This window comes from Aquarana catesbeiana, linkage group LG02, assembly GCF_042186555.1.
Source record: "Aquarana catesbeiana isolate 2022-GZ linkage group LG02, ASM4218655v1, whole genome shotgun sequence".
In the NCBI taxonomy this organism is placed as follows: domain Eukaryota; kingdom Metazoa; phylum Chordata; class Amphibia; order Anura; family Ranidae; genus Aquarana; species Aquarana catesbeiana.
Window position 1 is genome coordinate 591,727,085 of NC_133325.1, and position 144,179 is coordinate 591,871,263.

Consider the following 144,179-nt stretch of genomic DNA (forward strand, 5'->3'; position numbering starts at 1 on the left):
AAAACATCCAGAAAAACATCAATGATGTTCAACAAAAAATGAAGAACATCACTGATGTTTTAGGGAGAGTTTAAACCCCCCCCAAATTCCTTTGGTTTTTTGTGTGCTAAAAATTATTGACATTTTTTGACAAATTTGCGAAAAGCCAAATTTTGAAGATGCACACAGTGAGTCAACATGTGCTATCTGCCATCACGGGAGATCAATGGACGCATTTTGGGGGTGCAACCCCTTCCTCAATAATAAAGTAGCTGTGAGGAAGGGGTTGCACCCACAAAACACGTCCCTTGATCCTCCATTATGGCAGCTAGCACATGTTGACATTTGGAAATTTGTGTGCATCTTGAAAATTTGGCTTTTCCTGGGGTGACTTCACCCTATCTGAACGCAATATCAAACACAGTTTGTAAATACTCATGTCTGATATTGCCTTCAAGTTCTACCAAATGTGAACTTTGTAAGTTCAAGATTTGTGTCTTTCTTGTTGGTTTTAAACATGCCTGTTTTATCTTAAATGGACATTTCTACTTTTTCTAATGTGACACCAAAAATTGTTATACAACAAACATGTTGGTTTGTTTTAAAAACCTTTTCTAAATGCACATGTGATTGTGCTGGTATTAAAAAGATTGCTAATCAAGAATGTGTGGATTATTGTTTCAATGCTCCAACACTTTTGTCGTGCTCTAATTGGTGTTTTCTGTGACAATTATTTTAGTTTAGTTATTTCCTAAGGGCAAATCCACTTTGCACTACAAGTGCAGTTTCAAGTGCACTTGTAGTGCAAAGTGTCTTTGCCTTTAGTAAATAACACCCAACAGTGCTTTGTAAGGTTACACAATCACGCCATTTTCAGGACTCATCACATTTCTGTCAGGGTCAGCTAAAAGAAATACAAGCAGTACATGTCACCAAAGATTTGAGTAGTTATATTTTTTTTTATTTGAAAAAGGTTTCAGACATTGTCTGCCATATTGATAGCCCCCCTACCCGCAAAGTATTCAAAGTATCTTAGCCGGACATCATGGGCACTCAGGGGGGGGCAAGCCAGGACGGCCACTTTCAAGCGCCGTCAGGGTTGGTTCATTTTGAATTCCAGCCTCAGGCCCAACTGAGCCAGCATAGTTGGCAGAATGTTGCCATAAAAAGTTGTGAAGAACACAGTACGCCAAGATAATATGATTCAGTTTATACTCCTCCATATGTATGGGTGTAAAAAATAGGCGGAACCGGCTGGCCATGATTCCAAATGTGTTCTCCACCACTCTTCTCGCTATTAAAAACACTCTGGTCTGGGGTGAGGGTCCTCATCGGGAATGGCCGCATAAAATGGTCCCCAGCGCAAACGCTTCATCCGCAACGAAGACGAATGGGAGTCCTTCCACATTGTCTTCTGGAGGTGGCAAGTCCAAGCTGCCATTCCGGAGACGCCTGTAGAACTCCATCTGGGTGATGACTCCACCATCGGACATCCGGCCATTCTTCCCCCACGTCCACATACAGGACCTCGTTAGTAGCCGACACCACCGCCAACATCACAATACTATTGGGTGGTGGGACGATGTGGACGTGTTTCCCATCAATTGCCCCTCCGCAGTTAGGAAAGTCCCACCGCTCGGCAAAGTGGGAGGCCACAGTCTGCCATTCCTGTGGGTTGGAAGGAAACTTTGGAGTCAAACAAAAAAAAAATTTAGTCATTTTGCACATAAACGGGGAAAGAGGATTAGACACAAACATTCTTGGCCAACATCAAGATAACATTTATTTGAGGGAGTTTTTAAAGACCAAAGTATAAGGTACAACTATCAGATCCCCCCCCCCCTCTCATGGGCCATTTCTAACATTATAGGGGGGGAACTCTTGGACAGGTAACCCTCTCCACTTCATTGAGAGATGAATGCCTAAATAATGGGTATTACTTTGGCCAGCCCCTCCTTAGTTACACTATTGGCAACCCACTGGACAGGTAAGATGTGTCATAATACAAAGATATAAATACACACTGTACACATTTGAGCACATTTGGACATTCTGCTATTACCTATCAATATAATAATAGTATAGAGAAACTTGAAACAGTACCATTTGAAAGTATACAGGCAGGCCCTTGCACTACATGCTTTGGGGAATTCATCCATAAATCTGACCACAAAAGAGGTGGGTATAGTGTGTATGGGTTTGGCAAAGTCAGCAGATAGATGATTGAGAATAGATAGAGAATTGGTATCAGCTGACTTAGCAGTTGGGGGGAGGCAGGGTTCAAAATGATTTGGGGACCCCCCAAAAAAAGCCTCTGGCACTCTGCCTGAATTTAAAGCACACATCACATTTAAAAACATTTTAGGGGGTGTTTGGGGTAAAGCACTACTATGGAGCTGATAAAATACATTGTTAAGTGACTACACGAGGTGAATATAGAGCCAGGAGACCATGCTGGGGAGGTAAGTGAAGGCAAATAAGTATGAAGGACAACTAAAAAATCCAGCATTCATGAGGACAAAGGGGACATTCACAACATATTACAATCATGGTCATTAGGGAATGAGGAAAGAAATACAGTACATTAGCAAACATTATATACAATAAAATGTGATGTTAAAGGATAAAAATCTTACCTTAATATACTCCTTCTGTAGGACCTGGATGATGGCAGAACAGGTCTCTGGGATAATGATCCCCAGAGCCTGGGGGGAGATGCCTGTCGAGAACTTCAAGTCCTGCAGGCTTCTCCCCATCGCCAAGTACTGCAGGGTAGCGATGAGCCTCTGCTCCAGAGTGATGGCTTGCCTCATGCAGGTATCCTGCTTGCTAATATAGGGGGTCAGCAAAGCCAACAAACGGTGAAATACGGGGTCCGTCATCCAGAGAAAGTTCCTGAAATCATCAGGATTATTCTCACGGATATCACGGAGCAAAGGCATATGACAGAACTGGTCACGCTGAAGCAACCAATTCTTGGTCCATGAACTCCTCCCCACCCTGTTAATGGACTGGACTTGTGTCAAGGTAAGGACCCCAACACCAAGCCCCCGCACAGCACGAACTCTACGAGGAGTACGTATACGCAACATGGCTAGAAAACGGTTGGCTGCTCAGAACGAAGTAACAGAACGCACTGAAGAACAGCAAGGCCTGTGAAGAGCGACCTGAAAAACAGTAATGAATGAACAAGAACACAATGATAAATCAATTGTACTCGCTGCACGCACTGAAGAGCAAATACAAACCCACAAGCAAAAACTGAACAGCAGAAAACGATCTGAAAACCACGAGTCTGAAAAAGCGTAAATCGTCTCTCACCAAACTTTTACTAACATGAGATTAGCAAAAGGAGCCCAAAGGGTTCCGCGCTTGGTTCTGAACTGGCCTTTTCTAGTCTCGTCGTACGTGGTGTACGTCACCGCGTTCTTGGCGAGCTGAAATTCCGACAACTTTGTGCGACCGTGTGTATGCAAGACAAGTTTGAGCCAACATCCGTCGGAAAAAATCCATGGATTTTGTTGTCGGAATGTCCGATCAATGTCCGATCGTGTGTACGGGGCATAATGCCACGTACACACGAGCGGACTTTTTGATGGACTAGGTTCGGTGGACTTTTGAACAGACTTTTCCCGACGGACTTTCCGACGGACTTTCGAATGAACTGACTTGCCTACACACGATCAACCAAAGTCTGACGGATTCGTATGTGATGACATATGACCGGACTAAAATAAGGAAGTTGATAGCCAGTAGCCAATAGCTGCCCTAGCGTCGGTTTTTGAAAAAAAGTCAGCTGGAGCGCACACACAATCGAATTATCCGACGGACCAAGTCTGCCGTAAAGTCCGCTCGTGTGTACGCAGCATTATGCTTACTTTAAATTGTGTTCCAGCAGACTCCAGTGCTATCCTCTACTCCAGGTTGTGGGTGGTCTTTTGCTGTCCTCATATACAATACAGGGCTATTTATTTTATTATTTGAGTATTTATTCCTAGCCATCCAGTCCTTTACTTTTTGGCCTCATTCACACAAGATGATTACATTCGTGTAGGGTTGCTAACCGTCCTGAAATTTACAGACAGTTTGTAAAGTTCAACTAATTTACAAACTGTTTGTAAATGTCCATTACGGAAAGTGGCTGCCCATAAAAAATAAGGCTGGCTTCAGAAGTGCACATGCTCAGTTCTGAAGCCAGCAGGGCTCGGCAGCTCTCAGAAGGGCTTGGAACCTTGGATGGGGAGGGAGGGGGCGGACTGGGCCAGGTGTGAATGCACAGTGGTTTTATCATGTTTTACAAGTCACTGAGGAGGCCGGAACCCCGCATAGGACTCTGGAATATCATACACTGGGACAGCACAGGACTGTATGTGGGAGCTGGAGCCGGGATGCCAGGAAAGTTACTTTTTTATACAAACTTTGCAGCTCCTCTGATTACATACAGATCACAGAACAAAAAGCCTGCACTGGGGTAATATCAGAAACTGTATTGTGACAGGAATGTGCAATCGTGTGTACGCGGCATTATTGTGTGGAGGTATTCATTTTATCACAGATCTAAACCCTCTGATGCTGGCCATACAGTCCTGTGCCCATACATCTCCATGCCGACCTGTGCCTATACACCTCCATACCATCCTGTGCCCATACACCTCCATATCCTTCTCTGCCCATATACCTCCATACTGTTCACTGCCCATACACCTCCATACCGTCCTCTGCCCATACACCTCCATACTGTACTCTGCCTTTACACCTCCATACCATCCTCTGCTATTTTAACCTGACCATCATGAGAAAGGAAAAATATGTTTTTTGCCTTTTGTTATATCTTAAACACATTGCTAATAGCACTAGCTATATGTTTGTAGCTTAAATATTGATATTTGCACTGCTTTGCCAAAAACTGTCATTTTATGTACTTTTTTGTAGTATTAGTAAAAAATGTGGCTCTGTCAGTAAATTTTATGATTTTTGTCAGCAAAAACATTGGTGCTTTTTGTGAATTTTGGGCGTCCTGTCAGTCAATTTCACTTTGGGGGTTGGCAACACTGCATCCCTGTCCCATGTAGGATCGTGTTTACCAGAACAGGGATGCACGGGTGTTGCATACATTACCATGCCAAAAAATCCCATTGTTATCTATTGGGGTGCAGAGGCTGCATGGATACAGCCACTGCTCCCAATATGATATCCATGCAAGTTCACCAAAACGGACCCAGGTCGCATTTGGGACCGCGCATCCATACTCGCACATATGTCACATTGGGAGCAGCGGCTGTATCTGTACACCCTCTGTATTTGTCTACTCTAAATCCTTAACGTTTTCTATATGCAGTTGCAGCCAAATTTGGCAGACTTTTTACAGGTTCTCTGGAGAAAACAGCAGATTCTTGTCACCCTTTCTGTAATTATACTTTTTCTGAGAATTAAACAATATGGAGCTTAACTGAGTTTAAAACATATCTAAACCCCTAAAAATGCAATATATTGCCACTTGCCAGTCCTTAAAATGGCCATAGATGGAGCGCGATTCCCCCATCAACACTGACTGAATCCCTCCTGCGGAGCCATCGTGTTCTCCCAAAAGTGATTACTGCTAGTGGCTAGCAATAATTGCATATAGAATCCAACAGGCTAGTTGTAATCAACTTGAGTACTTTTTAACTACCCGGAGTCAGTGCTTCTGTCACACCTAGAAAGGGTATTTTCTAATATTTCACAGGGGGTCCCACCTAATGCAGAAACTAAGGGGACAATAGCTAAAAAATAGTTAGGATTTACAGGTTTCCTTAAGGAAACTCCTTTATGACATAACCCCTCCTATAAGGAGCTTTTTAAACTTGAAGGTTTCCAAACCTTGGAGGCTGTGGGAATAAAGTATATCCCTCGATTATATAATCAGAATGTGTTGAAGTCCTTTATGGAACTGTAGGAGGAGTTTGCTTTCCCCAGGCAACAATGTTATCGTTACCTTCAGCTAAGGCATACTTTATAGGCTCAGGCCCAATTCTTCCCCCTGGTACTGGCAGAGCATGTTTTGGTGGAAGAAATGATGTTAGCCAGCAACAAAAAAGGTATGATCTCTACAATATACTCAACACTAACCTCTAGCAACCGAGACCCTACTAAACTGACACGCAGGAGCAAATGGGAGCAGAACCTAGGAATTTTGGTAGAGAAGTATGGGATTTATGCTTGCAACTCATACATAGGTTGAATCTCAGTCGGTCCCTGCTGAACCGGCTCAGATTCGAACTGTCTATGGCCAGATTTAAATATAGTGGATGTGTTTGTTTTTGTTTTAGTTTTTCAGGCTTTTTCCTTATTTTTAACTGGTAATGCTGTGAATAACATTTCCTGTCCTTAAAGGGGTTGTAAACCTTGGTGTTTTTTTCACCTTAATGCATCCTGGCAGTGACCGGCCCCCCAGCTCCTCTGTTTTACTTACCTGAGCCCTGGAACTTGACCCAGTGGGGATGCGCTGTCTCTCTGCCCGGGGGTTCTCGGCTCTTGATTAGATAGATTGATAGCAGTGCGGCCATTGGCTCCTGCTGCTGTCAATTAAATCCAATGACGCGGGCACCAGGGGGCGGGTCATTCGGTGGGGCTATGGACACTGAAAGCTGGACTCAGGAGCGCGCCCACAAGGTAAACCTCTCGGGAGAGCGCTTCTCCTAGGGGGTTATCTGATGTGGGGAGGAGCCACGAGAGCCGCCGGGGGACCCCAGAAGACGAGGTTCGGGGCCACTCTGTGCAAAACGAGCTGCACAATGGAGGTAAGTATGATATGTTTGTTATTTGAAAAAAAACAAAAAACGAACCTTTACAATCACTTTAAGTGGCTACATTTACTCTTCCACTGTGTTCATCTCCATTGTATCTTATTATGAAGTGCACTACAATATGCTCATGTATCCAGTGCCTTATGCTCAAAGACAATTGGGCATATCAATTTTCCTGTCCCTCAAAAGTTCTCTGTACAAAGGACAGACTTGCAGTCAATATAGCCCTTTACTCAACTGCAAGTAGGCAGCAGAAATTAAAGTATAACATTTTCCATGTCAGAAGATGACATTTTCAAGCTATTTAACAGGCTATTTTTCAAGCAAGGAATACAGACACATAATACCACATATACCTTGAAATGGTGAAAGCAGTGAGCAAGTTAGCCAATTACAAACACACATGTTCCAGCATCCTATCACAAAACCATGAGTGGGAGGAGCCCATGCAAAAATACAGACAAACCTGTTGGTGAAGTGGATGGTGTTGATTTTCTAAAGGCAAATAGACTGTATACTTTGCAAAGGAGGTTCCACTTTGCAAGGGGAGTTTCCCCAGAGCTTAGTGAATGAAGTGAAGCTCTGCTGGCTTCCACTATCCAATCATGTGCAAGCAAAAATGCAGTTTTTTATTTTTCTTGCACGTGATTGAAAAACTTTGGGGTGGGTGTTGAGGAGCACCCAGTACAAAAGTCCATAATACTCAGGGTGCTATTCAAAATATTTATTAATTAAGAGCATCAGGTAAAACCAACACATTTCAAGGGAAGTGCCTTCCCCTTCCTCAAGGCTAGTGTACAAGAGAAAAATAAAATAACAAAATATTATATAAATATTACATATAAATTTTATAGTACTATATGTCAATAATATGGGTAACTACCTATATAAAAAAAAAATTATATATCTTTTGATTTATTTTTGGTTGCTTTCTTATGCCCCGTACATACGATCGGACTTTCCGCCAATAAAACTGTGGATTTTTGTTTGAAGGATGTTGGCTCAAACTTGTCTTCCATACACATGGTCACACAAATGTTGGCCATAAATTACGAATGTGGGAATGCGATAACGTACATTACATACAACGACCCGAGAAAAATGAAGTTCAATAGCCAGTGCGGCTCCTTCTACTTGATTCCGAGCATGCGTGCACTTTTGTGCGACAGACTTGTGTACATACGATCGGACTTTCCGACAACAAAGTTAAGTTGGCTGAAAACTTGAGAACCTGCACTCAAACATTTGTTGGCGGAAAGTCCGACAGCAAATGTTCAATGGAGCATACACACGGTCTGACTTTCTGACAACAAGCTTACATCCAACATTTCCCGTCGGAAAGTCCGACCGTGTGTACGCGGCATAAGTGTTATCTGTGCTTTTAATAGTGGTCTACCCCAATTCGTTATCAACATTAAAACTAATATTTCCTAAAAATTATTTATACTTCATGAGTTTATGGGATTTCATGGCTATGTCATGTAGTTAATCCATTTTTTTGATAAATAGCATTATAACATTTATCTGTTATATTAAAGTGGTTTTAAACCTTTTACAGCCACTTTAACCTACAGGTAAGCCTAGATTAAGGCTTACCTGTAGGTGCTTGAAATATCTCCCAGACCTGCACAATCTAGGAGATATTTGCAAATCGGTGTAGGGCGATTTTTTCTGCGCATGCGACGGAGTTAGAAAGGGCACGCTGTGCTGTTTCTAGCTCGGGTCATACCGTTAAAGGCGGCTCCTGCGTGCATGACGTTGCGCAACTCCGGCCAGTCCTAAAACCGGAGTTCGTGGCCCCGGGAAGGAAGAGGGGTGAAGAATGGACGCTCCCTACTAGCGAGGAAGACGGGGACATCGCAGGCTTCTCCTGCAGGTAAGTGTCACATAATGGGCTACTATGCTATACAGTGCATAGTAGCCCATTATGCTTTACCTTTGCAGGCAAACAAAGAGGAAGTAACACCCATCAGTTTTATTTAATAAAATATAGTTATGTATTGTTTTATTGTTATCTTGTAAATGAGCCCTGAGGAGGAGGGAGACACTCCCCCCCAAAACTCATTGGCTTTACCTTATACTTTTGCTTTACAAATATTTCCAATAGATCCCTGAGTGTTATGGACTTTTGTACTGAGCCCCGCCCCCCTCCCCCCCAAAGATTGTCATCTGTTGAGAGCTCTCTTGAATACGTTTTTTCTCTTTTTGGTAGCACCCCTGTACCGAAACAAGGTCTCTTTGACACTATCAGAGAAGACTGGAATGAGGTCTATCTACATTGTACCTTTGTTATGCATTAGCCCCTTTGAAGGAGGACCCTTACCACTTTTTACCCACTAGAACCAAGAGCTTACCTTTACTAGTCCAACACTTTTTCACACACACGCACACACATCAGTTGTATGTAATTGGGTATTCTTTGCAAAATGAAATGTCACTACATTCACTGAGCTCTAGAGAAAATGCATTTGCAAAGTGCAACTTCCCTTGCAAAGTGAAGACTACTTGCCTTCAGTAAATCAACTCCAATGTCTTTAGAAGCCGTTGATTAAATATAGCAGAACTACGTTAAAAAAAAGAAGTACGTATGCATAACATTATTCACATTTGCATGGTAGACTTCAAGGGAAAGCTGTCAAGGTTTGTTCATTTCAATTACATGGTAGATTGATGGAACTAGTAGTTTGTGCTTTCTTTACAGCTCAGAGCAAACGACAAGGACATTGCATTTCTGGCAAGATCAAAAGATTTTTTTTTTTCTTACTTTCTGAAAATGTGTTTAGCCTAAAAAAATAAAACAAATGCAGCCACAATATCTAAGGATTGGTGAGTTGCAAAATATTAAATTTTTACATAATGCTCATGTAGGCTTTGATATACAGTATCTTTGATTTTTTTTTGCACGCAACATTTGTATTTTATGCTGCTATTTATTGTAGTATCATATGATCATTAGATATGATCAAAAGGAATGTGAAAACAAAAAAGGAAGGCCTCTTCTGTTACTACTCCACACCCAAAACAGAAACAGCTTTAACCTCCTTGGCGGTATTCCTGAGTCTGGCTCGGGGTGGAATTTCAGAACCAAAAGTGGTAACCCCGAGCCAGACTCGGGATCGCATCGCAGGATCCAGGAGGAGCTCACTTACCTTATCCCCTGGATCCTGCGATGTCTCCCCGCAGTGTGAGCGGCTCGTCCTTCGCTCGATTCATCACGGGCCGAGCTCCGTTCCCTGCGAGCGTTGCGACGCACAGGGACGAAGAACAGCGCCAAATTCAAAAAGTGAAACACACACAATACATACAGTACACTGTAATCTTACAGATTACATTACTGTATGAAATTATTTCACCTCCCTTTTGTCCCTAGTGGTCTGTCCAGTGTCCTGCATGCAGTTTTATATTATAAAAACTGTTCTTTCTGCCTGGAAACTGGAAATTGTCCATAGCAACCAAAACCGTCCCTTTACATCAAAAGTGGTTTTAGACCAGCTAGAAAACAGCGATAATAAATTAGAATCACTCGCAGAATTGAGCGATAGTGATTTGTGGGGAGATCCGTCATCAAACACTGAAAAGTAATGACAGCGACAATTCTGCAACTGAGCAAATTTCAGTGTTTTTGATTTGATTACATTATTGAATAATTTTTATTATTATTATTTGGTATAATTATTTATAGTTATTTATTATATTATAATTTATGATTTTGTGTTTCAAACTTTATCATACCCCGGATGTCTACTGGACTCTCCAGCCAAATGCAGGACTGCATTCTCACAGAATTTCCAACTCCCAGCTTTCTCAGGTGGCAGTGGTGAGGCATAGTAGCATCATCTAGAATCCTGGACCCTGGGACCAAAACAAATCTTCTTTTTCTTTTGTAAAAACTATTTTTAAAGCCATTTCTGTTTTGGAGGTGGTGTATTAACCTCTTTAGGACCGACTACCTACATTGTACTGTAGACGGCCGGATACTACACGCACAGCGATATACCTGTACGTCTCTGGTCTCTTCCGAGTACAGGGTGAGCAGGGAGAAGGAACAAATAGATTTTTAGTAAAAAGCAGCAGATAAGACACACATTAACACTTGTTAGACACACATTTAGATAGCTGTACAGTACTATAGTAAATAACCGCCCTTACTATAATTACCACCACCGCACCACAATATAAATGAATAAATCAGGTGAATAAATTTAGTGACTAAATAAAGCTGCCACTATACAATAAAAATATATCAAGAATGTAAATGACCCTTCTAAATGTCTAAATAGTTAATATAATAGACATGAAGAAGAAACAATAGTGGCGCTGCTGTAAAACAAACTAAATCAATTGAGAACATATAAATCAAATCATCATAAATAGTGGTATAACATAATCAACAAAATGATCACTATATCACACTAAAACAGCGCTAATGTTGAGCTAAACGGATAATGTGGCCAACTTCACATGCAAAAAAAGTCATTAAAGAGAGAAGAGCAGTAAGCAAAATGGTTCAGAAAGTGTCCATAGGTGATCAGAGTATAGAGGTTCAGCGTGCACCTTCCACCGATCCTTCCACTTCCACCCTGTGCGAACACATTCCCCTCAGGGGGTTAAACTCACCAAAAGCTTAATAAATATAAGCATCCAAGAGAGTAGACATCCAAGCCACCAGCCACTGTCAGCAACGCTCCAGAGAGATCCAAGATGGTCAAGGCTCATAAATCACCAAACAACAAAAGAGAAGCGCACATAGCGTAATCCCGTTTATTAAGATAAAAAGCCCTTCACATCACACAAAGACCCCCCTTCAAACATTATACGTACATTGTAAAGCAGTCAAAAAAGCACATCATAGGAAGCATTTAGACACAGCACTTCACCATCATCAGCTCCAGCCGGTTCCGCTTTCCAAGCAGCAATCACTCACTTCCTGGTTGTGGCACAGACTGTGGTGGAGCGCAAACGTCACTTCCGGCGTCGTGTAGGCCACGCTCTGACGCGTTTCGTCATATCCTGACTTCAACAGAGGACAATACCCCGCAATACTCTGCAATACCCTGCAATACTTTGCAATACCCCACAACACTGTGCAATACTCTGCAATACCCCGCCATACTCTGCAATACTCCGCAATACTGTGCAATACTCTGCAATACCCCGCAGTACTCTGCAATACCCCGCAACACTGTGCAATACTCTGCAATACCCCACAATACTGTGCAATACTCTGCAATACCCCGCAACACTGTGCAATGCTCTGCAATACCCCACAATACTGTGTAATACTCTGCAATACCCCGCAATACCGTGCAATACCCTGCAATACCCTGCAATACCCAGCCATACTCTGTGATACTCGGCGATACCCTGACATACTCTGCAATACCCCGCCATACTCTGCAATACCCCGTCATACTCTGCAATACCCCGCCATACTCTGCAATACTCCGCAATACTGTGCAATACTCTGCAATACCCCGCAGTACTCTGCAATACCCCGCAATACCCTGCAATACCCCGCAATACCCTGCAATACTCTGCAAGACCCTGCAATACTCTATTGCAGGGTGCCCTACTCTAGGCATGAGACTCTTGGCAGCATTGAGGAGGTGTGGTATTAAGCTTTTCCGAGTTTTTGGAGGGTATATTGCTGCCGTGGTGCAGGCACACCCAGGGGTCGTCCGGGATTCTCTTGTTGATTATCAGGTATGTGGTCTCCCTCACCTCCTCCCAAAATGTTTTTATTTCTGGGCACGACCACCAGATATGCGCCGCTGTCCCTATTTCCCTGCACCCCCTCCAGCAGAACTGCGAGGTCTCATCCTGCATTTTATGTGCTATGTCCGGGGTAATGTACATTCTGGCCATGATTCTATAGTTCATTTCTGCAATCCTATAGTTTACTGATGTGCCATTTACTCTACTCAGAATTCTCCTCGCCTCGTTGTCACTGATCTTATTTCCTAATTCCTCCTCCCATTTCCCGAGAAATCCTGGTCTCTCAGTCTCTCCCATTTCTATCAGGGTTCTATAGATCCTTGACATTCCTCCCCTCCTGCTTTTCTTTATGAGTGCTTTCTCAAGGGGGTAGAGGTCTTCTATTGATCTAATTGGCTGCGGGAGTGACTCTACAAAATGTTTGAGCTGCCTATATTTCCAGCTATCTATAACCAACCGGGTTTCTCTTGCCTTAAGTTCCTGGTAGGTACGTAATGTTCCCTGGCTGGTAATATCCTTAAGTTGGACCTCTTCACTCAGGATCCATCTTCCAGCCACGTCTTCCCTCCCCGGCGGGAAGTAATCTGTGCCCTTGAGCGGGACTAGCGGCGAGTTATATTTCCACCTCTCTCTAGTATAAATTTTATCCCAAGTGTTTAGAACGTGTTTCGTGATATCGAATGTTTTTGTGTTTAGTTTTCTGACTTGTGGTGGTATCCAAACATTTTTTCCCAGGTCTACCCTGCTCCTTATATTCTCTATTTTCACACATTGCTTATCCTTATTGTTATTAACCCATTCTGGTATACGTGATAATATTGCAGCTGTTAATATTTTTTGATATCTGGTGCTCCCCAACCCCCCCTCTTCTTACTACTCACTAATTGTGTATATTTTACTCGTGACTTCTTCCCCCTCCATATGAATTTTAGAAAAAGTGTGTGCATTTTATTCAGGAAACTCTGTGTGATTGCCAGTGGTAACATTTGAATTTTGTATGTGATTTTGGGAAGGATTGACATTTTAAGTAGGTTTATTCTACCACCCCATGACAGTCGATTCCGCGGAAATCTGTTTAACTCTGCTCTAATCTCGTTAAGGAGGGTCATGTAATTGGCTTGAAACATTGCCTCTTTTGTTGATGTTATTTTTACTCCCAGATAGCTCAGTTCTTTTACCCCCCATTTAAAAGGTATACTCTTTTGATAGGCCTTATCCCCTCCTTTATCTTCTACAACTTCCATTACTTCCGACTTAGTCGCGTTTACCCGGAAATTTGATAATCGCCCATAGTTTCTAAGGGTCGCTAGTAAATTAGGGAGAGTGATCCTTGGACGGGTGACGTACAGCAGGACGTCGTCTGCGAAGGCTGCTATTTTATATTCATCTTCCCCAATTTTAATCCCGCTGATGTCCGGGCTGAGTCTGATCCTAGCCAGCAACGGCTCCAGAGTCAGCACGAACATCAGCTGGGAAAGTGGACAGCCCTGTCTGGTACCGTTTTGCAACTCAATGGCCTAAGACAGGGTACCATTGATTTTGACTCTAGCCGTGGGATAAGTATATAGGGCCCTGATCTTTTTGATCATTTTGTTGCCAATCCCAAACTCCTCCAAGGTGTTCCACATGAAGCCCCAGTCTACCCTGTCAAATGCTTTTTCAGCATCGATCGACAGGAGTAGACCTGGGGCTCCCCTGTCCTTCATTATCTGAGTCACCATTAAAGTTTTGATGCTGTTATCTCTCCCTTCCCTCCCTGGTACGAATCCCATTTGATCAGGATGGATCACTTCTTTTATGACCTTTTTCAGTCTATCTGCAAAGATCTTTGCATAAATCTTTGTATCTATGTTCAGAAGGGAGATGGGTCTATAACCAGAACACGTGGTGCCATCCTTTCCCTCCTTCTTTATGACAGCGATATTCGCTTCTAATGCTTCCTTTCTCATCTCCCAACTTTCCCCGATCCCGTTAATATAAGAGCACAATATAGGGAGTAGTGGTTCTTGCAGCTTTTTATAATAGAGGGCAGTCAGCCCGTCGGGTCCTGGGCTTTTCCCGTTTGGAATATCCTGGATAGCCCTCTTTACTTCCTGAAGGGTCACGGGGGCGTCTAACATGTTACTGTCCTCTTCCGTGATTTTTTTTAGGTTTGCCAATTACAGTGTCTTCTTGATGTCTTCCACCACACCAGAGTGTTCAGTGCTCCCACTCCCTTAAGAAACACACTCACCAAATTCACATGCCTGCACTTGCATGCAAGGCTAAATCGCTTTTATACCACACAGATAGGGTATGATCATCAGCCCGATCTCCAGCAATGTGTATGGGAACCTTTCATATTTCCTCAACAACAAACGGGCACCTTTTGATGATCATACCCTATCTGTGTGGTATAAAAGCGATTTAGCCTTGCACGCGAGTGCGGTCATGTGAAGTTGGTGAGTGCATTTCTTAAGGGAGTGGGAGCACTGAACACTCTGGTGTGGTGGAAGACATCAAGAAGACGCTGTTATTCATTACTTCCCATCATCCACGTTTGATTATATGGACATTTTGTTTAATCCGATCACTTTTAGTTTTATATTCACATTTGATTACATGGACATTTTGTTTGATTTAATCACTCTTAAATCACATGGTGCTTTAAATGTTTAAATACATTAGTTTGCACTACTTTTTTACAGTGGATTTGATTTATATGTTCTCAATTGATTTAGTTTGTTTTACAGCAGCGTCACTATTGTTTCTTCTTCATGTCTATTATATTAACTATGTAGATATTTAGAAGGGTCATTTACATTCTAGACACACACTTAACCCCTTGATTATCCAGAGATGTTAACCCCTTCCCAGCCAGTGTCATTATTACTGTGGCAGTGTATAGTTTTATCACATACAAACAAACACTAAGTGCAGTAGAGTTAAAAGCTTTAGGCCTCATGTACACTGCTGCTGGTAAACAGACGTTTAGGAGCAGTTTGGCGTTTTTTTCAGCTGCCCCTGAACTCTCCTCTAAGTTATCTTATCAGTACATGGACACTGAGTCCTTTATATTATTATTATTATTATACAGGATTTATATAGCGCCAGCAGTTAGCGCAGTGCTTAACAAAATGAAGGCAGACATAACAGTTACAATACAATTTGGTACAAGAGGAATCAGAGGGCCCCGCTCATTAGAGCTTACAATCTAGGAGGGAGGGTCAGTTGATACAAAAGGTAATAGCTGTGGGGGATGAGCTGATGGAGAAAGTAAAACAGTGTATTAGTTAGAAGCAGGATAAGCTTCTTTAACCACTTCCCGTTTGGGCGGCGCGGCTCTCGTTCTGGGTGGACATCATATAAGGGCCCTCCAGAACCAGAGCATCGCGGCAATCGGTGGTGCGTTGTGTCAGTCTGACACACCGCTACACCGATCTCAGTAAAGAGCCTCTGACGGAGGCTCTTTACCACATGATCAGCCGTGTCCAATCACGGCAGACGTGAGTAGAAGAGAGCCGATCGGCTGCTCTCCTGACAGGGGGGGGGGGTCTGTGCTGATTGTTTATCAGCGCAGCCCGCCCTCAGATGCCCACCCAGGACCACCAGGGATGGCCACCACACTGGTCTTTTTTCATTTGTTTAGCAAAACATAAAAAACGCAGAGGTGATCAAATACCACCAAAAGAAAGCTCTATTTGTGGGAACAAAATGATAAAAATTCTGTTTGGGTACAGTGTAGCATGACCACGCAATTGTCATTTAAACAGCGATAGCGCTGAAAGCTGAACATTGGCTTGGGCAGGAAGGGGGTGTAAGTGCCCTGTACTGAAGTAGTTAAAGGGTTTTCAGGGATCGTCTTAAGATGGATAGATTAGGGGACAGTCAGACAGATTGGGGTAGTGAGTTCCAGAGGATGGGAGAGGCTCTGGAGAAATCCTGGAGGCGAGCATGGGAGGAGGTGACAAGGGAGCTAGAGAGCAGGAGGTCTTGGGAGGACCGAAGAGAGTGGCTTCGTTGGTATTTTGAGACTAGGTTAGTGATGTAGCTGGGGGCAGAGTTGTGGGCGGCTTTGTGAATTTTTGTTAGTACTTTGAATTTTATTCTTTGGGTGAGTGGAAGCCAGTGCAGGGATTGGCAGAGAGGGGTGGAGGACACTGAATGGTTGGTAAGGTGGATGAATCTTGCAGCAGCACTCCTTATGGACTGAAGGGATGGGGGGGGCAGTCTATGTGAAGGTAGTAGTTTCCAGTAGTACTAGTAGTTTCCAGTAGTACTAGTAGTCTCCAGTAGTACTAGTAGTTTCCAGGCAGTTGAGGGTAGAAGCATTTTTTGGAAAGCAAACAAATGTGTTCAGGACGAATGTTCAGAGGCATTTGAAATGACAAATGCCTGCAACAGCTTGTAAACGCGTGTAAACGCGGTAACTCACGTTTAGTTGCATTTAGTTTATAGGCGTTTTTAATGGAGATACATTTTTGACTATTTGCAATGCAAAAAACGCTTCTAAACGTAAGCGCGGCATGTAAACGGACAATTTTTAACGTCAGTTACTATCTGTCAAGTTACATCGTTCAGGAGAGGCTTTAAAATGTCCCCTGTACATAGTTACATAGTTACATAGTTAGTCAGGTTTAAAAAAGACACAATTTCATCTAGCTAAACCATAAAAATAAATACATAAAAAATAATATCATACAATCCCATATACCCAATCCAATACCCACAGTTGATCCATGAAGCCTAAATGTTAAAATCACATAATTTAAATAGGAAAAGCATGTACTCAACGCTCCTAGCATTTGCGGGATCTCCTGGATGATGTCACATGCGGGCAGAGCAGTGGGCATGGCTATGCATTTCGAAGGGCCTCCTTCTTTGTCAAGCCTACCTAGATGGAGTACTGTGATTGCTTTATACAGGAGAAGGGGGGGGTGCATGCTACAAAATTGAAACCCATTATTCTCAATACTAACAAGGAAAACAGCTGGCAAACTACATAGACCAGCTGGGCCAGGTAAAAACAACTAACAGAAATAAATATTGTTAAAAGAGACACATGAAATAGGGTAGCAGTGGAATACTAAAATAAACTGTCCAGCACACTCACAGTGTATTGGGCAGTAATTTGCAGACTACATTACCCAGGAGACCCACTGAATTGGTGACTGGATCTAAGCTGTAAAAAACTCTTCTAGAAAGCCACATTTTGTATATTTAGACTCCAAATTATACTTTTAATAAATTAAAAAAACGTAGGAATATGTCATTAGGATATGTCATCCCAAAGCTTCAAATGTGAAACTTTAAGATGTGCACAATAAAAAGGTAAAAGCACTGTGGTCAAAACCAGGCCCATGCATTCTACTATGTTATTGGAAATCTGGTTCCTGAATGGATTGTCTGTGTTTTTCTGATCAGCTGACTCACTTGTAGTACAAGTTGCAGGGTCTGCATCCCTTTAGAAGTAATTAACCCTTTGGGAGTATGACATTTTTGTTGCAGAGGATACCTAAAATCTGACTTGTATCTTAGTGCAGACTTCTGGGAACATCAGTCAGCCAATCACACCAACAGGAAATTACATTTCTGGGTGTACACCAACTGTGTACAGAACGCCGCCAGTTGTCCATATTGCATTGAATTTTACAGAAAATTACAATGACTGCAGATTGAAAAGGAAAGCTCATTTTTAATAACATTCAATTACTACATGGTTTGTGTAAAATTGTATATGCTATTTTATTTGCTATTTTTTCCCATAAAGGTGGAGTTACCCTTTAAGCATTTTTGGAAGAAGTCTGTAAGCAAACCCCTTAAGCATATTGATATCTCTATATTATGAGGGCTATTCATAAATAATAATGAACTGTAATGCATTGATATGACAAACATCAGAGACGAGATGCCTCTATGCACATGCGGTTATCCGATAGTGCTGCATGTGCATAAATCATGGGCATAGCCTTGCACAAGAGTGTGTGTCAGGTGTGCCTGGGCACACCCTAATCACTCTGTGTGGTGCTGATCTGCCGTACTGCCTGGGCTTCCCCCCATTTTGCCTCCCCCGCAGGTCTGCTAGTTTCCCCACTCTCCCTTCCTCTCCCTTCGGCTGCTGCGGAGGATATTTTAGGATGGAGAGCAGGGGAAAGGGCTAGTCAATATGTCATTTACTTACCCCTTCCTTTTCTAAATGAACACAATGAACACACTCACTCACTGTGTTTATTCATAACTGAAGCATAGTAAACTGTGCCTACTATTCTTCTGTTTGTCAATGAACAGGAAGCCGCTCAACACAGAACACTTCCCATTCATTCACTGTCCAGTGCAGCTGAGGCTGCAGAGAAAGGAAGGTGTGTTTGAGCTTTTGGGTGCACACCCTAATGCTGCGCACACCTATAACCATGGGAGTGTTCCCTGCTGTTTTTTTTATAGTAATCCTATTACACTATGAAAAGCATCCTTCATCTTTCCTGAATATTGCACATTTTTACTGAACATTCCAGGGGCGGCCCATCCATTAAGGGCGCACGAGCGCTGCCTCCATGTCCATGTGCATGAATTCCAATGCAGGGTGGGTGGTTTTTTGAAGCACCGATTAGAGCCAGAGGCTCTAATAGGCTTCAAAATAGGGTGGGCTTGGGGCTCTGAGAATGCACTCGGAGCCCACCCAAGGTGTGTGAGAATAGCAAATTAATATTCCCTATTCTCACACTGAATCGTCTCTCCGCCAATCAGGAAGTGTGGGTCTAAGACCCATTTCCCAATTGGCTGAAAGGAGAAGCCTTCTGATTGGCCGCTGAGGAGGAGGGAGGAGACAGAAGCCGCTGAGCAGGGCAAAAAGAAAGCTGCCCGTGATTGCCCGCCATGGATGGGGTAAGTGCATGGACCGGCTGACCGACCGACCCGACCTAAAGGGGAGAAGTGCGTTGCGGCGGGTACACTGTTTGCCGCCCCCTCCCCCTAAAAAATTACCACCAGCCGCCACTGGAACATTCTGATTTTCCTGTGGCATATCCATCTATACAGAGTTCAAGACCATAGAGGGGAGCAAGTTTGATTCCATAGAAAGAAGATTATGTGCTTTTATTAAGTGCTTTTTGACTTACCTGTAGAGCTCTTTAACATTAGCACTGGTGGTGAAATGCAGAACTTTACCGTGTGGGCAGCTGTCAGTATTAGGTTCGGCAGGTGACACATAGTGATACTTCACTCAAGTATTGATGCATTGTGCTGCAGTGTGGCGTCATGTGGTGCAATCCACTGCGCTGCAGTACAGTGCAGCATGGTCAAAGTCCAAAGCCCCCCACCCTCAAACTACCCACCCATATACAGAATCCTGGGGAAGTTCCTAAATTTGGCATGGCTGTGCATGACTCCACCCGCACAGCTGTGTCATTTATTTACAGAGAGCAGTGAATGTAAAAACAGCAGAGAGACTAGCTGTCAATGGAGCACAGGTGCAGTGACTTCATTGTTTATTGGTACTTTCTTCAGCTCTGTAGCTGAAGGTCTGTACCTCACCACATACTTTAGTCAAAGGAAGAGCCTGCAGGAATCAGGACATTGTACCCCGATTCACTAATTGCATCTGTAATGCTTTGCAGGCTCAAATACAAAAAATAAATGGACATTTTTGTTTTCTGCAATATAGATGCTTTTATTATTATTTTTTCCAAAAAGTAGAGTTCTCTGTTAAGATTGCACAATGGAGATACAGACTTTTATTTCCTGTTTTATCCTGTTGATTTACATATTTTATTATTTTACATGTGTGCTTCATATTATTATTTCTTTTTTGTAAGTTTTATGTTTTTTGATAAGGTGTACAACACATATTAAAGCTATTTATATACGCAAAAGTTTCATAGTATCCCTGTGTTACTAAAAATGTTGACTTTGGAGTGATTTACACCAGACACAACCCAGTACATTTTTTTTTCTGCAACAAAAATGCATGGACAGTAGATCATATGGGTTCCAATGGCATAGTTCACACCAGTGCAGTCAATTCCAGTACATTGCAATGCAAAAAAAGTAGAGCATGCTGCATTTTTTCTGCACAGAACTGTACTGGAACTTGGCAAAACGCATCAAAAATGCACTGGAACAAATCACATGAGAAAACCCCCCCCAGGAAACCGTGGAAAAAATAAAAAACAACAGGGGAAAAAACACACTGGAACGCATTGATAACGGAAAAAAAACACATCAAATACATGCATGCAGAAACGCATGTGGAGTGAGTTTTTGTGGTGTGAACTGTAAGAACCTCGATGGATGTATATTTCTACAACTAGATGTATATGTATGTGTATGTATGTATGTTTATATGTATGTATGTGTATATATGCGTATACAAAAAAAAAAATATTTTATTTTTTTCTTCCCCATTTTAAGATTTAAAGGTGCTTCTACAGTATATATATCAAAGTTTAACATGATTTATCACCTCTAATATTAGAACATTTGTTTGCACTTTTTAAACACATATTTTTATACATTTTTCTACTTTCAACTTGTACCTCTGGGACCTCTCGGTCTTTTAGACACAATGTATTTTTTAAAACCTCTGCCTACCCATTACTATTCCTGTTAATATAGTGATTGCTATAGTGATCCTATTAACTGAACTCATTTACATTCACTTTACCTAATTTGAGTCGAGGTGGATACTCATGCCATGCTTACAATGCTTACAAAATATTTATGGCCTTGAGCCATATTGTTGGTACTTCTTGGTTCCTTTTTTCTTCCTTCATTCCTTTGTCCTTCCTTTATTCCCTTTTTCTTTTCTCTTTAAAACCAGTGCCGACTCCCTTATATGGATTAGGGAATATGTGCTCCTCCGATTTTTTCACCAAAGGCTTTTAATACTGATACTGTACAACTTAATTTAGAAGAGTTTATTTTGCCTTTACCGTGATACCAAAAATGTATTCCAATAAATACTTGATTATATCTCATAATGTGCAGGGATTAAATTCCCCATCCAAACGCAACAAAGCCATTCAATATTACTATAAACAAGGAATTGATATACTTTTTGTACAAGAAACACATTTTTCCCGAGACTCCACACCTAAATACCTTAGTGCCAAATATTCACAATGTTATCTATCAACTGGCCCTGACAAAAAAAGGGGAGTAGCTATATGCTTTTCAAAAAAGTCCCATTTACACCCTCTACAATAGTAAAAGATATAAAGGGTAGATATGTTATGGTAGCAGGGAAAATTAATGAACAATTGGTTTTCTTTGTATCATTTTACACTCTAAATGTTAAACAGGCCGAATTTTTCAGCAATATGCTAGAGATAATATTGCCACAAGTTTTAGAATATGTGATTTTGGGGGGAGATGGTAATATTCCATTATATCATATTCTTGATAAATCCAACCCATCTAAAATGGTTCTTAAACATTTACCAAAACAAAGCTGTAATATGGCTAGACTGGTAAAACAATATGACCTAATAGATTCTTGGAGGGTAAACAACCCTTCAACTAAGGATTACACCCACTATTCAAATGTTCATGGCACATACTCACTTATTGATCATATTTTTACTCACACATCATTACTTCCATTTATTACTTTGGTCAAAATTCTAACTACTCCCTGGTCTGATCATTCCCAAGTAAAATTAACCCTATCCGATTTATGGACAAAACCTCCATATTACACATGACAATTAAATGCATCTATGCTTAGTGATCTGGTTTTGTTGCGGGAGGTTGAATTAGAACTCTGCAGTTTCTTCTGTGTCAATTTATTATCAGATACGTCTCCTGTCATCAATTGGGTGGCTCATAAAGCCACCATTCGAGGTAAACTAATTCAGATATCAACATAAATAAAATGTAATCGTGAAATTAAGATTAAACAACAAGAGACAGATCCTAATAATCTTCTGCTTGAACAGCACATGAACCCCTTAGTTGATATAAGACATAAAATTGATAATGCACGTATTATTTTAAATTTGAGTATAACTACTCAAGCAGAAAAATACATGTGTCGGTCAAAACATAAATATTTTACGAGGGCTGATAAACCTTCCATGCTTCTCGCCAGGAAATTAGATCCTCGTGTATTTACACCCACTTTACCAAAACTATGCTTAAAAAATGGCCAACCAACACAAGATCCGCAATTGGTATTAAATACATTTTTTGATTTTTATTCAAACTTGTATAATAAACCTGATTCTTTTCAGAAAGACCAGGCAGATAGATTTTTTTTTTAGATATATCCTTACCTAAATTACAAAAGACCCATGTGGATTTGATGGAAAAAGAATTCACAGAATCTGAAATCAGACTAGCAATAAAACGTCTCAATCCATCTAAAGCCCCAGGCCCAGATGACTTTTCTGGTCATTATTATAAAAAATGTCATGAAATTTTAATCACTCAAATATACTCCTTCTTTAATGCTATACAACAAGGCTCATTCATTCAAAATCAGGAAAATAAGGCATTCATCCACGTGATACCTAAACAGGGAACAGACCATGGAGTTTGTGCAAATTATCAATCAATTTACCTAATCAATTTAGATCTGAAGATCATGACAAAGGTAATGGCAGAAAGAATAATATAATTCCTAACCCAATATATCAATCCAGAACAAGAAGATTGTTTCCCTCATTGTCAAGCCTCCGATCAAACACGGAGAACTATAGATGTCATCTCTGCAATCCATTCTAACTGGGATAAAAGGGAAAATAGACGGGCAATGTTATTATCACTAGATATACAGGTGATACTCGAAAAATTAGAATATTGTGCAATAGTTCATTTATTTCACTAATGCAACTTAAAAGGTGAAACTAATATATGAGATAGACTCATTGCATGCAAAGCAAGTTCAAGCCGTGATTTGTCATAATTGTGATGATTATGGCTTACAACTCATGAAAACCCCAAATCCACAATCTCAGAAAATTAGAATATTGTGAAAAGGTGCAATATTCTAGGCTCAAAGTGTCCCACTCTAATCAGCTAATTAAGCCATAACACCTGCAAAGAGTTCCTGAGCCTTTAAATGGTCTCTCAGTCTGGTTCAGTAGGAATCACAATCATGGGAAAGACTGCTGACCTGATATAAGGAGGGAAAGCCTCAAAAGGTAATTGCAAAGAAGTTGGATGTTCCCAAAGTGCTGTATCAAAGAACATTAATAGAAAGTTGTGTGGAAGGGAAAAGTGTGGAAGAAAAAGGTGCACAAGCAGCAGGGATGACCGCAGCCTGGAGAGGATTGTTAGGAAAAGGCCATTCAAAAGTTGGGGACTTTCACAAGGAGTGGACTGAGGCTGGAGTCAGTGCATCAAGAGCCACCACACACAGACAGGTCCTGGACATGGGCTTCAAATGTCGTATTCCTCTTGTCAAGCCACTCCTGAACAACAAACAACGTCAGAAGCGTCTTACCTGGGCTAAAGAAAAACAGAACTGGTCTGTTGCTCAGTGGTCCAAAGTCATCTTTTCTGATGAGCGCAAAGTTTGCATCTCATTTGGAAACCATGGACCCAGAGTATGGAGGAAGAATGGGGAGGCACACACAGCAAGATGCTTGAAGTCCAGTGTGAAGTTTTCACAGTCTGTGTTGATTTGGGGAGCCATGTCATCTGTTGGTATTGGTCCACTGTGCTTCATTAAGTCCAGGGTCAACGCATCGGTCTACCAGGAGATTTTGGAGCACTTCATGCTTCCTTCCGCAGACGAGCTCTATGGGGATGCTGACTTAATTTTCCAGCAGGACTTGAAACCTGCCCACACTGCCAAAAACACCAAAACCTGGTTCAATGACCATGGGATTACTGTGCTTGATTGGCCTGCAAACTCACCTGAGCTGAACCCCCTGGTCTTCCATAACACCTCACCAGTGCCACAGGCTGATAGCTTCCATGCCATGCCGCATTGTGGCAGTAATTGCTGCAAAAGGGGTCCAAACCAAGTACTGAGTACATATGCATGCTTATACCTTTCAGAGGTCTGATATTGTTCTATGTACAATCTTTGTTTTATTGATTGCATATAATATTCTAATTTTCTGAGATTGTGGATTTGGGGTTTTCATGAGCTGTAAGCCATAATCATCACAATTATGACAAATTACAGCTTGAACTATCTTGCTTCGCATGTAATGAGTCAATCTCATATATTAGTTTCAATTTTTAAGTTGCATTAGTGAAATAAATGAACTTCTGCACGATATTCTAATTTTTCGAGTATCACCTGTACACAAAGCCTTTGATTCCTTGTCATGGAGATTACCTCTTATGTTTTAAAACTCTACAATTTTTGTCCACGATTTCTATCAATACTACTTATGCTCTATGTTTCTCTTATTGCATCCATACTAGTTATAGGATACTCTTCTCAATATTCATAGGGGAACCAAACAAGGGTGTCCCCTTTCCCCACTCTTGTTTATTTTAGCTATAGAACCCTTAGCAATTAAAATCCAAACCTGCATAAATATACAAGGCATTGAATGTGGAGATAGAGAGAACAAATGTGCTCGCTTTGCAGATGACAACTTATTGATGCTATTTTCTCCTACTACTTCCATCCCTGATCTTCTAGCAATAATACAGCCTTTCTCTTAGATATCTCGCCTCACTATAAATCATTCCAAATCTCAAGCCTTAAACTTATCCTTAGATTGCCATACGGTTCAAAGTCTTCAACAGACATATGTCTTCCAATGGCGCCCCAACCAGAAGCTCTCCCATATTTGGGTATTTTTCTTACATCTACATTACACACTCTATATCTGATGACTTACTTAAGTGAAAAATGAATCCACCATCATGGTTTGACAGAATATATTCTTTAAAAATGAATATTCTCCCTAGATTTTATATTTTTGTTCCACTCTCTTCCAGTGAATATCAATATGTCTGATCTAACAGCATTTCAAAAGAAAATGTTATCATTCATTTGGGGTGATAAGAAACCTAGGGTGAATAAAAGTACACTATTTGCTCCTAAAACGAAAGGAGGATTGGGAGTCCCAGATCTGATTAAATAATTTTATGCTGCCCAAATTGCTCACCTGATTAGATTTCACACAAAATTGTCTCCATCACTATGGATGCAAACTGAAACATGCTCTTGCCCATCTAAATCAATCTCACATCTGATGTGGCTACCATTTAAATATAGACCCATTATACTCTACCCATCTCAATCCTTTTCCCTGGGATTAAGGAACAGACCAACTAAAACGTATACATTTAAATATCCCCCACACCCCTTTAGCCCCATTGTTTCAAAATCCAAAATTCATCCAGGGATTTGCTCCTCAAACCTTTAATTGGTGGATCAATAAGGGACTTTTACGCATAGCTGACTTTTTTGAAACAAAACAATTCCTTATTGAAAAATACCAGTTACCAAAATCGTAATTCTCTCAATACTATCAGATAGATCAGTACATTTTATGACTTCTTTAACATGTAATATAGATTTAACATTCATGACACTTATGGAATCTTTATGTAACTATTTTGACAAGCTTAAAGGACACATTTCAATAATATATTCCATCTTAACATCTATTCCTGCGAAACTAGGTTATATGGAACGATGGGAGAGGGATTTTAATGAAACTCTAGAACTGAAAGATCGGTATACGTTAGGTATATGTTAGCTCATATTGCCTCAAGATCCCTGATCCACACTTCTATCATAGAAGCTAACTACAGAGTTTTGCTACGGTGGTATCTGGTCCTAAAAAGGATAGCTTCTTATGTTACAGGAGCTTCTCCATTATGTTTTAGAGATTGTGGACAAGAGGGAACAATGTTTCACATATGGTGGCTATGCCCCACAGTAAAAAAAAATTTGGAATAGTTTTTACGATCTTATTTCTTCTCTAACAAATATTGAGTTAAACAAATCCCCGAAACAAGCACTGCTTTGCACCAAAATGGAAAAGATCCCTAAACACTTCAGAAGATTGATAAATTATATATTTATAGCAGCAAAAATCACTATAGCCAGATCTTGGAAAACAACAATCCTACCCTTTGTCATCCTAAAAACTAAATTGTCATGGATTATGATTAATGAACATCTTTCAGCCACATTAAATGATAAGGTTCAATTATTTCAGAAATCCTAGGATCCATGGACTAAATATCAAATTGATGGTTCTAGAACTGTTTCCACTTGAAATTACTTCAAAAATAGAAAAGTCTGCATAGGATACATTATATGTTTAACCTTTTTCCTTTTTTCTTTTTTCTCTCTTTTTCTTTCCTTTTTTTTATTTTGGCCACATAAGGTCTCTGTTGGACCTATTGTAATATTCACCTACAATATTAGGATGACAAACTCATCCTCATTTGTTTACAAAAGCTTATTAGAATTCTTGTACGTTTAGGGGTAGTTTTCTTTAACAGAGTTTGAAAACTTATATCTTATATAAAATATATCTATTAGATTTCAATGTTACAGTATATTATTTTACTTGCAAATTTTGAAAACATTTTATATATTTATTTTAGTGTTTACAATATATTTGTTTAGACTATTGGATATTGTACCCTCGCTGTACTATTTAATGAATTGTATTATTTGTACATTCTTTATTTGAAAAAATCTGAATAAAATCTTTGAAAAAAAAAAGAACCTCAATGGAAACTACATTGATCCACTTTTAAAGGCTTGATCCTCTCTTGTCACTTGCCGTTTTTATCAATGAACTTCTATGTGTATTGTCGGACCGGCAATGCATTAATAGCAGCGAGTAGTTTTCCTTTGAAATGTCATTTTGCTGTCAGACTGTTCTAAACACGGGAAACATGCGCCCCTTTACAGGCATACTATAGACACCCCCCTGGTACAAAATTTAAAGGGATATTACACTTTTATTGTTTCACTTTAAGCATTATTAAAATCACTGCTCCCGAAAAAACGGCCACTTTTAAAACTTTTTTTTGCATTGATCCTTGTCCCCTGGGGCAGGACCCAGGTCCCCAAACACTTTTTATGACAATAACTTGCATATAAGCCTTTCAAATGATTATTTATGTTCGTGTCCCATAGACTTTAACGGTGTTCGCGTGTTCTAACAAATTTTTTGCCTGTTCGCATGTTCTGGTGCGAACTGAACAGGGGGGTGTTCGGCTCATCCCTATTTACCAGTGAGGGTGAGCAGTTTTCACTTTCCCTCAGGGCCAAAATCATGCTTACCCCTGTGTGTGCATTTCCCAACTAAAAACCACATTATTAGTAAGAAATTTGTTTGTTCAAGTAAGAAACGACAAAACTTTCCATCCTGAGCCTTCAAATTTTCTCATCCATACGTCAAAAACAAACATTCATTTATCCTTATTACGCATTAGTGTCAGTAAAATTCCATTCTCTCACTGATTAGTCAACTCCGGTCATGTTGATTAGAAGACAGATTTATTACAAATGTATCGATACATAGGGGTGAACTCTTACAGCAAGGAGTTAAAATGCAGAGTCACACAGAAACACTGTACACAGGTTGTTTTATAGCAGTATTTGGCAAACTGCCATTGGTAAGGCACACTGGTGACTCATGGTGCATTATCAGCTTTATTGCCAAATCCAGTGTGCCTTTCACAAGATTTCCTATTATGGTAACTTTTGTTCGTTCTTTAAGTATGTTTTTAGGCGTTGGTCGGAACTAAGCCAGTTTCATAAACAATAAGTCAGCACCATTTTAGCTAGAAAAAGAGCATATATGGAACAGGGCAAATGTCGATATCACCTGTAATTCTTTGCATATTTCTTATCAATTAGAAAATCGAACGTTTCAAAACTGAACATTTTCAAAGGATGTTCTACCAGTGTATAGCCAGATTAATTTCTTCAAAGTAGTTGTAAAAATTGTGTTTTTAGAATAACAGAATGTAAAAAGCATGCATAGAATTAAAAAATGTAAACATATATATGTTTTAATAAATCTAAAAAGATGTATTTTCTTTTGCTTATGTGTTCTTATATTAATCAATAATCACCAATATACAGTAATCACATCAATTGAAAAAAATATTTTTACTTATGGTGGATCTACTGTACAGCTTAGCTGGATGACATTTGTTTTTTTTATTCTTTGGTTTGTTAAGCACTGTGTATCATAAACAATTCTCCGGGTTTTTTTTACCACTTACTTACTTAGTGATGTTGATCTACACGAACCTCTTTTAGCCATTTCCTGACTATTTACTCACTCAAGCATTGGCTGCCAACCATTGCTCTGGACCCCTCCATACAGGCTTCATTTTCTCATAGGATTCACTGTCTATGGGGTTGCCATCTCATCCATTTGGAGATCAGCATGTATTATTTGCATGGGTTTTTTGTCTGATTGAGGTGGTAATTAGACCCACATGGGGCCTTGTCTGCACTTTGATTAGCCTGGGGGGCTGGGTGGTTGGAATGTGTTCGGTTTTAGAAGTAAGGTGTGGTATACATGCTGCAACCGATTTGTATTGGATTCACTTCATACATCTTACAACCGATTTGTATCAGTGCCATCTCTTTACAACCGATTCATATTGCATACCTGCTACAATCCGATTCGAATCTAGTCGCATCGGCAGCACAACGGTTCACATCGGATGCATCCCGCTCACTGATTCTTATTAGTTCCTGTTGTACCCCACAAATGGTTCGTTGTTTATGTAATTTTCTACTGACTGTTTCGTATTGCTTTCATGTCATACGAATCAGTCGGATTCAAGCCTAGTCGCCTCGGCGGCACAACGGTTTGCATCGGTCTTATCCTGCACACCCATTTGTAGTGGTTCTTACCATACCCTACGATTCATTATTTATTTTTTGTCCGATTCACATCACCTCAGCAGCTACATGCATCACAGTCCACTCCGAACCTAGTCGCACAAGCGGCACAACGGTTCGCGTCACGAGTATCCCACACACCAATACGTAGCAGTCCCTATAACAAATCTACGATTCGTTACGTATGCCACTTCGCAGTGCCTTCCTACATATACAATTTCTGCTATCCTTTTCTTTTTCGCCTATCAGTAGGTGACCTTTCTTGCAATCGCTGCAAGCTACACATCTCATCATAACTCCTTGCAATCGCTGCAAGAACACGCATCTCAACATTTACCGATTTGCTATCGGTGCAAAAACATGCATCTCAGTATAATCTCCTTGCAATCATTGCAAGATCACGCATCTCAACATTTACCCATTTGCTATCGCTGCAAAAAACATGCATCTCAGTATAATCTCCTTGCAATCATTGCAAGATCACGCATCTCAACATTTACCCATTTGCTATCGCTGAAAAAAACATGCATCTCAGTATAATCTCCTTGCAATCATTGCAAGATCACGCATCTCAACATTTACCCATTTTTGCAATTGCTGCAACCTGCATCTCAGTATAAACTCCTTGCAATCGCTGCAAGATGCGCATCTCATGATAACTCCTTGCAATCGCTGCAAAAAACACGCATCTCAGCATATACCCATTTTGCAATCTCTGCAAAACATGCATCTCAGTACAAACTCCTTGCAGTTGCTGCAAATGCACACATCTCAGCATATACCCATTTTGCAATCACTGCAAGACACGCATCTCATCATAGCTCCTTGCAATCGATGCAAGATACGCATCCCATCATAGCTCCTTGCAATCGCTGCAAGATACGCATCCCATCATAGCTCCGTGCAATCGCTGCAAGATACGCATCTCATCATAGCTCCTTGCAATCGCTGCAAGATATGCATCTCATCATAGCTCCTTGCAATCGCTGCAAGATACGCATCTCATCATAGCTCCTTGCAATCGCTGCAAGACACGCATCTCATCATAGCTCCTTGCAATCGCTGCAAGACACGCATCTCATCATAACTCCTTGCAATCGCTGCAAGACACGCATTTCATCATAACTCCTTGCAATCGCTGCAAGACACGCATCTCATCATAACTCCTTGCAATCGCTGCAAGACACGCATCTCATCATAACTCCTTGCAATCGCTGCAAGACACGCATCTCATCATAACTCCTTGCAAGCGCTGCAAGACACGCATCTCATCATAACTCCTTGCAATCGCTTCAAGACACGCATCTCATCATAACTCCTTGCAATCGCTGCAAGACACGCATCTCATCATAACTCCTTGCAATCGCTGCAAGACACGCATCTCATCATAACTCCTTGCAATTGCTGCAAGACACGCATCTCATCATAACTCCTTGCAATCGCTGCAAGACACGCATCTCATCATAACTCCTTGCAATCGCTGCAAGACACGCATCTCATCATAACTCCTTGCATTTGCTGCAAAAAACACGCATCTCGGCATATACCCATTTTGCAATCTCGGTAAAATTATGCATCTCAGTACAAACTCCTTGCAATTGCTACAGATACACGCATCTTACCATTTACCCGTATACAATCACTGCAAAACATGCATCTCAGTATAAACTCCTTGCAATTGCTGCAAATACACGCATCTTAGTGTTTACCCACTTGCAATCGCTGCAAAACATGCATCTCAGCATTTACCCATTTTTGCAATCACTGCAAAACACGCATCTAAGTATAAACTCCTTGCAATCGCTACAAAACACGCAGTTCAGCATTTACCCTTTTTTGCAATCACTGCAAAACACGCATCTCAGTATATACTCCTTGCAATCGCTGCAAAAACACGCATCTCAGCATATACCCATTTGCAATCGCTGCAAACATGCATCTCAACATATACTCCTTGCAATCCCTGCAAGCACACTCAGTGGTGCTCATACAGCCCACTTCATTTTTTAGTGGCACTTAATCGGTCACTCGTCTCCAGTGGCATTCATACGAGCCACTCATTGTTTTCGTCTATCTTTTCTCCCTCAGGTCAGTCGAGTTCAGGTTCCATCCTGTACCAGGTTGGACGTTATTTCCCAGGTAAAAAAAAAAAAAACGCTATGTTTGCATCTTCACCAGGGCCAGTCGCATACAAGGGGGACACATAAAAAAGAAAAAAAAAAAAAAAGGAAAAAAAAAAAAAAAAAAGTAAAGAAATCTTGTTGCACTCATGTCACTCCTACTGCAGGTGTTCCCGGTCGTCCGAGTTTCGATCATAACCAGGACCTCGCTACTAGAGCGTCAGTCAGGGTCTAGTTCATGGGCTTTTCTATCACATCATTCTGCAGCACCCTTTCACTATACTGTTACTTCACATACATCATTGGACGTGATCTCCAGGCGTTAGTTCTGTCACATATGTCTATACATGACACTCTGTTTTCGAAGGGCGACCCTTCACCTCGCAGACAAGGCCGCTTAACAGTAGACTTGCTGGCAGGGCAGGTGTTAGCAGGCCGAGCACACGTCACCCCCTACAGACCGCAACATTCCTACGTAGGCCGTACCAGACTTCTACTTCTCGCCCCAGTACGCCCTGGGCTTCTGGTCTTCAGGTTTGTGCTTGCCACAGACAGGCACCCGAGCTATCGGTTATCTGGCCAGTCACCTCCTGGCCCACCTCGGTCGCCACGCACTCTTCTGAGTTTTCTAAATTTCCACTCAACATAAGTTCTGCACAACAGAACTCTGTCAGCTCCTGTCTATGCCTATCATTCCTTTTTCTGTACTTCTTCCTTTTTCCTCCTCTCTGAGTTTTCTCCTTACCACTCCGCTCTCTATCCTATGGCTATGACTCCTCTTAAATATGAGCACCCAGCCCCCTTTTTGTCTTCTGGCAGCGAGGACTTCACACCCGCCCCTCTGTTACCCCCCCAAACGGCTCAGAGCGCGGCTGCCTGCAGTCCCTCAGGGGACGGAACATCCCCAAACTCATAGCTGAGTCGCAGGGATATTCCCTTTCCTGTTAACGGCCAGGAAGGCAAAGCTTTTCAGGCTCCTCTTCCCGCCTCCAGCTGCAGCTGGGCCCAACAGGCATCCCTACAATCCATCCACGGGGCCCAGCTGCACTCTTTGGTCTCCCCCTTAGCCGCAACAGTTCGGACGTCCAGACCAGAGTCACACCTTTGAAAGTTCGCCCATCCATGGCCCTCCCGGACCTGGTCATGGTCCCGATGACAGCTTCTCCTTCTGCAGGTACACCAGGCTCTGCACCTATCGTCCTCCCCGTTCATCTTGTCCCGACCAGCATCAGGGAGGATATATTGGAGGGCAAAGATGTCATTTGGCATCCCTGCTCATCTCAGTCCATGACTTGGCGGACAACAAATCATACGCCTGGGGGGATGTCTCAGTGGTTGTCAAGTCGAGAGACCCCAGCCTCAGTCGTAAGCTGTCAGCCACTGAGTTCTCCCTGGCCTTCGGGATGTTCAGAGATGTACTTTGTTCAGCCACCTTCAGCAGGAGGGAGGAGCGGGACTTATACCTTCATGCAGTGACAGATCTTGCTTACAAATATGGAGGTTTTGCCGTCTACGACCATCGGCCATTTTTCAGCCAAAGCAGCAGCGAGACTTGCCCAGTTCCAGATAAGCTCTGACTGGAGCCTCACAGACACGGAACTCTTTTGTCGCCACTTTGCCCACAAAGCTGACGGTTTCGCCCAATCCCTCACTTGAACCTGTCACACCAGGCCCAATGTCACAGGGTTATCCATAATCCGGACGATTTTCTGCTTATCGAACACCTAGACATACCCCCCCCCCCCCGGGAAATCTAGACAAGCTAAGAGGTCTTCAACAATCTCAATGGACACATAGTGGAAGGCCCAACACATTTCATAAGTTTCTCAGGCATCGTCCTGGATACGCATGCCATGCAGCCTAGCCTGCCTTCTGACAAATTAGCTTGTGTTAGGTTGGTCATTCAAGAGTTTACCCGGTCACAGGAATGTACTAAAAGACAGCTGCAGTCCTTGATAGGGATGCTCAATTTCGCTATGAGAACAATTCCTCAGGGGCGGTCGTTCATCTCAAGGCTCTTAGTCTTTCTTGCCCGAGTGCAGGACCCGACCAAGTCCTCAGACTAGACCCAGCAGCAATAGCAGACTTGGCTTTGTGGGATGAGTTCCTCTTCAACTGGAATGACATATCAATGTTTTTCCCTCAGTATCAGCTCAGTCGCCCCAGGTAGTCACAGATGCTGCAGCCTCCACTGGCTTTGCTGCAATTTTTGGCCATCACTGGTTTTCCAGACCTTGGCCCCCGGAAATCTCCCTGTTTCCGGTCTTCCCTCGATCTTTGTCATTGTTCGAGCTGTACCCCTTCGTGGCAGCAGCCCAAGTCTGGGGCCACACGTGGACAGATCAGACAGAGCTCTTCACCAGACAACCAGGTTACAGCTGACATCATTAATAAAGGTAGATCCAAGTCGCTCCCCGTCATGTCCTTCCTGCGCAGTCTGCTGCAATTATCACTACATCACCAAATTTAACAGTTACTGTAAGCATATCCCTGGCAAGTGCAATACCGCAGCCGATGCACTGTCCCGCTCCAATTTTTTCTCATTCTTCTAGCAGGAACCCGGAGCCGACCCATCATCCACTCCTATCCCACCTTGGTCTCAACTAACAATGGATTGAAGCCACACCTTGCCAATGCAACCCGGCTCATCAACCACTCACTGTCTAGCAACACACTAAAGGCTTATCCCACGGCCTGGTACACCTACCGTAGGTTCCTTGCCACTTGTCCCGGAACCACAGTAGATGACGTCACTCATGTCCTAGCCTTTATATCTTATTGCCACACACAGCTGGCTCTCCCTCATACCCCTATCAGGCTGTACCTGGCCGGTATCCAAGCCACTATGTCCTTTATCTTACGGAAAACGCAACAAACCGGACCCGGAGTGGATATAAACTTCTTTCGAACCAGCAACGCCTGGTGCCCAGCAACGATCTTTTGACCGTCTGCTCTTTCACCTACCCAGCCAGTCTCCAGCCCGTTACTGCCTTTTCAGGCCAACCCCCTGAGTGGAAATAAGTTTATTAAACATGTTTGGGTCCTACTGGTCAACTTAGGCCTAGACCCCGGGCGGTATTCTGGATATTCCTTTGGATCGGCGCAGCCTCAGCCACATCTCAGCAAGGAGTACCAGACCATGTGACCAAGAAGCTAGGCAGGTGAAAGTCTGCCTGCTTTACCAGATATATATTCCCTCAAGATGGCCCTTTCTCCAAGCTCACTCAATGAGGTTAGAGGCAATAAAGATACTTCCCTACCTGGTTATTTTTGGCCCCTTTTCTTGCCATACCTACCAGACGACCAAAAGCCACACCTCAGGTCTATTTATGTTGTGAGTCTTGTCGCGTGTTTATGTGATCCACATTTGTCTCGGTCTTAGGGCCACGACCATAAGTTAGAAGGCCAGTGTGCTGGCCTGAATTTATGGGAGGAGCCCGGAGGGTATTTAAGCTGACCACTTCCCCTTCCTCTTTGTCAGTTTCAGTGCACGATACCCTCCTTCCCATTCCCCTTTTTACAGTACTTCTCAGCAAATTCTCCTCCACAATCATCCATTACTTATCTTGGGTATGGCCCCTTTTTTTGCCATACCTACCAGACGACCAAAAGCCACACCTCAGGTCTATTTATGTTGTGAGTCTTGTCGCGTGTTTATGTGATCCACATTTGTCTCGGTCTTAGGGCCACGACCATAAATATATATATATAAAATAAAAAAAAATTGTTGTCGTTTTATTGTTCTCTCTCTCTATTCTCTCTCTATTGTTCTGCTCTTTTTTATTGTATTCTATTCTGCAATGTTTTATTGTTATTATGTTTTATCATGTTTGCTTTTCAGGTATGCAATTTTTTATACTTTACCGTTTACTGTGTTTTATTGTTAACCATTTTTTTGTCTTCAGGTACGCCATTCTTGACTTTGAGTGGTTATACCAGAATGATGCCTGCAGATTTAGGTATCATCTTGGTATCATTCTTTTCAGCCAGCGGTCAGCTTTCATGTAAAAGCAATCCTAGCAGCTAATTAGCCTCTAGACTGCTTTAACAAGCAGTGGGAGGGAATGCCCCCCCACCACCGTCTTCCGTGTTTTTCTCTGGCTCTCCTGTCTCAACACGGAACCTGAGAATGCAGCCGGTGATTCAGCCAGCTGACCATAGAGCTGATCAGAGACCAGAGTGGCTCCAAACATCTCTATGGCCTAAGAAACCGGAAGCTACGAGCATTTCATGACTTAGATTTCGCCGGATGTAAACAGCGCCATTGGGAAATTGGAAAAGCATTTTATCACACCGATCTTGGTGTGGTCAGATGCTTTGAGGGCAGAAGAGAGATCTAGGGTCTAATAGACCCCAATTTTTTCAAAAAAGAGTACCTGTCACTACCTATTGCTATCATGGGGGATATTTACATTCCCTGAGATAACAATAAAAATGATTAAAAAAAAAAATAAAAGGAACAGTTTAAAAATAAGATAAAAAAGCAAAAAAATAATAAAGAAAAAAAAAAAAAAGCACCCCTGTCCCCCCCTGCTCTCGCGCAAAGGTGAACGCAAGCGTCGGTCTGGCGTCAAATGTAAACAGCAATTGCGCCATGCATGTGAGGTGTCACCACGAACGTCAGATTGAGGGCAGTAATTTTAGCAGTAGACCTCCTCTGTAAATCTAAAGTGGTAACCTGTAAAGGCTTTTAAATGCTTTTAAAAATGTATTTAGTTTGTCGCCACTGCACGTTTGTGCGCAATTTTAAAGCATGTCATGTTTGGTATCCATGTACTCGGCCTAAGATCATCTTTTTTATTCCATAAAACATTTGGGCAATATAGTGTGTTTTAGTGCATTAAAATTTAAAAAAGTATGTTTTTTCCCCAAAAAAATGCGTTTGAAAAATCGCTGCGCAAATACTGTGTGAAAAAAAAAACTGAAACACCCACCATTTTAATCTGTAGGGCATTTGCTTTAAAAAAATATATAATGTTTGGGGGTTCAAAGTAATTTTCTTGCAAAAAAAAATAATTTTTTCATGTAAACAAAAAGTGTCAGAAAGGGCTTTGTCTTCAAGTGGTTAGAAGAGTGGGTGATGTGTGACATAAGCTTCTAAATGTTGTGCATAAAATGCCAGGACAGTTCAAAACCCCCCCAAATGACCCAATTTTGGAAAGTAGACACCCCAAGCTATTTGCTGAGAGTCATGTCGAGTCCATGGAATATTTTATATTGTGACACAAGTTGCGGGAACGAGACAAATTTTTTATTTTTTTTGCACAAAGTTGTCACTAAATGATATATTGCTCAAACATGCCATGGGAATATGTGTAATTACACCCCAAAATACATTATGTTGCTTCTCCTGAGTACGGGGATACCACATATGTGAGACTTTTTGGGAGCCTAGCCACGTACGGGACCCCGAAAACCAAGCACCGCCTTCAGGCTTTCTAAGGGCGTAAATTTTTGATTTCACTCTTCACTGCCTATCACAGTTTCGAAGGCCATGGAATGCCCAGGTGGCACAAACCCCCCCCCCCCCCCAAATGACCCCATTTTGGAAAGTAGACACCCCAAGCTATTTGCTGAGAGGTATACTGAGTATTTTGCAGACCTCAATTTTTGTCACAAAGTTTTGAAAATTGAAAAAAGAAAAAAAAAAGTTTTTTCTTGTCTTTCTTCATTTTCAAAAACAAATGAGAGCTGCAAAATACTCATCATGCCTCTCAGCAAATAGCTTGGGGTGTCTACTTTCCAAAATGGAGTCATTTGGGGGGGTTTTTTGCCACCTGGGCATTCCATGGCCTCCGAAACTGTGATAGGCAATGAAGAGTGAAATAAAAAATTTACACCCTTAGAAATCCTGAAGGCGGTGATTGGTTTTCGGGGCCCCGTACACGGCTAGGCTCCCAAAAAGTCCCACACATGTGGTATCCCCATACTCAGGAGAAGCAGCTAAATGTATTTTGGGGTGCAATTCCACATATGCCCATGGCCTGTGTGAGCAATATATCATTTAGTGACAACTTTGTGCAAAAAAAAATAAAAAATTTGTCACTTTCCCGCAACTTGTGTCAAAATATAAAATATTCCATGGACTCAACATGCCTCTCAGCAAATAGCTTGGGGTGTCTACTTTCCAAAATGGGGTCATTTGGGGGGGGGTTGTGCCATCTGGGCATTTTATGGCCTTCAAAACTGTGATAGGTAGTGAGGAGTGAAATAAAAAATTTACGCCCTTAGAAATCCTGAAGGCGGTGATTGGTTTCGGGGCCCCGTACGCGGCTAGGCTCCCAAAAAGTCCCACACATGTGGTATCCTCGTACTCAGGAGAAGCAGCTGAATGTATTTTGGGGTGCAATTTCACATATGCCCATGGCCTGTGTGAGCAATATATAATTTAGTGACAACTTTTTGTAATTTTTTTTTTTTTTGTCATTATTCAATCACTTGGGACAAAAAAATTAATATTCAATGGGTTCAAAATGCCTCTCAGCAATTTCCTTGGGGTGTCTACTTTCCAAAATTGGGTCATTTGGGGGGGGGTTTGTACTGCCCTGCCATTTTAGCACCTCAAGAAATGACATAGGCAGTCATAAACTAAAAGCTGTGTAAATTCCAGAAAATGTACCCTAGCTTGTAGACGCTATAACTTTTGCGCAAAACCAATAAATATACGCTTATTGACATATTTTTTTACCAAAGAACTGTGGCCGAATACATTTTGACCTAAATGTATGACTAAAATTGAGTTTATTGGATTTTTTTTATAACAAAAAGTAGAAAATATCATTTTTTTTCAAAATTTTCGGTCTTTTTCCGTTTATAGCGCAAAAAATAAAAACCGCAGAGGTGATCAAATACCATCAAAAGAAAGCTCTATTTTTGGAAAGAAAAGGACGCAAATTTTGTTTGGGTACAGCATTGCATGACCGCGCAATTAGCAGTTAAAGCGACGCAGTGCCAAATTGGAAAAAGTCCTCTGGTCCTTAGGCAGCATAATGGTCCGGGGCTGAAGTGGTAAAGGGTGTTCTGCGGCATTCGAATTTGCCGCGAACACCCCAAATTGTTCGCTGTTCGGCGAACACTTGCGAACAGCCGATGTTCGAGTCGAACATTAGTTCGACTCGAACTCGAAGCTCATCCCTACTGGTAAACATAAGCAAATTGTCCTCTCCAAACCCCCCCCCCCCCCGAGACTTATACAATACAACACAATGACATGCTAAGAAGAAAGTGTGATATTATATAGTATAATAATCATATTAAAATTAATGGTAATATATTATTTTATTATATTATAATATTGTTCAATTTGTTCTTTCTGTTACAGACATAAAGACCCAGTGGGCTGGATATACTAAAGGCAAATAGACTGTGCACTCTCGGTCACTTTTTATTTTCACTTGATTAGATATTCTTTAACGCCAATGTACGTCCAAACTTTGCCGGTGGATATCGTTGTTATGGCAGCAGCTAGCTGCCATAACCCCGGTATCCCAGTTTTCGTGCGGCGGTCGGCTTTCTGATATAAGTGGTCCCTGCGGTGGATTCGCCGCGAAATCACTTTTATCGGTGGCGGGAGAGGGCCACCCTCCCGCCGCGATCCGGTGCCCTCCGCCGTTTACCGGAGCCGTTGGTAGCGGTGGAGGCGATCGTGTCCGTCTCCCTTCTGTGCCTGGAGACGAGTGAGGCTAAGATGGCGCCCACTCATCTCCATGACACTGCTGGGCGGAAGCGACGTCAAAACGTCACTTCCGCCCACGCCTCTTAAAGGCATATTTTTTCAATGTCATTTTTTTAAATGACTTCTTTTTTCATTGCATTTTAGTGTAAATATGAGATCTGAGGTCTTTTTGACCCCAGATCTCATATTTAGGAGGTCCTGTCATGCTTTTTTCTATTACGACGGATGTTTACATTCCTTGTAATAGGAATAAAAGTGACACCATTTTTTTTTAAACAGTGTAAAAATAAATAAAATAATGTAAAATACATAATAAATTTTTTTTTAAAAACGCCCCGTCCCGACGCAGAAGCGAACGCATATGCGAGTAGCGCTCGCATATGAAACCGGTGGTTAAACCACACATGTGAGGTATCACCACGACCGGTAGAGTGAGAGCAATAATTCTAGCCCTAGACCTCCTCCGTAACGCAAAACATGCAACCTGTAGAATTTTTTAAACGTTGCCTATGGAGATTTTAGAGGGTAAAAGTTTGACGCCATTCCACGAGCAGGCGCAATTTTGAAGCGTGACATGTTGGGTATCAATTTACTTGGCGTAACATAATATTTCACAATATAAAAAAATTGGGCTAACTTTACTGTTGTCTTATTTTTTTATTCAAAAAAAGTGAATTTTTTCCAAAAAAAGTGCACTTATAAGACCGCTGCGCAAATACAGAGCAAAAAAAAGTATTGCAACGACCGCCATTTTATTCTCTAGGGTGTTAAAAAAAAACATATATAATGTTTGGGTGGTTCTAAGTAATTTTCTAGCAAAAAAACATGTTTTAAAAAGTAAACACCTAAAATCCAAAACGAGGCTGCTCCTTAAGTGGTTAAAAAGTGAAGCCTTACCACATTTAAATTGGAAAATGAGTGCAACTGCACTTGCAAAGTTTGCCTTTAGTAAATCCACCCAATGTGTTTTTGTAAATATTAAGTAGCTTAAAGTAGTATTACATTCAAATACTGACTATACCTAAAGCTGCTCTCGCTTTCCTTCCAATCCTATTCTCAGTGGTGTAGTGGATAGCACTTTCACCTAGCAGTAAGAAGGGTTGCTGGTTCAAATCCCAACCACGACACTACCTGCCTGGAGTTTGCATGTTCTCCCTGTGCCTGCGTGGGTTTCATCCGGGTACTCTGGTTTCCTCCCACACTCCAAAGACATGCTGGTAGGTTAATTGGATCCTGTCTAAATTGTCCCTAGTATGTATGAATGTGAGTTTGAGACCTTAGATTGTAAGCTCCTTGAGGGTAGGGACTGATGTGAATGTGCAGTGTATATGTGAAGCGCTGCATAAATTGACGGCGCTATATAAGTACTTGAAATAAATAAAAAATAAAATAAAGACTACCCTGTAAAAGTAATAATGTGTAGACTTACCTATTCTGAGGACGCTATGGTCTAGTCACATGATTGGCGTGCTGGCTTTAGTGTAGAGGGGACAGTCGACAATGGATGCCCTGTAGTAACACTTTGGGTGAGGTAATCGCCCAAGCTCCACCCCCACTGTTGGCAATCTCTCCTCTTAACTCTGGAGAGATCATGTGACCAGACTGGAGCACCCTCAGAATAGGTAAGTATAGACATCTTTCCTCTACAGGGTAGTGACAATAGGCTCAGAATGGGGGTGGGAACAGTTTAAGTATAGTTAGCATTTGACTGGAGTTCTAATTTAAAGCGGGACTTTTCCCAAAAGGGGAGGTCCCGCTTGTTTTCATACTTCTCCCCCCCTTTCACTGCCACATTTGCCACTTTTTGGGGGGAAGCGAGTACCTGGTTTTGAAAGATACCCGCTCCCACTTCCAGTCAGAAATGCCGCGGCGATCTGAGCCGGAAGTTTGGTCCCCCTCCTTCCCCTGCAGCCTTCTGGTACACATCACAAGACTACGGGACCATTCACAAAGCGCGTCCCATGCATGCGCAGTAGGAAACTCTTAAGTCATAAGTCTGTTTTCCTTACTTACAATACCAGTGCTTGCACCCAAAGCCGATTAAGAATCGGCTCAGGTGAGGACATTGCTGGATCCCTGAACAGGAAAGTTTCCTTACATTAAAAATCAATAACTACAACATTTGTAGCTGCTGGCTTTTAGTTTATTTGGGGGAACCTGGTGCCCCTCTTTAAGCTTGCCATTCACAGTTTTTTTACGTTTGGCAGCATGCTGAAAAAAAAAAAACAGCTTCCTCCATCTCCACAAACACGGTGGATGGAGGAATTACCCCCAGACATTGAGGCCTGACACCTGCATTGCTGTACAAATGACATGCAATGCGATAGACCGCATCAGTGTGAACCCAGCCTCCAGGTTTTTTTGTCAAAGCCTAATAGCCTAATTGAACAAACTTAGATTAGAAGCTGATGGGCTATCATGCACAGCTGCACCAGATTTTGCACTCTCCGATTTTAGTAAATCAATCCCTTTATGTTTTGTTTTGACAGAAAGGGGAAAGGGGGTGGGGGGAGACGACCTGCCATTTCCACTGCAGTTTCTCTTTAAGGCTGGGTTTACACTGAGGAACGGAGCGTCTCACAGCAGGGGTCTTGTGCGTCTCCATTCACTGTTTCAGGTCTGAATTTCAGCCCGACTTTTTGGCTAAATTCGGACCTGAAACGGATCAGAAGACGCACAGGACCCCTGTGCAATTTGCTCCGGAGCCGCTCCGGAGATGTGTGAACCGGCTCCAAAGAAAGCCAGTCACATTTTCCTGACATGCGAATTGGATGCAGGGAAACTCGCATCCAATTCGCACTGGTGTGAACCCAGCCTAAGACAAGGAGGGGGATAAAAATGGGCGGCTGAGCCTTGGTTTTACCGCTACATGGCCACCCACCCAAACTGTAAAATAACAGCTGGATGGGGCTGTTCACATGCCACAGGCAAAGCTTTTTTAACTCAGGGTGCAGAGTTTGACAAGTGGCACCACTTGTCAAACTCACCCAGTAAGTTCAATGGGGCTACACCGCAACCACATACAATGCAGGTGATTGGGGCACAGTAGTGCAGCATAATAGGGTTACATCTGGTGATAAAGTGGTGATATAACAGCTTTTCAATGTCTGTTAAATGCCCTGAAAAGCGGAAGTGGATCACTCTTCAGAGGGCACAGCACTTCACAGCGAGTGTGAAAGAGCCCAAAGACTCGCGCATGTGTGGCTTGTAAAATGGCGAACACATGATCCACAGGCTCCGGTCCCCTGTCTCTACTTCCAAGGCTCCCGCTCCGCCCCGACCTCACCTACCACAACAGAAGCTACACCACCCACCTCTGGAAGATCCTGGGCACCCCATGGGTAAGACTGGAATCCAGAAGCACATAAACCGATCCTTCACCGAGCCGCAACCTTCCAGGCACATGGAGCGCTACCTACTTGGGTTGCAAGCCTTGGGTACTCCAGATGACCCGCCGGAGCGCACTGACCCCCTAGCGTTCCTGGTTGGGCTTCCCATGGGGGTTCATCCACATCACTGACAGGGCCTGCCGCTGCAGTCACCGTGGAAGTCCTTGATGTTAAACTGCAATCTCTGCTTCAGGACTTAACCCATATTATTACCAGAAAAGTGGGGAAGATAGCACATAAAATTAGAGGGGAAATCACCCACTTAGGGGAACGTACAGATACCCTTGAAAACAATTTTGACAAATTGGTGCAATACGTGCATGTCTTAGAGGAAGATAATGCTGCCCTCAAACACACAGTCTCTCAAATCCAAATACAGCAGGAAGATCTAGAAAACAGGGAACGCCGTCAGAACCTACAGGTCCGTGGAGTCCCTGAGACCATATCTGACAAGGAAATTCACCCCTACCTGCCGGGTCTCTTTGTTACTCTGGCTCCCCACATTCCAGATATTGATTGATGCCTAGAGAGGGCACATAGATTTCTGGCCCCTAAACCTCCACCAGGGACCAATCCCAGAGACATTATAGTCTGATTCCATTAATATGAGAGCAAAGAAATCCTCACCACAGCTACCCGTAATAGAAGTCGTCTGGATTACAAGGGCACCAAGATCCAAATATTTAGTGATTTGTCTCCCATTACTTTGGCTAAACGTCGAAGTCTGCGACCCATTACCAGCCATCTTCAAAACCATCAGATCACCTACCGCTGGGGTTTCCCCTTCCGGCTGTCTGCTTCCAAAGATGGGGTCCAATCACCCCCCGGTTCGGTTCGCACCAGAACATGCGAACAGGCAAAAAATTTGTTTGAACACGCGAACACCGTTAAAGTCTATGGGACTCGAACATGAATAATCAAACGTGCTAATTTTAAAGGCTTATATGCAAGTTATTGTCATAAAAAGTGTTTGGGGACCTGGGTCCTGCCCCAGGGGACATGGATCAATGCAAAAAAAAGTTTTAAAAATGTCCGTTTTTTCGGGAGCGGTAATTTTGATAATACTTTAACTGAAAAAATTAAGGTGTAATAGTCCTTTAAATTTCGTACCTGGGGGGTGTCTATAGTATGCCTGAGGCTTTCCCCGTGACATCAGAGGGGGCGGACAGGGAAGTCCCCGTGCGTCAGAGGGGCGGGGTCACTGGGTGACCCCACCCTCCGTTATTTAAGAACCGTCAGAAGACGAGAAGCGTCACACAGCGGGAGCCTCCCATCATGGATGCGGAGCAGCCCGAGCACGAAGAAGGGAAGAAGACGCCGTGGAGGAAGATGCCATACGAGAACACCGGAGCAAGAAGCAGAGGATCGGAAGAAGAAGAAGATGGAGGAAGAAACCGAAGGAAGATAGAAGATAGAAGACAGAAGAAACATTTAAATAAAGGAATAGACTATTTTTTCGTCAACCATTCTGGAATGATGATGACCCCAATATCAGATATAGGAGGGTTCTTATGGTCAGACCACGCCCCGTTATATTTGGATATCAAAGTAATAGAACAAGCAAAAATAAAGGGAAACTGGGGGTTAAACGACAACCTGTTAAAGGATGAAGAGTGTGTAGAGGATATATGCAAAACAATAAGGGAGTTTGTAGAAATTCATGAGAAAGATGAAACATCGATTCCCATGCAATGGGAAACACTAAAATGCGTAGTAAGAGGGATGTTTATCAAGCATGGTTCAAGACTTAAAAAAAGAAAGGAACAAAAGAAATCCCAATTAATAATAGAACTAGAGGAACTGGAGAAAAAACATAAACAGAACCTCAACCCGTCGGATAAAATAAAATTAAAAGGGAAAAGAATGGAACTACAAGCAATGCTCGACGGTAAATCACTAAAGATCAGGGATCGAGCACAATGGTATCAGCAGGGAAATAAGACAGGTAAAGTACTGGCCAAAACATTAAAAGATCAAAAACCTACAACAGCTATAATAAAAATATTAAAAACGGACGGGGAATATACATTTGATCCAAAAGAAATACTGGAGGAATTTTATGGATATTACTCAAATCTGTATAATAGTAAAACGTTTAGGGGGGCTAAGGTGGAGGAAACGAACAAGCAGAAAATTAAAAAGTACATTGAAGAAACAGCCCTGCCGGGGTTCCCTAAAGAAGTGATAGAGGCCCTGGAAAGAGATATTACAACAGAAGAGATCCAGAAAGTCATTGCAGAATTAGTGCCAGGGAAAAGTCCAGGACCTGACGGGTATACTACCAGATTTTATAAGAACTTTCAAGATATTATTATCCCCAAATTAAAAAAAACATACAACTCCATAACTAATAAACAAGGTTTTGTACCACAAAGCACTGAAGCTCATATTACTTTGATTCCAAAACCAGAGAAGGGTCATACACTATGTAAAAATTACCGGCCCATTTCTTTAACCAATATAGATATAAAGCTATACTCTAAAATCATTGCGAATAGAATAACACCAATCCTACCTGAGTATATAAAATTAGATCAAGCCGGATTTACAAAAGGGAGAGAAACTAAAGATAACATCATAAAGACTTGTACACTGGTGGAATATGCCCACAAAACAACCACCCAAACGTGTATGATGGCCGTAGATGCAGAAAAAGCATTCGATAGGGTAGGATGGGGTTTTCTTGAAGAAACACTAATACAGTTAGGTATGGGCCCAAAAATGCGTAGTAGGATCTCCGCTTTGTATACAAACTCAAAAGCAAAAGTGAGAGTAAATGGAATGTTATCAAAAGATATAAAAATATCAAATGGAACCCGTCAGGGATGTCCACTTTCCCCTTTACTGTTCATATTAATAATGGAACATCTGATAACAGCAATCAGAAGCAATGGGGATATTAAGGGGATAAAAGTGGGAGATGAAGAATACAAGATAGCTGCATATGCAGATGATCTGTTAATATACATAACGAACCCCACTATTACTATCCCAAACTTAATGAAGGAATTTAAAAGATTCAGGGAATTCAGTTATTTCAAAGTAAATTATGATAAATCAGAAATATTGAACATAACAGTAAACGAAAAAATATACTCAATCATGCAAGAAGAATATCCATTTAAATGGAAACAAAATGCAATTAAATATCTGGGAATCTTTATAACCAAAGATTTGAAGCAACTACAAGGGATGAACTATGAGGAAACAATCCGAAAAGCTATCAAACTGTTACAAAAATATGATAAGTTAAGGTATTCATGGACGGGGAGAGTAAATATAGTAAAAATGGATATATTACTAAAATTATTATATACCTTGCAAACAATACCATTAGAACTCCCCAAAAAATTGATGAAGGAGTTAAGAAAAGCTATAATTGAATTTATATGGGCCCATAAAACTCCTCGGATAAAAAGAGAGAACTTAATTAGGAAAAAAAAGAATGGAGGACTAGCGTTACCAGACTGCGTAAAATATCTGCAAGCGGCATCATTGACAAAGATAATAGACTGGTTCCATAATAAAGAAGTAAAACAATGGGTTAGTATAGAGGAGGAAATAATAGGACCTCAATTAAAAGTTATCCCATGGTTAAAGCCCCATTTAAGACCAAAAAGAAATGAATTAACACTTTTTGTAAACGCTACATTGAGGATATGGGACGATACAGTGAAAGGGGGGAAACTCTCCACAGAGATCGGACCAATGACTCCACTGTTTTTCAATCCCGAATTTCCTCCAATCATGGGGATTACAAATTTCCTGAAATGGAATAGAATGGAACATATAAGATTGATACAAATCCTCGATAAAGGGAAAATGCCCGGGTTGCAGGAACTGGGATTGGAAAACAAGAATAATTGGCTGCAATACCAACAATTACAGATGTTTTTGGAGCCCAAATTAACTAAGATATGTAGACCATTAACTAAATTTTAAAAAATATTACTGGGATAACAGGTTCCAAAAAAGAAACTATCAAAGATATATGACAAATTAATTCCGAATAGCCCCCTTAAAGAGATAAAAAGTATAAAGAAATGGGAAGTAGAAATGGGTAAATCTTTATCAGAGGAAGAATGGGGAAAAATATTCTAAATCATTCACAGAACCACCACTGCAAATAGATATCAAGAGAGAAATTATAAAATTGTAATGAGATGGTATAGGAGCCCAGTAGCTCTAAATCTAATTAATAAAGGAAATACAGATCTCTGCTGGAGATGTAAAATAGAAAAAGGAACGATGGAACATATATTTGGTACGGATGCCGACTGGTGAGAAGATTCTGGAATAAGATATTTGAAATTTATTGTAAAGTAACAGGAATAGAGGAGTTCCCAAAGGTGGAAATCGCATTATTGTCCCCGATACCTAAATCAATAAAGACAATTAAAACAGATATCATCCACCATATGACATCCGCCGCCAGAACAATAATAACAAGAAACTGGAAAAAAACAAAGAGCCCAACAATAGCAGAATGGATATGTGAAATGAATGAAATTCAGTATATGGAAAAACAGATAAGAGATGAGGGATATATAACAAATCAAATGCCAGTAATATGGCAAAAATGGGAAGAGTTTCGGACATTGAAGGAAATACTAGAATTTCTATAGAATATATATAAGGAACAAAATTGTTTGTTTTATTTTTGTTTTTTTGTATGAATGAGGTATGGATGTGAGTATAGGTAAAGGAGGGTGGGAAAATGGGAAAGGGAGGTATAACTAACGGGTTAGAGATGGTTGGTCAGGTGCATTAGGAGTATATAAAGATGGTTTTAATAAAGGAAGAAATCTTTTTGTACCCGAAGTATGGAGTATATGTTGTCAAAGATGTATTGGGATGTAATGGTTTTTATGAATGTATATATAAAGTGGAAAATTTAATAAAGACAGATTGAAAACATAAATAAAGGAATTGTCAAAAACTGAATTTTTTTTTTTTAAACAATGATTTTTATTTAGTTTTTCTGGATACAGAAGAGAAAAAGGGGGTGAACAGCGTATATCATACATCGACAGACAACATAGGCTGTGATAAAGATAATTACAACCAGGAAAAATCATACATTACCTCTATAATTGTAACACCTATGCATGACCCATAAGGGCTATCATGTGGGATGAAAAATATTGTCTCCTATCACCAGTCACCCCCTTGGGACCTCACTGTGACTTGGTGGTGGAGTCATCCTCACAAATCCTTGCCCATTTCCGTTTTGAAAAACTGAAATTTTTAACATTTTTGACACTTTTTTTGTGAAATGGTAGGGGTACTTTTGTACCCCCTTACCATTTCACACAGGGGGGCTGGGATCTGGGGGTCCCCTTGTTAAAGGGGGCTTCCAGATTCCGATAAGCCCTCCGCCCGCAGACCCCCACAACCACCAGGCAAGGGTTGTGGGGATGAGGCCCTTGTCCTCATCAACATGGGGACAAGGTGCTTTGGGGGGACCCCCCAAAGCACCCTCCCAATGTTGAGGGCATGTGGCCTGGTACGGTTCAGGAGGGGGGGCGCTCTCTCGTCCCCCCTCTTTTCCTGCAGCCTGCCAGGTTGCGTGCTCGGATAAGGGTCTGGTATGGATTTTTGGGGGGACCCCACGCCATTTTTGTAAAAAATTTTGGTGCGCGGTTCCCCTTAAAATCCATACCAGACCTGAAGGGCTCGGATAAGGGTCTGGTATGGATTTTTGGGGGGACCGCACGCCATTTTTCTTTTAAATTTTGGCACAGGGTTCCCCTTAAAATCCATACCAGACTTGAAGGGTCTGGAATGGATTTTGAGGGGGACCCCCACGCCTTTTTTTTTTTTGGCACAGGGTTCCCCTTAATATCCATACCAGACCTGAAGGGCCTGGTATGGATTTTAGGGGGACCCCCATGCCATTTTAAAAAAAAATTTGGTTCGGGGTTCCCCTGTAGGGAAATCCCATGCCGTTTCTATCAATGAACTTTTATGTGTATTGTCGGACCGACAATTCATATAGCCACAAGTACTTTTAAATTACTTTTTTTCCTTTGAAATGTAATTTTGCTGGCAGACCGTTCTAAACACGGGAAACATGCGCCCCTTTAAAGGCATACTATAGACACCCCCCAGGTATGAAATTTAAAGGAATATTTAACTTTTATTGTTTCACTTTAAGCATTATTAAAATCAATGCTCCCGAGAAAACGTCCGTTTTTAAAACTTTTTTTTGCATTGATCCATGTCCCCTGGGGCACGACCCAGGTCCCCAAACACTTTTTATAACAATACCATGCATATAAGCCTTTAAAATTATCACTTTTGATTTCTCCCATAGACTTTTAAAAGGTGTTCCGCGGCTTTCGAATTTGCCGCGAACACCCCAAATTGTTCGCTGTTCGAACTTGCGAACAGCCGATGTTCGAGTCGAATATGAGTTCGACTCGAACTCGAAACTCATCCCTAGTCTCCAACTAAATATAGACACACTCTCTTTCAATCCACCCTGTCAACCCAAACCCATAAATTGTCCCCATCTTTTCCTACAATTATTAGGTCCCATAACCTTTACGACTTTTGGCAGGTCAAACACCCCACCCATAAGCAGTATACATTCTACTCTCCCTCACATAAACGTTATTCCAGTCTAGACCCCTTTTTCATATCCGTACCTTTATTAATGCATCTAGTTGCCTCCGAAATAGATCCCATAACATGGTCGGATCGCGCCCCTATACCCCTAGATCTTACCCTGTCTGCCCCGACTACAAATACATGTAATTGGCGTCTCAATGAAACGCTTCTGAGGATTCCAAACACCAGAGATCAACTGTTACAAAAGCTATCAGAATTTTTCCAACTTAATGATGGTACTGTATCCAAGACCTGCACCCTATGGGAGGCTCATAAGGCCCTTTTTTAGGGAGAATGCATCTCTTCAGGATCTCGTCTGAAGAGGGAGACTGCCCTCAAGAAAATACATCTGCTTGATCAGCTGCGGACTGCAGAGACCAGTTTACTCCTTTCCCATATGGTGGATCGCCTACGGTCTGTAGTTTCCTTGCATAACTGCTTTAAATCCTTGAATATTAATAAGATCTCGAAATCAATGCTGTGGGCTAGACAGAAATTTTACGAATTTGACAACAAACCCCATAGAATTCTCGTACAAAGACTTAAACCCAGAACCTCTCTTTACATGCCTGGTTACCTCCTCCAACCGGATGGACACCCCTACTTATTGTCCTCATACTATGGCCAGGGTTTTTGGGGACTTTTATCCTAAGCTATATAATAGCGTCGGTACTGACTCATGCTCCCGGTTTACACAGGGGAAATTTGATGCTTTCTTTGAATCTTTACAGATCCCTAAACTTTCCCCATCAAATAGGTCAGCACTAAATGCCCCTATTACGGCTGAGGAGTTAGCAGAAGATATCTTCCTTCACACAAATCCCCAGGTCCCGATGGTTTACCTTATTACTATTACAAGACCTTTCTTCCAACCCTAGCTTCACAACTGTTAAACCTTTTTGGATCCTTGATGAAGGTTATTATTCCTCCCTGACAACTACTGTGTCATAAACCATGAAATCAGACCGAGATAGAAGTACAGTTAAATCACACTTGTTTAATAATAAAAGTAAAAAGAACAAATGTAGTTAAAACATAGCCAAAGTTCACTAACTGAAATGGAAGTCCAGAAATCAGGGATCCAAGTAGTGGAACAGCAAGCAGGATCTGAAGCCAGAAGGGATGTCAGCAAAGCCAGTCTTTAACCACTTGACGACCGCCTCACGCCGATTTACGTCGGCAAGGTGGCACGGACAGGCAAAATCACGTACATATACGTGATTTGCCTTCCGCGGGTGGGGGGTCCGATCGGACCCCCCCCGGTGCCCGAGGCGGTCGTCTTTTGTCCCACGGCGATCGGAGATGAGGGGGAGGCCATCCGTTCGTGGCCCCCCCCTCGCGATCGCCGCCGGCCAATCACATCATTCCTTTGCTGCTGTATGCTAAACAGCAGCAAAGGAAATGATGTCATCTCTCCTCAGCTCGGTAATTTCCGTTCCGGCCCGAGGAGAGAAGACAGGTATGTGAGTGCACCAACACTACACAACACAGTAGAACATGCCAGGCACACTAAACACCCCGATCCCCCCCCCGATCGCCCCCCGATCCCCCCCCCAATCACCCCCCCCCCCCGTCACAAACTAACACCAGCAGTTTTTTTTTTTTTTTCTGATTACTGCATTGGTGTCAGTTTGTGACAGTTACAGTGTTGTGACAGTTAGTATTACCCCCCTGTAGGTCTAGGATACCCCCCTAACCCCCCCTAATAAAGTTTTAACCCCTTGATCACCCCCTGTCACCAGTGTCACTAAGCGATCATTTTTCTGATCGCTGTATTAGTGTCGCTGGTGACGCTAGTTAGGGACCTAAATATTTAGGTTCGCCGTCAGCGTTTTATAGCGACAGGGACCCCCATATATTACCGAATAAATGTTTTAACCCCTTGATGGCCCCCTAGTTAAGCCTTTCACCACTGATCACCGTATAACTGTTACGGGTGACGCTGGTTAGTTTGTTTATTTTTTATAGTGTCAGGGCACCCGCCGTTTATTACCGAATAAAGGTTTAGCCCCCTGATCGCCCGGCGGTGATATGCGTCGCCCCAGGCAGCGTCAGATTAGCGCCAGTACCGCTAACACCCACGCACGCAGCATACGCCTCCCTTAGTGGTATAGTATCTGATCGGATCAATATCTGATCCGATCAGATCTATACTAGCGTCCCCAGCAGTTTAGGGTTCCCAAAAACACAGTGTTAGCGGGATCAGCCCAGATACCTGCTAGCACCTGCGTTTTGCCCCTCCGCCCGGCCCAGCCCAAGTGCAGTATCGATCGATCACTGTCACTTACAAAACACTAAACACATTACTGCAGCGTTCGCAGAGTCAGGCCTGATCCCTGCGATCGCTAACAGTTTTTTTGGTAGCATTTTGGTGAACTGGCAAGCACCAGCCCCAGGCAGCGTCAGGTTAGCGCCAGTAGCGCTAACACCCACGCACGCACCGTACAGCTCCCTTAGTGGTATAGTATCTGATCGGATCAATATCTGATCCGATCAGATCTATACTAGCGTCCCCAGCAGTTTAGGGTTCCCAAAAACGCAGTGTTAGCGGGATCAGCCCAGATACCTGCTAGCACCTGCGTTTTGCCCCTCCGCCCGGCCCGGCCCGGCCCAGCCCACCCAAGTGCAGTATCGATCGATCACTGTCACCTACAAAACACTTAACGCATAACTGCAGCATTCGCAGAGTCAGGCCTGATCCCTGCGATCGCTAACAGTTTTTTTGGTAGCTTTTTATTGAACTGGCAAGCGCCAGCGGCCTAGTACACCCCGGTCGTAGTCAAACCAGCACTGCAGTAACACTTGGTGACGTGGCGAGTCCCATAAATGCAGTTCAAGCTGGTGAGGTGGCAAGCACAAGTAGTGTCCCGCTGCCACCAAGAAGACAAACACAGGCCCGTCGTGCCCATAGTGCCCTTCCTGCTGCATTCGTCAATCCTAATTGGGAACCCACCGCTTCTGCAGCGCCCGTACTTCCCCCATTCACATCCCCAACCAAATGCAGTCGGCTTCATGAGAGGCATTTTCTTTATGTCCTCCCGAGTACCCCTACCCAACGAACCCCGAAAAAAGAAGTCGTGTCTGCAGCAAGCGCGAATATAGGCATGACACCCGCTATTATTGTCCCTCCTGTCCTGACAATCCTGGTCTTTGCATTGGTGAATGTTTTGAACGCTACCATTTATTAGTTGAGTATTAGCGTAGGGTACGGCATTGCACAGACTAGGCACACTTTCACAGGGTCTCCCAAGATGCCATCGCATTTTGAGAGACCCGAACCTGGAACCGGTTACCGTTATAAAAGTTAGTTACAAAAAAAGTGTAAAAAAAAAAAATATATATAAAATAAAAAAAAATAGTTGTCGTTTTATTGTTCTCTCTCTCTCTCTATTCTCTCTCTCTTGTTCTGCTCTTTTTTACTGTATTCTATTCTGCAATGTTTTATTGTTATTATGTTTTATCATGTTTGCTTTTCAGGTATGCAATTTTTTATACTTTACCGTTTACTGTGCTTTATTGTTAACCATTTTTTTGTCTTCAGGTACGCCATTCACGACTTTGAATGGTTATACCAGAATGATGCCTGCAGGTTTAGGTATCATCTTGGTATCATTCTTTTCAGCCAGCGGTCGGCTTTCATGTAAAAGCAATCCTAGTGGCTAATTAGCCTCTAGACTGCTTTTACAAGCCGTGGGAGGGAATGCCCCCCCCCCACCGTCTTCCGTGTTTTTCTCTGGCTCTCCTGTCTCAACAGGGAACCTGAGAATGCAGCCGGTGATTCAGCCAGCTGACCATAGAGCTGATCAGAGACCAGAGTGGCTCCAAACACCTCTATGGCCTAAGAAACCGGAAGCTACGAGCATTTTATGACTTAGATTTCGCCGGATGTAAATAGCACCATTGGGAAATTGGGGAAGCATTTTATCACACCGATCTTGGTGTCATCAGATGCTTTGAGGGCAGAGGAGAGATCTAGGGTCTAATAGACCCCAATTTTTTCAAAAAAGAGTACCTGTCACTACCTATTGCTATCATAGGGGATATTTACATTCCCCGAGATAACAATAAAAATGATTAAAAAAAAAAAAATGAAAGGAACAGTTTAAAAATAAGATAAAAAAGCAAAAAAATAATAAAGAAAAAAAAAAAAAAAAAAAAAAAAAAGAAAGCACCCCTGTCGCCCCCTGCTCTCGCGCTAAGGCGAACGCAAGCGGCGGTCTGTCGTTAAATGTAAATTGCACCATGCATGTGAGGTATCGCCGCGAAGGTCAGATCGAGGGCAGTAATTTTTGCAGTAGACCTCCTCTGTAAATCTAAAGTGGTAACCTGTAAAGGCTTTTAAAGGCTTTTAAAAATGTATTTATTTTGTTGCCACTGCACGTTTGTGCTCAATTTTAAAGCATGTCATGTTTGGTATCCATGTACTCGGCCTAAGATCATCTTTTTTATTTCATCAAACATTTGGGCAATATAGTGTGTTTTAGTGCATTAAAATTTAAAAAAGTGTGTTTTTTCCCCAAAAAATGCGTTTGAAAAATCGCTGCGCAAATACTGTGTGAAAAAAAAAATGAAACACCCACCATTTTAATCTGTAGGGCATTTGCTTTAAAAAAATATATAATGTTTGGGGGTTCAAAGTAATTTTTTTGCAAAAAAAAATAACTTTTTCATGTAAACAATGAGTGTCAGAAAGGGCTTTGTCTTCAAGTGGTTAGAAGAGTTGGTGATGTGTGACATAAGCTTCTAAATGTTGTGCATAAAATGCCAGGACAGTTCAAAACCCCCCCAAATGACCCCATTTTGGAAAGTAGACACCCCAAGCTATTTGCTGGGAGGCATGTCGAGTCCATGGAATATTTTATATTGTGACACAAGTTGCGGGAAAGAGACAAATTTTTTTTTTTTTTTTTGCACAAAGTTGTCTTTAAATGATATATTGCTCAAACATGCCATAGGAATATATGAAATTACACCCCAAAATACATTCTGCTGCTTCTCCTGAGTACGGGGATACCACATGTGTGAGACTTTTTGGGAGCCTAGCCGCGTACGGGACCCCGAAAACCAATCACCGCCTTCAGGATTTCTAAAGGCGTGAATTTTTGATTTCACTCTTCACTGCCTATCACAGTTTCGGAGGCCATGGAAAGCCCAGGTGGCACAAACCCCCCCCAAATGACCCCATTTTGAAAAGTAGACACCGAAAGCTATTTGCTGAGAGGTATAGTGAGTATTTTGCAGACCTCACTTTTTGTCACAAAGTTTTGAAAATTGAAAAAAGAAAAAAAAAAAAAATTTTTTCTTGTCTTTCTTCATTTTCAAAAACAAATGAGAGCTGCAAAATACTCACCATGCCTCTCAGCAAATAGCTTGGGGTGTCTACTTTCCAAAATGGGGTCATTTGGGGGGGGGGTTTGTGCCACCTGGGCATTCCATGGCCTCCGAAACTGTGATAGGCAGTGAAGAGTGAAATCAAAAATTTTCACCCTTAGAAATCCTGAAGGCGGTGCTTGGTTTTCGGGGCCCCGTACGCGGCTAGGCTCCCAAAAAGTCCCACACATGTGGTATCCCCATACTCAGGAGAAGCAGCTAAATGTATTTTGGGGTGCAATTCCACATATGCCCATGGCCTGTGTGAGCAATATATCATTTAGTGACAACTTTGTGCAAAAAAAAAGTGTCACTTTCCCGCAACTTGTGTCAAAATATAAAATATTCCATGGACTCAATATGCCTCTCAGCAAATAGCTTGGGGTGTCTACTTTCCAAAATGGGGTCATTTGGGGGGGTTTTGTGCCACCTGGGCATTCCATGGCCTCCGAAACTGTGATAGGCAGTGAAGAGTGAAATCAAAAATTTACACCCTTAGAAATCCTGAAGGCGGTGCTTGGTTTTCGGGGCCCCGTACGCGGCTAAGCTCCCAAAAAGTCCCATACTCAGGAGAAGCAGCTGAATGTATTTTGGGGTGCAATTCCACATAGGCCCATGGCCTGTGTGAGCAATATATCATTTAGTGACAACTTTTTGTAAATATTTTTTTTTTTTTGTCATTATTCAATCACTTGGGACAAAAAAAATAAATATTCAATGGGTTCAACATGCCTCTCAGCAATTTCCTTGGGGTGTCTACTTTCCAAAATGGGGTCATTTGGGGGGGTTTTGTACTGCCCTGCCATTTTAGCACCTCAAGAAATGACATAGGCAGTCATAAACTAAAAGCTGTGTAAATTACAGAAAATGTACCCTAGTTTGTAGACGCTATAACTTTTGCGCAAACCAATAAATATATGCTTATTGACATTTTTTTTCACCAAAGACATGTGGCCGAATACATTTTGGCCTAAATGTATGACTAAAATTTAGTTTATTGGATTTTTTTTATAACAAAAAGTAGAAAATATCATTTTTTTTCAAAATTTTCGGTCTTTTTCCGTTTATAGCGCAAAAATAAAAACTGCAGAGGTGATCAAATACCATCAAAAGAAAGCTCTATTTATGGGAAGAAAAGGACGCAAATTTCATTTGGGTACAGCATTGCATGACCGCGCAATTAGCAGTTAAAGCGACACAGTGCCAAATTGGAAAAAGACCTCTGGTCCTTAGGCAGCATAATGGTCCGGGGCTCAAGTGGTTAAACAGGAATGCAGGAGATAGTTTCTTGTGATGTGACCAAGGCGAAGGCAGAGCTCCTCTGGACTGGACGGCTCAAGTAGACAGGACTGACAAGCAGGATTATCAACAGCTGACTGTGGAGAGAGATGGGAGCTGGCAATTAGCTGACAGCTGAGCGGCCAGCTCAGAGAAGAAAGGGCTGAGCCCAGCCCTGACAGTACCCCCTCCTCAACGATCCCTCCCCCTCGGAGGACCACCAGGCTTGAGGGGAAAACGTCTATGCCCTTTCCAATGCACCAGGTACTGTATGCACCCACGGAACTGTGTAGTATGAAGAGTACTTCATACACCTCATGGTTCTCAACCTGTACAGGGTGAGGACGTGGCACCAAGGTGGTACAGCAGTTGCAGACCAAAGGTTTTAATAAGGAGACATGAAATACATTTGAAATACGCATATTAGAAGGAAGGTCTAATGCGTAAGCCACTGGGTTAATCCTGCAAAGAATACGGAAAGGCCCAATAAACCGAGGTGCGAACTTCAGTGAGGGAGCATGAAGTCGGAGGTTGCGAGATAACAGCTAGACCCTGTCCCCAACCTGGTAGGAAGGAGCAGGCAGGCGTCTACAGTCAGCATGGAGTCTGTAACTATCATTAGCACGAGGCAAAGCCTCCTGGACTTGTTCCCAAGTGGAACGAAGATGCTCCTCTAATGCAGGAATACTCTGCGGAACAAATGAGTCAGACAACATGGAAGGTTGGAAACCATAATTCGCCATAAACGGGGACAATTGGGAAGCAGAATTCAAGGCACTGTTGTGAGCAAACTCTGCCTCAGAAATATAGCAACGTCGGAATTGCTCCAAGGACTGATTGGCTCATTCTGCAGCCCCATTAGACTGTGGGTGATAAGCAGAGGAGAAAGCAAGCTAAATTCCCAACTGTGCACAAAAGGCTCACCAGAACCGGTACACAAACTGACTACCCCTGTCCGAGACAATCACCTTGGGTAGCCCATGTAAGCGAAAGATCTGGAAGCCAGTTTCTTAGAAGTGGGCAACTTCTTAAGTGGAATACAATGACACATCTTTGAGAACCGGTCAACCACTATAAGGATAACAGTGTTGCCTTGGGAGTTGGGTAACTCCACAATGAAATCCATAGACAGGTGGGTCCAGGGCCTCTCTCCATTGGGTATGGGTTGCAGGAGGCCCACTGGAAGGTGTCGTGGAGTCTTACTCTGAGCACACATGGAACAGGCAGCTACGAAGGCAGTTACATCAGCCCGTAGACTAGGCCACCAGAATTGTTGGGAAATGGCCCAGACGAGTTGATTCTTCCCAGGGTGGCCAGCTGCCTTGGGAGAATGGTAAGTCTGGAGCACGGCAGTATGGAGACTCTCTGGGACAATGCAGCGGTCACAAGGTTTCTCAGGAGGAGCATGGACCTGAGCAGCAAGAGTTTTGTCACCCAAAAGAGAAGTAAGACTGGTGCGAACCGTAGCCAGAATACGATCAGGAGGAATCACAGGAACCGGAACCGACTCCAACTTGGAAGTGGAGGAAAATTGTTGTTACAAGGCGTCAGCCCTTACATTCTTAGTACTGGGTAAGAAAGAGACAATGTAATTAAAACTCGACAAAAGAGCCTATCGCGCCCTTCTGGGAGAGAGGCGCTTAGCCTCAGACAAGAATGTGAGATTCTTACGGTCAGTAAGAATGAGAACCGGCACAGTGGTACCTTCAAGGAGATGTCTCCATTCTTTCAGGGCTAAAATAATCGCCAACAGCTCTCTCTCACCAATCTCCTAATTGCACTCCGCAGATATAATTTCTTGGAAAAGTAGCCACAAGGATGCATAACGCTCTCAGAGGTAGGACGTTGAGACAGAAGGGCACCAACACCAGTCTCAGAAGCATCAACCTCAAGGATAAAAGGTAATGTAAATCAGGATGTGCCAACACAGGAGCAGAAACAAAGGCAGCCTTGAGACTCTCAAAGGCCTTAATGGACTCCGGAGACCAACTCTGTGTGTTACCATCCTTTCTGGTCATATCAGTCAGGGGCTTGACCATAGACGAGAAGTTATGAATAAACTTCCGATAATAGTTGGCAAAGCCCAGGAAACGCTGCAGAGGACGTAAACCCACAGGTCGGGGCCACTGTAGGACTGCCGAATGTTTCTCTGGGTCCATCGAAAAGCCAGCAGTGGAATTTAACCTGTTCACGATGGAACTGGCACTTCTCCCATTTACAATAGAGATTGTTCTCTCTTCGTTTCTGAAGCACACGACAGATATCTGTGTGGTGGCTCTCCAGGGACTTGGAAAATATGAGGATATCATCGAGATAAACCACCACACATAACTGCAACAAATCTCGGAGGATATTGTTAATAAATTCCTGGAAGACTGCCAGGCGTTACAAAGGCCAAAAGGCATTACGAGGTATTCATAATGGCCTGTTCTGGTATTAATCACAGTTTTCCACTCATCCCCCTCCTTAATCCTCACGAGATTGTATGCCCCTCTCAAATCAAGCTTCGTGAAAACCGTTGCTCCCTTGAGGCGGTCAAACAACTCTGTAATCAACAGAATCAGGCATTCTTAATCATGAAACGATTGAGACCCCTATATTCAATACAAGGTCTCAGTACACCACTCTTCTTCTTCACAAAGAAGAAACCAGCACCAGTGGGAGATGAGGATTTGCAGATGAAACCTCAAGAAAGTGCGTCTGCAACATACTCTTCCATGGCCTTATCCTCCAGGACCAACAAAGGGTAAACCCGGCCACGAGGGGGTATGGCACTAGGTTGAAAGTCAATCGCGCAATCATATGGCCGGTGTGGAGCCAAACTACCGGCTTGACCTTTGTCAAAGACATCGCTAAAATCGTGGTACTCCTCCGACAGGGAGGAGAGTGAAGAGTTGCACAGGACCTTGGCTATCTTCTGGAAGCATGTCTCACTGCATTGTGGTGACCAGGAGAGAACCTCAGCACAGAGCCAATCAAAAGAGGGGTTGTGCCTCTGTAACCAAGGATAACCAATAACCAGCGGAAACTTAGGTGAGGAAATAACTTGGAATTGGATTATCTCATGGTAAAGAGCCCCTACAGTCATGGACAACGGAACCATCTCCTGAGTCACTTGGGCAGGCTGTAGAGGTCTCCCGTCAAGAGCCTCAATGGCAAGTGGAGTGTCACGCAGCTGCAGCGGAATCGAGTGCTTCGATACAAAGGCAGCATCAATGAACAGACCTGCAGCCCCAGAGTCAATTAGAGCCTGTATCTCGAGGGACGACTCAGCCCAAAAAAGGGTGACCGAAACCAGGGGCTTATCCTTCTGGATAACTGGGGACAAAACAATGCCACCTATGGTCTGTCCATGACAGGACTTCAAGGTTCGGGCGTTCCCTGGACGGGTAGGACAAGACTTCAAAGTGACCCACCTGGCCACAATAAAGGAACAATCTCTCCCTCCTCCTAAAGGTTCTCTCATCCGCAGAGAGAAAAGCCCAAGTGCATGGGTTCATCTTCACTGACTGACTCGGTACCAGGAGACATGGGAGGTGAGGGAGTCACGGACGGGACTGCAAAGTTTGGAGGCAAACGTACAGGAGGCTTCCGCAAGCGCTCCTTAAAAGAGAGTCTTTCTCTGAGTCTGAAGTCAATGAGGATGGCAAACGTGATCAACCTCTCCAGCTCAGTGGGTATATTTGGGGCTGCTATCTCATCCTTTATGGAATACAAGAGACTATGAGAGACTATGAAAAAAATCAGCCACGAGGTCCTCATTGTTCCAAGCAACCTCTCGTACTCTGTTTGATGGACATGAGGCACTTGGCAGCAGCAGCGGAGCATGCGGGAACAACAAATACCCTTTTACAGGAGGCCACAAACTCAGGGTAACTCAAGACAACAGGTTTTTGCGTCTCCCATAGAGGGCTTGCCCAGGCCAAGGCTTTCTAAGAAAGCAAAGATATAATGAAACCTACTTTTCTTCTGTCCATGGGAAACGCCTGGGGCAGCATCTCAAAGTATATCTCAACCTGGTTGAGAAACCCTCTGCATTGAACTAGATCACCCCCAAATTGTTGGGGAAGTGGAGCAGAACCAGACATACCTCTTATAGGGGTAATACTCGAGGCAGGTGCTTGCAACTCAGGTTGTAAAGGAGCAGCCACAGTGGGAGATTCCAGGTGAGCTATGGCAAACTGATCCATGCGGTGATCATGCTCATCCAATCTGGAAAAAAATATTACCAACAAGTGGATTGACTGTATCTTCTGAATTAATGGCCTTTGCCTACTGTCAGAAACCATGAAATCAGACTGAGACAGAAGTACAGTTAAATCACACTTGTTTAATAATAAAAGTAAAAAGAACAAACGTAGTCAAAACAGCCAAAGTTCCGTAACTGGAACAGATAGTCAGCCAAGCCAGAAGTCAGGGATCCAAGTAGTGGAACAGCAAGCAGGATCTGGAGCCAGAAGGGATGTCAGCAAAGCCAGTCTTTAAACAGGAACGCAGGAGATAGTTTCTTGTGATGTGACCAAGGCGAAGGCAGAGCTCCTCTGGACTGGATAGCTTAAGTAGGCAAGACTGAAGAGCAGGATCATCAACAGCTGAGTGACTGTGGAGAGAGATGGGAGCTGGCAATTAGCCGACAGCTGAGCGGCCAGCTCAGAGAAGGAAGGGCTGAGCCCAGCCTTGACATACTGTCCCATTGCATTATTAAATTCAGACTATAACATTTTCACAAAAATTTTAGCAAACAGACTTTCATTACTGTTACCATCCTTCATATCGACCTGATGGGATTCGTTCCTACCAGACATGCAGACGACAACACCAGACGTACTATCGATCTCATTAAACTAAATACCCTGCCATAGTTTTAAGCCTAGATGCCCAAAAACCTTTTGACCATCTATATTGGTCCTTCATGTTTGCCACACTTTCTCATTATGGTTTCTATGGCCCCTTTCTCCACGCTTTGCAAGCACTATATTCCATACCCACTTCCCAGGTCCAACTTGCCTCCCATCTGTCGTGGTTGTCCCCCCTACGCAATGGCACCAGGCAGGGCTACCCACTTTCACCATTGCTTTTTATTCTAAGCTTGGAACCTCTGGCTGCTGCTATCCATTCTCAACCTGATATTTGAGGAGTGCGCCTGTGACAGGAGGAATACAAGCTTTCTCTTTTTACCAATGACATCCTATTAATGTAAACTCACCCACATACTTCCCTTCCCTCATTACATAAGATCTTAAACTCCTTTGGTATTTTATCGGGCTTTAAGATAAACCCCACCAAAACTGAAGCTCTTCCCATAAACATTCCCCAGTTTCTCCTGGACACGCTTCAGCAAAACTTCAAGTATCACCGGTGCTCCCATACGCTCAAATATTTGGGTATTTACATAACTTCTTCTTATTCCAGTCTTTATCAGGCTAATTTCCCTCCCCTATTTACAGAAATTACTAATTTACTGAAACACTGGACCGCCCTCCCTCTCTCTCTCTTTGGAAGAATAAGATGACCATACTTCCTAAATTGCTGTATATATTTGAGACACACCCAGTATCGATCCCGCTATCTCAACTGAAACTGCTCCAAAGATCTTTTCTCAAATTTATATGGAATAATGCTTCCTACAGGATAGCAGGGTCGGTGGTACAGCCTTTGAGATCCAGAGGTGGACTGAGAGCCCAAGACTTATTGAAATATTATTATGCCACTTACATACGAGCTGTCTTGGGCATCTCGTTATGCCCCAAACAGATGGTCCGAGATTGAAATGGGAATTACGTCCTCTGTACACCTGTGTTTTATGTTATGGGCTCCCTCGGATAGACATATGCCTCAGCTAAGAAGTCTCTCTCTGGTCCCTGTGCTCTTTACACTGTCCATTTGGAAAAGATGTTTCGGAAAATATTCACTTTCTTTTCCATGCCCTCCACTCTTAAATGTCCTATTTAACCCGCATATCCCGGAGAGCCTATCCTACACCCATATGCCCCTGAACTCAGGCTGGAATTTTCCAACTGCGCCACTTGGTGCAGACAGTTACTCGGGTGCTTTTATGTTTTACAGATTTACAATCGAAAACTCCAGGTCTCAAAATCCCTTTTTTATTCTTATCTGCAAATTAAACATTTATTTTCTGCTAAATCCCCTAGCCTCTCATTAGACACCCATATGCTCCCTTGGACTCAGGCTGGATTTTTCCAACTGCGCCACTTGGTGCACCCAGTTACTCGGGTGCTTTTATGTTTTACAGATTTACAATCCAACCTCCAGGTCCCAAAATCCCTTTTTTTATTCTTATTTGCAAATTAAACATTAATTATCTGCTAAATCCCCTAGCCTCTCATTAGACAAACCCACTAGTTTTGAACTCCTATGCACTCCCAGCCCTTAAGAAGCCCACTTAATTTTGGCTATATACAAAATTCTCTAGGAGTCTCCCCCTTTGACTGAATCCAGCAATTCTTATATGAGTAAATGGGCTCGTATTCTCCAACAAACCATCTCCCTGTCAGACTGGGATCAAATTTGGGAATCTTCTTCTAAGGTTTCTCGCTGCGGGGCACAGAAGGAGACTGCCTACAAAATCATTATGTTCTGGTACAGGACTCCTGACAATTTGCATGCTCGTAAACCAGAAACCTCCCAAATGTGTTGGAGATGTGTTGGAGAGATAGGTTTCCATTATCATATTTTCTGGGATTGCCCCCTCAATAAAGCCTTCTGGGCTTATGTCCAGACCCTTTTACAAGCCCTTTTGCACGTGACGATACCCTTAAACCCTATACACTACCTGTTGGGGCTTTCTCTCCCAGGTATCCCTAAACTAGCATGAAAACTGATGGCCTTTATACTTTTAGCGGCTAAAAGAGCAATACCATGTTGTTGGTTGTCCACCTCTCCCCCTACTAGCTCTCAGCTTCTATCCAATATAGCTGACATTCGTAGGATGGAACATCTAACTATATCAATTGAAGACTCCTTGTTACGGTTTAGCAAAATTTAGGGAGTATGGGACGACTCTGACTACTGTCAAGAAAGGTCTCTTCTGGAACGATAGATGTTATCCCTTATGTTCAACTACTCTTATAATGCTTAGCTGTTTCATTTCCAAGTCCACTGATCCATGGTTTTCCTCTCCCTTTCCTTTATATACCCTGTTCCTACTTGATTTATTCCCTGTTGTACTCAGGTTTGTCAAGCTGGAGGTTAACGTTATATTATTCTGATCTGTGTTTTACTGTGATCCTCCAGACTTGTCAGACGGCTAGCTTTTTATGATTTAATTGGATGGTTTATTGTAATCTTTCTACTTTTGTTCTTCTTGTATCTGCTATTGATACCGTTTTCTTATCAATGTATCACTAAAAATCATTAATAAATATACAATTAAAAAACTAAAAATAAAAGAGCCCATATACTGCTTTAATATGTTATTATTATTATTGTTATTATTATACAGTATTTATATAGCGCCAACAGTTTACGTAGCGCTTTACAACTTGAGGGTAGACAGTACAAATACAATACAATTTGATACAGTAGGAATCAGAGGGCCCTGTTCCTTAGAGCTTACAATCTAAGAGGAAAGGTCAAGAGATACAAGAGGTAATAACTATGGGTGATGATAAAGCTTATATGAGATTTAAAGTAGACCTTTCCCCCTTTTACTATTTTCACATTAGCAAGAATCACTGCATGCCGACATTAAATCATATCACACTAATTAAAAAAAAAATAAAAAAAAAATGGTTTGATTTACTAGTTACTTACCTTTTTTTGCATTCACTTCCTCGTTTCTCTGCAGGGACTAATGAAATAGCCCCTAACACACAGATGCCCCTGGAAAAGCAACATCACTAGTGCCTTCAGGGAGATTACTACCTAAGCTGTGAGATCTCACAGTATTCTAATACTGCTCATGCAGGAAATGCAGCACATGAGATCATACGCCCCATTTCGCGCAGGCGCTGTATGGCATTATACTCATTTGCTCTTGAAGAAAAAACTTTCTCCCTAAAATCTCACAAGGCATGAATTTCATTTTAAAAAGCAGATGAGTGTACTGTCTTACAACACATGCCTAAGCTGAGGCGCATGACGTCATGAATTCCATCATGCGCATGCGCAGGTCAACATCAATTTTCAATATGGCAGCACAGGAGCAGGGACACCAGCTGCACAGAGGCAGTCTTCAATGGATCCACAAAACAGAAAGGAGGAGTGGACATACTGTAGGTAAGTGTACTTGTGTATATACAAGGTATTATATATTATTGCAGTTTTCTTGCAGGGGGCGGGTATAATGTCTTCTTTATAGAGGAAGTAAACTTCCATCCTATAGTATTTACACTACTATAGGTAATGTAAATATCTCCTAAACGTGCACAGTTTAGGGGATATTTACATTATATGCAGCCAGTGACATCACTGGCGCATGCGCGCTGAAGGAACAGCCACCCGTGCCCTTCCTTCAGGCTAGGGGAGCCGCCGGTGGTTTACAACCACTTTAAGAAATTGTGTTTATGTATATTTTAAACTCCTGGCACCCCACCTGCAGCCTAGGATCGACATGTGGCCCTCTGGCACCTATTGTATGGCTCTCAGGGGCCCTGTGTTTTTTTCACCTGGGTTCTTATCAGGGCCAGCAAAGGAAAAACAAAATACACTTTAGACTGGCTTCTGGTAGTTAAATGGTTTGGTTTATTTCTTTCACTTTTTCTGACCTGTCCATCTCTTTCTTTGTTAATGTTTTCCTTGCCCTCTGATATTTTATAATATATCTTGCTGTAAGAAATATCAAATGCGGCACAAGTAATATGTAAGGGTGCTGCAGGGAGCACACATGTGGAAGCATTGATTTGTAAAGGGTCATTGATCACTGTAATAGAAGTGATCTCTAACTTTCTCATATAATGTGCTTCCAGTCTATGACTGCCCCAAGAAGCATGTCCCCAGTTTCCAACAACTCTTATAGCTTATCTAAACTCTCTGACCTTCTCCTGTAGCATGTTAGAAAGTCTTTGTTCATCGCCTGTTGAATGTCTGCCGTCCCTGACAGCTTTCCCTAGCATTACTTTTTCTGAATATTATTTGGTGATGTCAGGGGCCACATTTGCCTGGTGTCCAAACTATGGCCCAGGGGTTGCATATGACCCTTTGGCATTTATTATGGACCCTTGCAGACAGCTGTCTACGTTTTCCTTACCTAGATGCTTAAGCCGGTCACAGATGGAGCTATTTTCTTTCCTGCAACCTGTGAAAATTGCTTCATTCCCCCATCAACACAGTGTTGATGGGGGAATACCTCCCGCAGACCCATTGTGTTCTCCCGGGGGGCACTGAGAGCTGTCCCCACTGGGAGAACACAGTGATTACTGCTAACGGCTATAATAGCCGCTAGCAATAATTGCATGTAAAATTCGACAGGCTGGTTCTACCCAAGTCGACAGGGGGTGCTTACAATGATCAACTTTTATTTATTCATGTAAAATCTTTATCCCAAAAGAAAAAAAACTATTGCTGTAAGGTCCCTTTCACACTGAGGTGCTTCTAAACTGCCAGTAAAACACTGAGCAGTTTTGAAGAGCTTTTCAGGTGCTTTTGAAGCGCTTTTCATTCATTTCAATGGAGAGGAGCGTTTTTACACCACCCTGCCAGAACACTGCCCCAGTGTGAAAAAATTCATTGATTTTAATGGAAATAGGTTTTCGTGAGCTTTTCAGGCTCTTTTTTTTAGCTTGAAAGCGCCTGAAAAGTGCTTCAGTGTGAAAGGGGTCTTACTGCTTATAAAGTGTTAGCTGGAGTTTGGCTTTGATTTTTAGTGTATCTAAATCTACTAGTACAGGTAACACTACAGTCTCTCCAGACTGACAATGCTGCTGTCCAAAGGTGTTCCCTGTCCTCCTTCACCCAGAGTGGAGACACTCTAATGCAGGAGTTGTGTTACTAGCCAGATCACCAGGTGAAAACAATAGGGAAACGTCTAAAAAAACTGAAACAAAATGTTTTGTTGATGATTGGTAAGTTGCAATATATTGCATTATAGGTTTTGGGTTTAATACAGCTTTAAGAAAAAAATAAGATCATTTTGAAATTGATGACAGCAACACTTCTTAAAAAAGTTGGTTCGGGGCAACAAAACGTGGTACTAACATAGAAGAGCTAGAAGAACATTTTTCAACTAATTAGATTAATTGGCAATAGGCCAGAAACATGACTGGAGAAATGTAATACTTTTTTCTATCACAAAGTTGTCAATTTCACAAGTTATTTCTCACACACAGAGTAGGCATTCTTATAATTACACCCAAAACACATTCTGCTATGCCCCCTGAGTATGAAGATACTATATGTGAGAGACATTTTCACAGCCTAAATACATAAAGGGGCCCAAAATCCAAGGAGCACCTTTGGGCTTTTAAGGAGCATAAATTACTCATCTAATTTCCTGACTATCTATCACATTTTTGGAGGACAGCAGAAACACCCACAAAATGACCCCATTTTGGAAAGTAAACACTGCAAGCTATTTTCTGAAAGGCACAGTGAGTTTTTTGAAAACGTTATTTTTTGCCACAAGATTTTGCAAAATGCAGGAAAGAAAATGAAAATGTTTTTTTTTTTACACAACGTTATCAATTAAAGTAGAATTTTTTTCATTTTGGATAGAGCAAAGGAGAGTCAAAACCCCTGTCAGATTTTTTTCCCCATTTGTGTTCCATTGTGGAGATTTCCCTTTACTTCCTGTCTCAAAGTGTAACAGGAAGTGAAACAAAATCCCTGCAAAAAAAAAGGAATTCTTTGGGGACCCCCGGGTCACCAGAACTAGTACCCCCATTGGAAGATTTCCCTTCTAATACTTTTCTGGGGACAACCCAAGATTTTAGATTTGCTTTTACTTCCATTTTAAATAATAATGGTAAACAGGACAAATAGGATGAATTTCCTTAACAGGAGCACAGACAACAATAAAAATTGACCAATCTCAGGGACAACCAACTATCAATAGTATAAATATAAATATGTTTATATTGGTACAATAGGACCATGATGAAAGATAAAAACAATAATTGATAGTTGTAATATAACCCATAAATTTAATCTATATACACATACATGTTGGTTATTAATATATCAAGGCAATGACTATAATAATTACGATAATTGAAATAACCTCCCAACTCTCTAATCTGCAAGGTGTATTAGGGAATCCTATTGATAGTTGGTTGTCCCTGAGACTGCATGCTTCATACAAAGTCCCCCTTGCCCTCATTGTCACCCTTTTCCTGGATTTCTCAATAGATAGGGATGGAGGTACATGACCTAATTGATCTTGACCTCATATAAAGTGCCAAACAATTGTTTTCTTTTCAAAAATTGACCAATGTTCTAACCACTCTCTACTCTATCCAAAACTTAAAAAAGGTTTTGTTTAGGTTTAGTTATACTTTATTCAGATTTTTATAACACACAATACAGTCATACTTAGAATTACACCCCAAAAACACATTCTACTACTCCTCCTAAGTGTGGTGATACTAATCTTTCATAGCCCAGCCTCATAGAGAGGCCCAAAATCCAAGAAGCACCTTCAGGCATTCCAGAAACATAAAACACATTTTATTTCCTGACTACCTATCATATTTTTGGAGGCCCTAGAGCACCAGGACAGTAGAACCACCCACAAAATGACCACATTTTAGAAAGAAAACATCTCAAGGTATTTTCTTTTTTTGTTAATATATGTTTATTGAGGGGTTCCATACAAGTATTGAAACATTTTCAGTTGACAAATTTTGCCCCAGAAAGCGTATAAAAAGGATATTTAGTATGGAGTACAACAAAAAAAAACAACACGCATATCACCTAATTTCCAAATGAGAAGATCAGTTGAAAAACATTTTGAAAATATAGAAAAAACATGACATATATACTATATTACCAAAAGTACCAGGACGCCTGCCTTTACACGCACATGAATTTTAATGGTAACCCCGTCTTAGTCTGTAGTGTTCAATGAGCGAGTTTGGGGTGGAGGAACTTGACTGGCCTGCACAGAGTCCTAACCTCAACCCGATAGAGCCCTGCGAGCCTGGCCTTCTCATCCACATCAGTGCCTAACCTCACAAATGCGCTTCTTAAAGAATGGTCAAACATTCTTATAAACACACTCTTCTACCTTGTGGACAGCCTTCCAAGAAGAGTTGAAGCTGTTATAGCTGCAAAGGGTGGACCAACTCAATATTGAACCCTACAGACTTATGCCCCGTACACACGGTCGGACTTTGTTCGGACATTCCGACAACAAAATCCTAGGATTTTTTCCGACAGATGTTGGCTCAAACTTGTCTTGCATACACACGGTCACACAAAGTTGTCGGAAAATCAGATCGTTCTAAACGCGGTGACGTAGAACACGTACGTCGGGACTATAAACGGGGCAGTAGCCAATAGCTTTCATCTCTTTATTTATTCTGAGCATGCGTGGCACTTTGTCCGTCGGATTTGTGTACACACGATTGGAATTTCCGACAACGGATTTTGTTTTCGGAAAATTTTATAGCCTGCTCTCAAACTTTGTGTGTCGGAAAATCCGATGGAAAATGTGCGATGGAGCCCACACACGGTCGGAATTTCCGACAACACGCTCCGATCGGACATTTTCCATCGGAAAATCCGACCGTGTGTACGGGACATAAGACTGGGATGCTATTAAAATTCATGTGCATGTTAAGGCAGGTGTCACAATACTTTTGGTACTATAGTGTATATCCTGACGCAGGCCAATAAGAAATACGGAGTAAGTAGGAGAGAAAGGGGAAGGAAGAAAGGAAAGGAGGGAAAAAATATATGGGGGGTGGGTCTTGGCCTCGAGCAGCTGAAATCACTATTGGTTGGATGGTTTTAAAAATGAACCAACAAGCATATATTTTGCTGTGAGATTGAGATGATGAAAATTTGTGAAAGTTCCTTTATGAGACATATTTAGTCTTTTTTCGGGAAGCAATGAGTGATGTTTTTTTGTACCCAAAGGGCAGAAATGAGGAATTTGGCAGCGTTTAAAAGATGTGGGGTAATAGAGCGTTTATATCGCTCTGTTGATTTGTTTGTACAAAGACAGGATGGTCCAAGCATTTGGGTCTATAGCAAGGCTTTGGATTCGGGAGTTTATGTTAACACTTTGTCCCATTATGGTTGAACAATTGGACAGTTCCACCATATGTGTGCATGAGTAGCTTTCATCCCACAACCTCTCCAACACAGGAAAGAAATGTAACTTTGCTGGGAAAATGTGTCACCCCTTTGGAAGCTTGTACTTAACTTTAGCTGTTTTTTGATAATATGAAAGGGATATGAGCCAGTTGTAGAACTTTTGTATTTTTTTTTTTTAATTTGTAATAGGTTTTCTGAGATCCGACTCCCAGCCGGACAAGTAATTCGGAGATAATAAACCCTTTGGTGTTAGTAAGGCAATAAGGATATACAATGCAAGGGAGGGGAAGATGAGTGAAATATGAATTCAAGGGAGTTCAGTTCTCTGAAAGACCTAAGTGTTTTTTTTTAACAGGTGCATCAGTGGCATGAGTTTTGAGTCCCGAATAATATGATGTAATAGCAGAGGGCTGTGCAGGAACCATGAGCCAAAACCTTTGTCCAGGTATCCTGGTAGAAATTACTGGTGATCAAGTGCAGGCATTAGAGTAGAGTTATACACCCAATTGTTTTAATGGTGTAATGCATCCCAGATGGTCAGCATACAGTCAGGTCCATAAATATTGGGACATCGACACAATTCAAATCTTTTTTTGGCTCTATACACCACCACAATGGATTTGAAATGAAACAAACAATGCTTTAACTGCAGACTTTCAGCTTTAATTTGAGGGTATTTACATCCAAATCAGGTGAACGGTGTAGGAATTACAACAGTTTGTATATGTGCCTCCCACTTTTTAAGGGACCAAAAGTAATGGGACAGATTAACAATCATCCATCAAACTTTCACTTTTTATTCTTGGTTGCAAATCCTGTGCAGTCAATTACAGCCTAAAGTCTGGAACGCATAGACATCACCAGACACTGGGTTTCATCCCTGGTGATGCTCTGCCAGGCCTCTACTGCAACTGTCTTCAATTCCTGCTTGTTCTTGGGGCATTTCCCTTCAGTTTTGTCTTCAGCAAGTGAAATGCATGCTCAATCAGATTCAGGTCAGGTGATTGACTTGGCCATTGCATAACATTCCACTTCTTTCCCTTAAAAAACCGGTTGCTTTCGCAGTATGCTTCGGGTCATTGTCCATCTGCACTGTGAAGCGCCGTCCAATGAGTTCTGAAGCATTTTGCTGAATATGAGCAGACAATATTGCCCAAAACACTTCAGAATTCATCCTGCTGCTTTTATCAGCAGTCACATCATTAATAAATAAAAGAGAACCAGTTCCATTGGCAGCCATACGTGCCCACGCAATGACACTACCACCTCCATGCTTCACTGACGAGGTGGTATGCTTTGGATCATGAGCAGTTCCTTTCCTTCTTCATACTCTTCTCTTTCCATCACTCTGGTACAAGTTGATCTTGGTCTCATCTGTCCATAGGATGTTGTTCCAGAACTGTGAAGGCTTTTTTAGATGTTGTTTGGCAAACTCTAATCTGGCCTTCCTGTTTTTGAGGCTCACCAATGGTTTACATCTTGTGGTAAACCCTCTGTATTCACTCTGTTGAAGTCTTCTCTTGATTGTTGACTTTGACACACATACACCTACCTCCTAGAGAGTGTTCTTGATCTAGCCAACTGTTGTGAAGGGTGTTTTCTTCACCAGGGAAAGAATTCTTCAGTCATCCACCACAGTTGTTTTCCGTGGTCTTCCGGGTCTTTTGGTGTTGCTGAGCTCACTGGTGCATTCTTTCTTTTTTAAAGATGCTCCAGTTGATTTGGCCACACCTAATGTTTTTGCTATCTCTCTGATGGGTTTGTTTTGTTTTTTCAGCCGAATGATGGCTTGCTTCACTGATAGTGACAGCTCTTTGGATCTCATATTGAGAGTTGACAGCAACAGATTCCAAATGCAAATAGCACACTTGAAATGAACTCTGGACCTTTTATCTGGTCCTTGTAAATGGGATAATGGAGTAATAACACACACCTGGCCATGGAACAGCTGAGCGGCCAATTGTCCCATTACTTTTGGTCCCTTAAAAAGTGGGAGGCACATATACAAACTGATGGTGAACCTTGAACTCAGATGTTTTGGAACTACATTTTCGATGATACTCAACTACACTGCAGAGTGCATGAGCATCATGGGAAAAGTAATTCCAAAACATCTGGGGTGCCAAGGTTCACCATCACTGACAAATGTCTGAAGGGTCTTGGGATCTATGGAACTACAGCCCAAATTCGAACCTATAGCTTGGTGTCCAGTCAGCGATACAAGAAAGGATAACAGCCTGATAATACTTTTTGAAGTCTGGAAGTGCAAGCCCACCAAGATTTTTGGGTCTTGAAAGGATGACATGGGAGATTCGTGGGTGGCGTCTGTTCTGAATATACTTCAACATAAAAGAATGTAGTAAAGAGGAAAAGACACGTAGTGATGCATATCGGAATCATTTGAAATAGGAATAAAACCTTATGAAGGATGTTCATTTTAAAGCGGAGTTCCACCCTAAAGTGGAACTTCCGCTCATCGGATTCCTCCCCCCCTCCAGTGCCACAATTGGCACCTTTCAGGGGGGAGGGGGGTGCAGATACCTGTCTAATACAGGTACCTGCAGCCACTTCCAGGCTTAGGCAGCCACAGAATATCCGCAGATGCCCCCCCACCCCGTTGTGTTCTGGGAAACGCACAGTTCCCAGCACACAACGGGGACCAGTGCAGAGGCGCAGCACGACTCGCGCATGCGCAGTAGCGAACCGGGCAGTGAAGCTGCAGTGCTTCACTTCCAGATTCCCTGACCGAGGATGGCGGTGGGGGCAGCTGAGCGATTGATTGGCTTCGGCTGCCAACATCGCTGGACCCTGGGACAGGTAAGTGTCCATTTATTAAAAGTCAGCAGCTGCAGTATTTGTAGCTGCTGGCTTTTAATAATTTTTTTTAAGGTGCAGCTCCTTTTTAATTACACTAATTTGCCTAACCAAGAACTGCACAGAGACGACCAATTTTGAAAGTCATGTAAAATGTACAAATAGCCCTTAGAGTGCATGGAGGCCACCTCTTTTTTACAAAATATAGTGATCACTGATCAGATATAACTTTATGACCACTGACAGGTTAAGAATGGTCAGGGTTCCCATGCTGACCTGTGTTCACAGCTACAAGTACCTACAACGGGACCATGGAGCTATGACAGAAGGTGGTCTGGTCCGATAAATCACATTTTCTTTTATGTCATGTGGATGGCCGGGTGCGTGTTGTGTCACCTACTTGGGGAAGAGATGGCACCAGGATGCAGAATGGGAAGAAGACAAGCAGGTGGAGGCAGTGTGACACTTTAGGCAATGTTCTGCTGGGAAACCTCGGTCCTGCCATTTATGTGGATGGCTGGGTGCATGTGCATTGCCTACCTGGGGAACAGATGGCACCAGGATGCAGCAATGGTCTGCTGGGAAACCTTGGGTCCTGCCATTCATGTGGTCCCTTAAAAAGTGGGAGGCACATATACAAACTGTTGTAATTCCTACACCGTTCACCTGATTTGGATGTAAATACCCTCAAATTAAAGCTGAAAGTCTGCAGTTAAAGCACATCTTGTTCGTTTCATTTCAAATCCATTGTGGTGGTGTATAGAGCCAAAAAGATTAGAATTGTGTTGATGTCCCAATATTTATGGACCTGACTGTAGTTGTTAAGGGTGAAGAAAGTATAGACCAGTGATGGTGAACCTTGAACTCAGATGTTTTGGAACTACATTTTCGATGATACTCAACTACACTGCAGAGTGCATGAGCATCATGGGAAAAGTAGTTCCAAAACATCTGGGGTGCCAAGGTTCACCATCACTGATAAATGTCTGAAGGGTCTTGGGATCTATGGAACTACAGACCAAATTCAAACCTATAGCTTGGTGTCCAGTCAGTGATACAAGAAAAGATAACAGCCTGATAATACTTTTGGAAGCCTGGAAGTGCAAGCCCACCAAGATTTTTGGGTCTTGAAAGAATGACATGGGAGATTCGTGGGTGGCGTCTGTTCTGAATATACTTCAACATAAAGGAATGTAATAAGGAGGGAAAGACACGTAGTGATGCGTATTGGAATCATTTGAAATGGGAATAAAACCTTATGAAGGATGTTCATTTTAAAGCGGAGTTCCACCCTAAAGTGGAACTTCCGCTCATCGGATTCCTCCCCCCTTCCAGTGCCACAATTGGCACCTTTCAGGGGGGAGGGGGGGTGCAGATACCTGTCTAATACAGGTATCTGCAGCCACTTCTGGGCTTAGGCAGCCTCAGAATATCCGCAGATGGCCGCCCACCCCCCACCCCCCCCCCCCCCGCTGTGTTCTGAGAAACACACAGTTCCCAGCACACAACGGGGACCAGTGCAGAGGCGCAGCACGACTCGCGCATGCGCAGTAGCGAATCGGGCAGTGAAGCCGCAGCGCTTCACTTCCCGATTCCCTGACCGAAGATGGCAATGGGGGCAGCCGAGCGATTGATCGACTTTGGCTGCCGACATCGCTGGACCCTGGGACAGGTAAGTGTCCATTTATTAAAAGTCAGCAGCTGCAGTATTTGTAGCTGCTGGCTTTTAATAAATTTTTTTAAGGTGCAGCTCCTCTTTAATTACACTAATTTGCCTAACCAAGAACTGCACAGAGACGACCAATGTTGAAAGTCAGTTTTAATATTGTTTAATAAAGGAACATAATTATGTTTAGGAAGGTTGGACAAATGGGCAGTAAATGAATCCCCAGATATTTCAGTCTTCCTGACTGCCACTGAAATGGGAAGTGTGGTTATCTGGAGTTAGTGTCAAGGAATAAAAATGTTTTGAATTTCAAATTTTGTGAGAATAAAGCCACAGGGTACCAAAAGATGAGAACGTGGACATTAAATTGGCCAGGGGAATTTGGAGCTGCTCTACATAGAACAAGATGTCGCCAACATAAGCAGCATATTTTTGGATATGGTCACCAGTAGTGATATCATGTAAGCCAGGAAGGATTATGTCGTAGGGTGGAGAGAAAGGGTTCAAGAGAGATGGGAAAAAGCAGGAGTGACAGAAGGCACCCCGTCTGGTGTCTTGTTTAGAGTTAAGGGATCACTTAATGTACCATTTAACCAAATACAGGACATAGGAGGCTCATATAAAGCAGCTACATGAAGGAGCATTTTTGGGTCCAAGGCCAAAATAGGGTAAGGTAGTCATAAGGTAATCCCAGTCCACCCTGTCAAAAGCCTTTTTAGCATCAGTAAACAGCAACAAAGGAGGCTGGGTTTGTTTGTGAGCATAAGCAATGAGAGATAATGTTTGTGAGGAATTATCTCAGGTCCCTCTACCAGGGATGAATCCCATTTGGTCAGGGGAGATCTATTGCATAAGAAGAAGAAATCATATAACAGAACCATGGCACAGAGCAAGGGCAGGAGAGGCTTCTGAAGTTGCGTTATCAGAGAAGATCTGTGTTATAACAGCAGCAAGTTGAGCTTGGTCATCCAGGTCAGAGAGGAGGGATTCATTTTGTTTCCAGTTATTGGAGTGAGTACAGAGAGTGCAAATAATAAACTGGAATTTAAGGTAGCATATACTCAAGAATAGAGTATTGGTAACTGTAAGCGCAAACACACAAGTCAATATATAACAGAAGATATAAAGGGCTGAGCAACTTAATCCATAGGGGACAGGCTGGAAGTTCAAGGGTTAAGTGGTAACCGGTAATGTAATGGTTAAAGTAGGCTGGTAGGCTAGGGGGCTGCTGTCCTCAGAGAGCTGGCTCTGTGATGGATGAGAGAGGGGTAGAGAAGGAAGCGCCACCTGAGTGTAGTATTAACAAATGATGTTTAATGACACCAGGTAAAAACACACTTACAGGATAAAAACATATAAAAGGCTCATCTGTATAGGTATGTGGTCCTTGGTGTTTCCTCTGATCCTGTGGTGGTGACGCTGCAGGGATGCTGGGTTGCAGAAGCTGGATTACCAGCCGGGGGCTCCTTCTGTGGCCATCAGGAAGAGACTAGGGGCCGGCGTGGAGCGTGCGTGACGTTACAGGTCGTCCATCCGCTTCCAGGTTCGGTATCCAGGGGAGGGATCGTCCAGGGAGGAGAGCTTGCAGGGAGGTTGAGAGAAGGCTACGCGCTTGGATCCACTGCTCCTTCAATAGGCCTCTCTCAACCTCCCTGCAAGCCCTCCTCCCTTCTGTAGCCCAGCATCCCTGCAGCGTCACCACCACAGGATCAGAGGGAACACCGAGGACCACATACCTATACAGATGAGCCTTTTATATGTTTTTATACCACTTCCATACAGGGCAATTTCACCCCCTTCCTGCCCAAGCCAATTTTCAGCTTTCAGTGCTGTCGCACTTTGAATAACAATTGCACGGTCATACAACACTGTACCCAAATGAAATTTTTATCATTTTTTCCCCACTAATAGAGCTTTCTTTTGGTGGAATTTGATCACCCCTGCAGTTTTTATTTCTTGCGCTATAAACAAAACAAGAATGACAAGCTTAAAAAAAAATACAATATTTTTTACTTTTTGCTATAATAAATATCCAAATTTTTTTTTTTTTAAACAAATTTTTTTCCTCAGTTTAGGCCGATACATATTCTTCTACATATTTTTGTTAAAAAATATCGCAATAAGCGTATATTTATTGGTTTGCGCAAAAGTTATAGTGTCTACAAAATAAGGGGATAGATTTATATGATTTTTATTATTATTTTTATTTTTTTACTAGTAATGGCGGCGATCTGCGATTTTTATCGTGATTGCGATATTGCGGCGGACAAATGCATTGATTACTGTATAAATGTGACTGGCAATGAAGGGGTTAACCAGGAGGGGGCGCTGTAGGGTTAAATGTGTTCCTAAGGAGTGATTCTAACTGTGGGGGGAGGGGATTCACAAGGGGAGGAGACCGATCGGTGTTCCTCTGTACAAGGAACACACCATCAGTCTCCTCCCATCTGACAGGACGTGGATCTGTGTGTTTACATACACACAGATCCACGGTCCTGCTCGGTTACCGGGTGCTGGCGGACCTCGTGGCCGCTGGGCACGCGTCCCCTAGGGATCCTGGAAGGCAGCGCCGTCATATGACGGGGCCCAGGATAACAGCTGCACCGTCCCGCCGTCATATGACGGTGGGCGGGCAGCAAGTGGTTAAACATCATTTGTTAATACTACACTCTGGTGGCGCTTCCTTCTCTACCCCTCTCTATACTCAAGAATAGGACAATATTCCCCTCCCAAAACTCCAGTAACTGGTCTCCTCAGTTCTCAGATGTTTACAGAGTGTTGTTAAAAGAAGAGGGGGTGCTACATTGTGATAAACATGGTCCTTTCCCAATCTTTTTGGAATTGGGGTTGTACTTTGCCCCCTTTTTGTTGCCCTGTCCCAGCTTTTTTGAGACATGTTGCTGTCATCAATTTCAAAAGTACCTTATTTTTTTCTTAAAATTGTACATTTTCTCAGTTTAAACATTTGAAATGTTCTTTTGTGAATAATATACTGTATGGGTTCATGAGATTTTCAAATCATTGTTTCTATGTGGATTTTACACAATGCCCCAACTTTTTAGCAATTTGTTGTAATACTGAGGGGTCTGTACTGGAGGTAGGAGTTCCAATACTGAGGGGTCTGTACTGGAGGGGGGAGTTCCAATACTGAGGGGTCTGTACTGTAGGGGGAGTTCTAATCCTAAGGGGTCTCTACTGGGGAGTGTTCCGTTACCCAACAGTCGGGGGGTCAGTATGGAGAAAGTTCTAATACTAAGGGGCCTGTACTTGGAGGGGGGTTGAGGGTTCTAATTCTGAGGGGTCTGTACTGGAGGGATTTCTACTACTGAGGGATCTGTACTGGGGGGAAGTTATACTACAGAAGGGTCTATACTGGGGGGGGGGGTCTACTACTTAGGGGTCTGTAGTGGGGGAGTTCTAATACTGAGGGGTCTGTACGGGGAGGGTGTTCTGCCACTGAGGGGTTTGCACTGGGGGGGGGTTCTAATACTGTAGGGTCTGTATTAGTGGGAGAGGGGGGTAGCCTGTTTCTACTACTAAGGGGGCCTCTTCTAGGGAGGTAAAAAAAAATCACCCCCCCATTGGAATCCATTGTCCAGTGCCCTGTATGTGGATCAGGGGGGGGCAGCGCCCTTGCACCCCTAATGGATGGGCTGCCACTGGTCTGCACTGAGGGGAGGGGGTCTGTACTGATGGGTTTGTACTGGGGGGCAGAGTTTTGTGCTGGGGAAAGGGTGTTTATACTGAGGGGCTAGGCTGTGAGAGTTATGTTGGTCTGTGCTGGGGGGTAGTCTGTACTGAGTGGTTTGTGCTGGGGGGGGTTCATCTTTACTGATGCATCTGTGCTGCGGGGGGGGTTCACCTCTACTAAAAGAACCAACTATACACAGGGCTTTTTTCTCAGAAAATAGGTGCAGGAACTCAACCACGACCCCCCAAAACCCCCTTGACCCCCACACACACACACCCTCCAAACAGCATCAAATACTGGGTGTGGTCATATTTCACTAACAGTGGGAGGGTCTTAAAGGGGCATTAAATACCCGGAGTGCATTTTGTGCAGAGTGCAGAGTTCATGGGTGCGCTACGTGCAGAATTTAGGGTTGCGCTACACACAGAGTGCAAAGTTCCGCCTTCTTCCATAGCTGTTTACCTCTGCATCCCCATCCACATTTCACTTTCACCCCTCTTCCCAGCTGGCTTTTGGACGTCCCTGCACACTGTAAATGGCTCCGCCTCTCTCACTTGCAGGGAGATCATCCAGTGGGGGTGTCGGCATCGCCACTGCACCCCAGGCACCCACATCTCCCTTGTCCCCATCCTACACTCAGTGGGAGCAACTCAGGAGACCAGATTTATGGGGACTGCTCAGAGACAAGCTGTCACTTGTAAACACAGAAGTCGTACTTCTATGTTTACACCTGATAGTGCTGAGCTGGGAGCACAGGGCCTGAGCCAGAGGTGGTGGAACTGAGTTCCACCAAGTTCCAGCTGAAAAAAGCCCTGACTGTACATATAAAGGACATTTGTAGATAAAAAAAACCCCACCAATGTTGAATAATGCCCTTACTGTAGGTATAGACCATTTACCCACCCAATGAAGCCTGCCTCCACCATCTCAGGAGCAAGATTTTCTCTGACCCAAACCCCCTCACGCGCTTTCTCTCCTCTGATCCAGTAGCTCTGAGCTCAGCATTCAACAGCTCACGCCTAATATGCTAAAAGTAAACACTGTAACAGCTAAGTGTCTCTTAGCAATATCCTTAGCAATGTCCTAAGAGTTTTCCAGTTAGGCTTTATAAGGTATGTAATGACCTGCCCCTATAGCAAGGGCGTTATTCAACTTTATTCAAAGCTGCACATATTGTTTTTATCTACAGACCCACATATTATCTGCAAATGTAAAAAGAGCCCTTAGAGTGCATGGAGGCCACCTCTTTTTTACAAAATATAGTGTTCACTGATCAGATATAACTTTATGACCACTGACAGGTTAAGAATGGTCAGGGTTCCCATGCTGACCTGTGTCCACAGCTACAAGTACCTACAACAGGACCATGGAGCTATGAAAGAAGGTGGTCTGGTCCGATAAATCACATTTTCTTTTATGTCATGTGGATGGCCGTTTGCATGTTGTGTCACCTGCTTGGGGAAGAGATGGCACCTGGATGCAGAATGGGAAGAAGACAAGCCGGTGGAGGCAGTGTGACGCTTTAGGCAATGTTCTGCTGGGAAACCTCGGTCCTGCCATTTATGTGGATGGCTGGGTGCATGTGCATTGCCTACCTGGGGAAGAGATGGCACCAGGATGCAGCAATGGTCTGCTGGGAAACCTTGGGTCCTGCCATTCATGTGGATGTTACTGTGACACACACCACCTACCTAAACATTGTTGCTGACCAAGAACAACGTATACACCTTAATGGAAACGGTATTCCGTGATGGTAGTGAACTCTTTTAGTAGAATAATGTGCCTGCCACACTATGATAATGGTTCAAGAATAGTTTGTGGAACTCAACAGCACATTCGAGGTGTTGACTTGGAATCCCAATTCTCCAGACCTCAATCCAATCTAAAACCAGAAAAACAGGTTGAATCCATGGAATCCCCATCTTGCAACTTACAGGACTTAAAGGAGAGTACAGCCTAAGCTTGTTTGGCTGTACTTCTCCTGTAGGCTGAAGTCTGCTGTCATCACAGAGCCAGTCCAGACTCGGGCAAGATCGCGACAATGGAGTTGGGATCAGCCCACATGTCAGGACTGGCACCTGGCCCAGCCTCTCAGCAAGCTGCTGTGTGCCTGAGCCTACCTCTTCCACCCCTTCCACAGCCCAGCACTCCACTGAGCGTAGGTGGGGGCAGAGCAGAGAGTGGTGACTGACAGTGACTAGGAGCTGTGAGAACCGAGTGTACTGCGGTGTTAGATCACTTGGTTCTCAGTTGCTCTGATGCCACGTACACACGAGCGGACTTTTCGACCGGACTGGTCCGACGGACCAATTCAACCGTGTGTGGGCTTCATCGGACCTGCAGTGGACTTTTTCAGTGGAAAATCTGACGGACTTTAGATTTGGAACATGTTTCAAATCTTTATGTCGGAACTCCGCCGGACCCAGTTCATATTGAAAAAATCTGCTCGTCTGTATGCTAGTCCAACGGACGAAAACCGACGCTAGGGCAACTATTGGCTACTGGTTATGAACTTACTTATTTTAGTCCGGTCGTACGTCATCACGTATGAATCCGTCGGACTTTGGTGTGATCGTGTGTAGGCAAGTCCGTTTGTTTTGAAAGTCCGTCGGAAGTCCGTCGAAAAGCCTGTTGGACCAGTCCGGTCCGGCATTAGAGGCGCCGGGGGACAGATGCAACATCGGAGTTATGCGGCATCCACCTAGGTAAGTATGATTATTAAATAAAACAAAAACCCATACTTCTCTTTAAAAGAATCTGCTGACGGCTTGGTGGCACATACCACATTATACCTTCAGAAGTCACAGTGGAGTCCATGCCTCGAGAGGTCGGGGCTGTTTTGGCGGGAAAAGGGAGACCTACTCAATTGTAGGTGGGTTTGCATTAAGGTATAGCTGATTCCATTTTTATATTATATTTATATATTTTTATATTATAAAATAAATGCAGAGTTTCCTGATGCCTGGTTGCAGTGCTGCCTGGGAAGTGTGTGCTGGGGAATGTTAGGGGGGTCCTCACATCCCCCATCACTCTGAATTGTCTGCATTGTCTGAGGGATGCTTTTGTGAGTTTTTTTTTTCTCTTTCTCACATATTTCCCCTGAAAATACCTCAGTTTTCATGTAGGAGGGAGGGGGTGGACGGTGGGAGTGCTGTGGGTGGGATGGAGGCTGAACAGTGTGTGTATGGTTTTATTTGGGACCCCTGTTGGGTCGGGGTGCCCGGTGGGTGAGGGTGGCACAGGGCACACTTCTCCCTTCAGGTGACAAGGTTCTTTTATTATGTCAGGCTGCCTGGCGGGGGCGGAATCTCGTGTGTGGGCTGCTCGGCGAACACCAAAGGAAGAAGGGAGAAGCGGTGGCGCCCCACTTGATCGCCTGCCATGTGACACAGAGGAAGACGTGGGAAGGAGAGGAGCTGTGGGCAGACTATGGCAAGGAACGAGACGAGTGTGCGGGGGCATGGAAGTCTATAAAGGCAGGTGAGAGGAAAGAGTACACAGGAGGGAAGGAAGGAAGGTGCATGGACGAGGCAGGCTCGTATGACTGGGGGGACCTGTGTCTGGGAGGATGGGAGCAAGGCGCCGGGTCCCGGTCACTAGCCGGTGTGTACAGGTAAGGAGGAGGCTGCACATGGGGCTCTGCTATTATTATGGGGCTCTGCTATTATTATGGGGCTCTGCTATTATTATGGGGCTCTGCTATTATCAGCCATGGAACTCCTCTCTTATTATGGGGCTCTTCTATTAGCAGCCATGGGGCTCCTGTATTATAATAGGGTTCCTCTATTACTAGGGGGCTCCTCTCTTATCATGGAACTTCTCTGTTATTATGGGACTCTCCTATTAATATGGGACTCTTGTATTATCATGGGACTCCTCTAATATTATGGGGCGCCTCTGTTATCATAGGACTCCTCTAATATTTTGGGGCTCCTCTGTATTATGGGACACCTCTATTTTTATTGGGCTCCTCTGTTATCATGGGACTCCTCCTAATATTATGGGGCTCCTCTATTATTATGGGGCTCCTCTGTTATCATGGGACTCCTCTAATATTATGGGGCTCCTCTGTTATCATGGGTCTCCTCTATTATTATGGGGCTCCTCTGTTATCATGGGACTCCTCTAATATTATGGGGCTCCTCTGTTATCATGGGTCTCCTCTATTATTATGGGGCTCCTCTGTTATCATGGGTCTCCTCTATTATTATGGGGCTCCTCTGTTATCATGGGACTCCTCTAATATTATGGGGCTCCTCTGTTACCAAGGGACTCCTTTAATATTTCTGGGCTCCTCTGTTATTGTGGGGCTCCTCTATTATTATGGGGCTCCCCTGTATTGTAATGGGACTCCTGTATTATCATTGGACTCTATTATTATGGGGCTCCCCTGTTATCATAAGACTCCTCTAATATTATGGGGCTCCTCTGTTATCATGGGCTCCTCTACCATAATGAGGCTTTTCTGGTATTTTGGGGCTCTTCTCTTATTCCAGGATTCCTCTATTATTGTGGGGCTCATCTGTTATCATTGGGCTTCCATATTATTATGGAGTCCTCTGTTATCATGGAGCTCCTCTGTTATCATGGGGCTGCTCTATTATCATGGGGCTCCTGTATTCCTATGGGACTCCTCTATTATCATGGGACCCCTCTGGTATCATGGGACTCCTGTATTATCATGGGACTCCTGTATTTCCATGGGACTCCTGTATTATCATGGGACTCCTGTATTTCCATGGGACTCCTGTATTATCATGTGGCTCCTGTATGGGACACCTGTATTCCCATGGAACACCTGTATTTCCATGGGGCTCCTGTATTATCATGGGGCTCCTGTATTATCATGGGACTCCTGTATTTCCATGGGGCTCCTGTATTTCTATGGGACTCCTGTATTATCATGGGGCTCCTGTATTATCATGGGGTTCCTGTATTTCTGCGGGACTCCTGTATTATCATGGGGCTCCTGTATTTCCATGGGGCTCCTGTATTTCCATGGGACTCCTGTATTATCATGTGGCTCCTGTATGGGACACCTGTATTCCCATGGGGCTCCTGTATTTCCACGGGACTCCTGTATTACCATGGGGCTCCTGTATTTCCATGTTGCTCCTGTATTTCCATGGGACCCTTTTATTATCATGGGGCTCCTGTATTTCCATGGGACTCCATTATTATCATGGGGCTCCTATATTTCCATGGGACTCCTGTATTATCGTGGGGCTCCTCTATTATTATGAGACTCCTGTATTATCATGGGACTCCTGTATTATCATGGGGGTCCTGTATTTCCACGAGGCTCCTGTATTTCTATGATGGGGCTCCTGTATTTCCATAGGACTCCTGTAATATCCTGGGACTCCTGTATTATTATGGGGCTCCTGTATTATCATGGGGCTCCTGTATTTCCATGGGGCTTCTATATTATCATGGGACTCCTGTATTTCCATGGGGCTCCTGTATTCCCATGGGACTCCTGTGTTATCATGGGGCTCCAGTATTATCATGGGGTCCTGTATTTTCAAGGGACTCCTGTATTATCATGGGGCTCCTGTATTATCATGGGGCTCCTGTATTTCCATGGGGCTCCTGTATTTCCATGGGGGTCCTGTATTTCCATGGGACTCCTGTATTTCCATGTGACTCCTGTATTATCAAGGGGGTCCTGTATTTCCATGGGGCTCCTGTATTATCATGGAGCTCCTGTATTATCATGGGGGTCCTGTATTTCCACGGGGCTCCTGTATTATCATATGGCTCCTGTATTTCCATGGGGGTCCTGTATTTCCATGGGACTCCTGTATTATGATGGGGGTCCTGTATTTCCATGGGACTCCTGTATTATGATGGGGGTCCTGTATTTCCATGGGGCTCCTGCATTTTCATTGGGCTCTTCTATTATTATGGGACTCTTGAATTATCATTGGACTCCCCCAGGGCTCTCTGTAGGTCAGTGTGTGCTTGGAGATGTGTGCATTCCTTCCTCTTCACCCCTCACCACACACAGAAACTTTGTTATCAGGTGTTGCCAGGACTCCTCACTCCTCTCTGTAAATAGACCTATAAAGGAACACAATGATTTCATGGTGTGCAGCTGCTGCTGCAGAACTTCTTCTCACATGCGTAGGCTCCATGCATTCGAAGAAGCAGAAGGGACCTTGTAGATTTAAGGTAACTGAATGACATTGTATTTGATAAAGCTCAGTGTATCATAAACAATTTCCACTTTTTTTCAAATAAAATACATGTGTTCATCCTTTGTTGCTGATCTCCTGCAGCCTCTTTCTTTTTACATGCATGCACTCCAGTGAAAGCTGTTTGGCATTTCTCAGGGTGGGTATGGGAGATTAGTGTTTGTGAGAAATGGAGACCATGCCTGTGTAATGTATGTTAAAATTGTAATCTTTTAAATAAATTCCTTGCTCTAACCTTTTATTTTAATCCTTTGTTGGGGATCTCCGGCAGCTACTTTTCAGCCGCTTTATTTTTACATGCATGCACTCCAGTGATGTCTGCCTGGCATTTCTAAGGGAAGGTTTTCTGATGGTAACAACAGTTGACAATGTCTGTGTATTGTGTGTTGAAATGGCCATTTATTTTAATAACATACTTTTTCATCCTTGGATGCTGATCTCCTGCAGCCTCTTTTTACATTTATGCACTCCAGCAATGGCTATGTGACATTTTTTAGGAAGGTTTCTTCATGGTGACAATTGACCTGATTATAACAAGAGTTGACCATGCCTGTGTAATACGTGTTGAAATTATCTTTAATAAAAAAAAAAAGTCTTTTTACTTTTTTTTGATCCATTGTTGTTGACCTCCTGCAGCCACATTGTAACCACTTTCTTTTTACATGCATGCATTCCAATGGTGTCTGCCTGGCATTCCTAAGGGATTTCCCGAGGGTGACAACAGCTGACCATACCTGTGTAACGTGTGTTAGAATTGTCATTTTTTAAAATAAAAGACACATTTTCACCTTTTTTGGATCCTTTGTTGCTGATCCCCTGCAGCCTCTTTGTAGCCACTAACAGCGGTCCAGTAATTGCATGATATAATGCTGCTGCAGAATCTCTTGTACATTTGGAGGCTGCAGGACAGCAGAAGAGACTTTGTAGATTTAAGGTAAAATGACATATTTTATACAATACTTGTTTTCACTTTTTTAATCTTTTGTTGCTGATCTCCTGCAGGCTCTTTGTAGTTACTTTTTTTTAATGCATGCACCCCAGTGATGTTTTCACTGCATTTTTTAGGGCTTGTTCATGTCACATCCATTAAGCTGCATTGATCTGTATAGATGAACGCAGGCTCAACGCAAGAAAACAATTATTTCTGTTGTGACCATACATATGCGGTGGTGTGCTCACCGCATGCCATTTTTATGCAGCACAACTCACCGCACTGCACGTCTCGGTGCATAAAGTTGAATGAAGTGTCATTTTATGAAACTTAAATAAAGTTAACCCCTTTACAACCACATAACAGATTAAAACCTAGTACACACTAATGCCACGTACACACGGTCGGACTTTCCGATGGAAAATGTTCGATGTGTGTAGGCTCTATCAGTCATTTTCCATCGTAATTTCCGTTGCACAGAATTTGAGATCTGGTTCTCAAATTTTCCGACAAAATCCATTGTTGGAAATTCCGATTGTGTGTACACAATTTCGACGCACAAAGTGCCACGCATGCTCGGAATCAAGCAGAAGAGCAGCACTGGCTATTGAACTTAATTTTTCTCGGCTCGTCATATGTGTTGTACGTCACCGCATTCTTGACGTTCGGAATTTCCAACCAACTTTGTGTGACTGTGTGTATGCAAGACAAGTTTGAGCCAACATTTGTCGGAAAAAAAGCATGGATTTTATTGTTGGAATGTGCGTTCATGTGTACGCGGCATAACAGTTTTTTTTCCGTTCAAGCCAGCACGTTAAATGGAAAAAACTGATAGCTCAGATCGGAACCGCTGTACTAATAATCCAATGTTAGTACAGCAATCACCTCTGCTGAGCTATTGTGTTCTGACAGGGGGCACTCCAATCAGTGCTCTCAGCAATTGGCTGCCATACACACGGGCCAAATGTCGGGCAGTTTTTATTGAAGCGGCCGATGTCGCCCGACATTCGGCCCATGTGTACTTTATGCGACGTTCAGCAAGTGGGTTTTAAACCTGGGTGTCACCTATATGAGTTCTTGTGTTTGTGCCGCATTTGCTCAGGATTTGCCAGCACTGAGACCGAGCTGTTGGCGACAGCCCTGTCTCTCTACTAATGATCGGGAACCTGGGGGGAACCGGATCCTAATCACATGATTTCTGTGATAGCTTCTGATTGGCTGTCACAGTAATAATTCACTCTGTAGCCCTACCCTGTTGTCTCTCCTTTGGGGTGCCCATTTACACCTGGGTGTAGCGGGAACGTGTGTTCCTGCTTACATTTTTTGTATGTTTTTCACGTGTTACTGTGCACCGCAACTAGGGCAGCGATTTCACTTGGCCCTACATACGTCAAATGCCCCAAAGTAGCTCTAGAACCTTTTCGGTTGTGGATTGTCGGGCATTTTTTCAGAGCGCGCTTTGGTGCATTTTTTTAGTGTGTTTTGTTTCATCAGTAGACACAAAGAAAAATGCTAGCCATACTTAGGGGGCCATTAACAGTTAGTGCGATCCACAATTACAGCGTTTTTTCCAAAACGAGCTACAAAGTGCACATTTTTTGTGCGTTTATGAAACACGTAGGTGTAAATGCAACCAGAAGAGGAGAAACAACAGATTTGTCTGCTAGTGAGGAGGAAAAGATACATTTAGTCTGTAAAAAAAAAAAAGAAAAGAAAAAATGTCTGTTAAAGGAGAAAAAGGAACATGAACTAATTCAAGAGAAGTATGGGATTTTTTTTTGTTTTTTGGAGTCATACTTACCTAGGTGGAGATCATACTTACCTAGGTGGATGCAGCATCAGTCACGTAAAGCGGTGTTCCAGCCGCAATTTTTTTTTTTTTTAAAGTCAGCAGCTACAAACACTGTAGCTGCTGACTTTTAATAAGGACACTAACCTGTCCAGGGTGCCTGCTATGTCGCCCCCCCCGAGGCCGATTGGATCAGGTGCAGGTGCCGCCATTGTAACTAAGGTAAACCAGCAGTGGAGTATTCAGGCTTCACAGCCGGTTTCCTACTGCGCATGTGCGAGTCGCGCAACGCTTTCTGAATGACCCCATCGTTCTCTGGGACACACACAGGTCCCAGAAGGCAGCGGTGGGCAGGAGAAAATGATGCACTGGGCTGAGGCCGAGCTAGGACGGAAGTACATTATGTACTTCAGAAAGTAGGAAATAAAAAAAAATAATAAATTGTTATCCAACAACGAGGGGTGGTCTTTTCTTTAAGACCAAGTTGTAAAAGTAGGTGGAACTCTGCTTTAAGGCCCCATGCACACAAGACATTTGTTTAACTCGCCTAGAATCCAGCAGCGTTTTTGCAGAAAAAATGTCTGATGCTTGAAGCTTTTACAAGCTTTTAGGAGCTTCTACAGGCGTCAAGCTCATGGATGTTAATTAATTTCATTGGCCAGAATAAATAATTTATTCTGGTCATTGAAATTAATTAATGCTCAAGCACTAACATTTAGCAGCTTTTAGTGGCTTCAAGCGTTTAAACTCTGCTGCTCCTGAAGGCATTGGCAGTGTTTTTTTTCCTACCTCTAAAAGCTCCTGCCACTAAACACTCCTAAAAGCTTATGTGGGCATGGACACATAGGCTAACATGGAGGGGAGTTTAGAGCAGTGGCATCGAGAGAGGGGAGGTTGACCGGGGCTATAGCCCCGGGCTTTGGGGTTTGTGGTTGGCCGGGAACTCGGGGCTATTAGCCGTCTGCTCTGGGGCCACTTTCAGGCCGATCCTGGGTGGATGCACACCGGGGGGTGAGCGCCGCTGGACAGAGCGGAGATCCTTATCTCCCACCTACCTGGCACGGCCAAGTGACATACGAAATCCTGCCTCCTGAACCGGCTTATATGATGGATGTCACACTGGTCCAATGCCTGGATGTGTGTTGACCGTCATAGGAGCTGGCCAGGAGGCGGGCCACGCCAGGTGAGTGGGGGGATTCCCGCTCTGTGTAAATCAGCAGCTCTTCCCTCCTGATGGGCACTGCTGTCTGATCAGGCTGCATGGGCACAGGTAAGGCTGAGCTGGTGATAGAATGAGCACTGATCTGGCTGCATTGATGCCTGATGTTGAGGCTGGATTGATGGGCATTAGGGCCCTAGGGAGCATCAGTCTTTTCTATGGTGATATTATAGTATGTATGAAGGGCTCTATGGGGCTTTATTTCTTGTCTATCTTTGTCCTTTTTCTTCCAACCTTCCTCAAAAGGTTCCTACTCTTTTATAACCCTCCTACCCTTACCATCCTCCCTCCATTACTTTAAGATGTACACTTTTTTCCAATTCTACCCCGGAAAATAAAGAAAAAAAAATGGGAAGGGCAATTGCTCACCTTGAACAAAGTATCTAAAATGTGTTTGTTCACTATGAACTTAAAGAGGAGTTCCAGTCTAGAGAAAAAAAATAAAAGTCAGCAGTTACAAATACAAATGCTGTAGCTGCCAACTTTTAATATAAGAACACTTATCTGTCCAGGGATCCTATGATGTTGCCTTCTGGTCATATACTCAGTATGAATTATCCAGATTTGTGACAGATGTGTATTTATGTTACTACACATTCTTACTGCTTCCAACCTAGTAAAAACTGCTTTTGGTGTTTTGAATACATAAAGGCTTGTTTTGCACTGAAGGGTGCAATGTTCAGTAACCCATAGCAACCAATCAGCTTTCGCTTTACTGAACTCAGACCTTTGCAAGATGGACTCTGATTTGTTTACTAAGGTTACAATACTTTGCAAATTAGTGTTTTTCTCCTTTCTTTATTTATTGCCTGAGGCATATGTTGGTGGCATCACAAATGCCAATGGAAGATGTAATACAAATTCCAAGAGTTCTCTCTTTAAAGGTATAGTTCACCTTTATAATAAAATATGCAGTGCTGTCCAGATGTCCCAGCTGTTTACCAATCATGGTGCAGCGTAGAGAAAAAGAACTTCCTTTGAAATGTAACTAAAATCTTTTTTTTTATTTAATTTTTTTTTAATTGTGAGCAGGCCTCTTGCGTTAACTTTTGCGTAAACCAATCAATATACGCTTATTGCGTTTTTTTTTTACCACAAATATGTAGAAGAATACATATCGGCCTAAACTGAGTAAGACATTTGTTTTTTTATATATTTTTTGGGGATATTTATTATAGCAAAAAGTAAAAAATATTGCTTTTTTTGCAAAATTGTCACTTTTTTTTGTTTATAGCGCAAAAAATAAAAATCGCAGAGGTGATCAAATACCACCAAAAGAAAGCTGTATTTGTGGGGAAAAAAGAACGTCAATTTTGCTTGTGTGCAATGTAGCACAGCCGCTCAATTGTCAGTTAAAACGATGCAGTGCTGTATCGCAAAAAGTGCTCTGGTCAGGAAGGGGGTAAATTCTTCTGGGGCTGAAGTGGTTACCTTGTACGATGTTAGATTTTAGAAGTCTGCCTATTCTGTTGTATAACTCTAAATGATTTTTGGGTGTTACACTGTGCTCGTGACATACAAAATGTTGATAAGAATTCACCAATTACAATATTGCTTATCCAGCTTTGATTCATCTTCATCATGACTACCAGTGGCATGACGTTTCACATAAATCCAGTGACATATACAGACAGTCATTCTTGTAATTATAATTGTGTGATAATATTTCATGCTGATATAATGCTGGAGCTGGCAGAGAGTAAAACCACTTTTTGAATATTAGTCACCATCTTGGTAGAACTGTTTCTTTGTAGTTTTTTTCATTTTGAAAATACTGTTTTTTTCCAATATAAATATTGACAATATCTAATTTTATAAGCATTTAAATCCACTGATTGCATTAGAATGAGTGCGTATGCTATGTGTTTTGATGTGCCCATGATGATAAATCTAAAAAATAGATGATAAATCTAAAAGAGTAATGTCTTTAGGTGACAGACTACTTTATAGACCAGAACTATTTCCACTTACATCCTGTTCCAAATTATTATGCAAATTCTATTTCAGTGTCACAAAGATTAAATATTTTGTTTTTCAGTTTAACTCATGGATGGCATTGTGTCTCAGGGCTCTTTTGATCACTGAAAACAATCTCGAACACCTGTAATAATTAGATTACCAGGTGAGCTCAATTAAAGGAAAAACTACTAAAGGAGGGTGTTCCACATTATTAAGCAGAGCACCATTTTCAAGCAATATGGGGAAGAAAAAGGAACTCTCCGATACCGAAAAGAGTGAAATAGTTCAATGCCTTGGACAAAGTATGAAATCATTAGATATTTCACAAAAACTTAAGAGTGATCATCGCACTATTAGGAGATTTGTGGCTGATTCAGAGCACAGACTGGTTTTGTGCAGATAAAGGCGCATTGAGGAAGATTTCTGCCAGATCCATGCATCGGATCAAGAGAGCAGCTGCTAAAACACCATTACATAGCAGCAAACAGATATTTGAAGCTGCTGGCGCCTCTGGAGTCCCATGGACATCAAGGTGTAGAGTCCTCCAGTCTTGCAACTGTGCATAAACCTTCCATTCGGCCACCACTAACCAATGCTCACAAGCAGAAATGGCTGCATTGGGCAGAAAAATACATGAAGACTTATTCTCAAACAGTCCTGTTCACTGATGAGTGCCGTGCAACCCTGGATGGTCCAGATGGATGGAGTAGTGGATGGTTGGTGGACGGCCACCCTGTTCCAACAAGGCTGCGACATCAGCAAGGCGGTGATGGAGTCATGTTTTGGACCGGAATCATGGGAAGAGAGCTGGTTGGCCCCTTTAGGGTCCTCGAAGGTGTAAAGATGACCTCTGCAAAGTATGTGGAGTTCCTGACTGACCACTTCCTTCCCTGGTACAGAAGGAAGAACTATGCTTTCCGTAATAAAATCATCTTCTCTTCATGCATGACAATGCACCATCTCATGCTGCAAAGAAAACCTCTGCATCAATGGCTGCTATGGGGATACAAAGAGAGAAAGTCATGGTGTGGCCTCCATCCTCCCCTGACCTCAATCCTATTGAGAACCTTTGGAGCATCCTCAAGAAAAAGATCTATGAGGGTGGGAGGCAGTTTATGTCCAAACAGCAGCTCTGGGAGGCTATTCTGACATCTTGCAAACAAATTCAAGCAGAAACTGTCCAAAAACTCACAAGTTCAATGGATGCAAGACTTGTGAAGCTGCTATCAAATAAGGAGTCCTATGTTAAAATATAACGTGACCTGTTAAAATTCATAGGTACATGAAGCTGTCAGAGCCCAGTACTGAGGTGGGAACATGCTCAGTGTGCTTGCCCCCAGCCACTGCACCCCTCATACTGACATAACATGAAATGAGTTTTGTAGTGTGGTGGGTGAAGCCTGATGGGGAACTGAGTGACTGAGTGTTTCCCATCAGATCTGCATTACTGTTGATTGACAGTGCATGACAGGGGGTGAATCCTTAGCAGCTATTTTGTCCAGTATGGCTTTTGAATCCACCCACTTCCACCTGCTGTCAATCAAAAGTAAGGCGGTCCTGGTGCAAATCTGCTGTGCAAACCACTGTACCTGTACGGCGCCTGGCGCAGTTGCAGGCGTGCGCCACCGGCGGTGCACTCTCGCTCACGCTGCGGGGGAGTGCCCGTGGGTCGGGCAGACTCGATGTCTTGCGGCGACCCGCGATTGCCTAGTACAGAGGCAAAATAAACATAAAAGTCCCTAAATCTATGCTATAGTTTGTAGATGCGCAAAAAATGGCCTGGTCATTATGGGGCAAATCCTTCCAGGGCTGAAGTTGTTAAAGTGATTGTTAAGCTTCACATTTAATTAATAAAAATAAACATGTCATACTTACCTGCTCTGTGCAATGGTTCTGATCCTCTTAATCTCAGGTCACCCGCTACCCGCATCGCTCCTCCCCCCTGCCAAGTGCCCTCATAGCAAGCTGCTTGCTATGGATGCACTTGTGTGAACATGTCAGAGATCTTCTGTTCCCAGTGATCGGGAACACTGATCTCTGTCATGTCCCAGTGAGCCCATCCCCCCTACAGTTAGAACACACCCAGGGAACACACTTAACCCCTTGATCGCCCCCTAGTGTTAACCCCTTCCCTGCCAGTGTCATTTTTACATGATTAATGCATTTTTATAGCACTGATAAATGTAATAATGTCACTGGTCCCCAAAAAGTGTCATTTGAGGTCAGATTTGTCTGCCGCAATGTCAAAGTCCAGCTAAAAATCGCCACCATTACTAGTAAAAGCAATAAAAAAAAATAAAAATCCCTAAATCTATCCCATAGTTTGTAGACGCGATAACTTCTGCGCAAATCATTCAATATACGCCTATTGCATTTTTTTTAACCCAAAATATGTAGAATAATATATATCGGCCTAAACTGATGAATAAATGTGTTTTTTTATTTATTTATTTTTTATATGTATTATAGCAAAAAGTAAAAAAAAAAAAATATTTTTTTTTCAAAATTGTCGCTCTTTGCTTGTTTATAGTGCAAAAAATAAAAACCGCAGAGGTGATGAAATACCACCAAAAGAAAGCTCTATTTGTGGAATAAAAAGAATGTTGATTTTGTTTGGGTATGCAGTGCCGTATCGCAAAAAATGGGTTGGTCATTAAGGGGCAAATCCTTCTGGGACTGAAGTGGTTAAAGTGATTGTTAAGCTTCACATTTAATTATTTTTAAACATGTCATACTTACCTGCTCTTTGCAATGGTTTTGCACAGAGCAGCCCCGATCCTCTTAATCTTGGGTCACCTGCACCTGCACCGCCTGCTCCTCCCCCCTGCCGAGTGCCCTTATAGCAAGCTGCCTCTCTCTTCTCACTGGCTGTGATCGACAGCAGCAGAAGCCAATGGCTCATGCTGCTGCCTCTCTGTCCAATGAGGAGAGCGATAGCCACTGCTCTTGTGCACATCACAGGATCAAGATTGGGCTCAGGTAAGGGGGGCTGGGGGGGAGGGGGGATGGAGCAGCACACTAAAGGTTTTTTTACCTTAATACATAAAATGCATTTAGGTAAAAAACCTTCAGGCTTTAGAACCACTTTAAGCTCCAAACAAAACAGTGCAACTGTTTACATTTGTGATCGCTGTGATGGCCAGTCTTAATGGCTGTGTGCCTTAACCCCCATACACACGGGCTGAATATCAGGTAGTATTTGCCGGTTCAATAAAAACCGGCTGACATTGGGGCCGTGTGTATGGCAGCCAGTCGGACAGAAGCCGGCCGAATGCTCACCTTCTGTCGAAGGGGCATGACCGAAAAAAGGTCTGCCAATAAGCATCCAATCAGCGCTCTCAGCCAATGGCTGATGTATTCTGGTGGGGGAGCTGTCACCCTGTCAGAACACAATAGCTCAGTAGGGAGATCGCTGTACTAACATTGGATAGTACAGTGGCTCCTCCCGAGCTCTCCAATTTTTTTCGTTCAGCCCGCTGGATTGAATGAAAAAAACTGCTACTGTGTACCAGTTTAGCCTGGTACACAGTAGCAGTTTTTTTATAATAGCAGGATTGTAATAATGGTGTATGCCCAAAAGTAGAGAGGTAGTTAAAGCAAAAAAACAGGTAACTTATAAAATGTGTGATGCTTAGAGAAGGCATGAAAGAAGATAAGAGGTCTATAATAGCCATTGATCAGTGGATCCGTTTGCCTTAACTAGGATTTTGCCTCAGGATTTAGCAGTCCATGGCTATAGGATTTACAGAATAATTGCAAAGGGAACTGTCCCCCTTGTACACTGGTACTACGTGTTTCTGGAACTCGTTCCTTGACTACACACTCTGTGAGTGGATGGGTCAAATGACACTTCCCTAAACATAAAGTTTGCCATAGATAAAGCGATTTTCTTCCCAGCAGCCTCGGGTTGCTGGAAAGAAAACCATTTGATTCCCCCATCAACATTGTCTCCCTCCCATGAAGCCAATATGTTCTCGAGGTGGGGGCCGTCCCATACACAATCAACTTGGGTATATTCAGCCTGCCCATACATGGTTCAAACCCCGGCTGGTCCCTGCTGAACTGGGCCGAGATCCAAACCGTCAATGGCTGGATTAACATGATGCACAGCCTTAACTGACTATGCAATCTGATTGGCAGCATATATTACCTAAAAGGGGTTTTAATGGACGTGGCTTAAATGTGTTATTCAATTTTACTTATGTTCATAAATATTGGCAAGTGTTAAAAATCCTTGTCACAGGAGTGGATCATGTGTTCTAACCTACTGTGTCTTTTGTGATTGTTGGGAGTTTTTAATTTGGAGTGTTAATCATATGGTAATCAAAAGTTGTGCTCTACTAGCAAGGTTCATTGGATCCATTAAAGGAAAGACGGTACAAACAATTGCTCTGCTGTTGGCACTTTCACATTGAGGATCACTGGATCATATTTGGTCATTTGAGATGCGATTACAGAGCAAAGCACATAGCTCAGACTAAAAGCAGCAGGATTTCATAGGTGTAAGAAGTGCTGGAACCCTGACAATTCTTGATATTTTTGCTTCATATTATTGCTGTCATCCAATAATACGGTGTAGTGTAAGTATAGAAAATATGAATAATTGGTCTGGCAACCTCTGCACTCCATAAGGCTTACACTTATCACCTTGGCTTGTGGTAAGGGTGAGTGAGTTAGGAATTGAAGCTCCAGACCATAATATTCAGGTTCAAATGAAAGATTCTTCCAACCATATATTGTTTGCTAAACCAACACTTTACCCCTGCCCCCTTCATCAGGGATGAACTGCTATTTAAAGTGGGGGGGGGGGTGTTGGTGCTGGTCTATTTGGATTAAACTGGATAGAAGATTGGAAATGACCAACTAAGACAACTGTAGGAGAGAAAACTGGAGGGAATTCGGAGTTATTGCCCATTACACAAATAGATTTATTCATTTCATTGCACTCTGGTGAGCTCTAACAATTTCACTTTTGCTCCCATTTTTACACCACAGTGGAGCATCAATTGTAGCTTTTAAAAGATACAGTATATTGTAAGTTTTGCTTTTATTTTCCAAGCATGGTCTTGTATCAGCTTTAACATTATACAGCTTTGTTTTTCACATCCGCTGTTACTAAAAAACTGCAATGCGGCATCATAAGTTGTAAGATGGCTTTGTCTAGAAAAAAACTACTTTCCAGAAAAAAAAAAAAAAAACATATTCAAGGCCGTGAACATGTATAACCATTTTTACTTGATGATCGACATGTGTTGACATATTTTGTGTGTTTGCTAAAGTTTTATGTCTGTACATTTACAAAGTTTGTGAATCTGACCAAAGGCATTTAGTGTGGCAGTATGAAGAGTGAGCAAAACTACAAACCACAAGCTGTGGTGAGGTGCCAGGAAATCAGTCAGAGGAATCAGTTGTTGAAACAGCAAGCAGAGAAGACGAGCAAAGAATGTGTATGTGCTGCAGCTGAGAAAGACCCAACATATGGAGAAAGTATATCAAGGACAAGGAAAGCAGGAGACAAGCAGCTAACCTAGACTGACCTGGGCGTGTAATTAACATAGCCAATCAGGGCCAATCATAAGAAGACCAATTACATACACGCTGTGAGCTCCCTGTTCTTCTCTGTCATAGTAAACACAAGGTGCATACTTGCAATTCTTTGCTGTAGGCTTGTTAAAGGGGAAGACATTGAATCTGAAGGTAATGCATGGATAGAGCTCAGCTTCTTAAAGTATTTGACCCTTTGTACAAAAACATACACAACTTTAAGTTTTTTTTTAAATGTGCAGTGTTTCCATGGTAACAGGCTTGACAATTCTATTAGGATCTCAGCATTCTTTTAAAATGGCATTCCTTAGCTGCAGAATGTATTAGCTTCATTCACTTGTACTTGTTTTGATACCTCATGAAAAGGATGCATTGATGTTTTTGTTAAATAAGGATTCATAAAAGTGAAATTAGTTTGCTAGTGTAGCAATTATTCTGGGTCTATAAAAAACGTCCTGAAAAAGTTAAGGGATGCTAAAAATATGTCTTCAGTAGAGGTTTATTTTACTGTTGCATTGTCAGAATGCAACTAACACTTATCTACGCCTACGTTCAGCAGCATATTAATGGCCGATTCCAGTCAAAGTTTTTTTCTTTAGTAGGGAAGGGATAGATCTGTCAGGTTTATACACATTGAGATATTCCCCAACTTAATTTGTGGTCACAAAGATATGAAAGTTAAGCCGAATGATCGTCCGTTTTTTTGCAGGCTAGTCTCATATCGAAAATGAAGAGGTTATTAAAGTTATGAAAATTCTCGTACGACAGAATACAACTTCAGAAATGATGTAATGTGTTGTGTAATGTATTCTTTCGTTTCCGAGCATGCGAGGTCTTGGTCTTCTGATTTTTTTTTTTTTTTTTTTTTTAGATGAATACTGTTCTGATTAACCTAAGATAGTTTGTTCTGGTAGTGTACGAGAAACATTTTCGTGTTTGTCTCTTTGGATAATTTTGTGAACTGTCGTGATCGGCTCTCAAAAGTTTTGTACTAATGATCAGATTATTGTATGATCGCTTCAAAAGTGGTATTTCTTTGTCCGATTTTCTGATCTTGTGTACTAGGAATTAGCGGTAATCTCCATCACCAGGGGGATCTAAAAAACAGTAAAATCACTACTCTAGTGTAATTTATTTTTTTCAGGTATTTATTTTGGAAACAGTTTATGCAGCACTTTACATATTGTACAGTTGCATCACTCCCTGCCCCCAAGGAGCTTACAATCTAAGATACCTGTCTCACATACACAATTAGTAGGGCCAATTTAGACAGCCAATTAACCTACCAGCATGTTTGTGGAGTGTGGGAGGAAGCCAGAGTGCCCACAGGAAACCTTTTCAAGCATAGGAAAAACATATAAACTTCATGCAGATAGTTTCCTGGCTATGATTGGAATTGAGGACCCTAGTGCTGCATGGCATAAGTGCTGGCTACTAAGCTTCCATGCAATTTAGAGCTCAAATTTGGAGGAGAGTACCCACCACCTATATTTAAAGTAGAAGAATAGCCAAAGCTCCTTTGGTTGTACTTCTCCTATGGATCACAGGAGTGCAATTCGTTTTGCACTCTTGTGACCCGTTTTCAGTAGAGAGTGGACTGAAGTCCGCTATCTGCTGACGTCACCAATGTCAGTCCAGGCACTGCGTCATCCCGACCACGGATTCTGGATCCGCCTGGACTGACACCTGGCTCAACCTCTCAGTGAGCCACTGAGAGCCTGAGACAGCCGCTCTGCCCCCTCCACAGCTCAGCGCTCCAGTGAGGGAGGAGGGAGAAGAGCGGAGAGCTGTAATTGACAGTCAGCAACTCTCTGCTCATGTAGCTCTGAAAACCATACAATCTGCAGTGTTTGATTGCTTGGTTCTCAGTGCAGAGGCGCCAGGGGACAGATGCAGCATCGGACCAATCCTGCATCCACCTAGGTAAGTATGAATATGGAAAAAAATATTCCTTTACTTCTCTTTTAAAAAACTGCAATCAGCTAATACAATAAATGTTAAAATATGACAATTTAAATTAAACATACTTACAAGTCCATGGAGTCCAGTGATGCCTTCCTAAGGCTGGCCATACACAGTTCCTGCTGAACCGGCCAAGATTCACACCATTAATGGACAGGCTGAATGTACCAGATCGTTCAACTTGGGTACAACCAGCCTGCCTGATTCACTTGTGATTATCGCAAGCGGCTGCTATAGATGCTAGCAATAATCACTGACAGACAGTATCCCTCCTGTAGGGCCATTGTCTTCCCCCAGCGGGGAAGGGCAGGGAAGGGTGGGGGAAGCCATCCCCACCGAGAGAAGACAATGGCCCAGCAGGAGGGACACTGTCTGTGTTGATGGGGGAATCAAGCGAAATTAGCTCCATGTATGGCCAGCCTTACTGCCAAAGGTTCCCTGTGCTATTGTTAATCCAAACCTTTGTCTTTGATTCAGGAGGTGACTGTCCCTTTCTGGTTTACACAAGTAGACCCCCTGGTGACATGTGCTAGATGTAGCTGCATGTATTTTATTAATGGTTTCCAATATGTCAGTAACAAAATCTTACAATACTTTAGCGCACAGCCTGGCAGCCTTCTGGGATATGTGACTTGATATGCCAGGAGGCTGCGGGTGGTTGAGGGCCATGTCATGCTCACCTAGGCAAGGAATAAGGTAAGTAAGAACTAGGCTGCTGAAATGAAAAATGGTATTTACTAAAAGAAAAAAAATATACACTATTTGATTATGGAAGAGAGAAGGGGTGGGATGAAGGAAATTTGACTCGTAGGTCTCTGGTTCAAGTCTTTCTCTTGCACATCCACCATCCAGAAATTGAGCACAGCGATATATAAAGGCACAGGGTAGAAATCCATGGTATAGAAGTTGCTAAAGCAATCATTGGGTGCAGTTGTAAGTAGCCAATTGATCTTGTAGCAGTCTTTAGCCATGTAGCTTGCTTTGCTAAAAAATAACTAGTTTGAATGTTTTTTCTCCTTTTGGTCAGGCGTTCAAAGGGTTTGATTTATTAAACCAAATTTTCAAGAGCAAATATAAATCAGCATGGCGCGCTTGCATTGCGAGCCGTCATGAGTGGGCAAATGTACCAAAACGCAGAGATCGTGATCACTGTACCTATCAAACTGATCATACGCTGATCTTCAGTTCACAAGCACGCTGTTGTGCACCTTGGCTTAGTTTTAAATGCGCTTTGGTGTTTTGCCAAAAATTAAAACAAAATGCCTTGTCTACTTTATTACAGGTACTTGTATAACACCGTCAATGTACATTGCACTTTAAATACATGCATATTAGTCCCTGCCATCAAGGAGCTTTAAATCTAAGATTCCTAACTCATATTCATACATACACATATTAAGGCCAATTTAGACAGGAGCCATTTAACTTACCAGCATGGCTTTGAAGTGTCGGAGGAAACCCACGCAGGCAGAGGGAGAACATGCAAACTCCTGGCAGGTAGTGTTATGGTTGGTATTCAAACCAGTGATCCCTAGTGCTGCTAGGCGGAAGTGCTAAACACTTAGCTATGTGATGGGCTTGGACTGTGACAAGCCTCAATGTTTTTTTCCTTTTTTTTTTTTCAATCTAGGATAGCATTGTGCAATTATCTCATTTTGAAATCCACATGGTATGCACTGTTAAAGATCTTAACAGCAGTTAGTTAGACCCAAAAGCTTTCAAGAAACTCACATTTTAATTTTATCAATGCCACAGCTTTGGGAATGTACATTCGGAAGCTGAAGCATACGTTCTATAGAAAACCACATTTGCTAGTAAATTCAGCTTATGTATACTGAAGCCTGTCGCAGAAAATTCTGTGAGGATACGATTCAGTTACCTGTGCAAAAATGTTGCTTTCCCATAAACGCATATCGTTTAGTAAACCGGTCTCCTGTGTGCCATAGTGTATAGTTTTCCAGCTTTCACGTTTTACTTTAAAAAAACAGTGTGTACATTTATATAAATATGATTTATATTATTAGTATTTAAATAATACCAGCATATTCTTCAGCCCTTTACCATCAGTGTGTATTACAAAAGAACATAAAATCAATACAGTGTATCAATGTATGAATGAAAAGGTGCTAACTATATAAAGAAAATGGGGAAGATGAGAGGCAGAAGCACCTATTTTGTAAAGACCAGTCACATCTGCTAATGAAGTTGTGAATATAGAGGAAGAATGATGCCTTGCAAGACTATAGTATATGCTCTATATACTATTTAAATAGAATTAAAAAAAAACATGGATATAAAAAAAATCTTTACCAATCATAGAATGCTTTCTTTATCTGTTAACAGTATGCCTTATTTTCCCATGATTTCCATGTTGCTTTGTATTATAGCAGCCCCAGTCCACAATTGCTGTTCAATGTGTCATAATGGTTTATCTGACTGTATGCTCTATTCAATTCTTGGTTAATTTTATATCCATATTTTTCACCTTGTATTATCTCCTACTAATTCTAACTATTCTTACAATTGACTGAAAAACATAGTTGAAAGAAAATCGTAGGAATCGTGCACTAAATGTTAGCCTTCAGTTTGTATTTATGCAAGAAAGCAGAAACCTCTGATATTTTTTTATTAGTTGAGATATCTATGGAGGAAGGGACAACATGATCATATGGAAAATAAGGATCAGTTATAGTGACCCTGTCACCACAGGGGTTGCTTGAAATTAAAGTGGTTGTTAATGCATTATTATAAGTCTATGCCAGCCCCTCTATTAAAGGCTGGCATAGCACAATGTGTAATTAAGGGTATTTAAAAACGAGATAGTAAAATGTAAATAGTGAATACCAGCTGTCTTCAGGCCGGTCTCGTCACTCGTGGCCGCTTTCCAACGCTCATAGATGTCTTCTGAGGGAGGGGGTCGAGATCTTCCTCTGACGTCAGAGGAAGATCACGTGGCCGCTCGTCTCCCCCACAGAAATCACCCATTGGAGCTGGAAAGCGGCCGCGAATCACGTGACCGGCCTGAAGACAGCTGATATTCACTATTTACACTGCTCGTTTTTAAATACAACTTACACATTGTGGTATGCCAGCCTCTAATAGTGAGGCTGGCACTGACAAATTTAGGATTTTAATATTAAAATAATAGCGACGGGGGGGGGCTGGGCCAGAGACAGACAGGAAGGGCGCTGACAGGGAGGAAGGAGGGGATGAGGGGGAAGAGAAGATAGCAGAGAGCAGGCAGCCTATCACAGAGGGAGGCACTTTGACCACGGTGATCAGGGCAGAGTTGCCCTGGTTATCGTGGTCTGATTAGAGAGGGCAAACAGGAAGTGGTAGGTTTAGTTTTTCTTTTTTTACAGTTTAGAGGAGGGCAGATTACATAACACAAACGCTGTGCTGTGTAATCTGCTTTAAGGGACCGGAATATAAATTATTCTTTTAGGGTTAACAAATGCTTTAAGCACAGCCTGTAAATCAAGAACATCTATATTTAACTTTTTTGGGTCTCCTTTTTTAAACTGATGCTTTGCTGCTCCCCAGTCGCACACATTGTGGTTCCTCCCACCGGCTCAAACGACCTGTAGAGACATAAATATGGGGCGTGTCTGAAGGTGTAGGTACGCACACAAGCTTAGATTAGAAGTGACACAGTAAGGAACAGTTGACTTTCCTAAAACCAAATCAGGAAATTTCAGATTTCAAGCATCATCCTTTGCAGCAAAAAGTATAGACGAAACTATGCTGTATAATTTGAAGGGGGGCTTTTGTAAAGTTTTGTTTTGTTTTTCCACATAGCTGAAATGTAGATTTATGTTTCCTTCTATATTATTTTCTTTAAAATGACTCTCTGTGGGAGAGTTATTTTCATGCAACTTCCTGTTTAATGTATTAGTGTAGGTAGAAATAAAAGACTTCCATTAGATTCAGATACAGTGTCTTGCAAAAGTATTCACCCCCTTGGCATTTTTTGTGTTTTGTTGCCTCACAACCTGGAATTAACATGTATTGTTTGAGGATTTGCATCATTTAATTTACAAAACATGCCCACAACTTTGAAGGTGTTTTTTTTTATTGTGAAGCAAACAACAAATAGTACAAAATAACAGAAAAAGTCAATGTGCATAACTATTCACTTATTCCTCCTTGCAAAACTGCTTCAGCTCCTTCAATATGGATGGTTTGCGCTTGTGAACAGCAATCTTTAAGTCTGATCACAGATTTTCTATTGGATTGAGGTCTGGGCTTTGACTAGGCCATTCCAACACATTTACATGTTTCCCCTTAAACCACTCAAGTGTTGCTTTAGCAGTGTGTTTGGGGTCATTGTCCTGCTGGAAGGTGAACCTCCGTCCTAGCCTCAAATCACACACAGAATGGTACAGGTTTTGCTCAAGACTATCCCTGTATTTAGCACCATCCATCTTTTCACTGAACTCTGACCAGTTTCCCAGTCCCGACTGCTGAAAAACATGGTGTTCTTTGGGTGATGTGATGTGTTGGGTTTGCGCCAGACATAGCGTTTTCTTTGATGGCCAAAAAGTTCAATTTTAGTCTCATCAGACCAGAGCACCTTCCTCCATACATTTTGGGAGTCTCCCACATGTCTTTTCGCAAACTCAAAACGTGCCATTTTGGTTTTTGCTGAAAGTAATGGCTTTCTTCTGGCCACTCTGCCATAAAGCCCAACTTTATGGAGCGTACGGCTTATTGTCGTCCTATGTACAGATACTCCTGTCTCTGCTGTGGAACTCTGCAGCTCCTCCAGGGTTACCTTAGGTCTCTGCGCTGCCTCTCTGATTAATGCCCTCCTTGCCCAGTCTGTGAGTTTTGGTGTGCAGCCGTCTCTTGGCAAGTTGTGCCATGTTCTTTCCATTTGGTTATGATAGATTTGATTTGGTTATGATAGATCCTAGGGATCATCAAAGATTTGGATATTTTTTTATAACCTAACCCTCACTTGTACTTCTCAACAACATTGTCCCTTACTTGTTTGGAGAGATCTTTGATCTTCATGGCAGTGTTTGGTTAGTGGTGCCTCTTGCTTAGGTGTTGCAGCCTCTGGGGCCTTTCAAAAAGGTGTGCATATGTAATGACAGATCATGTGACACTTAGATTGCACACAGGTGGACCTAATTTCACTAATTATGTGACTCCTAAAGGTAATTGGTTGCACCAGAGCTTTTTATGGGCTTCATAACAAAGGGGGTGAATACTTATACTATTGTGTTCTGATCCATCACATATAATTCAGATTAAAAAAACATTGAACTAAAGGCTGTAATGTAACAAGGGGGTGAATACTTTTGCAAGGCACTGTATGTATTAATTAAAACATACTTAAACATATTTTAAATAGTCTTTCTTTATGGCAGTCTTGTATAATCCTCTGCAGATCAACCATGAGACTAGGACAAGCAAGAGCAGAGCTATAAGCCAATTAGGCTTTACTACATTGTTCAGCGTTTAAATATAAAACATGGATCTTGCTGATTGGACGAGAAACCTCAGAGATGGTCTCATCATTGGGTTGCTGATCCTTGACCAAGCTGTACTAATGTCAGTGGAAAAAGAAGATAGGACCTAGCTATGTTGATACACTTTAAGCCTGGGTTTACACTAGCGCAATCTCAGAGATCGCATGTGATTCACACCCGCACCGCAGGTGCTGTCCACATGCAATCAGCCATACAGTTGTATATCTCATTGGATTCGAACAGAAAATAGTGCAGGGACTTGTTTTTGTCTGCACTAAAATTGGATCGCATGGGTGTTCTCACCTATGCGATCTGATTCCTGTGCAAGTTCACAGTTCATTAACTTTGTTAATGACACCCGCAGCGGTTCGCACAAGGCAGTGTGAACTGCCTGCGGGAGAGGATTGATGCGGGAAACGGCGCTGGAATCAAGCTGGTTCCTGCATCGCACTAGTGTGAACCCAGGGTCAAGCTGATTCTCAGCTAATACAAAGTGGAAAACTCTAAACCTAGGTTCACGCTGAAGCCATGCGGGAACCAGCGCAATTACAGCGCCAGTTCCCACATCACATCTCTTTATCACACTGCCTTCTGCGAACTGCTGCGGGTGTCATTACATTGTTACATTGTATGGCTGAACTCGCATCTCACAGACATTGCATGTGATCGGCACCGCAGGTGTGGGTGCGAATCACATGCAATGTCTGTGATCGCACTGGTGTGAACCTGGGCTCAATGTGAATTAATTTCAGACTGCAGAGCCAGATCCTCCACCCTACATTTCAGTGGCAGCACAGCGTTTTCTGGACATTGAATGAGTAACAACACACTGGATCCGCTTCTAACTTCAGCTTGTTCAATGAAGCTTTGGCAATAAAACCTAGAAGCTGATTGGTTATTATGCAGATCCTGTGTGCACCAATTTTAGTAAATCTCTTACACTGATAAGCAGAGTGGATTTGATTTAAATCAAGTCGATTTAAATCACAATTTTAATCATGATTTAAGTCACTAGTAAAAAGGCTTGATTTAAATCAACTCGATTTAAATCATAATTATTAAAGAGCAACTGTCATCTCTGTTCTGCAGCGGCTCCTCCTCTGACCCGCTGTTGACTCACTGACAGTCCCATTCACTTTAATGGGATGGCTGGTGATGTGGCAGTGACACAGCAAGGCGAGGGACATGGCGGCAGCAGGTAAGTGCATGTCCGCTAACAGGCACTGAAATTATGGATCTGAAATGACAGGTGCTCTTTAAATATAAGGACTCATTCTTGCTGCTAGTTAGAATCTTTAATATTTGCAAACAAAATGAAGGTTTCCTATTTAGAAAAATAAGCTCTCAGGTTAGTAAAACAGCGATATCAGAACCGATTTTAGGTTAATCACACATAGTTGGAGAACTACTCAAAATATTTAATTTAATTAAAACAATAACATTGCCAGTGCATGTTATCTCAGCTTGCAGAGCTTGGATTCATTGAATAAGTTTAATAAAAATGTAAATATTGCAGAATATACAGACTCATGTTACATAACTAAGCTCCATTCAAATAGAAAATTATCTTTAGATTTTTACTCCAAAGGTATTTTATTCAAATAAATTTAATAAACATCCAAAAATAAAATTTAAAAGAATCATCAATAAATAAAAAGGAATAAAAAAATCATCCATTTTTATCCACCCTGTTGTTAAGGTCATCCTGCTGCCCAATCAGCTCTTTACTCTTGTCATGTGTACAGCAGCAAAGCCTTATTGGCTCATAGTACTGACTTTCCCTCTCTCAGGGGACAGGGGATTAGGAAAGCCTGATACCAAGAAGAGATCAGGTATTTACACCAGCTATATTTAAAAATACTTTAATCTATTTTTAAAGAATACATAACTGCTTTGCCTGTAGTGCGTAGGTTTTGACTGTAAGCTTTTTTAAATAACACAAAACCAAGTGACACAGTGCATTTAAGCAAGCATCTTTTGTTCTGATTGTTCCAAACCAATAGAAGTTAAAATCTGTTTGTAGCTCTTTGCCCTTCCTTGTTAAATACATGGAAGCATGCTGAAATTTTCATTAGCAGAAGTTTTCTTTTTGACAAATCATGTGGAATAAAGCTTGGAAATTCTGCAGTATGTTTACTTGGGCTTGTCTTTACTGGAATCAGCAAGAATTTCAACAATTGGAATCAGAAGGAATGCTAGGAATTTGGGGAGAAACATCCAGTGTTTCCTTACCAACAACAAAGAGCTGTTCTCCACTAACATTAGTGCTTTTGCATATTAACTGCCATCCTTTAGATACTTCAGAAGCTTGGTAAAAATTTGAATGCTGTAGTGCAAAGAGAACTAATTTTCGACTATGGAGGTTTTCTTTCAAATTTTTTTTAAGAATCTCAGCATTCCTCATAATTATTATGCAATTTCTTATTGTATAGAGGTAGGTTACTGCTCATAAGTGTAAAAGGAAAACTTGTAAACAATCTTGGAAAATGTTATTACCTGCTCTTTCTTTGCATTTGGTGAAGAAACACTCCAGTAAATTTAGAATATATGTTTTACATTTGCAGAGTAGCCATGTAGATGGTACATAAACTGAAATTTTCACAAGCAGATGTATTACGTTTAATTATTACAGAAATGAGTGTGGGTGATTTTGCTGTTGTGCATCCTCTTGTTGCCACGGCTGTGGAGAGAGAGCATAACTACACATGTGCAGGGCTCAGGGGAAGAATGGTGCTCTCTCATGTACAATAAGTGGTGCTTGTTCCAATGACTGCATGGTGCTTTTAAAACTGTGGATACAAGTACTGCAGCCTATGCGTGCATTGTATTTAGTGAGCAGGCTAGGTTCTAGTCAGGCATGCCCTTTAAAACGCTGTCACTGTTCCCTGTAATCTGGCTTTGCTCAACCTTTGCTGATTTGCGTTGTTTATTATTTCTTTTAATGTGCCTTTATTATTTTAGCAAGCTAGTGACAGATGTGAAGTGTAGGCAAGGAGGTACTTGCACATGTCTATAGCAGGTCTTAATGTCCTACTTTTTCTGAATTTCTGGCTATTCTAAGGCTTTTCTAATTAGGCAAACCCTCCTTACTTCCTTCCTCTTCTAGGCCCTTACTTGATTTTGAAGCCTATCTGTTCCCTCTCTACTTTCCCATACATTCCTAATGGCCCATATCTATGACGAGCTGGCTCATTGGCCAGTATGGATGTGTGGGAGGTGGGAAGAGGGTGTGAAAACTATGACACTACAAGCAAGGTCCAGAGCGTTGACCAAAGAGAATGGTCTAGCATTTGGACAGAGTGGAGGTACTGAAAGCTGATGCAGTAACTTCTTGATGCCTGCACTTAATACCCGTCAGGGCTTCTTTCTGTTGTCAACTGTCTTGTCACTGGTAAACTATAATGCAGGTGAATGGGGGGCTTACAATGACTAAACTTTTAATTGATTTATCATATAGTACAGTACAAGGGTTTTCTTTATAAGGAATGTGTTGTATGCTGTCACATGCAAGTGATTGGACACTGGCAAAGCCACTCAAAAATTTAGACATTCCCTCATATAATCCCAGCTACCATGTGGTGCTCAGTTTTGTTGCTGGTTTCCAAAGGTAATGGATACTTCTCTGTGAGGAGAGGATAGGACTGTTGAAACTACTGCTAACAAGCCTCCATGGCTGAGTGTGTCAGTTTTCCAGTTCAGGGCCCCCTGGCTTTCTACTGCAGGGACTGTACCCCTCTTCAAGATAACAGCAGGGCTGGCCTGCAAGCTGCTACTGCATTGAACCCAGTGCTACCGATTCACCTTGATAGGAAGTGCAACTCGTGCCTCATTAATCGGTGCTATACAGGTTCAAGGCCAAAGGTCCACCTGTGGGGGGAGTCCTGGTAAATGGGAAGTGGGAGTGGGGTGTTGTGGGATTAGCCCAATTGAAGTGGATAAGTTTCCAGTCATCCCACACAGGATTGATTAGCAGGGACTGGTAAGAGAGCACCGGCCCTTTAAAAACAGACACATATAGTGTCACTTAGGAGGCTTGGTTCTTTTCATTCCCCTTCTCTCCCCAGATTGCCTTGTTCTCTGCAGCCTGGCCATGGCATATGAGGTTAAACCTGTGCCTGTATACTATAGTGGTGTTTACCAACTTTTTTTTTTACTTCTACATCACTGATAGAAGGTGCTGTGTGGCCACATTGTTTATACTGCTTTTGCTTCTGCTTACTTTTGTTGTATGCAACTAAAAAACTTGAGTGCCCAGTACTGCACATATGTGGTCACCATCTCAATTCCTACTGCGAGTGTGCCTGTGCCATTTTGCTGCTGGTGTGTGGACTCAGTTGAACGTCCTGCCACAATTTGAGGGACATTTGCAGAGAGCATATTGCTGGATAGTAAAGGAACACAGTGGTGACACCAAGGTTGTGACAGGAACCTAAGGACACTATCAGTGTTTTGTTAAGATGCCAGGGATTGCCAACCACTGTCTACCAACAGGGAATGGACACTGTGCAACTCACTACCTTACAGGGAGGCAAGAGTACTCAATAGATGTAACATGGAGTAACCTATGCAGACAGGGGAGACTAAATGTGGTCTGACGTATATTTGGTCTCTTCCCACTTTCACAGGCATTGTGCTTTGTTCCATGGGTGACCAGAGCACAGGGATTCCTACCCCCATTACCCAGCCAGGTTTCCCCTTTACTTATGACTCAAAGGCAGCATCTTCTGAGGTGCTTCATTCTTCTTGTCTGAACAAAATGTTTGTGCTTAGAAAGGATTTTTTTTTTAATTTAAATTGGGTCGTTCTGCTTCGGTCCCCCATAAACTAAAAGCATTTATGTTGGTACTTATTAAAGAGAGGACCCTAAGACAGGAAGTGTGACAATGGCTGAGTTACCGGGTGAAATAAAGGAAAAAAAAAGCCAAAAAAAAAAAAACGAGCCACCACAACGCAGAATTAGTAAACTGCAAATTATTACATTTTTGTTTTTGGGTTTACTGTCACTTTAAGCTAGACTCAGTGGTACTCAAGGGTGCAGAAGTGACCAGCACAGGCATTAGGAAACAGAAAAAAAACTATTATCTTTCAGGTTCATGCCTTCGTTGAGGATGTTTTGTATGAGGGTTGGAAATATCCGGAAAAGGGTTATGTTCTTCCTAAATGCTTTGCACAACAATATCCTCTGGACAAGGAATTCCTCACAAAATGGGTGTTTGCTGAGGTACCCAGTTCTTTCCTGTCTCAATAAATCTATCACAATCCCTGTGGAGGATTTACGCACTGTTAGGGATCCCGCGGATAAGCGTTTTGAAATGTTGCACAAGGCTTTGCTCTCCTTATCTGGGCCCACTGCTCGGCCTATTGTGGTTGCCATGGTGGATTCTCAGATATTTGAGTATGGTCCAGATGTCTGGCTAAAAACCTCAGCGGTATTAAAAACAGCCTTCCTTTTGCAGTACAAATGCAAACAAGTCTTTGGCACAAGTGTTGATCTGTGGAACCATCCTGTAAAAAAGTAATGGAAAGAATGCCCTTTGGGGTTAAACGCCTTTTTGGGAGTCTTTGGAAGCCTACATCAAAAAAATTAGGTTTGGAAAAAGTATACTTCCTCCCAGTAAGTAAGAAAGTTATCCTTTCGTTCCTCACCGGGTTCTACATCTAAGCTTAACCCGGAAGTTCCTTTCACCGCAAGTCTTGGTTTTCCAAATCCCCCTAAGCTGGGTCTCAAGTCCCCTTCACAATGAAGAGGTGCCTCTACTGGGACCAGTGGAGGGATGATTGCTGGATTTTGCAAACATCTGGTGTTAGGACATCCCAGACTCCTGGGTTTCCCAACTTCAAGCTCAGGGAGTTGTAATTCTGGCTCCCAAGATAGAGTAGCATTAACGGTTCTATTTGAACCTGTTTACCATCCCCAAATCGAACAGGGAGGTCAGAACCATCCTGGACCTCAAATCTTTAAACCCCTTTCTGAAAGTCTTGAAGTTATGGATGGAATCTATGAAAACGGCAATAGACTCTGCTTTAGTCTTGTCATCAATCAATATCAAGGATCAATACTTATCCTGATCTTTCCTTCATTTTGTAGTGAAGGACCTCCACTTCCAGTTTGTGGCTCTTCCTTTCAGATTAGCCATGGCTCCCTGAGTCTCTTAAAGGGTATTGGCCCCTGTGCCCTATTACATTCTAGGGGCATTTGTGTCCTAGGTTACCTGGACAACTTGCTGTTGTGCGAGAGGTCAGCTTTTATCTTATGGGAGAACATCCAACAAGTGGTCCAGATATTGCAGAGCTTCAGTTGGATCCTCAGTCTTCAGAAATCAGTTCTGGAGCCATCCCAGCATCTAAAATACCTCAGATTTGTACTGGATACTATCCAGAACAATATGTCCTTGCCACAGAGGAAACTTGTCTCCCTACGGCAGCAGGCATGGGCCATTGGGACAACTGTAAATCCCCCGATGAGAGCCTCCGTAAGGGTAACGAGAGTCATGATGGTCTCTTTGAGGTGGTCCCGTATGCTCAGTGGCATTCCAGTCCTCTTCAGTATAACATTCTGGTGCTGGCGGTACTTGCTTTGGTCACTCTTTGGGATCCATTACATCTGAATTATGCATTCCCCCTGCTTCAGTTATTTCCACGTCTGCTTCGAAGGGCCACAGTGATTTATGTGGCTCCAAATGGGCAAGAAGGGCATGGTTCTCAAACATCCTTTGTATGATGTGGGAACTGCTCTTGTCTCTTCAGTATCATCTCAAAGGCCCATTTACTATCCTTCTTTATGGTTACTGGCTTTAATAGCTATTACAGTACTTCTGCCAGAAGGGTTTCGGAGCTAGCTGGGCTGACCTGTAGAGAACTATTTTTGGTGTTTTATAAGGACAAGGTGGTTTTGTGTCTAAATAATTCATTTTTTTCAAAGATGGTGTCTGGTTTCCACTTAAATAAGGGTGTTATATTATCTTCCCTATGTCCTTCTAAAGACCAAAAAGAGGCAGCTCTCCACAATTTGGATCAGGTATGTGCTGTGAGGGTTTACATTGCAATGCTTTTAGGCAATGCTATGGGAAATCTTGGGTCTTGTGATCCATGTGGATCTTACTTTGACAGATACCACCTACCTAAACATTTTTTCTGACCAAGTACACCCCTTCATGTAAACAGTATTCCTTGTTGGCAGTGGCCTCTTTCAGCAGGATAATGTGCCCTGCAAAAATGGTTCAAGAATGAAAATTCTCCTGATCTTAGTCCAATCGAGCATCTGTGGGATGTGCTGGAAAAACAAGTCTGATCCATGGAGGCCCCACCTGGCAACTTACAGGATTCGGTGATAGGTGATAGGTCATAAATTTATGGCTGTTCACTGTATATAGCCCATAGTGTTGTAAAAAAAGGCATCCTCTCAGGCTGGTGGCCATGTGTAAAAAATGGAAGAACATGCATATATACTGTAAGAAAGCCACACATTTTGGGTTTTCTTTAAAATGTTAAACAAAGGATTCTCACTACTAATCTGTAAGTTACCTATATATTTTGGAACTAGTATTACACAATATTTCTTGTCCTGGCAACCATGAAAAATAAAAACCACATATGCAAAAGAAGTAGGCTGTAGAATAACTTCATAATCAAATAAATACACAATTTAATACATTTCAGAAATCTTAATGACATATTTCTTTTGAACCTGGTTGTCTCATACAAAATAACAATTTTTGATTCAACTGCTGATTAAAGTCATCTTATTTCAGTCACAAACATGCCTTTGGCTATGATTACTGATGTGTGGTTAAGAGGGTAAAATACTTCCATCCATCTGGCAGCATTTCAAATCTACCAACCCACATGGGCTCTGGCAGCATATTACCAACTAGGTCCACTTCCAATATTAGTGCTCAGATCCACAAAAACAAAGGAAAAGTGGTTTAGGAATATTTTAGAAATGTATCCAATGCTCTGCTACACACAGCCTGCAATTTTGAATGTGATAAAAGCATTAATAACCTAAAATTGTGATTTTGTGGTCAAGCAACCTGTGTTCAAGATGTTTTTGGTTCCTCTTCTTGACTGAAATTCATGTGACTTTTTTAAAGGGATGGTGGTAGCCTCCCTGGCGGTATGATTATATCAGATTTTTGCGTCTAAAATTGGTACAATTATTTTGCATTGAAATTTGTCGTTTTATATTGTAGGCCTGTAATTCTTAGCAATAACACACTTAAATCTGTCCACCAAGAGTCTAGTAGATATCAAGTATGATGAAGTTTGAAACACAAAATCATAAATTATAATATAATAAATAAATATAAATAATTATAAAAAATAATATAATAATAATAAAATTAATTTCCCCGCGATTCACTATCGCTCAATTCTGCAAGTGTTCTAATTTACTATCGCTGTTTGCTAGCTGGTCTAAAACCACTTTTGATGTAAAGGGACACTTTTTGGTTGCTATGGACAATCTCCAGTTTCCAGGCAGAAAGAACAGTATATTTAATATAAAACTGCATGCAGGGCATTGGACAAAGCACTGGGGACAAAAGGGATGTGAAATAATTTCAAACAGTAATGTAATCTGTAAGATGATGTTATGATTTTTCACTTTTTTGAATTTGCCGCCGGGCTCCACCCCCGTGCGTTGCCACGCAGGGAACGGAGCCCGGTACACAGAGGCATCGGGCGGAGGACAGAGCCCGCGGACACAGCGGGGGGACATCGCAGGATCCTGGGGACAAGGTAAGTATACCGCACCAGGATCCTACAATGCAATCCCGAGTGTGGCTCGGGGTTACTGCTAATGCTGCTGAAATGTAACCCTGAGCCACACTCGGGAAAACCGACAGTGAGGTTAAACTATATGTAAACTCTCACCTTGTAAAACAACCCATTCAGTTTAAAATAGAAAGTCAAAACATTTGTGTATAGATATAAAAAAAAATATATAAATACCCTTCCCCCCTTCTTTTATAAATGATCACATAACCTCTGTTCTCAGATGCATAAGAATCTTAACCCAGCTGGGGAGGAGAAACAGCAGTACACTGGTCTTCCCAGTTAATAGGAGGGGGGCGTGTCAGAAAAAGTCTGATCATTGGAGATCAGGCTGAGTTTCCAGCACAGCTATAAAAACTGACCACTCAGGGCTCTCATGCCTAGTGTGATCAGTTTTTAATAGGAAAGCAGAGGGACTGGTAGGACCACCAGTTATTTCACACAATGAAAGCAATACAAAGAGAACTGGATACATTTTCACACAAGTACATGGTACGGCAGGCGCGTATCAGGAATAAGAGATTCTAGGTTGACATATTTTTTAAATACAGTGGATATGGAAAAGAATCACCCCCCCCCCCCCTTAAAATAATCACATTTTGTTGCTTTGCAGCCTGAAATTAGGACAGACACCGTTTTTGTTTTATCCAACTGCATTTACTAGTGCAACTTATAACATCAGAGTAAAAGATATAACACCAATATGTCAAAAAAAATAATAAAAAACATTCATTCAAAAACAGAATCACTGAGTTGGAAAAAGGATCACCCCCTTATGTCAGTATCTTGTTGGACCATCTTTTGCTTTAATTACAGCCTTTAGTCTGTTGGGATATTTCTATACTAGCTTTGCAAATCTAGACTACAATATTTGCTCACTCTTCTTTGCAAAACTGCTGAAGTTCAGTTAAATTTGATGGTGACCTTTGGGGACTGCAGTCTTCAAGTCATTCCACAGATTTTCAATGAGGTTTAAGTCAAGGCTCTGACTAGGCCATGCAAGAACATTCACCTTTTTCTTCTTCAGCCACTTTGTGGTCATTTTGCAGTGTGCTTTGGGTCATTGTCATGTTGGAAAGGTAAACCTACGTTAATCTATGGTCACCTTAACCTTAAAGTATAACTAAAGGCAAAACTTTTTTTTTTAGTTTTGAATAGAGTGGCGAGGGATTAGAACACCTGCCAGTTTTAACTGCTGTCTGACCCCCCAGTGAGATTCGCCATCTTTTTTTTTTTTTTGATCAGAAATTTTTTATTAAAGACAAACAATTTGGTAATCCAGGACAAAGTGATTAAAAAACAATTTGCACTTAAAAGTACAGTCGTACAGATAGGAAAATGTAGATATGATAAGTGCCATCTAACCCATCTCCAGCATGTCATCTACCCAATGAGGTAGTAATGGTACCCACTCTGAAAAAGGTATTATCTCAGAGGTCAATCGTAACTGAATAAACGGCATACCCCTATGGCCTACCTGGGCACAGGAAGATTCTTTGGTAAACAAGCTCCCTTGGACTGAGTCCAGGGGTACAAGCCACGGTCCCCACAGCTTTTCGAATTTACCGGGGCAGATCCTGCATTGGTAAATATGGCTTTCCAAAAAGTGTGAGTTGCCTACAGAGGTTACCCAAGACTTATGTAGGGGGATCAGGAGATTTCCATAGTTATAAGATTAGCTTTCAGGCATGAAAAAGGCCACATCCTATGGCTATCCTGGGGCATGCCTCCTGTACCTCAATGATACTTAAATGACAACATTTAGGATCCAATGGGATTTTTACCCTGAATACCGCATTCAGGGTATCCAGTACTTTCCTCCAATGGTAATGTAGCTCAGGGCAGCGCCAAAGTAAATGAATTAAATCCCCGTGATCCCTTTTACATATATGGCTGTGTGGCCCCGCACTGTTACCCATCCTATAGAGCCTGAGCGGAGTATAATGAGATCTCAGTAGAATGTAGAGCTGGGAGAGCTTATGGGTCGAGATTCACCATCTCTGTTAGTCCTGTTTACCGTTATCAGTGAAATTAAAAGAAACATCCCTAAATCTGGGTTGTCCCCAGAACAGGAATAGTGGGGATATCGTTAAATAAGGACACTAGTTGTTACCTTGGTGACAACCAGAAAACTACTTCACATTAAAGAGATTTTCTGTCACTTTCTGTTTTTGCCTGTGGAATGGGAAGTGAAGGAAAATCTCCCTAAAGGGACACAGATGACAAAAAGAAACTTACAACATTTATAACCCTCCCCTACTCTGTCTAAAATGAAAAATAACCCCCCCCCCCCCTCTAAAATTAGAAATTGATCTAAAAGTAAGAATTACCTTTACCTATACCAATATCTTGTTCTATTCCTGAAAATGTACCAATAATATTTAGTCTGAACCTAAACGCTAAGTGTTTCCCCCTAGTATGTGAGGCTTGCTCTCTTGGAAAATGAATTAAGCTTCTTCACACTCTGATTCACCCTGCCTGCCCTCTGTGTCCAATATACCCTCACTCCAACCAATCCTCTCCATGACACCATGAAATGCTCCTTCCCTGCTCTGGGGGATGCGACACACTATATGATGAAGCCTCTGACAGCAATAAGTTTGTTGTTTATCATAACGATTACATTTCTTGTATGTATACTGTTTATTCATTAAAAAAAAAATACAACATTAGCACAGGGGCAAATCGAGTGAAAAAACAACCATTGTCTGTGAAAACCTGTGCCAGCAGCCAACTAGGCTGTTGTTTGTGCTGAAGTCTACATTGCCTATATCAGCAGGTAACATACTATTATTCTTTCATGCAAAAACAACAACAAAAAAAAAAAAAAGTTAAAATTAGGGCTTTTATAGAAACAACATAAATCTCTGCAGGTAGAAATATGTTCCAGGTCAATTACAGCTTAAAAAAAAGAGAATATCTTGTTCCTTGTACTTTGTAGATTGTTGCACTGCATGCCTTTTCTTCATATTTAAAGGACTCCATCTAAATGGCAGATTGACATTCTTACAAAGTTTGCAACACTTCTAATTGTTTGGAGTGATTTCTAAATAAAAGGTATACCGTAAGGGGTTAATGTAGGAAATCGGTAGAAATTCTGTTCATTTTTAATCTGCATCAAAAATGCTGCACAGTGTTTTCCATGTATTCCAATGGCCCTAGTTCACACCAGTGCAGTGCATTTTGCTGCATTCATCCAAAAAAGTAGAACATGCTGCATTTTTTAGAAATGTAGAAAAGTGACAGTAGAAAGACCAAGTGAATCGAAGTGAAGAAATTACAGTCATTGAAAGTCGCAAGGTGATATGATTTATAGTAACAAGAGACACAGGGATTCTTTTGCAACAAGCATTAGGCTGGATATCTATTTGACATGTAAAGGTAAAGTGTATTTTTAGGTTAACCTCTATATCTAAGGATACAGTGCCTTGAAAAGTATTCATACTCCTTGAAATTTTCCACATATTGCCATGTTACAATCAAAATTGTAAATGTATTTTATTTTATTTGTATTTTATTTCATTTTATTTTTTGTGATAGACCAACACAAAGTGGCACATAATTTTTTAAGTGGAATGAAAATGATAAACGGTTTTCAAATTTTTTTACAAATGTGTGAAAAGTGTGGTGTGCATTTGTATTCAGCCCCCTTTACTCTGATGCTCCTAACTAAAATCTAGTGGAACCAATTGGCTTCAGAAGTCACATAATTAGTAAATAGAGTCCACCTGTGTGTAATTTAATCTCAGTATAAATACAGCTGTTCTGTGAAGCCCTCAGAGGTTTGTTAGAGAACCTTAGTGAACAAACAGGATCACGAAGGCCAATGAACACACCAGGCAGGTCAGGGATAAAGTTGTGAAGCAGGATCAGGTTATAAAAAAAAAAAATCCCAAGCTTTGAACATCTCATGGAGCATTATTTAATCAGTCATCAGAAAATGGAAAGAGTATGGCACAACTGCAAACCTACCAAATTTTGGCCATCCACCTAAACTGACAGGCCAGGCAAGGAGAGCATTAATGAGAGAAGCAGCCAAGCCATGGTAACTCTGGAGGAGCTGCAGAGATTCACAGCTCAGGTGGAAGAATCTGTCCACAGGACAACTATTAGTCGTGCACTCCACAAATCTGGCCTTAGTGGAAGAGTGGGAAGAAGAAAGCCATTGTTGAAAGAAAGCCATAAGAAGTCCTGTTTGCAGTTTGCGATAAGCCATGTGGGGGACACAACAAACATGTGGAAGAAGGTGCGCTGGTCAGATGAGACCAAAATTGAACTTTGGCCTAAAGACAAAACGCTATGTGTGGCGGAAAAATATCACTGCACATCACCCTGAACACACCATTCCCACCGTGAAACATGGTGGGGGCAGCATCATGTTGTGGAGATGCTTTTCTTCAGCAGGGACAGGGAAGCTGGCCAGAGCTGATGGGAAGATGGATGGAGCCAAATACAGGGCAATCTTAGAAGAAATCTGTATGAGTCTGCAAAAGACTTGAGACTGGGGCGGAGGTTGACCTTCCAGCAGGAAAACGACCCTAAACATACAGCCAGAGCTACAATGGAATGGTTTAGATCAAAGCATATTCATGTGTTAGAATGGCCCAGTCAAAGTCTAGACCTAAATCCAATTGAGGCTCTGTGGCAAGACTTGAAAATTGCTGTTCACAGACACTCTCCATCCAATCTGACAGAGCTTGAGCTATTTTGCAAAGAAGAATGGGCAAAAATGTCACTCTCTAGATGTGCAAAGCTGGTAGAGACATCCCCAAAAAGACTTGCAGCTGTAATTGCAGTGAAAGGTGGTTCTACAAAGTATTGACTGGTTGAGGGGGGCTGATTGAGGGGGGCTGAATACAAATGCACGCCACACTTTTCACATATTTATTTGTAAAACCATTTATCATTTATTTATATTTATTTATTATATTATAATTTATAATTTTGTGTTTCACTATCATACCCGGGATGTCTACTAGACTCTTGTTTGGACAGATTTAAGTGTGTTATTGCTAAGAATTACAGGCGTACAATATAAAATGCCAAATTTCCATGTAAAATAATTGTACCGCTTTGAGACGCAAAAATCTGACATAATCATACTGCCAGGAGGGCTACGGATCTGAGAGGGATGTAGCTCACAAGTGAAAAAAAACGTAGACAACTAATTTAATAAACACATATTTGAAATTAGGTTTTAACGTGTATTAAGGTATTTGGAGTACTTTTTCATATGTACATAAAGGATTTCCTGTAGAACATCAGTGCTTCCTGTATTTTTATTTTTTTTTTAATCTGAGTGTAATATATAGTTACTGTTTTTAATTTAGAACCTTTTTAGGACTGAGTGGGAATACTTTTACAAGCACAAGGTATCATTTATTGAACTGTACTCCGTGTGCTGCTTATGATAAGCTAGATCACTTATCCATCTGTGATGGAAGTCCTTGTGTAGAATAGACTTATCCTTTAAGTATTATGTGGTAAATAATATACTTGCAGTTGCATTATGTTGGATTATATGTACCATGCTAGGATTTAAAGTGGCGCTGGCATCCAAGATTTTCTTTGAATCTATATACTACAAATTTTCTTAGAATTTAAAGTGTCTGCTAATAATTTTCCTTTTTTTATTTATTAAATTATTTGATGATTCATAAACTCAATATATTTTACCACCATTCAGTGTATAAAACGAAGGTCAAATTTAGTTTGGGGATTAGGTCCTAAATGTGAAGTTCCTGACTGTTTTTCTGCCTCCACAGTCACTCATTAGAGCCTTGGAGCTGCTTAGAAAAAATACTGCTTTAAACCAGAACCAGATGTATGTTGCATAGTCTTTCATGCTAAATAACTGAGATTTTTTATAGCAAGGCTAAGCAATGCATTGTACTGAGTTGGCCAGTACAGTACGTAAGGAAGAAAAACATGTGCTCTTGTCCTCATGTAACACAAAAATGAAACTTTGGATATAACATAGGTATTTTTGTTGCCTGAAAAAATTCTTAAAGGGAATGTGTAATGTTTTTTCAAATTCTTTATTTAGACAAACCGCATCTAGGCATTTTCAACAGTAATATCATACAACAGAAGGGAGCAAAGTAGAAGAATGTCACAACAATATATAATAAATATGACAATGCGCAAGGGTTTAAATTGCAAACCATCCAGAGACAGTTAGTAGAGAGAGATTTGAATCAAGAGTGCGCCTCCATACTGGGCAGGGGGCCTTGAAGTGGTAATATTACCCTAGGTACAAACTGGTGGTGACATAGGTGCTATGGATAAAAGGCATGGTGTCAAATTTTGAACTTCCTCACACTACCACTCTCCCCAGTTTGAGACTGAGAGCTAGGTGTGGTTGGGACACTAATTTTTTGTTTTATATAGTAGAAGAGAGTTAGGAATGGGAGGGGAGAGTGAATATAGGAAGAGGGGGGGGGGGGGGGAGAAGAGAAAAAAAAGTAAGGGGGATATAAAGGGGTTGCTAAGCCAGCATGTGCAGAACCATATAGAGGCCAGGGAAAAGTCAATCCCCAGAACAGGTGGTTCCATTAGGTTCCATTCTTTCCATTCTATGCATGAAGGTAAAAAACCTGTGTTCAGCAGCCCCCCAAATACTTACCTGAGCCCTGATCTCGATTCAGCGATGTGCACTAGAGCAGCAGCTCTCCTAGGTCTCTTCCTCCTTATTGGCTGAGGCAGCACTGGGAGCCATTGGCTTCCACTACTGTTATTCACAGCCAAGGAGGAGAGAGTGGGGGCAGGGCCGAGCCGTGCTCCGTGTGTGAATGGACACACAGAGCAGCGGCTCGGCAGCGAGCCTGCTAGGGTGCCCCATAGCAAGCTGCTTGCTATAGGAGCACTCGGCAGGAGGGAGGGACCAGGAGTGCCGGCGGGGGACTCCAGAAGAGGAGGATAGGGGTTGCTCTATTGCAAACAACTGCACAGAGCAGGTGTGTATAACATGTTTGTTGTTTAAAAAAAAAATCTGTATTATCACTTTAATTTTCTTCAAGTGCATGTGATGTATTGCATATTAATTCATTTGCATTCTCCTTAGGGGACAGCAGGTGGAGGTTTAGGCTCCTTTTGACATTTTACAGGCTCTTCATTTGCTTTTTTGATGTAAAAGACCTGTTTTTAGAACTTGGTATACTATAAACTAAATGTATACATTAGCTCATTGCAGTGACCGATCCTCTCTTATTGGATGTCAGTCGAAGTGTCAGTCAGACAAATGAAGCCCCAAGGAAGGCAGCATATGCTGAGCTTTCTCATTAGCTAAACCATAGCACTATCTGAATATTTTGCCATGTATTAAATGTTTATTTGGGAATGAAATATTGAAAAATAAAAATATAAAATAATAATAACAATTTAAAAAGAATAAATGTAAAAGAAAGCAGAAAGAATAAAAGTGACACAAAAACCATACAATTTTTAGTGTAAAAAGATCCTATGCTTTTCTAAGTACATGTAGTGATTATCACTATAGCGTGAGATATACAGCGTCACTGAGCATGGAAGCAGGCTTTGAAACTCAAAACGTAAGGAATCAGCTGAGATTTTTGGACTTATGATGATAATTAGCTTTTGTGCTTTATATACTGTGTTATCTGGCAAAAAATCCAGGACCAGCTGGATGAATCTGGCTAGGAAAATCTATGACCAGCTTGCCCACTAATGCATATATAGAGTAACATAATGATCTTTGTGGCACATGGTTGAGTAGCAGCACTTGCAGCGACTTGCCTGCCAAAATATTTGTGGACATAGCCAGCCATTGGTATTGTTCAGAGGGCATTTGTAATATTTCAAAGTGCCTGACCTAACCCTAACAGGCTGTTTCACTGTCCTGCTTTCAGCCTTCAACACTAAGAATCAGCAGCTGATGAATTTCCTAACATGTCTTTAACAGTTTTTGCCATGTATAGCTAGTCAGCATGCTTTTCAGATCATTGTCCAAGGTTGAGCAATATTTTGGGAAACAGATGCATGGAAGAAGGAGGAAACAAGCTCACTGATGGGCCACTGCAGAGAAATTTATCAAGAATGCCACATAACAAGATGTATCATAATAATGTGTGCAATACTCTGGAAAACGAGAGCAGGTTGCCATTTAATGACAATGTTTTGTGCATTAATCCCTCTGGTGGTAAGAGCTGGAATTGCACAAAATGTTTCAACTAGTCCAATGCCTCGCACACACGTTCAAATGATCGGATAAAAAAATTGTTTTGGATTGATCGCACGATAGTCTGATTGTTAGTACACAGCTTTTGACAGCCGATCACGACAGTCCGTCCAACAAAACCTGAAGGGATAAACACGAAAACTTTGCTCGGATGATAGCTCAGCGAACGACAATCGTTTAATCAGTACAGTATACATCCGCTAAAAATCGATAGACAAACACCACGCATGATCGGAAACACGAATATAACCCGGAAAGAGATGGGAGAAAAATATGAACGGAAATAGCCAAAAGGTGTGGCAGACACAGGGGTCACAAGTATTGGACATAATGTCCGATACGTAGCTACGCAAACAGGAAGGTTTTTCAGAATCGTATGAAAAAAATGGTGCATTTCGTAGAGTGCTAAATGCACTGTTGAATTCGATATTAGTATTATGCAACAAAATGCGAACGATCAGTCGTACGATTATCTGATTGTGTGTACGAGGCATAAGGCAGCCTATGCATTATACATTTTTTTTTTCCACATTCAAGGTGCATGGGCGAATCCACATCGCTATTGTGTTGTGCCGGCAGGGAGCCTTCCCAGCTGGCAAGATAACAATGATCAGAGTTGCTGGCTATAGCAGGCAGCACTGATCTTTTAGGAAAAACTGATAGGATGGTAGCACACAAGTTAATTGATGAATTATTACTGTGGAACCTTTTTGCAACAATTAATAGTATTAGATTGTGCTTGATTGCGCCGCTCACTATTTATCATTTTTTTTTTTGTAATTGTGCACAAGGGGGCACATTCATAGAAGCAGACTGTTTCTGTTTCACTTTAACTTATTTTAAGGTTTCATATATTTTAAAGTCCATAGCGCAGAGGATTTAAATGATCTAGTTCATGCTGTGACTTATGTTTGTCTGCTGTCCATTTCTTTCCACAACTTTGTGGATTCCCTGCTTGATTTTCAGTTTCTTCTCAAGGATTGCAGCTTCTGCTCATTCCATTTATTTACTTTTAATTTCTTAAGACTACATATCCCATGGTATCTTTCTGCCTGCAAGCAGTGATTCCTGTACTGATTCCGCCTCCTGAAACTCTTCCTCACAGCTCCTCTGTAGTTCAGAAGGCAGGCTCTGTGAAATGTGTGTCACAGCAGTGCCTACCCACATGGCATAGTAAATATATGTCACAGGTATTAAGGAAGTAAATGTGCGGGGACCTTCACAAAGTAAGTTTACAAATTTCAAGATTGGTCAGATCAATAGGAGTAGGCTAGAAATACCGTAGTTGAAATTCATCGTTGAAAAGCATATATGAGTTTAAACTTTGACCACAGATAAACTTTAACTGTGGTCATAGCTTTAACTTATTTTCGAAGCTCAACATTCACTTTGTAATATTCACCTTCACAGCTTTTCCCTGCCACTCTTTCCTTCATTGCAACAACTGCAAAATTGTAACTGCTTCTGTATATGAGGAAGCTTTGGACCTCCAACCATGATGTATTGCTAGAGCCTGAGTGGCCAATTGCCTGATTTGAACACAGTCACATGACGAAAGCAATGACATCTTCAACCTAAGCTCCAACACTAATCTTACACAGTTTATTTTGTAGGAAGGAGCATTGGTAGAGTTCTATGAAGGCAAGTTCAAGTAGGTCAGGTAGTGGGCTTTATAGCAGAGCTCCAGTCAAAAGTAAAAACAAAAAAGAATGACCCATTAAAAATGTAATTCAAGATTTACTCATGCTCAATCGAGCAGTTCCCCACAGAACTTTTTAACTTTTTTTAGTCACACCTGCCTCAAATAGAACTCTTGCAACGCAATAACATAACAGCACCCGTGATTAACGGATCAGGTTTTGAGATGTGACAAAACAACAGTTGCTCTTGACTGTAACTTTGATTTGCAGCAATAACATGGCAGCTCTTACATTAGGTCTCCAACAGCAGTGTGGCCGACTTATAGAATTTGGCAGACACATCCAGTACTCTGCGACTAGGTGCACTCTGACTTGTTGAGCAGTACTTGGTCCCAGTAGTGAGCTGGTTATAGCCTCTCTCTTTCTCTATGTCTCTGGAGAATCTAAGCTGTCACTGGCCCCATGGTTGTGGCTCATGGTGGGCTTGGATTTTTTCCCCTATCAGCAAAAAATGTTGTTTCTTTCTCTCCAGCAACACACTGAAGTTCTCCTCCCACTGTCGTCCTATGCCTTTTCTCCTGAATGAAAGATAATTTTATGGTAAAAGAGACAAATTTCTTAAAGACTCTTTGCAAAGTACTTTCGCTACTTGCAATAAAAAATACATTTATTGACGTGTTAATGAATAAAGAGCTGCATTACTTTAGCTTCAGCTTCAAAGAAACACAGTCACAAAGTTTACACGGGTGCAGAGAGTTGATAAAAACAGGTGGTTGGTCTGTGTTTTTACCAATTGCCTACCTACAGTCAAACATGGCAGAAACTTGGGTTACTACATATTGCTGTGGCTGTGATGCTTAGCTTTGTCGTGCATACATTTTAATTCAGCATGTTGAGTTTGAAAGGTGGTGCCTTTCAAACTTGCTCATTGAAGTAAATAGGACCGTGCTGCAAGAAAAATGTCTTGTAGTTGTAATGTGGTATTTCAAAGCAAAATCCTTCGTTAGATGGAAAAAAAAACAGTCAAAAATCAGGCATTCAAGCATTGTCTTTTTTCAGAGGGGAGGTAGGGAATTCCAACCCACGTGAATAAGCCCTAACACTAAAAGGATCATTTAAAACAATACAAAACACTTTAGATCAATGCCACCTGTCACAATGTGTGCCATCACCTTTCTTCCTACAGCCACACAGCTAATGCCGTGTACACGCGGGCGGACTTTTTGGCATCAAAGGTCCGACGGACTTTTGACAGACTTCCGACGGATATTCGAACGAACGGACTTGCCTATACACAATCACACTAAAGTCCGACGGATTCGTATGTGATGACGTACGACCGGACTAAAATAAGGAAGTTGATAGCCAGTAGCCAATAACTGCCCTAGCATCGGTTTTTGTCCGTTGGACTAGCATACAGACGAGCGGATTTTTCGACCAGACTTGAGTCCGTCGGAAATATTTAAAACATGTTTCAAATCTAAAGTCCGTCTGATTTTTGCCTGAAAAAGTCCGCTGCAGGTCCAATGAAGCCCACACACGGTCGGATTGTCCGGCAGATTCATCCCGTCGGACCAGTCCGGTCGAAAAGTCCGCCTGTGTGTACACGGCATTAGGGTTTGTTCACACTTGTCCAAAGACCTGCATTTTTCTGCACTAGAAAATCGCAGGCCTTAGCAAGGGTACACCAAAAACAATTGTTTTCTTTGTGTCCTGTTCACACTTGAATGCAGCGGTGCAGAATTCTGCAACATGTCTGCAATTGTCCATCTCGCACCACTGCTCATCTGCAACTCCATTTCTCCCTGTGATTCTATGCACAGCAGCTCAGTTTCAATGCATAGAAATGAATGAAATGTCACATTGGGGTTGATTTACTAAAACTGGAGAGTGAAAAATCTGGTGCAGCTGTGCATAGTAGCCAAGCAGCTTCTAACTTCAGCTTGTTCAATTAACCACTTCCCGAACACTCTATACCCAAAAAATGGCTCCAGCGCGGTCCTCCAGTTCTGGGAAGGTCGTCCATGGATGTCCAGAAACCCACATCCCATGTGCCCCCTGGGGTGTGCATTGGGGTCTCTGTGACTGCTGTGTCCCTTGGCCTTTACCATGTTATCAGCTGTGTCCAATTACAGCTGGTCACATGTAAACAGATTTGCCGGTTATCAGCAATCCTTTCCTCACACGCTGTGTCTGTGTGAGGAAAGGAGAGCCGATAACTGGCAAAGCTTCAGTACACTATTTACACTGACAATCAGGGCACTAATCATCAGTGCAGCTTATCAGTGCTGCCTCATCAGTGCAACCTATCAGAACAGCCTCATCAGCACACATCAGTGAAGAAGAAAAATTACTTATTTGCAAAATTGAACAGAAACTAATTGTCTTTTTTTTGTTTAGCAAAAAATAAAAAACCCAGTGGTGATTAAATACCACCAAAATAAAGCTCTATCTGTCTCAAAAAATGCTAACAATTCATATGGATACAGTGTTGCATGACCGCGCAATTGTCATTCAAAGAGTGACAGCACACAAAGCTGAAATTTGGCGTGGGCAGGAAGGGGGTGAAAGTGCCCAGTATTACAGTGGTTAAGATTTGACAAAAAACCTGGAAGCTAATTGATTTCTATGCAGAGGTGCACCTGATTTTAGCACTCTCCAGTTTTAGTAAGTCAACCCACTGTGACAAGTTAAACAGTGCTCTGTGCTTTGAAAGCGCAAGGCACTTCCTGCACGGTAAACAGTGTTGTAGCATGCAGGTAGTGTGAGGCGGCCCTAGGAAAACCTTACAAGCTTGAACTGCTCTCTGTGACTCCATTGGGGAGATTTCTATTTATTTTCTGTGCAATTACTGGGCATCTATACACAAAGAACAAAACATGAAAAGAGTTCTAACCTTTTCTCATTTTAATCAAAACTAAAAATTTGTTTGGCTGGAGATTGGGTTTGCATGTAATAGAGATTCCTGCAGTGTCTCGACATTCCGTTACACACAGGGATCTTGCTTTGTGTTTTTAGATACTTTTTAATTGCTATTGCAATTTTTGTTATGTCAGAAAAGATACCAGAGCTAAAAAAAAAATGGACAGTGATTAACGTTTTGAGCTTTGCTTTAACCACTTGCTTACAGGGCACTTAAACCCCCCTCCTATCCAGACCAATTTTCAGCTTTCAGCACTGAAGCACTTTGAATGACAATTGCGCGATCATACAGCACTGTACCCAAATGAAATTTTTATCATTTTTCCCCCACAAATAGAGCTTTCTTTTGGTGGTATTTGATTACCTCTGCGGTTTTTATTTTTTGTTAAAAAAATTTAAAAAGGGTAATTTTTCTCCTTCCTTGATGTACGCTGATGAGGTGGCACTGATGGGCACTGATAGGTGGCAGTGATGGGCACTGATGGGTGACAGTGATGGGCACTGATTGGTGGCAATAATGGGCACTGATCTGGTACATTGAGAGGCAACACTGCTAGGTGGCACTGATTGGCACCACTGGTGGACCTTGATAGGTGGCACTTGTGGGCATTGATAGGTGGCACTTGTAGGCATTGATAGGTGGCACTCATGGGCATTGATACGTGGCACTGGTGGACACTGTGGGCACTGTCAGGTGGCACTGGCAGGCGGTACTGGTGGCACAATTGAGGTATTATTGCCTCCTCCTCTTCGGGACCGATGTCCCTTGCTAATGAGCCGGTGATCGGCTTTTTTTTCTCCTCGCACTGTCAGCGCGAGGAGAAAAAAAAACTATCACAGAGTTTTTGTTTTGATCATGTGATCAGCTGTCATTGGCTGACAGCTAATCCCATGGTAAGGGGCCGGGACCGGCCCCTTACTTGGATCGGTGATCACCCGAGTCTCAGTGACTCGGTGATCACAGCGCGCTCCACACACACCCTGTAGGGCGCGCGTGGGGCGCGTGCACAGGGGAGGCCGTCATACGACGGCCTCCCGGGAATTAAGGTCCGCGCTGTAGCCATCATTCAGCTATAGCGCGGATATCAAGTGGTTAATATTAACTGTATAAAAGAACACATGAATCATTAAAATAGATGTGTGATGAGTTAGTGTCATATGTTCACACTTTTACCCTATGAATTTATTTTACTCATATGATTCCCTAATGATTTATTGTTCAGTACAGTATATAGTAATGCTCTCTGAATTTTAGCTGTTGACATCAGTTCCTTTGTAGGCATTTTCCAAAGTTTCCGTTTTCAAAAAGTACTGCCAGTAGTATGCTTATTGATGATTTCTGGTGGTAGGCTTAAATGTTTTATTAAAAACCTCTTAATCAGTCTAAAAGGAAAGTATGACTTTTCATGTTCAGCAAATGTTTATTTTAGGATTTCTCTTAAAGCATGGTACCAAAAAAAGAAAAGGAAATCACATCTGCCCATTTTGGCCATTGGCACCAATGCAAATGCAACATGGTCATGGCAGAAAGAGGAGGTTTGGGAAAGACATTGCAGTCCATGCAGAAAAAGGAGTCACACAGAGGATAGCCAAATGGTAGCTTCAGGTTAAAAAGACTGAAGCCACCTAGGGATGCACCGATACCAAGCATTTGCAAGAGTATCTGTACTCGCGCAAATGCTCCCGATATAGAAATTGATAACTTGCAGTGCGATTTGCGTCAGTACAAAATGAATGAATGCAAAAAGGGAAAAGCACCCAGTGGACATTTTTTAAAAATGTTAGAACTCATAGCACATATCTGGCCAAATGCAAAATCTTCATAGGTGTCCCGGTCCTGCCGATGATAGCAAATTACGGCTGCTGGAGGTGCTCACAGGGCTGGAGGAGATGTAGAGGCGGTCTGCCCCCTAGCTGGCATCACTTATACCCATAGGGTCCCAGGGCTTCTCCAGTCCTGTGAGCACCTCCAGTGGCCATGATTTGTTATCAGTGGCAGGACCGGGACACCTATGCAAATTTTGCATTTGGCCAGGTATGTACTTAATGTGAGTGCTAACATTTTTAATAAACTGCCCACTAGATGGCGCTTTTCCTATTCTATACACACACACACAGGAGCAGTGGGGGAAATCGCACCACATTCCTGTTCAAATCACAGGTGATACTTAGCAGTGCCATTTGTGCCAACTTTTTGTATTGACACGAATCGCACCGGTACTCGGTATCGGCAAGTACTTGACCAAAAGTAGCGGTATTGGTGCAACCCTAGTGTCTACAGTTCTGAGAGAGTTAATTTCAGCTGCATTTCACTGTGTACCTCTGTAGAAAAATGGTTGAAAACGATTTTCCAATTCTGCAAGGGTATTGTATAGACGTTATTCAGCTCTTACTTTATGGTCATACTTACTGAGTGACTTTGAAAACGCTGGTTCAACTTAAACTGTAATTAAAGGGTAAGCAGTCAGTCTTAATCTCATTCTCTGTAAAATAAATTAAATTTTCATATATAATTATGTAACATATTAAAGCGGAGTTCCACCCAAAAGTGGAACTTCCACTTATTAATCTACCCCCCTTCCGGTGCCACATTTAGCACCTTTCTGGGTGGAGGTCCCATTCCCCACTACTGGGAGACCGGGCCATGGTGAAGTACAGCAGCTCGGCTCTCCTCCCTCCCCTCCTGTGGGGCCAGTGAAAGAGTGCAGCGGGCAGTGCGCATGTGCAGTAGGGACTCAGCCGAAAAGCTACACTGCCGGGTTCCCTTACCAGCAATGGTGGCGGCAGCACCCGACCAGCCGATGAGAACATCGGCTGCGGTGCCTACGTTGCTGGACTACAGGACAGGTAAGTGTCCTAATGTTAAAAGTCTGCAGCTACAATATGTGTAGCTGTGGACTTTTGATTTTTAAAGAGGCGCACAGAACTCCTCTTTAAGTGTACATTAAGTCTGCCTAGAAGATAGTAAATAGCATTTGCAGTTTTAATGGAAGTATTCTGTGAGAGAAATATGCAGGCTGTAATTGCTGACCACATCACAATGCACGGTAACACACTATTGTGTGCAGCGCCGGAAAAATGGTGCATGTTCATTTTTTGGTCTATTCCAGTGCGTTGGCGGCCCACTCAAAATTAACAGGCTGTCATAACGTATTGCACATAAATACGCATCAAAACTCATGTTAACATGCATCCAATAAATGGAGAAGTGTGAAAACTGAGGCAGGGGAATATGCGTAGAAAAAAAAAAGTTACTGAAAAGGTTCAGTCAGCAGGTATTTAGAAGTTACAACAATCAGTAGCAATCATTAGTCATCAAGTACATCCCTCGGTTGTCTTTCAAAGGAAAGGTTTTTCTCCCCCAGCGCATATTTATTTATTTATATATTTAAATGTAAAGCTGACATCAGTAGTGAAAGGTTGTGGTTATTTAGGTAAACCCCCATCTCTTTCTAATTCCGGTACGTATGGCTTAAAATTTAGATAGGTAACTTCCAAGCTGCTTATTTTTTCTCAGTGTACCAGTGCATTATGAATCAGGATTTCTACAAAGAAAATACTTAAAACATGCAACAACCAGTAATTTGCAGATTGTTTAATGTCTTACATGATTAGTAATTTGATTGATATCAGAATTGTGTTACGAGAATACGGTATGACCAAATGTTTAAAGTAACAACCGAAAAATAGGCACATTTTTTTGATAGTTATCTTTTCTTTTATATTGAAAGCTGCAGATAATTTAGTAGATATACGTTGCAGAAAACAGTGGGAGTTACTGACTTTGTGGACTAAAAAAATTCTAAATTTTGCAGCATACTTGTGGATGACAGTGGACTTTCAGTGGACTTAGCGTGTTCATGGGTGAGCAGATGTCTTCCAGAGAATGAAAGACAATGAGATATCTGCCCATGCTTGAATGAGGCCCTAAAAAAACCATGACCCGACACAATTTAAATCCAAAAATTAAGAGTACAACCAGGGTTCTTTCCATCCTTATTTCTTTTCCATGCAAGAGTTAAATGAAAACTTTACTGTTCATCTTCTGATTCTTTATAATGATGAGAATCCATTCCAAATTTTTTTTTTCAAAACCATAAAGAAAGCTGCTACTGATTTTTTTTACTTCACTAGGTTGCCAATATAGTGGGTAGCCAGTTTTCTTATTTCATACTTTGAGGTCATCACACCACCCTTTAAGCAATTTTCAACTACCTATTATTATCTTGTACAGAAAAGTAGAAGGGCTATGTTTAAAAAAAATCTACAGAAAATGTATAGTCAATAGGCAATTTTTGCTGAATGTCAGTAATGTGATTTTCAGAAGAATGGAACACCTGGCTTTTATGAGACTACAAGTTAATTTTCTTTTAATTGTATCTGTTTCATAAGCAAAAAAAATACATGTTGATCCAAATCTGGTGAGATGCCTCTGCTTCTTCTGCACTCTTAGCATTTAGCACTATCCCAATTTCTCCCTATGGCTACCACACACCTTCCCCTATATTTTGAAGATCAGGAGAAGAGGAGGGTTACTGTAGTATTAACATGCTTCTTGTCCTAGGGTGACAATGCTTCTTCTCCATAGATATGTAGTAGGGTGGTGGTTGAGCCCAGTGACCATTCATACCGATGGGGAATAACTTCTTCTAGATGCATGTCTATGTTTTAATGTTTTTGTTACCGTAAACTGCACTCAGTCTTCATAGATCAGGCTACATCATTGCACCCAAATGTGTGTTTCTCTTGCTTGCTAGAGTGAGATTTTAAGTAGATGTAGAATTAATAATACATCACTTCAAGCCCCTTCTCCTAATTATCATCTACTACCTGATATAGGACATTTTACCACTGCTTCTCTGTCATTCGTGTTTCTCTTTACAGCAGGAAGACTCAATCACTGCTCCATCCTCACTTCCCATGAAACAGACTCAGACTGTTCCATTAACTTCACACTCTCTGCAACCATTCCTTATTCCCTCCCTTGTCAGTAGATGTACAGGATCTTTTTATGGTGCTATTAAAGAAAATAATGTCCAAATGTCTGGATATGCGGAAATAAACACTTTTACTAGTGTAACTTCTGTGTCTCACAAAATGAAGACATTAAAAAAAGCTCCTTTTTTAAAGACAACTGTTGTTTGATACAAGTTCTCTATTTTGTCATAGTCTCCAGGGTTCTCTCTCTGGAGCCTATGCTGTTTAACAACTTCAAGCCCAGACACTTTCACTGCATGGACATACTTACAATTATCCTACAAAATACATTCTGCTACATCTCCTGAGTATGGGATACTACAAGTGAGACTTTTTCATAGTCTAGCAGTATAGAGGGGCCCAAAATCCATAGCGCACCTTCAGGCATTTTAAGGGCATAAACTACACATCTACTTTTATAACTACCTATCAATTTTTTAGCCCCGGAGCACTAGGAAAGTAGAAATTCCCACAAAATGACCCCATTTTGGAAAACAAACACTCAAAAATATTTTTTGAAAGGCATAGTGAGTCTTTTGAAAATGTCATTTTTTTTTTACCACAAGCTTTTGGAAAATGCAAGAAAGAAAATGAATATGTATTTTTTTTTTTTTTTTTTACACAATGTCAATTAATATGATGTTTTTAACACACAGCATAGAAATACTTATGCCGCGTACACACGGTCGGACTTTCTGGCAGAAAAGGTCCAACGGAATAATTTCGTCGGACTTTCCGATCGTGTGTGGGCTTCATCGGACTTTTTCTTTCTAAAATTCTGATGACCTAGAAATAGAACATGTTTCAAATTTTTCCGATGGAATCAGTTCCTATCGGGACAACCGTTTGTCTGTATGCTATTCCGACGGACCAAAAACGAGAACCCATAACAACCCTTTCTTGTGGGAATGGAGAATACATTTTTTTGGTTCAATCTTTTTTATGTATTTTGCTCATATTGTTATTACAGTACAAGAGATATCAAGGAAGATACAGCAGTATAATTGTCCAGTACGGAATGCCATTTTGAAAAAGTATTTCATTAGAAAGAACACTAAAAGTAAAAATCCGCACGAACAGGGTGGATAGTTTGCGATGTTCATAACATCAATAACAAAAATTAGTTAGGCAGTTGAGAAAGCATACCAGGGGAATAGTAGAATGAGAAAAGAAAAGGAAAGTGGCGGGAGGGTGGTAGTCTTGTGCATAAATCTGTAGATTTTTTTTTATTGTGAGCAGTAGATCCTGCTCAGTCTCAGGGAGATATCCAGGGTCTCTATGTGGCTCAAAACCATTCAACCTTGTCCAGGAGTTTCGCATTTTGTTTTTTTTATATATCAGGACATTATTGACCCTGGATTTGGCTTCAGTCAGGGATAGTGTGGGGGTCTGGTATGCCTTAGTGACTGTTTGTTTCGCCGCTGTGAAGGCATGGAATAGTAGTTTGAAAGCGTTCTTGTGTATGCCTGGGGGTTTAAGACTTAGAAGGGCGTATTGAGCTGCAAAGGGGCCTGTGGTATCATGGAGGCCGGAGACAAGCTGATACATACTTGACCAAGCTGAATTCATCTCCACTGCTAGGACGTTAGTTGAACAAGACCTAGTGGATTCCCAGAATAGGGTTCAGACTTGAGCATCCAGGTCTAGTCCGAGGAGGCTGATCCCATGAGTTGTGTATAGAAATGAGATCATGTATATTGTTGCACGATCAGAGAGTGGCAAGGATTGTTTGTCACTCTACTTTGTAATGTTCATTTTTTTTTTTTTTTTCACAAAAAGTTTTTTATTGAGAATTTTCATAGGCGTTACAGAAAGTACAATAACAAACATGTGTAAACAAATGTATTTGGTTTCAAGGAAATATCAGAGTTCAATCACTCGTAGAAAAAACAAACCAATAGTCAGTGCCCAATACTCTTACACCATAATAGATGTAGACAGAAAATTCCTAGGGTTCCCTGAAGAAGTTGTCAAGGCATAATTAAGTGGAGTAGGATTGCAGCTGTGCATTATAAACCTATTAATGCTTTTAAGGGAACAGGCCAAAGCAAAAAAGCATAAGGTAGTATATAGTTGTACTATAAGTCGTGTAAAGAAGATGGGTAGCGTCCTAACCCAGTTCGGCTCACTACACCAACTCTGTCCTTATATAGAATCGATATGGGAAGACAAGGGAGGGAGGGAAGGGGAAGAAGGAGAGAGGAAAGCACCAAGTAACGGGGGAAGAGAGAGAAAAGAGGAAGACAAAAAAAAAAAGGGGGGTGTGGGAGGTGGGCTCCCAGGGGGTTGCGTGAAGAGGGGGTGGGGGAACCACCAGCTACCCTCCCCAGCTGCCCCCGGGCTTTTCACGGGATATATAGGATCTATTGCTCCCTTGGGTCTGATGTATCTAAGGGGCCTAGACCCTTCTTGCTCAGGTCAAGCAGTCTAATGTTCATTTTTTTTTAACAATATATTTATTAAATTTTTCGAAGAGTCAGTACAGAGTATGTAAAGTAGCATTATATCAACATTTCTTATTGAGTAATACAGCATACGTCAACAATTAGTATCAAAGATATCAGTTATGAAGATAAGATGCATTTTATGAAGATTTAACTAGTCATATATAGCATATGCATAAGTTTGGTGGTGTCAGTACTGTCTCCCCGCCCTGGCACCCCAAATTGGGTACACACTGTGCCACGGGAGGTGAGGCAGCACTTCAACCACCAGTTGTTAAACATTCAATAACAAAAAAAACAACTAAAGTGAGCCAAGGAATGCATAGCTTGTAACTATTGATCACATAGAATTAGGAGTCCTGCATGTTAAATATGTACTCTTTTTCTTTGTACAGCTTCTCAGGTGAAGAGCGCCAGGCAGGATGCTGCCCGTGCAGGTATAGGGGTAAATGCAGGATGCATATAATTGGTGCTGTTTAGGCCTAGTGGGATGTTACAGTATTTCTGTTTGATGTTTCGCAGATCTATTTATTTAATTCTGATGACCTTATATCCATTAAAGAGCTGTGCTTCTCGGATCGGATATCCATGGTTCCCATTTCTGAAGAAATGATGTGATAGTTAGGTTGGCTTTAGCGAAGGCGAATTCCATTTGGAAATGGTAGTTTAACAGAACAATGAGATCTGACCTAATGGGAGGTTGTGGTGATTTCCATTTTTTCGCTAGAGCTAAGCGAGCTGCAATAAGGATGTGAGTCGCCACTACTCTGATACGTTTCAGCCAATTGGGGACATCAAGACCCAGAAGAAGATCCAGTGAGGATGATGGTGGGGGGACCTTGCAGACCATTGAGATGAGAGTAGCAACTTCCTGCCAGTATCTGTGAATGAAAGGGCATTCCCACCAAACATGTTGCAGAGTGCCTATTTTGGTGCAGTTCCGCCAGCATTGAGGTGAGGTAGCTGGGTATATCTTTGCCAATCTGGCTGGGGTATAGTACCATTTATGGAACAATTTTTGAATTGATTCCCAGGAGGTAGTAAAGAATGACCAGAAGTCAATAGAAGGAGACGAATGGTTTGTGGGCGGTGTCGTCAATATCTTCTACATCCCTGAGATTCCTTTTACTGCTGGAGCTGGAGTTTCATAGAATTTCAAGATATCAGCCATTGGAGCATTATCATTGAGTATATTGATTGAGGAGATGATAGAGCAAATCTGTAGGTATAAGAAAAAAGTTGATGTTGGGATGTCGAATAGATGTTGCAGCTGTAAGAATGAATGGATCCCTGTTGTGGATATCAGTTGGCCAATGTTGGTAAGACCTTTCTGTGTCCAAGGTTTAATGGACAGGTCAGGCGATATCAGTTCTACTGCTTGAATGCTTGTTGTGTGCGGGCCGTCCACACCCGTAGAGCCGTTGTAGAGTGTAGAAATTGATGTTGTGGTTTTAAGTTGAGTAGGGTAGCTGATAGGATGTGTTTCAGGTTTGCTGTGAGGGCTGCAGATTCAATTTGAGGCCACATTTTACTGGAGGTGGGTGACCACCATTCTTTCAATTGGTCCAGTACCACTGCCTTATAGTAAGCATGGATGTTGGGGGCTCCCATTCCACCGTTTTGTACTGGTGACAAAAGAATGTTCTGTTTAAATCTGGTTTTTTTTCTGTTGCCAGATAAATTCATTGAGTAACCCTTGTAACTGATTTAATTGGGTGGAAAGCAGTGGTAGAGGGATTGTATGGAACATATACAGGATATGACGGAGCAGGTACATTTTGACTTGGGCTATTCTACCAGCCCATGAGACATAGGAATTACTTATGTCTTTGGCAATGCACATAAGCTTTTCTTGTAACACGGCATAGTTCACTTTTATCAATGTATTGCTCGGGGAGGTTAGGTGAATCCCTAAATAGTGAAGTGATGAGTTTTTGGACCATGTGAAGGGTGTGTTTTTCGTTATGAGCTGTGTGGTCTGTTGATCTATCCATAAGTTTAGCATAGTGGATTTACCAATAATGATCTTGTAAAGAGATATTAGGCTGAATTTTTCAAGAATTTTCAGAACGTTCGGAGAGGGGGGATTCAGGTTTTGTTAGAGTGATGATAACATTGTCTGCATACAAGCCTATTTTGTGCTCTACGCCTCCTATTTCGATACCTAAAATTGTTGATGCGGATCTGATGGCTTGTGCGAGGGGTTCCATCACCATGGCAAAAATCAAGGGTGAAAGTGGACACCCTTGCCTTGTGCCATTAGTGATGTTGAACGGAGTGGACGTTATCCCTGACGTCCAGACTCGGGCGCTTGGGGAGGAATACAGATTTAATCTCGCTGTTAGGATAGACCCTGACAGCCCAAACTTGCACAAGACTTTTTCCATGTATTTCCAATGAACTCTATCAAATGCCTTCTCTGCATCTAGTGAAAGGAAGAGAGAAGGCGTTTGTCTATGCTCCACCCATTGGATTAAATCGATGAGGCGTCTAGTTCCGTCTGAGGCTTGTCTGCCGGGTACAAATCCGACCTGGTCAGGATGTATTATTTGTGGGATGATTGTGGAGAGACGCTGCGCTAGCAATTTCGCATATAATTTGGTGTTTGTGTTTAACAGTGAAATTGGGCGATAATTTCCTGGATTGTCAGGGGATTTGCCTGGTTTGGGTAGGGTAACAATCAGGGCCTCTAGAGATTCCTTGGTAATTTTGGCCATAGTAGTATAATAATTAAAGGTGTTGCATAGGTGTGGGGTGATTAAGTCTGAGAAACATTTGTAATATTCGTTTGGGAATCCATCAGGACCAGAGGCTTTGTGTAGGGGCAGTTTTTTTATTGTTTTGAGGATTTCGGTGGGAGAGAAAGCTGTAGAAATAGTTTTCAGTTGTGCAGTGGAAATAGGGGGAAGATGTATAGATGAGAGGAACTTTTCAATGTCCTCCATTTTAGGATGGGCTTCTTGATCTGATTCTTTAAGATTATAAAGTTTGGCGTAAAATGCACTAAACTCGTTTGTAATAGCTAATGGGTTATGTACTCGTTTACCTTGGGAGTTAATTAGGGTCTGTATTTTTGTGTTGGCGTTGTGTTTTTTCACTTGTCTGGCCAAGAACGCACCTGATTTGTTGGCTGAGGAGTAGTACTGGAGTTTAAGGCGTTTTATATAATATTCAAATTTTTTATGTAGGTGTTCACTGAGTTGGTATCTTAAATTTTTCAGGTCGTTGGAGATGGTATTGGATGTTTTGTTTTTGTTGACAATTTCTAACGCACAAATTTGCTGTAATAATTTTTCAGTAGTGGCTACATGTTGCTTTTTTGCCTGTGCTCCAAATTTTATAAATATGCCATGTAAGTAAGCTTTGTGCGCATGCCAAATTATAGATTGGTCATTAACAGAAAATTGGTTATTGTCAAAGTAGCTCTTAATCTCGGATCTAAGTTCTTTTTCCAATATTGGGTTGGTGAGCAGGGACGTGTTCAGCCTCCAAATAGTATGTAGTGTAGATTTGTTGCTGTTAAATAATGTGATCGATATCGGCGCATGGTCAGACCAGATAATTGTACCAATTTGCGCTTCAGTGATTTTTTGTAGTAGGAATTTATCTGTGAGGAACATATCAATCCGAGAGTAAGATTGCTGAGAGTTGGAGTAAAAAGTGTAATTTCGCTCCGTATCGTGTGTGCATCTCCAGGGGTCATAAAGGTCTTCATTTTGCAAGAGAGAGGACAATGTAGAGGGCCTGCGTTTGCTTGGGTTAGACGTGTCTAGAGAGTTATCAATGATTTCATTAAAGTCCCCACATAGTACTACTAAGCTGGATCTGTAAGGTGCCATTTTAGAGAGTAGGTTGTTGTAAAACTTTTTTTGGCCTGTGTTGGGTGCGTAAAGATTTACCAACGTGAGGCGTTGGTTCTCAATTGTTGCGGAGAGAATCAAGTATCTGCCGTCTTCGTCAGCTTCACAGTGGTGTAACTGAAAAGAGATGGACGAACTAATTGCTATCATAATCCCTCTCTTTTTGGCGGGGGCATTGGCAAAGAAACTGTGGGTAACGTTTGTGTGTGCATCTTGGGGCTTTGTCTTTGGTAAAGTGTGTTTCTTGTACACAGAATATGTCCGCCCTCTGTGTCAGTGCTTCTTTCCATAGGAGGTTGCGCTTAAAGGGGGAATTCAGGCCCTTGGCGTTTAGTGAAGTGAGCTTAATGGCCATTTTAGCAGGGAATGTCCTGGGATGGGGACGAGGGGAGCGAGATTACACTTATAAAATTATTCAACTTAAAGTCTTGTAATGGAAGCAAGGAGCGTACAGTAATACTGAGAAGGTCAAATAAAAATTATGTTATGTCGCTAGGTATATTGTACGGAGCTGTACTAAATATAGCAAAGGTGATTTAATTTGGTAGTATACAGGTCAATCAAGAATTGAAACACTCAAAAAGTGAGTAACCAAAAAAGAAAAAAAAAAGAAAAAGATAAAATTAACAACAATAACCAGAATATCAGTGTGCGTGGCACACTATAACCTGAGGGAGCGAGGTTAACACTAAATCAGTGTCCACAGAGGATCCTATGAGTGCTCGCGACCGAAGGCCTTTGGGTTGTGATGGTTATCACCTCGATCAGGGACCTGGTTCCGGAATGATGTGGAGTGTGAATGGGAGCCCGTGTGGTCACTCGTGGCAGGAGGAAGGGGGAGAAAACCCCATTTGTAAGTGATTTTTTTTTCTTGTAGAATGGCGGTAATGGGGGTGAATGCTCTTCTCATATCCATGGTGGCCTTGGAGAGGTCATTGAACAGGAGGACATTCGTATACGGTACTGGTAGTGGTTTAGTGGTTTTGGCTGCCTGTAAAATTTGCTCCTTAACATGAAAGTAATGCACTCTTGCAAGAATATCCCTCGGGATGTCCGGGGATAGGTGCGCAGGTTTGGCGATCCTGTGCGCCCAGACAATGGTAATATCCCGTGCATTCAAACGAGGCAGTAAACGTGAGAACAACTGTTGTAAGTAAGGAGTAATTTCATTCGATTTGACAGATTCGGGAACACCTCTAAATTTTAAATTTTATATTGTTCCTCCTGGAACGATCTTCCAAATCTGCCAATTTTAATTTTATGTGGTGTATTTCGGATGCATGGTGCTTATGTGCATCCAGTAATTCATTGTGGGCTCTGACATGGTCATGCATGCTCTCTTCAAGCATATGAGCTCTACCCTGTCATGTATTTGGGAGACAGAGAGTTGTAATTCCCTGTGGAGATCTTTTTGCAATGTGAGGAGCATTGATTTTAGCATGAATTCAGTAACAGGATCATCTGATGCAGGGACTGCTGCCAGAGCAAGGATGTGTGTTGAATCAGTGTCCCTGTCTGCCCACTGATGCTTCTTGGGCTGGGGCTCTTTGCTGGGGGAGAGGGCTGGAGAAGAAGCCAGCCTCTTACCTCTGTCCATGCCGGATTGGGATGCTGTGGCGTCTGGGGAGGGTATTGTGTCCATCTCCTCTCTCAGCATGTTGTCCCCAAATGGTAGTGCTGGGAATTCCTCTTGTGAGGGAGCCGAACGGCGCTCCTCATCTACTGCGATGCGGGCTGTGCCTGAGGCATTGTTCCCGGAGCCGGCGCCATCTTGGGCCTCGTTTATGGCCGCGCTGGAGTAATAGTCAGTGAGGCGGCGCGGTGCGGGCGGTTTATTCTGCCGTCTAGACATGCCCGGGACGGTCACGGATCCTTTCCCCCTCCGTGTAGCCGGATCGGGGTCGGAATGTCGCCGTTAGTTGCTGCAGATCTTTAGCTGTGGAACGGAGCTCTGGGATCAGGCGTCCATTCCTCTCTGCGGTAGGCCACGCCCCCCCCCTAATGTTCATTTTTTATTGTTCAGAAAACTTTCAAAAAAACATAATTGAAACAGAGACCATACGTGTAGTTCTGAGTCACATTTCATTTCAAAGGATGCGAGTATCCTAGGACCTTCCTAGCAACGTACATTGGTTAGCAAGAAGTGTTTTACTTGAAGATAATGGAATAGCTCATTAGATTGTAGTTCTTTTTCTTGTTGTGTGGGGAGATAAGATTGGTAGAACATTTCACAGTGTCCCAAACTCTCAAGGTAAGTGTAGTGATAAGATTAGAGATAGTCTGCCTGTCTGCTGAATGGGGCCAGAATAGATTATTTACACAAATGGGATGGCAGCTGTGGGCTTCTAGAGACACCCAGAGGGGCGTTTCAGATTGGTATTTTGGTATGGTATTTTGAGATGTGGGCTAATTGGGGTGCCTGATAATATTTTGAAAGATGCAGTAGACTTAAGCCTAGTACACTCTATCAGGTTCGCTGGGTTGAACAAAAAAAACCTGACAACTCAGGTTGGAGCCACTGTACTGACGATCTGACATTATAATGTACAGCGATCTCCCCCCACTGAGCTGTTATGTTCTGACAGTGGGACGGCCCAAATCACTCTGTCAGCTTCTGCTTGCCCGGCCGACATACACACGGGCCAAATGTTGGCAGGTTTTTATTGAACCGGCCGATGTCGCCCAACATTTGGCCGTGTGTACTAGGCTTAAGACTGAGAGATACTTTTAAAATAGATTACCTTTTCATTTTTTGTGATGGATCTAAACTCTGTAAACATGATCACAGGTGAAAATTTGGCAAGCTACCAGGGGAGTTAACTTTTCATAATTTGTTATTCTCTAGTAGTTACAGATATAATTGCAGAAAACTGGTTTGCTTTCCTCATAAAGCTGCTCTTTACCTCATAATTTACCTAAATAGAGGTAACATATCTAACTGCAGTCATCCTGAACCTTATTTACTCCCAGCTGCGTAGCAGCTCAGTGGTGACACTTCTCTACGGGTACCACAAGTCAGTGGGCAGACAGAAGGGGACATGTCTGGGATACAAGGCACACCTTGTGGCTCCTCTGTTTGCATAGGTTCAGAGCACACATTTACCTTCACTTGCATTACTAGAACAGAACTCACAAAAAAAATGGATGATGTCCAATGTGATTTTTTTTACATAAAACATAAATTACTTATTTATCTTACTGCATTTTGGAACTTTCTGTTTTTCTTTTTCTATTTGTTCACAAGTCCGTTGGGGCACAGTTTTGTGCAGGATGAGAATAATTCTGTCTCATACTGAGAAAACAGCATCTCTGTAATCATCAAAAAGATCTTTCTGCATAACATGACACATTGTTATTGGAATGACCGTACTGACCATAATAATTGTTGTTTTTTTCCCCAAATTGAAACATCTGATATTCAAGCTATCCAAGAATAATTTTAACCTATAGCGCCATCTAACATAAGCTGCTGCTTTAATTATTAGTCACTGACCTTTATTTTGCCTTTAAGTGTTTTTAAAAGCAATTTAACAATGTATTGTACATTTTTTTTTTTTTCATGGAGACATGTTGCCATAGTAATTCTTCTCCAACCTAGTAACAATGAAAAACCGCCTGACTTCTTTTTCTAGAATAACAAGTGCCACTCTATCTCCAATCATTTTGTCAGCAATGAAAATGTAAGTCATTTTGCATTTGGGGGAAAAAGTATTTGTGAAGCTTATGAAATCAGTTTATGTATTTTATGTATCAGTGCATCAGGTGATAACAAATATGTCTTGCCATTTAGGCTTGCTATTAGACAAAGTCTCATTTATTGCTGTGGTACAATTTGAGGTAAAATTATGTGTCATAAAGTCTATGGTAAATAATTTCAGTTATGCGTCACTGTCTCTCACCAAATGAGTACACAAATATTTTTTTTTTCTATATTATGACTCATATTTCGGGCAAAAAGTTGTATATCAATTTTGTGTACATGTGTTTACTGAAAACTCAGTTCTACTGAGGACTTATTAGTATATAAAAAAAAAAACCTGATTCTTTCTGTAAGGGCTTAATTACACGGGTATGAGAATATGTGCATTTATATGTGTTTTTAAGACATGCATGTAATAATTTTACATGGTGTAATTCATACTATGAGTTTTGTTGTGTTCGGATGTATTCAGCACCTTAAAGTGATTGTAAAGTCGCTTTTTTGTTTTCTTAAAAATAACAAACATGTTATACTTACCTGCTCGGTACAGTGGTTTTGCACATGGCAGCCCGGATCCTCCTCTTCCTCCTTGCACTCCCTCCCTCCTGACGAGTGCCCCCACAGCAAGCAGCTTGCTATGGGGGCACCCGAGCCAAGCCACAGCTCTGTGTGTCCACTAAGACACGGAGCCCCAGCTTGGCCCCATCCCCTCTTTCTCCTCATTGGCTCACTGACTTTGATTGACAGCAGCAGGAGCCAATGGTGCTCCGCTGCTGTCTCAGCCAATGAGGAGGGGAGTTCCAGGCAGCCAAGTCTCTCGTCCAATATCGCTGGATAAAAATGGGGCTGAGGTAAGTAGGGCTGAGGGGGGCTGCTGCACACAGAGCATTTTTTATCTTAATGCATAGAATGCATTAACCACTAACCATTAACCAGCCCCGGAAGATATGGCTGCTCAATGACCAGGCCATTTTTTGCGATACAGCACTACGGCGCTTTAACTGACAATTGCACTGTCGTGCGACGCTGTACCCAAACAAAATTTACATCCTTTTTTTCCCACAAATAGAGATTTCTTTTGGTGGTATTTGATCATCAGTTTTTTTTTTTTTTGCACTACAAACAAAAAATGAGCGACAATTTTGAAAAAAAAAAACACAATATTTTGTACTTTTTGCTATTATAAATATCCCCAATTTTTTTTAAAAAAAGCAAAATTTTTCTCAGTTTAGACCGATATGTATTCTACATATTTTTGGTAATAAGAATCGCAATAAGCATATATTGATTGGTTTGCACAAAGGTTATAGTGTCTACAAATGGCATTTTTATGATTATTTTTTTCTTTACTTGTAATGGCGGCAATGTACATTTTTGGGACGATTGACAATTATACAGTGATCAATGCTATAAAAATGCACTGATTATTGTATAAATGTCACTGGCAGAGAAGGGGTTAACACTAGGGGGAAATCAAGGGGTTAACTGTGTTCCCTGACTGTGTGTTCTAACTGTGGGGGGGTAGGACTGACTATAGGGGATGACAGATCGTGGTTCCTAGCTATTAGGAACTCACAATCTGCATCTCCTCCTCACAGAACAGGGGGGGTGCCGATGCTCGTGACCGGCGGTCGCAATGACCGCCGGCCACGATTGCGGGCACAAGAGGCAGAACAGGGATGTGTGTGTGTAAACACACATCCCTGCTCTGTGAGGAGAGGAGATGCAGATCGTGCGTTCCTAATAGCTAGGAACCACGATCTGTCATCTCCTATAGTCAGTCCCATTCCCCTACAGCAGCGCGTGCGCGTCTGCTATCCCGCTTAAAGGAGCCGACGTACAGCTAGGGGTTCACGGGATCGTGCCGACCTGCCGCAGTATAATGATGGCGGCTGGTCGGCAAGTGGTTAAGATAAAAAACCTTCTGCCTTCACAATCACTTTAAGCTGCATATAGAAAAAATAAAAGTCTGTACATCTGGAGTCAGATTTCATATTCTAATTGCATGTAAACATATAAACATTTAAAAGCAAGAGAAAACTTGTTTAAACTTCCCAGATCAATTTCTCCTGCAGTTCAATAGAGCAAATATAGTGGGCCCTTGTAAATGAGGGCTTATACTAGCTAGTTACTTGCACTGCCTTATTTTTTTTTACCATTTTATGCATGTCTTTTATTTAACGTAAAGTGTGAAACATACACATAACTCAAGGACACATGTTTTCATTTATGTCTTTTCTATTCATGTCAGCTGAGGATCAGGCTCATTAAAAGTTCTTGCTACTAAAATTAACTATCTGCCTACTCAATTGCACACTAAAGAGAATGTCTATTTAGTTTACATTTATATATGAAGTTAGCTGATAACAGTTTTGTAATTTTTTTTTTTTTTTTTATCAAATTAAAGTGGATGTAAACCTGATTCATAAAATTTGAGCTGGGCACATATATATCTGTAGCGCTTTGTTATCTCTCTTCAAAGCACTAAGTCCCATAGCTATCGCCTGCTCCGTTCTTCTGTTATCAGCCTGATAACTCCTGACAAGTTCTCTGACACATATAATAAAAGCAGTCAGAGTTTTGTGTTGGGGAGGATGCTATAAATAGATTAGCAGAGCCCTGAACTATTCAACAATCAGAACTGAAAGTCTCTACCTATAAGGAGAGGGAGTGTGTGCCTTTCCTCCCATAAGCTGTCGTGTTTGTATGCCCAGGCTTCACTGCAGTGCTAACCAGCTAACACAATGGGCACTTTCTAAACAATATATAAAGATGAAGACATTATGTAGGGAGATTTGTTTCATCCCTGTGTATCATCTGAGGCTGTTCACTTCACTGGGTATATGTGAGGGTTTACATCCAATTTAATATGAAATATTACTACTGAATATGTCATAATTAACATTTACATCCAGCAGGGGGAGTAGGTCTTACAATTACATTCTCAAAAAGCTGTCATTTTATCTTAAGTGCCGGTTCACACAGGGGCGACTTGTCAGGCGACCTAGCCGCCTGACAAGTCGCCTCCCGTTCTGTACTACGGAACCGTTCTAATAGGAGCGACGCAAGTCGCTCCAAATTAGAAAAAGGTTCCTGTAGTATTTTTGGGGCGACTTCAGGCGACTTGCATTGACTTCTATAGAGAAGTCGTTTTGCAAGTCGCCGCTGAAGTCGTGTGCAGGTCGCCTCGGTGAAGCGACCTGCAAGTCGTGCCGCCCCTGTGTGAACTGGCACTAAGGAGTTTTTGCGCAAGGGGGCATTCAGGTGAAATTTGAGATTGTGGCACCTGATATTGTCTTCAGTGGGGACTGTTCAAGTCACCCTTATCAGATATTTCCTAAAGGGTCAGTCCACCCTATATGATTCCAGTCTTTGGTAGATTATAGAGATTTAAACTACCTGACAGCTTGTTTTATGCCTACGCTTGAGTTCCTATGTCTGCATACCTCCTAGGGTCATTAAAAAGGGGTCCCACTCTCTCTGGCAAATTTTTTATATTTATTTTACATTATGGAGAATGCAAGAAAAGATATTGGAACATGAAAAACTGGGAGGAAATACCCAAGACTCTCAGGTAGATAGACACAGGGATTGATGTGCCAAAACTGGAGAGTGCAATATCTGGTGCAGCTGTGCATAGAAAACAATCAGCTTCCATGTTTTTTGTCAAAGCTTAATTAAGACCCTATTCACATGGCGACTTTAAAATCATGCAATTTCCATTGCGACTTTACAGTGCGACTTTGATGCGACTTGAGTGTGACTTTGTTAGGATTTTGGCTTTGACCCACATGTCATTGTTTTGTTTGTGCTCTACAAAGTCGCTAGACACATGGAGAATAAAAAAATTAGTTCTGTTTTTGTTTCTTCATTTTTCTTCTAATTAAAATTGGACGAAAATTGATCAACCGATCCGAATTCTGTGTGAAGAATAGCTGGTTGTTAAGGAGCGCTAATGACTTATTAGCTGTCAGCGGGTTTCCCCACTGACAGCCGAATGTAAACAAAAGATAAAGGAAGCAAGCAGCATGGGGTCCCCCTCCCCATCCATACCAGGCCCTTTGGGTCTGGTATGAATTTTAAGGTGAACCCCACGCCAAAATGTAAAAAAAAAAAAACGGCATAGGATCCCCCAAAAACCATATCAGACCCTTTTCCAAGCATGCAGGTCAGGAAAGGGTTGTGCCGGCCGGCGTACATCGTTATTGATGCTGGATTTTCTTCAGGTGACATTGTTTTTGTTTCTTGTTTTTGTTTATTAAAGGAATTGAGTGGGGGTACAATGTACCCCATACACATTTACATATGGGGAGGTGGGATCTTGGGGTCCCCTTGTTAACAGACCCCCACAATCACTGGCCAGGGTTGTGGGGAAGATGCCCTTGTACCCATTTAAGTTGCACAGATAGGAACAGTACTCATTGGGCAACAAGGGTTGTGACTTGTCATGCAACTTTGGGGTCCAAAGTCACATGGCAAGTCCCACAAGTGTGAATAGGGCCTAAAGTTAGAAGCTGATTGGCTACTATGCACAGCTGCAGCAGATTTTGCACTCTCCAGTTTTAGTAAATCAACCCCACAGAGTCTGAGAGATCCTGCTGGTAAAGTATCCAAAAACATATTAGAAGCCAAGGCTGAGCCCACCAGGCTAGGCTTATACCTGAAATAGCACTTTTAAATGGACTGGCCCTATAAGAAGGCACTAAAGGGTTGTGTTAAATGTCATATATACTTATTTTTCTGTCAGGTTTCACAGTGATCTATAATAAGCATAACCACCCTCTACCAGCGAGCACTGAAGTGGACATTTGCTGTTTATGATGATTGTATGAGTTAATATATATAGCTATTTCCAAGTTCATTAGCAACTTGTATCAATGCAATTTATCATGAATTTAAAAGCCAAACACATTATGCTATTATCCCCCCACTATCTCTTTTATATTAAACAACAAGAAATGGCTTTGAAATAAATTCTTCAAGGCCAGCAGTCAACTCATACAGAATAATGTATTTGTCTGAAAGCAGGATTCCAGATCCATGGCTGTATGCTTTTGACTCAATAATACTTTTGGAATTGAAATACAAGTAATGAGTAATGTACATGTGTGTTTAATGGCAAACTTAAAATGACTTCTTTTACATATATAAAGAAGGATGAGTGATCTGAGCCAAGTTCAGTTTATAGGAGGTTAGGTGATCCCAGCAAAAAAAGTTCACTAAACCCTAATGCAGTGCTGCACCATATTGCAGCTTGCCAACTGTTGGTAAAAAAAGGCACGGGTAGCTGGGCACTGCCATAGGGAACATACTAATGCAAAAACATTTTTTTTTTAAATACTACTCATCGGGGATAGAATATTTTAAGCCAACTTAAAGGGCAACTTTAAAGATTCAGTACCAAACCTTTAACCCCTGCGTGTCTAAGGGTAAAACAAATCTTAATGCCTAAGCCCAATTTTGCAGTTTTGACATGTGTTAGTAAAACTGTACATGTCATCAC